The sequence below is a fragment of the Rhodnius prolixus genome, unplaced genomic scaffold (assembly GCF_049639745.1).
Source record: "Rhodnius prolixus isolate KJV_2025 unplaced genomic scaffold, Rpr scaffold_7, whole genome shotgun sequence".
Taxonomy (NCBI): Eukaryota; Metazoa; Arthropoda; class Insecta; order Hemiptera; family Reduviidae; genus Rhodnius; species Rhodnius prolixus.
Window position 1 is genome coordinate 29,106,019 of NW_027411582.1, and position 125,460 is coordinate 29,231,478.

The 125,460-nt window shown below is 32.7% G+C and overlaps 10 protein-coding genes and 1 pseudogene across 15 annotated transcripts; all 11 read right to left on the reverse strand.

The window, feature by feature from the left end:
- Positions 1 to 2,195: 2,195 nt before the first annotated feature.
- On the reverse strand, positions 2,196 to 8,331 carry LOC141446600 (procalin-like). Its single transcript, XM_074113144.1, has 8 exons — positions 8,022 to 8,331; positions 7,340 to 7,457; positions 6,549 to 6,658; positions 5,813 to 5,886; positions 4,323 to 4,433; positions 3,413 to 3,545; positions 2,639 to 2,800; positions 2,196 to 2,370 (listed from the first exon to the last, which is right to left on the reverse strand). The coding sequence occupies exons 1-8, from the start codon at positions 8,027 to 8,029 to the stop codon at positions 2,196 to 2,198; spliced, it is 891 nt and encodes a 296-aa protein (XP_073969245.1). The 5' UTR covers positions 8,030 to 8,331.
- Positions 8,332 to 10,183: 1,852 nt separating this feature from the next.
- On the reverse strand, positions 10,184 to 14,471 carry LOC141447315 (procalin-like). Its single transcript, XM_074114744.1, has 6 exons — positions 14,440 to 14,471; positions 13,735 to 13,852; positions 12,774 to 12,883; positions 12,181 to 12,254; positions 11,366 to 11,476; positions 10,184 to 10,359 (listed from the first exon to the last, which is right to left on the reverse strand). The coding sequence occupies exons 1-6, from the start codon at positions 14,445 to 14,447 to the stop codon at positions 10,217 to 10,219; spliced, it is 564 nt and encodes a 187-aa protein (XP_073970845.1). The 5' UTR covers positions 14,448 to 14,471; the 3' UTR covers positions 10,184 to 10,216.
- Positions 14,472 to 17,285: 2,814 nt separating this feature from the next.
- On the reverse strand, positions 17,286 to 24,494 carry LOC141447316 (triabin-like). 2 transcript variants are annotated; one of them, XM_074114747.1, is made up of 6 exons: positions 24,241 to 24,494; positions 22,869 to 22,989; positions 21,946 to 22,055; positions 20,245 to 20,318; positions 19,857 to 19,967; positions 17,286 to 17,443 (listed from the first exon to the last, which is right to left on the reverse strand). In XM_074114747.1, exons 1-6 carry the CDS (start codon positions 24,243 to 24,245, stop codon positions 17,307 to 17,309), a joined length of 558 nt encoding a protein of 185 aa, XP_073970848.1. In that variant the 5' UTR covers positions 24,246 to 24,494; the 3' UTR covers positions 17,286 to 17,306. The 2 variants fall into 2 exon arrangements, with proteins under 2 accessions (XP_073970848.1, XP_073970846.1); XM_074114745.1 differs by lacking the exon at positions 24,241 to 24,494 and adding an exon at positions 23,560 to 24,208.
- Positions 24,495 to 27,612: 3,118 nt separating this feature from the next.
- Positions 27,613 to 37,388, reverse strand: LOC141447317 (triabin-like). 2 transcript variants are annotated; one of them, XM_074114749.1, is made up of 6 exons: positions 37,362 to 37,388; positions 32,255 to 32,357; positions 31,321 to 31,448; positions 30,155 to 30,231; positions 28,829 to 28,930; positions 27,613 to 27,800 (listed from the first exon to the last, which is right to left on the reverse strand). In XM_074114749.1, exons 1-6 carry the CDS (start codon positions 37,367 to 37,369, stop codon positions 27,673 to 27,675), a joined length of 546 nt encoding a protein of 181 aa, XP_073970850.1. In that variant the 5' UTR covers positions 37,370 to 37,388; the 3' UTR covers positions 27,613 to 27,672. The 2 variants fall into 2 exon arrangements, with proteins under 2 accessions (XP_073970850.1, XP_073970849.1); XM_074114748.1 differs by lacking the exon at positions 37,362 to 37,388 and adding an exon at positions 33,219 to 33,336.
- A 7,680-nt stretch (positions 37,389 to 45,068) lies between these two features.
- Positions 45,069 to 50,328, reverse strand: LOC141447318 (procalin-like). The gene is made up of 6 exons (XM_074114750.1): positions 50,173 to 50,328; positions 49,213 to 49,315; positions 48,711 to 48,835; positions 47,534 to 47,610; positions 46,214 to 46,309; positions 45,069 to 45,257 (listed from the first exon to the last, which is right to left on the reverse strand). Exons 1-6 carry the CDS (start codon positions 50,178 to 50,180, stop codon positions 45,130 to 45,132), a joined length of 537 nt encoding a protein of 178 aa, XP_073970851.1. The 5' UTR covers positions 50,181 to 50,328; the 3' UTR covers positions 45,069 to 45,129.
- A 2,471-nt stretch (positions 50,329 to 52,799) lies between these two features.
- On the reverse strand, positions 52,800 to 56,374 carry LOC141447319 (triabin-like). The gene is made up of 6 exons (XM_074114751.1): positions 56,322 to 56,374; positions 55,474 to 55,573; positions 54,818 to 54,939; positions 54,610 to 54,668; positions 53,984 to 54,082; positions 52,800 to 53,022 (listed from the first exon to the last, which is right to left on the reverse strand). Exons 1-6 carry the CDS (start codon positions 56,339 to 56,341, stop codon positions 52,904 to 52,906), a joined length of 519 nt encoding a protein of 172 aa, XP_073970852.1. The 5' UTR covers positions 56,342 to 56,374; the 3' UTR covers positions 52,800 to 52,903.
- Positions 56,375 to 62,534: 6,160 nt separating this feature from the next.
- Positions 62,535 to 81,820, reverse strand: LOC141447321 (triafestin-1-like). 2 transcript variants are annotated; one of them, XM_074114754.1, is made up of 6 exons: positions 81,690 to 81,820; positions 79,707 to 79,830; positions 68,093 to 68,220; positions 66,578 to 66,657; positions 65,659 to 65,763; positions 62,535 to 62,728 (listed from the first exon to the last, which is right to left on the reverse strand). In XM_074114754.1, the coding sequence occupies exons 1-6, from the start codon at positions 81,695 to 81,697 to the stop codon at positions 62,604 to 62,606; spliced, it is 570 nt and encodes a 189-aa protein (XP_073970855.1). In that variant the 5' UTR covers positions 81,698 to 81,820; the 3' UTR covers positions 62,535 to 62,603. The 2 variants fall into 2 exon arrangements, with proteins under 2 accessions (XP_073970855.1, XP_073970853.1); XM_074114752.1 differs by lacking the exon at positions 81,690 to 81,820 and adding an exon at positions 81,062 to 81,177.
- A 674-nt stretch (positions 81,821 to 82,494) lies between these two features.
- LOC141447320 (triafestin-2-like) lies at positions 82,495 to 91,879 on the reverse strand (annotated as a pseudogene).
- Positions 91,880 to 93,636: 1,757 nt separating this feature from the next.
- On the reverse strand, positions 93,637 to 111,006 carry LOC141447324 (triafestin-1-like). The gene is made up of 6 exons (XM_074114759.1): positions 110,869 to 111,006; positions 102,569 to 102,689; positions 99,480 to 99,607; positions 97,769 to 97,842; positions 96,534 to 96,650; positions 93,637 to 95,037 (listed from the first exon to the last, which is right to left on the reverse strand). Exons 2-5 carry the CDS (start codon positions 102,656 to 102,658, stop codon positions 96,556 to 96,558), a joined length of 387 nt encoding a protein of 128 aa, XP_073970860.1. The 5' UTR covers positions 102,659 to 102,689; positions 110,869 to 111,006; the 3' UTR covers positions 93,637 to 95,037; positions 96,534 to 96,555.
- Positions 111,007 to 111,284: 278 nt separating this feature from the next.
- LOC141447323 (procalin-like) lies at positions 111,285 to 116,822 on the reverse strand. Of its 3 annotated transcripts, XM_074114756.1 has the most exons (7): positions 116,799 to 116,822; positions 116,437 to 116,495; positions 116,041 to 116,149; positions 115,477 to 115,604; positions 114,077 to 114,147; positions 112,875 to 112,973; positions 111,285 to 111,428 (listed from the first exon to the last, which is right to left on the reverse strand). In XM_074114756.1, coding segments are annotated over exons 2-7 (549 nt in total). In that variant the 5' UTR covers positions 116,439 to 116,495; positions 116,799 to 116,822; the 3' UTR covers positions 111,285 to 111,288. The 3 variants fall into 3 exon arrangements, with proteins under 3 accessions (XP_073970857.1, XP_073970856.1, XP_073970858.1); XM_074114755.1 differs by lacking the exon at positions 116,437 to 116,495 and having other exon boundaries at positions 116,799 to 116,816; XM_074114757.1 differs by lacking the exon at positions 116,799 to 116,822 and having other exon boundaries at positions 116,437 to 116,775.
- A 1,407-nt stretch (positions 116,823 to 118,229) lies between these two features.
- LOC141446565 (triafestin-2-like) lies at positions 118,230 to 124,523 on the reverse strand. The gene is made up of 6 exons (XM_074113107.1): positions 124,355 to 124,523; positions 123,269 to 123,374; positions 122,003 to 122,133; positions 120,126 to 120,226; positions 119,510 to 119,614; positions 118,230 to 118,655 (listed from the first exon to the last, which is right to left on the reverse strand). Exons 1-6 carry the CDS (start codon positions 124,360 to 124,362, stop codon positions 118,507 to 118,509), a joined length of 600 nt encoding a protein of 199 aa, XP_073969208.1. The 5' UTR covers positions 124,363 to 124,523; the 3' UTR covers positions 118,230 to 118,506.
- Positions 124,524 to 125,460: the final 937 nt, after the last annotated feature.

The following is a 125,460-nucleotide window of genomic DNA, read 5'->3' on the forward strand; positions in this document are numbered from 1 at the left end:
AGTTTTCTTGTGTACAGATCCATTAGTCGAGATGATATTGAGAGTTGAAATTTATTTGGGTCATGGTTTTGCTACGAAACGGGGCTCTTATATCTCGCACAGTAAACAACAGATTATTCGTATGAAATTTTGTGCTTTTACACACTCTGTTTTACTGAGTAGTATGCTATAATTTTCTTCAGTACAGATTTATTAGTCGAGAAGATATTGAGAGTTGAAATTTTTTTGTGTCATGGTTTTGCTGCGAAACGGGGCCCTTATATCTCCCACAGAAAATAACCGATTATTCGTGATATTTTGTGCTCTAATACACTATATTTTACTGAGTAGTATGCTGTAGTTTTCTTGAGCACAGATCCATTATTCGAGAAGATATTGAGAGTTGTAATTTTTTTGGGTCATGGTTTTGTTGTCAAATGGGACCTTATAACTCCCACAGTAAACAACAGATTATTCGTATGAAATTTTGTGCTCTTACACACTCTGTTTTACTGTGTAGTATGCTATAGTTTTCTTGTGTACAGATCCATTAGTCGAGATGATATTGAGAGTTGAAATTTTTTTGGGTCATGGTTTTGATACGAAACGGGGCTCTTATATCTCCCACAGTAAACAACAGATTATTCGTATGAAATTTTTTGCTTTTACACACTTTGTTTTACTGAGTAGTATGCTATAGTTTTCTTCAGTACAGATTTATTAGTCGAGAAGATATTGAGAGTTGAAATTTTTTTGTGTCATGGTTTTGCTACGAAACGGGGCCCTTATATCTCCCACAGAAAATAACAGATTATTCGTGATATTTTGTGCTCTAATACACTTTATTTTACTGAGTAGTATGCTGTAGTTTTCTTGAGTACAGATCCATTACTTGAGAAGATATTGAGAGTTGAAATTTTTTTGGTTCATGGTTTTGCTGTCAAATGGGGACCTCATAATTCCCACAGTAAACAACAGATTATTCCTATGAAATTTTGTTCTTTTACACAATCTGTTTTACTGAGTAGTATGCTATAGTTTTCTTCAGTACAGATTTATTAGTCGAGAAGATATTGAGAGTTGAAATTTTTTTGGATCATGGTTTTGCTACGAAACGGGGCCTTTATATCTCCCACAGAAAATAACAGATTATTCGTGATATTTTGTGCTCTAATACACTATATTTTACTGAGTAGTATGCTGTAGTTTTCTTGAGTACAGATCCATTTCATGAGAAGATATTGAGAGTTGAAATTTTTTTGGGTCATAGTTATGCTGTCAAATGGGGCCCTCATAACGGATTTCACCCATCACGGGTTTTTCAGAAAAGCTGGCATTTAGTAGAAATTTAATCCCCTCAAAGTCCAGCACATTGATGGGAATCTATTACTTAATCAAGAAAGCATAATTAAAATGCGTTGGTTAAATTGTTAGATTTTGATCAGTTTTTAGACTTTCTTGCTACTTATTGAAAACTGCCTTCATTCTAGGCTCCATCAACAGATCCTCTTGCCGCCATTATCTCCCGATCACTTTTTAACGAGAAGTCCCTTTGATTACAAACTTCAAAGTTTAATGATTCAACCAATTTGAATCGCTGAAAATTGATTCACTATTGAAAGTTTTTGTTCTCGATAGTAAAAATTTAATAATATTTTACATAGTGCTGTTAAATATTTTTTGGAATTAATTTGAATAATGTAAATAATGTTTATTTGCAATTTCCAAATTGGATTGTATGTTTGAGTTCCAGTAATGTTAAAAATGTTTGCATATGTCAAATTTTGGTAGCCAACCCACGTTTAAATATTCTATAAAAAACATTATCCTCTAATATACGAATAGTACTATTTACACTATATATTATTTAAATATTTGTTACTCTTCCTCACGTGTTTACATTTGAAAACAAATAAAAGAAAATTTGTAACCGAAAGCACATAAATTAACAGTCATATTATTATTTATAAAAATTATAAATAATCAGAGATTTGCATGTGCACCTGTATTCATAATATTCAAATCTTTTATGTAAATAATTTACTAAGTTTTAATTGTGACAAAAAGGCTCTTTATCTTTCGTCTCCTTCTCAATTACTTTGTAATCAACCAATCTATTTTAAATTTTTCATTAAGTAGTTGTACTTAATCTCGAATTTTGTACATCAATAACACATGTAACTCAGTTTTAAGAATTGGCCTCCTCAATTAGGCTATCATTCATGTCTATCTGATACGAATACTCTCCAACTGCATACCGCCAATAGGAACCTGGCGATGACATCTAGCCATTGCAGCTTGTGTCTACCCAATTCATGTAGCAGCGCTGCTGCCACTACATTTGATACCTCTCCATACTCCATCCGTGCCACCTGCACAGTCCATCGTAACCTTCCCAATTTAATATAATTATTAAATAAATATCCTTAAATTCTTGGAATAGCACTTAAGTTGTTCATCGTCTCCATTCCTCTGTAAAAATTATTGGAGCACAAATATCGAAGTATCTTATTTATAAAAAATTTTATGATTTTTTGTTTGTCCTTGACATCGCCCAAGTTTCGGAGCTTTAGGTTGTTGACTTAAATGAATTAAGGTTCTGTAGAGCCTTCAGTTACTGCCAGGAATATAAGACAAGTCCCGAGAAGCATTTGTTGACCGAAATGTTTGTCGCTGGATTTCAGCACCACTGAAGTAGACTAGTTCATCCTCATTTTCGAATTTGTGGTTGCTCATTGATACTTCGTCGTTTGCTGGTTGGACCTGTCCTGAATCCAGTTCTTTTGGAGGATCCTCCATAGTTAATAATTCTCCTCCACAGCTGAAAATGATCCCAATAATGTCAACAAGCCTGCCTATGACAGAAGCTGGGCTGATCGTATATGGTTCTGCTATTCTCTACGCCTAGTCTTTTACTACTTTCCCAGCGCCAAATTGAATATGAGGCAGTCTCCAGCATAACTTTGCCTTAATCCCTTAATTATTAATGATTCCTTGAATAGGACCATATTGAAGGTAGAAGACTGGAGAAGTATTTTTATATTTGGCCGGGCATGCTTCAGAGGCATAATTTTTAAGATCGTAAAAAGTACGTAAGAGTGTATTTTTTTACTCCATATTCCATTAGTTTATCAGGAAAGAATGCTAAACTGACAGTGCAACGAGTCTTATCACTCTAAAGACCAAATACCCAAAAAATTCACCTTCTTAAAGAATTTCTTTATGAAGCTAAAACACCATCGAAATCATCGAGGATCATGGAAATTGTCCCGATTTATGACAAAAGAATCAAAGTGGAACATTTTGAAAGATTCTGTAAACCTGGGATTTTATACCCTAATTGGAAATTTCAGTAAGGAACATTTCTTCAGTCATATGTTTTATAATGCAGCTTTATTCAAACTACCATATCTTAATTATGCATATATTTTACAACTTAATAAGATCAAAATTAATGCATGGAAATTTATGAAAGCTGCTTAATTTTTCCCCTAGTTTCTGTAATGATTGTTTTGCTGCTTCAGGGGGGTCACCGGTTTGGGTTCTGCTTAATACAAAAACATTATCTGAAATGAAAGATGAATAATTAGTTGAAGAAATAATTGATTTGAACACTCACTGCTGCTCTCGAGTTGTTGACTGATAGCAACAATTTAACATAAATCTCAAAATGCCCAAAACGAATTTTCTCCAAAAAAATATTTTATATAATCACAAAGTTTATAGGAAATGAAGGAAGCTTTTTTGAAAAAATCTCAGGAAAGTGGAAAAGCCATTCGATAATGTGGTTACATTTGGTGGTACTTTTGTAATTTCCTACGAACTCCAAATTTTTACATTTTTACAGAGAGTCATTCAATAAAGTAAATTGCACTTTAGAGGGAAGAATGCCCCTTTTTGAACAAATCTCAAAAAAAAAAAAAAGTGAAAAATCCATAGAATAAAGTAGAGTTAGGTTTTCTGCTAAGCTCTAACTTAGACACAAATTTTAAGCACTCCACAATTTTTAGTTTTTAGGCAGTTTGGTTTTCAACGCATTCGGTTTATTTTTAAAACAATATTTCGGACTCAAGGGACCTCAAAATGGTCATTTCTGGTAAAAATTCAAAATCAAAAATTTTGAAGTGACCACAATACCTTTCTTACTTTACAATAACATTCTTTCAGTTGCTACGAATCTTAAAAATAGTATTACTGGAACTTCGTTACCTTATCTTGGGAACAATGTATTTATTAACAAGAAGTATAAGTATATTCGTATATATGTTTAAGTATAAGTATATATAAGTATAAGTATATATGCAACATGTCGCTTGAATGATAATCATTAGAAATTTCATTACCTTCGTGTTTAGCAGACTTCTTACAAACATAAACCGTAGCATAGTTGGTATAATCTGTACCAATAACTGACATAGTTGCTTCATAATTAGTATATGCTGTTGGAGTTCCCTCTGAAATTAAAAATGTACTGAGTGTGCATAATATTGCTATATTTACTAAAAATATATTTCATGTCAAAAACTTTCCTTTTAATTAACACTTATGTAGAAATAAATATTATTCAGTTTGTTTTAAGGCTTATAAAAATAATAAAATTCAATGACATTGTTTGATACTCTGTTGTACATAAGACTACTTACACGAAGTCCCATACGTAAGATTCGTTGTTTGAATTGAAAAACCCTTCTAGGCTCCTTAAAAATCAGATAAGTATTATGGAATTTAATTTAAGAAATGGGGACAGGTGTTAATGTAGTGGTCACGAACGTGGATTTGTAAGTGGGAAATTCCCAATTCAAATCCCGTGTGAAGCTATTTTTTTTTTTTTGTTAGTAACAAATAATTTTAGTAAAGTATGTGCTTCTGTCTCAGTCTTCGACACCTAATCGGTAGTGAGACGCTTTGCCGTAACTGAAAAAATAGGCGATAAAATCTTACTTTACTGTATTATAAAATCACCACTCTTTGCTTTTTCATAATAGAACTAAAATTAATTTTTTTTTTTAATTTACTGTCAAAATTAGTTAATTTTTTATTGAAGGTTAGTCTTAAATAGATCACAATAATTTTATTAAGATTTGAATTTAGACTCTGGGACGTAGAAGTTATTGGCTATTTTTCAGGTGGAGCCTAACGTCCAACTGCCAGTTAGTTACAAAAAAAAAAAGTATTTCAAAAAGGCGTTACACTAGATCGAACTGCGGTGCTCCAACCAAACCAAGTGTTTTAACCACTATACCAAGACCTGCCGGGATGTAGGTTGAAAAGTATTAAAAGTAAAGTTAGTGTAGTCAGTGATCTTTTATAGTCGAAAAGTCAATTCAGTCACTTTTAGATGAAGTTACGAAAGAAGCAAATAGTCGTAAAAGTAAAAGTAATCGAGAAATTTCCTCTATGTCCACATATACATGTGATCTTAGAGCGTGTCAATGAAGAATTTTTTTGGCCTTCATCACTGAGATTTAGTTAGCTCTGAATGCTCCTAACTTAGGATGATAGTACGTTGAACTCAAAAGCGAGATATCAGAATTGAAATAAATTTAATTAATAATCGATTTTCTCTAAATCTTTGTGGTATTTTGAAAAGGGATGTCAGAATATAATTTTATAATTATTATATTTCAGGTTTTATATTTTAAAATTAGTGGTTCATGAAGGCGTTTAAAAAAAAAGAAGTAGTTTCATTGTTTTTATACCAAATAAGATCTTCCACTTCAAATTGTTAGATATGGAGGTCTTGGAGCTTGAAGCCGATCAAATAAAGGTTCTTCAAACATTTATCTAAACCAATGATCCACAAATGATTGAACCACTGAGTATATCAACTTACTATTTCCCTTGCAAACGTATTCGGTGCGTCTAGTGCCCTTTATTTTGGTACCCTCACAAGTGACATTTACACCACTGTAAAAAAATAATAATAACTAAATGATTAAAGTGTAACTAATTTAAATATAAAATATTATACATCTTACTAACTACGAATCAATGCACTAATTTCTTTCATAATCCTTGATTCTCACATTGCACAGAACTTATGATTAACAAACTTAAAAACTTAATTTTATTGTCCTAATTGTCCTAATTAAAGCATCTTGCTCGAGTCCAGCAGCGAACTAAAAATTCCCCAGGTTTCAAATTCTTATCTGAATAACCAAATCTGATTTAACTAGCTTTTAACAATCGAATTACTTTTAAAAAATGTTTAAAAACAATTTTAAAAACAAAATTTGAAACGAGGTAAGTCTTATTAGGTAATCCAGTGTCTGTTAGTTCAGGTGGGAGTTACACCGTTTACTTTTCAGTTTCTGTAACACATTTGCGATGCTGTTTTATTTTTTTGTTTTCAATAGATGTGGAGTTATAAATCAGTTAACCATATCAGCAATGGTTGTACCACATTGTATAGACAGAGCTGTGTTTACATTACTTTTGTTTCAGCAGTTTGGATAATAAAACATTAATTTGGACAATACAGACAATATTGTTTTTGCAGGGAATATTACTTCTATAGCAGATGTTTCATTAAAAGACAATATCCACTTTAAATAAATTAAAATTCTTACCCCATTTCGTATTTAATTTCTAAGGGTTTCATTGTCATATCAAATTTCGTGCATAATACTGAGTGATTTTGGTGTTTTGCATGAGTCAGGTACCAACTGCCATTAAAAAACTGGAAAAGAAAGTATGATGAAGTGAGAAACTAGGATTGGAACATAATTTGGCATAATATATAATACAGGTGAATTTATGTAACGCTTAGTAAATTAAATCTTTACAGTCATTCTAGCTTTCTACAATCTGGACAGTCTTAGCAAGAATTATTATGTTTTAAGAAATAGCATTTCTTAAACTTTGGAGTTGAAAAAGAAACACAAATTGTTTCCGAAACTTGAGAATTACAAAAAAGGTAATCTTTTGAAATTTCACATCAGAATTGTACTCGTATGTGTTTTATGCTTCATACTCATTTCTAAAGAGTTGACTTCCAATCATAAACTGAACCAACATATCTCATTCCTTTCAACTTTTGTCACATTCCTTGCTAACAAGATCGATCAATCTTTCTTCACATTTCATCTCTAGCAGCAACCATTTTTTTTTTTTTTTAGCTTAATTTCAACTTACTTTGTCGAAGAAGTCGTTGTTACCCCTCTTTTCTGAATGTTTGATGGCTTTTACTGCAAAAAAATTCCAATATCCTATTGTGAATTCTCACATCATACGTTTACTTTTCGGATAAGCTAATTATATTTTGTAATTCTTAATGATTTTGAACGCAAATTGAGAAAACGTATTTAAGATAATTATTGAAATAAAAAGATTACTGGATCTACCTTTTAATGTAACATACTTTTTTTAGTTTAAAGTTCAGATCAGCTTCATTGTATACATCTCGACATCCCTCTGGTGTTGGAACACGTTTACAAAATGTACATCCCAGAATTCCAAAAAATGTCACTACGATTATCCTGTAAAAACATTATTTAAATGTATATATAATCAACTCGATCACCATATTCTTGCCATACTTGTAATTTGGCACGTAGATCACTCGTAAATCCTAGGTGCTTGCTGAGAACGTTTTTTCTTAATTTTAACTTCGAACTATAATTTTCTAAATGAATGAAGTATCTAATTCAAAGCTATTACCAACACCTTTTGTGTTGCAAAACCCATTTTATTAAATCAAATCATCAAAAGAGAATTAAGCTACATAATTAAATTTATGATTTTCATGTTTCCTGTAAACTTTTGGTTTGCGCTTTCATGTGGTTTTACAGAGTTGCTGTACTAAGGGTAATAAGCCTAGCTATAGGGTTCATTGAGGGTTAAAGGGCTAAGCCCTTCAAGTTTATCATTGTCATCTGAGATTTGTGCTTGTCCAATCATTCCTTAACCCTATATTACGCTAGAATTACATTGAATAATTTTGAAATAATATTGTAAATAAATGTATTTAACGATTAAAGTTCTAATTTTCTTTTAAAATAATGTGAGTGCAGAAAGAATTAACATAAAATAGTATTACTTACGTCTTCATGGTGGTTACCAAAATTCAGATTGAATAAATTTTGAAGAAGAGCAGATTTATATTATTTATACTGTAACAGTATTTGCTCTTTAAATTGGTATTCACTTTGGCATTAGCAGGTGCCCTTTTAATATGTTAATTTGAATTCTGAGTTGTTCTGAATTCAGTTATTTGAGAGCATTATGTCTGCTACAACAACAAAGAAAATACCGGCTTCCACTTTAGTATCTCTATTAGAAGTAAAATTTTCTTACCGCTTACTAGCCCTACACTAACGGTGTTTTATAAAGTAGAGAAGTGACGTTAATTTTTAAAATTTATAAAGCAGAGTTAAAATAGGTTAAAGCCCATAGTAATTATTTATTTATTGTATAAAACCATAAGTCGTTACAATGGAATTGTGTTTACAAACAATAACATCAAATAAAATTACACTTTTAACTAAAAAATATAAAGAATAACTGAAAATCTTTCTTTAAGAAATAAAATGCTTAATATAAAAAATAAAATAAAAATAAAACTTCTTAAATAATGAATACACTACTAAACAATAATAATATTTTATTATAAAGAAAATAATAATAGAAATTCTCTTAATTTTAAGGAAAAATTCTTGTATTTGTACTGCAGAAAAAGGCTTTCTTTGTTCTGATTCGTAACGACTCACTCCATGCTAAGCTGGCCATCAAAAGCTTCCCTATAAAAATATCCTCTTGCCTCTGAAAATACAGGGCAAACGGCCACCACATGATCTTACTCTATCTTACCAAGCCATCTTCCTCCTCTTTGTTGCACAGCTTACAACAAACATTTTCAACACTAATTTTAAAACTTACATTGTCTATAGTAAATTTTGAAAAATGTTTGTCGTTTAATCTCGGCTGAGCAAATAGGCGTTTATATTTTAGAGGAATATCCAACAGGAGACAAGGATATAGTAATTATTATTTACCAAATACTTAATGACAGACTTCCGCTAAGTTTGGCAGAATAAATCTTTATAAAACGATTTACTTTATTTAAATTAGTAATACTGTAGTTATCCTCGGGGTGTTCATCAAAGATCTTCCCTGACCCCAATTCTATTTATCACAGGATGCTGAAACTGCCAATGTTTAATGATATACGTGATAAGTTGCAACAATTGAAGTTACAGGTGCTGAAGTGGTGTGTGGTTTGATAACAGACCCAGTGGAATACAGAGCAGTCATCAAGTACCTTTACTGGCAAAGCCGCACAACAATGGAGACGTTCGATGAGATGTAAGACGTTTATGGTGATGATTTCCCATCATATGTTGTGGTTCAACAATTCAAATATGGTCGGACGCCGGTACGAACAACTCCTATTTTTGGCTTACAGTATTTTGGGACCAGCACGAAGTAGCATTGATGGATTTCCTGGCAAAGGGTGATTCCCCCATGATCACTGGTGCATACTATGCTTCACTGCTGCGAAAATTACGAAAGAGATGTGGCATGCTTACCAAAGGTGTCCGAATTCACAACTCACATGTTGCCCAAATAGAAGCATGATGCTCCAGTGGCTTTGAAATTCTAACGCATCTCTCTTATTTCAATCGACCTCGCATCATCGGACCACCTCTTTTCAACAAATGAAGTTATTTTGGGAGGGCCAACATTTTCCTGATGAATGAGACTCTGATTTCACAATGTGGTTTTTGGAGCTACATGTCGATTTCTTCAAGCGAGGTGATTGCAGTTCCTTAAAGAGATGTAAGAAGTGTAGTATGCCCCGAGGTAGCTCCTATGCAGCCAAGTTTCATTACACTTGGACCACAGGAAGTAGGTCTAGCGAAATCTAGAATGAACGCCCCTCGTGTTTTTATATTTGGCCTGACATGCTTTAGAGGCATAATTTTTAAGATCATAAAAGAGAGAGTGTAACTTTTTTACCCAGCATTCAGTTGCTTTATCAGGGTGGCACACAGAACTGACAGCAGCATCGATTCTTACCCTTTGTAGGAAGAGAATGGTCCAGAACATCTTTAAATACCACTAGCGTTCAAAGACTTGGTCGTGATGTAATATCAAGAGAACTTAAGGATCAAAGTGGAACATTCTAAAAGATTCTGTAGACCTGGGTTCTTATTTTTGAATGGAGAATTTCAGTAGGGAAGTTTTATAAATGTTTCACTCCAGATAGATTTTCATATGCAGCTTTATTCAAAATACACTATACCTTAAGATTAATAACTTGAACTTGAATACATGGAACTAGGACAAATTTTCCGAAATCTTCACCTAGTTTCTGTAACGATTTTTTTGCTGCTTCAGGGGTTACACCGCCAGGGGTTCTGCTTAATACATAAAAATTATCTGAAATGAAAGATGAATGATTAATTGAAGAAATAATTGATTTGTACACTCACTTGACTTTACAACTGCTCTCCAAAAAATTATTTAATATAATTACAAAGTTTATTGGAAATGAAGGAAGTTTTTTCGAATAAATCTCAGGAAAGTGGAGAAACCATTCGATTATGTGGTTACATTTGGTTATACTTTTGTAATTTCCTACTAAAAGTTCAATTTTAACAACCATTAACCTCCCTCCCCTTTATAACACACAAAGTCATGCAATAAATACCCACCCCCTTTCCTAACAGCTCCTGTAACTGAATGCGCTCACAATTCTTTTTAAAATAAAAGCTGTAGACCTAAATTATTCTAATGCAGAATAAAAGTGCAGAAAAAAATAATTGTTGAAGCTATATTTAAGAAAATCACAAAAAGTGAACAATCTACTGAGTTAAAAGAAATCTATTTCCGGTAATGGAATCTTCATCGAATTTTAGCATTATGTACTTTTGACCCTCCTTATAATAACTTTTCATTGTAATCTCAAGATCCGTAAAAGGAAAGCCTACACATCCATCTTTCCCAGATATGTCCTCATTCCAATTTTCCTGAGATATTTAGAGAAAATCTCAAAAAAATAAATGGAAATTCCATCGAATAAAACAAAATTTAGGTAAGCTTCAACTTAAATACAAGTTTCAGCATTCTACAATTTTTAGTATTTAGGCAGTTTGGTTTTCAACACACTCGATTATTTTAAAAACTATATTTCGGACTCAAGGGACCTCTAAATCGATATTTCTCGAAAACTTGAAATCAAAAATTTGACATGACCTCAATACTTTTCTTATTTTACAGTACCATTCCTTTCGTGGCTCATGAAATTAGTATTTACTTAAACTTCATTATCTTATCTTTGAGAACTATTTATTTATTAACAATGAATTATTAATTTAATAGGATTCGCAGGGAAAATTCGTTTCCAATATGTCGCTTGAATGATAATCATTAGAAATTTTATTACCTTCGTGATTTGCAGTCTTCATACACGTATAAACCGTAGCATAGTCCTTGTAATCTGAATCAACAACTGACACAATTGATTCGTAACCAGGATATTGTGTTGAACTTTCCCCTGAAATTATAAACGTACTGAGTATAATAAATTCATATATTTAGCAAAAATATATTTCATGTAAACAACTTTGCATATATTATCACAAACGTGAAAATAAATATTACACAGTTCGTCTTTCAAGATTAAAAAAAAAGAAAAAAAAAAGTAATAATAAAAATCAATGACATTGTTTGATACTCTGTTGTACATGAGGCTACTTACACGAAGTATGATAAGTACGATTCATTGTTTGAATTAAAAAGCCTTTCTAGGCTCCTTATCAATCAGATAAGTACGAGTATTATGGAATTTAATTTAACAAATAGGGTCGGATGTTGGGGCAGTGGTCACGTGGATTTAAAAAGTGGAAGATCCCCAGTTCAAATCCCACGGGTAACCACTTTTTTGTTAAAAAAAAAAAATAAAAAGGAGCTACACTGGAAATCGAACTAGGGATCTCCGATCAATCCATGTTTTATAACCTGCCGGGATGTTGGTTTAAAAGAATCATTATAATGTATAGGTTTAAATTATTGGTTCATTATGGCAAGATTATATATATATATGTATATAATCATAGATCCTCTATCGTTCATTTCAAAATATTAGATATGGAGGCTTTGGAGCTGAGCTGCCCCTCTTGAAGCCGATCAAATAAAGGTTTTTCAAAAATTCATCTGAACCAAATATAAGATGATTGACCTCTGAGTAAATCAACTTACCACTTATCTTGCACTTGTAATCAGTGTGTCTCGCGCCTTGTTCTACTTTACCCTCACAAGTGACTTTTAGAGTGCTATAAAACATTGTAATAATAATAACTAAATAATTAAAAAAGTAACTAATTTAAATAGAAAATATTATACATCATGCAAACAACGAATTAATTAGTAATTTCTTTCGAAATCCTTGATTCTCTCATTGTATAGAAATTATGTTAGCTAACTTAAAAACTTAATTTTAGTATTATTATTTAATTAATTTTACAAAAATGTTTAAATAAAAATAAAGTTTTCCAATAAGAAAAGCTTCACTAATCCAGTGTTTGTTAGTTTGGGAGGGAGTTACATCGCTTTCTTTTAATTTCTGTAACACCTTATTTTTTGTTTTTTTTAATAAATTTGGATTTTGTAATCAATTATCCATATCAGCAATGGTTGTACCACATTGTACAGACAGAGCTGTGTTTACATTTCTTTTGTTTCAACAGTTTGGATAATCAAACATTAATTTGGGCAATTTAGACAATATTGTTTCTATAGCAGATGATTCATTAAAATACAATGTTCACTTCATAATGAATTAAAATACTTACTCCTGATCGAATTTAATTTGTAAGGGTTTCGATGTCATATCAAATTTCGTACAGAGCGTTGTGTGATTTCGATATTTAGCATAAGTCACGTACCAACTTCCTTTATAAAACTGGAAAAATAAAGTATCATGATGTAAGAAAGTAGGATTGGAACATAATTTTGCTTAGGACTAAACACAGTTTGCACTTAGTTGATATTCTATCAATGAGATTTTCTGCACATTAACTGCAGTGCAGTGTAACTACATCAGTTCTAATAAAATTAAAATATTATCAACTTTCATGATTTTCAAAAATACATATACACAGACATAATGGCTGATTTAGAAGAAACTTAAGCCAATAAAGAAGAAAAAAAACTGTAGTAATAAATCAGTAATAGGGTGAATATAGGTAGCGTTTGGTAAATTAAATATTGACAACCGTTCTATCTTACTACAATCTAGATAGTGATAGTAAGAATTATTATAAATTAAGAATTTGCATTTCTTAAACTTTGTAGTTGAAAAAGAAACATAAAATATTGTGTCAGAACATTGAAAATTATAAAAATAAAAAGGTAATCTTGTGAGATCAGTATTTTTTGTATGCAGTATACTCATTTTTAAAGAGTTGACTTCAGATCATAAACTGAACCAACATATCTCAACTCTAGTAACATTACCTACTTCCTAACAAGATCGATTTATCTTTCTTCGCAAACTATCTCTAGCAGCAACCGTTTCCTTTAAATTTCAACTTAATTTGTCGAAGAAGTCGTTCTGATAGCTCTTTTCTGAATGTTTAATGGCTTTTACCATAAAAAAAATCAAACATCCTATTGTGAATTTTCGCATCATTTAGGTTTACTTTTTGGATAACCAATTGAGTTTTAATTATTTTGTACGTAAATTGAGAAAACGTCAGTAAAACAGTCATGGAGATCAACAGATTATTGTATTTAATGATTAATGCAACATACTTGATCAAGTTTAAAGTCCGAAGCAGCTTGATCGTATACATCTCGACATCCCTGTGGTCCAGTAGGAACATGACAAAATATACATCCCAGAATTCCAAAAAATGTCAATAAGATTATCCTGTAACAATATTATTTAAATATTTATAAATAATCAACTCGTTCACCGCGAAATCTTCTAGCCTTAAGATCGACAAACTTGAAATTTGCCACGTAGATCCCTCGTAAAACCTAGGTGCACGCTGAGCTAATAAATAATTTTTAAATTAATTAATGTTGCTAATTTTAACTTCGAGATATATATTTTCCAAAAGAAATACCCTATTCAAAGCTATTTCCTACGCCTTTTTTCACAAAATCCATTTTATTAAATCATTAAAAGAGAATTAAGCAAATTCAATTTACGATTTTCTTGTATCCTGCAAACATTTGGTTTGCGCACTTATGAGGTTTTATAGATTATGTTGCTATACTAAGGGTAACTAGCCTAGATATAGGGTTCATTATGGGTTAAAGGGCTAAGCCCTTCTAATTTATCGTTGTCATCAGTGATTTGTGCTTGTCCAATCATTATTTAACCCTATATTATCTAGAATTACATTGAATAATTTTGAAATAATATTGTAAATAAATGTATTTAACGGTTAAAGTTCTAATTTTCATTTAAAATAATGAAGGTGCATAAAAAAATTATCAAAAATTACTTACGTCTTCATGGTGGTTACCAAAATGCAGATTGAATAAATTTGGCGGCAGAACAGATTTATATTTATACTGTAACAATATTTGCTCTTTAAATTTGTATTCACTGTGACCTCAGCAGGTTTATTGTTAATATTTAAATTTCAATTCTGCATAGGAAAATTTATTTAGAGCAATATGTCTGTTACAATATAAAAGAAAATACCGGCTTTATTTTCGACTGATTGATTCTCGGATATTTTAATATCTTTAAGCACTATAACAAGATCATTTAATTGTTTTTTAAATATTTATATAAAGAAATCATTATTATTAATTTTTTAGTTTTTAGTTAAAATTGTTCACTCATTTTGTTTTTGTCCTACTCAGCATCCAGAAAGATTCTTCTTCAATATTTACTTAGAAGAAACTGAATGGAATTAAGTATATATGTATATTTTTGTTCGTGCTATACTGTCTATAAAAGGGATTTTATGACTGTTGATTTAAATAAATAATTAAACGCATTTAATTGGATGAAATCCTAAATTTATCAACAGGATCGTGTTCTTCTAGGCACTAAAAGAAGTAATTTTTCGATACTCAGAACTTTGGAGGCCTTCCGTTCAAAACTAATTAATCTGAATCGATTACTCGCTTTACATTTAATTATAAAATAAAAAAGGCATACAGGAAAGCCCAATTTTTTAGATACTCCGGAATTAGACATTGATCACGGTTTTTGTAAATAGAACATTTTTTATTTGTATATTTTTTAGATGGCTGCCATATAATAAACTCATATAATTTTCATAAGACAAAGTTGTTAAGGGCTTGTTTATATGTTATTTTTTATTTATTTAGAAATTAAGACAATTTATATTGTATCGGTTTCAGATTTAAATACAGATGCATTCATGGCTACAAAACGTTGGCTTATTTAAAAATGATCTAAGTCTGATTTTATAGAATCTAACTGTGAAGGTTATTTGCGTTGTAGAAAAAATGAAAAGTTGAATTTAAAGAAAAGGGATTCTATCCCAGCAAGGATTTTCTAAGAAAGCTGGCATTGAGTGGAAATTTAATCCCCTCAAAGCACCGCTCTTTGATGGTACCTGAGAATCTATTGCTTAATCGACAACGTATCGTTAAAAACCATTGTTCACAATAAAATTGATAGATTTTGATGAATTTTTAGAATTTATTGCTATTTATTTAAAACTGCCTTCCTTGGTTAATAATTCTTCTCAACAGCTGAAAATGATCCCAGTAATGTCAGTATGCTTGCCTAAAAGAGAAGCTGGGCTGATTTATTGAATATGGTTCCACTATTTTCCAGCGCCAAATTGAATATTAGGGCAGACTCCAGCATAACCTTGCGTTACTCTCTTAATTATTAATGAATCCTTGAATAGAACCCTATTAAGGAGAAAAAGACAATTTTCCGAGTGAAGTAGAAGAAGAAGGAAGTGATGATAGCAGAGCTACCCTCTGTACTAGCCTCCCTGATCTGAAACCGGCGAAGACTTGCAGGGCAATTATATTCGAAACATACTACGGTAAATCAAATATAAACGGTAATTTTGCTATTCTTCTTAGAGTGCAGGTCCTACCTAGATAATGTTGTGTGGAGTAAATGTTTGGTTTATGAAGAGTGGGGGAACCGATTTGGTTAGCGTTCAAGGTCGCCATTGCCGTCAGTACAGCCATAACCGAGCAAGAGGTCCCTTTGTCTGTTGCGCAGCGGATTATCATAAAGTATTTAATTAATGATGGCGTTAAACCGTCGGAAATTTTAACTCGTTTGCGGGCACAGTTTGGAGACAGTACGCTGTCTCAGAATCGTGTGTTTGCGTGGGCGAGAGAATTTAAGGGCGGACGAGAACGGGTTGAAAACGAAAGTTATGATCGACGCCCAAGGACAAGCCTTACAGATGACAGGATTCGTGCCGTTCGAGAGCTTATTGAACGTGATCGCCGGTTAGCCGTGGAAGAAATTTCATCAGAAGTGCGTATCAGCTATTTCAATCCATAATCACTGATCAACTCGGTTTCAGAAAAATTAGTGCTCGATGGGTTCCGAGGTTGTTGACTGAAAACCAAAAACAGGTCAGGTCGCCCACGCAAACACACGATTCTGAGACATTCTGACACTGTACTGTTCCCAAACCGTGCCAATAATCAGAAGCTACTTAAGAATTCACCCCTCAAGCTAATAGGTTTCCTTACCAGGACATTGTCGACTGAGGGCACATGAAGCAACGAGGGCTGGAATGCTATGGAACCTTCAAATTTTGTGTATAGATGGAGAAGACTCCATTGCATAGCCTACCAGACTAAGGAGGTGCTGGAAAGGATATGTCCGCCCTAGAACTACCTCATATTCTAGGGTTTCTTAGATATCTTGGACTAGGAGTGTGATAGGGTTTCACCTAGAACCAGTAAGAGGAGCACAATAATCTAGAACAGAGGTAGTCAACTTTTTCATACCTTCCACCCACTTTTGTATCTCTATTAGATGTAAAATTTTCTTACCGCCCATTGGTTCCACAGTGTACGGTTTTTTATAAAGAGAGAAATAACTTTATAAAATTTATAAAGCAGAGTTAAGGTAGGTTAAAGCATATGGTAATTATTATTTACCAAATACTTTTTGTCAGACTTTCGCTAAGTTTGGCAGCATAAATCTTCATAAAACGATTTACTTTATTTAATTTAGTAATACTATAGTTATCCTCGGAGTGTTCATTAGAGATATTCCCTGACCCACTTCTATTTATCACAGGTCGCTGAAACTGCCCATGTGTAATGAATGATATGTCATGTTTCATTCCAGATAGATTTTAATATACAGTTTTATTCAAAATACACCATATCTTAATATATATATATTTTTAAACCTTAATAACTTGAAGTTGAATACATGGAACTTTGACAAATTTTTCGAATTTTTCCCCTAGTTTCTTCAACGAATTTTTTGCTGCTTTAGGGGTTTTACCGTCTTGGGTTCTACTTAATACAAAAACATTATCTGAAATGAAAGATGAATAATTAGATGAAGAAATAATTGATTTGAACACTCACTTGACTTAACTATTGCTCTCGAGTTGTTGACTGATAGCGACATTTTAAAATAAATCTCAACATGCTCAAATTTTATTATTATAAATTATTTTATATAATTACAAAGTTTAAAGAAAATGAAGGAAGCTCCTTCGAAAAAATCTCAGGAAAATGGAAAAGTCAATACAAAATTTGGTTACACTTGGTGGTACTTTAGTAATTTCCTAGGAAAACTCCAAATTTTAACAATCATTAACCTCCCTCCCATTTTTAACACACCAAGTCATTTTTTAAAGTAAATTGCACTTTAGAGGGAAGAATACTCACCCCTTTTCTAACAGCTCATTCATTTTTTTTCATCTTTCAATTTTTAAAATAAAACCTGTAGACCTAAAATATTCTAATGAAGAATAAAAGTGCCACAAAAAAAGTAATCGTTAAAGACACATATGAGAAAACCTCAAAAAAAAAAAATGAATAACCCATTGAATAAAGAGGAATCTCTTTCCTGGACTTCATAATTATATTTAGGGCACAAAACTGTTCATTATACTCACAAGATCCGTTAAAGGAAAGCTTCCGCATCATCCCACTTTCCCAAATATGCCCTCAATTCAATTTCCCAGAGATATTTTGCGAATAACTCGAAAAAAGTGAAAAATCTATTGTATACAGTGGCGATAGGTAAGCTTTAACTTTTTTTTTTTTTTTAATTTATTTATTTTCACAACTGCAGAATAATTCTGCATCCAGTGAAGCTGATACAACATGATAACGGAATAGATACATGAATACATGAGGGTAGAATTCACCCATTGGTGAAACTCCCAAAGAGGTACAGTTCACTACTGTACATTGGCTCTTACTTCATTTAGAAGATCGCGTGGCCACCTGCGCTTCAACCGCCTGGGAGGATTTCCTGGTAGAGTGGTAAGTTGAGCTACTAGAGGATTGGGATGTGAGGTGATTGATGTGTGGAATTTAAAGTAACGGGATCTTACAGCTTCTGAAACATAAGGAACAAGGAAATCTCGGGGCAAGGTATGATTGGAAACAAAGTAAGGAGCATTAGCGATTCGACGGAGAGTTTTTGACTGGAAGGATTGGATTCTGTAGATATTGGAAGCTTTGGCTGAGCCCCAAAGTTCCATTCCGTAAGTCCAGGCAGGTTTCAGTATCATAGTGTAGATAAGTCGTTTATTCTGTAGAGAGAGTTTAGATCGCTTGTCGAGAAGTCTAGAGAGGTTTGTATCGTCTGTTCAGTTCTTTCCGTTTGAGTCTAGTATGTGGATTCCAGGTTAGGCGTTTGTCCATGAAGAGTCCTAGGTACTTAACTCAATCTGTTGTGGGAAGAGGAGTGAGGTTTAGGTAAACGGGTGGAAGGATAGTTCGCCTTAGGGAGAATGTAATGTAATTACATTTATTTTCATTAATTTTAATTCTCCATTTCTTTAGCCAAGGCTCAAGAGATTCTATATGAGGAGAGAGGATGGCCGTATCATCGGCATAAGTAAAAAGGAAGGTACGAGGATTGGTAGGAATATCAGCAGTGTATATGGTGTAGAGTACAGGCCCAAGGACACTTCCCTGGGGAACACCTGCTCGAACTGGGTAACAAGGAGAGTAGGAATTTCCACAGACGACACTAAATAAGCGTCCAGTAAGGTAAGATTGAAGGATGAGAAAATATATAGTTGGTAGGATGCTCTTGAGTTTGGCAAGCAATCTCCCGTGCCAGACGCGATCGAAAGCTTGAGCAACGTCGAGAAAAACTCCCGGACAATACTGTCCATTTTCAAGAGAGGTTGAGATTACATCCACAACACGATGACATTGCTGGACTGTAGAGTGATGAGCGCGGAAACCAAATTGATGGGACGGAAGTATTTCCTGTGATTCTAGGAGAGGATAAATTCGTTTTAGGAACAGTTTCTCAAGGAGTTTTCCTAAGATTGGAAGAAGGCTTATAGGACGAAACGCTGTTTACTGGCTTTTTAGGTTTAGGAATCATTATTATTTTGGAGAATTTCCATTGAATCGGGAAAAATGTGGCTGCTTTAACTTAAATACAAAGTTTAAGCTTTCTGCAGTTTTTAGTTTTTAGGCAGTTTGGTTTTCAACACACTCGGTCATTTTAAAACAATATTTCCAATTCAAAGGACCTTAGAATGGTTATTTCTTTTGAAAATTCAAAATCAAAAATTTGAATTTACCAAAATACTTTTCTTACTTTACAATAACATTCCTTTAGTGGCTACGAATCATAAAATAGAGTATTTACTTCTTTATCCTATCTTTGAGAGTTATTAGTTTAATAGGATGTATAAGAAAATTCGTTTTCAACATGTCGCTTAAATAATAATCAAAAGAAATGACAATACCTTCGTGACCACCAGTCTTCTTACATGTATAAACTGTAGCAAAGCCGGTATAATCTGTACGAATAACTGACACAATTGATTCGTAATCAGGATAATCAGTTTTTTCTCCCCCTGAAATTATAAATGTACTGAGTGTGCATAATATATTGCTATATTTACTAAAAATATATTTCATGTTAAAAACATGCCGGGAAGTGGGTGAAAGTATTAGGTAGGGGTTTCATTGTTTTTATAATAAACTAAGTCTTAGATCCTCTATCGTTCATTTCAAAATGTTAGATATAGAGGCTTCGGAGCTGGACAGCCCCTCTTGAAGCGATCAAATAAAGGTTTTTCAAAAATTCATACGAATCAACAAATGAGTGAACCACTAAGTAAATCAACTTACCTACTCCCTTGCACTTGAATTCAATATGTCTTGCGTCTTTTATTTTTTTGCCTTTACAAGTGAATTTTACCATACTATAAAAAATAATAATAATAATTAAATGATTAAAAAGTAACTATTTTAAATAGAAAATATTACACATCTTACAAACAACGAATCGATTCCCTGATTTCTTTCACAATCCTTGTTTCTCATATTGCACAGAAATTATACTTAGCTAATTTAAAAACTTAATTTTTTTTTCAAACTATTATTATCTAGTGTCTAGCCCGAGTCCAGCAGCGAACTGAAAATATTCCTGGTTCTAATTTCTTATCTCAATTTCCCAACTACAATAGCTTTCAAAAAACCAATTAAATATTTTTTTTAAATAAAATTTTTCTTTCCGGCTGAATTATTTTTAAAAAATGTTTAAACACAATATTATAACTAAGAAAAGTCTTATTAATGCAGTGTTTGTTGATTTGGGTGAGAGATAGATCTTTTTTTTTTTTTTATATACAGGGTGTTCAGCATAAGACTACGGTAACTTCAGGAGGCGATTCTAGGCATCATTTGCAACAAAACATTCCATATAAACTATGGCTCGATTCGGCTCCGTTTTATAGATATTTTTAATTTTATGTTTTTTCAAGGTACTACTACTTTTTAGCAAAAAGTTGCCTTGATTTCTCAAACTATTGTAGCTACAGCAATTTCAATCAGCTCATTAAAAAGAGCATTAAATTTCCTTTTAAATAAGCCAATTTATATTCCAAAATAATAACAATAAGTATTTCACTTTGTGACCCAAACTTAAGGAATAGGAAGTTCTTAATTTTTTCCAAAAACTTTGACTTCATTTTTCTCAAAAACATTTTATATGAAAAAACCGTGCACTATTCAGGAAAAACATCTACATACAATCACCTTTCGAAAGGTATACAATGCATTGGGGTAATTTTAAAAATTGATGCAGAAATCCGCGATTAATTGCAAAAAAGTAGGCCTCAAAACAGCGTCGGCATTATGAAAGTACTGGTTTTGATGTTTCTGATCAGTTATATTCTTATGGTAGGCGAATTCCTTTCATAATGCCGACGCTGTTTTGAGGCCTACTTTTTTGCAATTAATCACAGATTTCTGCATCAATTTTTAAAATTACCCCAATGCATTGTATATATTTCGAAAGGTGATCGTATGTAGATGTTTTTCCTGAATAGTGCACGGTTTTTTCATATAAAAAGTTTTTGAGAAAAATGAAGTCAAAGTTTTTGGAAAAAATTAAAAACTTGTTATTTCTTATGTTTGGGCCACAATTTGAAATACTTAATATTATTATTTTGAAATATAAATTAGCTTATTTAAAAGGAAATTTAACCTTCTTTCTAATGAGCTAATTGAAATTGCTGCAGCTATAATAGTTTAAGAAATGTAGACAACTGTTTGCTAAAAAGTAGTAGTACCTTGAAAAAACATAAAATTAAAAATATCTACAAAACGGAGCCGAATCGAGCCATAGTTTATATGGAATTTTTTGTTGCAAATGATGCCCAGAATTGCCTCCCGAAGTTACCGTAGTCTTATGCTGAACACCCTGTATATAGATTTGGAATTTCTAATCAATTATCCACTAATTTTGGCAATTCAGGCAATATTGTTTCTATAGCAGATGTTTCGTTAAAAGACTATGTTCAATTCATAATGAATTAAAATACTTACTTAGCATCGTATTTAATTTGTAAGGGATTAAATGTCATATCAAATTTCGTACAGAGCGTTGAGTGATTTCGATATTTAGCATGAGTCAGGTACCAACTTCCTGTATAAAACTGGAAAAAAAGTATCATGAAGTAAGAAACTAGGTTTAGAAGATAATTTTGCAAAGGACTATTCTCAGTTGGCACTCAGTTGATATTCTATCAATGAGATTTTCTGCGTAATAACTGTAGTGCAGTGTAACTATATCAGTCTAATAAAATTAAAATATAACCAACTTTCACTCGTCTATACTTGCAATGATTTTAAAACTGCATATTGCAGACAGACCACCCACTATTCAAAGAAAGACCAATAAATAATGGCTGATTTGCAACACTAACTTAAGCCTAGAAAGAATAAATAAAAAAAAGAAGAACTGCAATATGGGTGAAGATAGGTAGCCTCTTGGTAAATTAACTATTTACAACCATTCTGTCTTTCTACAGTCTAGATAGTTCAGTTAAGAATTATATGAATTAGCATTTCTTAAACTTTAGAGTTAAAAACATATGTGTAAGAACTTAGAGAATTTTAGAAAGAAATAGTCTTTTTATTGCGCTTATCAGTATTTGTGTTATAATTATAGTATTTTTATTTTATACTTTTATAAAGTTGTTTTCAGATCATTAACTGCAGCAATTGCTATTTCTCAACTCTGATCACACTACTTGCTAACAAGATCTTACTTCAGATTTCATCTCTAGCAGCAAACATTTCTTTTAAATTTCAAAATACTGAATTCTTTCATCTTTCGTTTACATTTCGGATAAGCTTATTATGTAATAGTTTTATAATAATTATTTTAAAAGCAAATTGAGAAAACGTTAGTAAAACAGTCATGGAGATTAACAGATTATAAGTATTTATTGTTTAATGCAACATACATCTCTTCGTTTATATTTCGGATCAGCTTGATCGTATACATCTCGACATCCCTCTGGTCCAGTACGAACATGTTTACAAAATGTACATCCCAGAATTCCAAAAAATGACACTAAGATTATCCTGTAACAATATTTAAATCTATATTTATATATAATCCAAATATCATTCACTCATTCATCATAAAACCTCCTAACCACAAGTTCGACTAAATTGACATTTGACACATAGATTCAACTCGGGTACTTCCTGAGAATGTTTTCATTTTATAAATTTTAACTTCGAACTATAATTTTCTAAATGAATGAAGTACCCTATTCAAAGCTATTACCAACACCTTTTGTTTTACAAAACCCATTTTATTAATTCAAATCATCAAAAGAGAATTAAGCAAATTCAATTTATGCTTTTCTTGTTCCCTGCAAACTTAAGGTTTTACAGAGTTGCTATACTAAGGGTAATTAGCCAAGCTATAGAGTTGATTGAGGGTTAAAGGGCTAAGCCCTTCTATTTTATCGTTGTCAACTGTGATTTGTGCTTCTCCAATCTTTCCTTTACCCTACATTATCTAGAATTTCATTACATAATTTTGAAATATTATGGTGAATAATATAATTTAATGATTAAAAAACTTCTTTTCTTTTGTTTAATAATGTGGGATCAAGCAAAATTATCAAGAATAGTATTACTTACGCCTTCATGTTTACCAAATTTCAGATTACACTAATTTTGTAGTGGAGCAGATGTATATTTATACTGTTACAATATTTGCACTGTTAATTAGTATTCACTTTGGTATTTACAGGTGCTCCCTAAGCTATACAAACTTATCAAAGCCATGCGCACCAAATCTACTGTCATCCTTCCACTTTCATTAAATAACAACCTACATAATGTTAATCAAACTCTTAATCCTAAAAATTACGCATACAGTTCTCAACACAAGGCCGACATACTATCAGATTTCTTTGAGAAAGTGCTCATTATGAATTCTGGCTTAGGTGTACCAACCTTTACCCGTAAAGTAATCTCCAGTCTCTAGCAATTATTTCACTACCAACCTAATACCAGATGAATGTATCTTACCAACTCCAAAAGAATTACGAAAAGAAATATGAAGATTAAAAAAATAACAAAGCCCCCGGCATAGTCGGAATAAATTCAAAACATTTCAAAAAAGTGTCTAATCGACCTTACTAAAATAATTAATTACATAATTATGCTCGGCTACTTTCCTGATATATGGAAAACGGCAAAAATTATTGTCATTGCTAAACCTGGTAAAGACCCCTCTTTAACCAGCAGCTATCGGCCGATCTCCTTATTTCCTTGTCTTGGTAAGCTGTCTGATAAAATTATTTTAAGAAGACTTACCTCATTCACTGCTAGTAATAGTCTATTATCACACTGCCAATTTGGTTTCAGTCCAAGACACTCGACTACTGCCCAGTTAGCCAGAGTTACTTGATAGAGCACCACTTTAATCTGAACAAACATACAGGGATGGCTTTGATAAATGTACAGAAAATTCAGCGTCGCACTCGGTAGCACAGTTTCAGGTGTGAGGTTAATTAAAGCTGGTGTCCCCCAAGGCTCAGTCTTGAGGCCTACACTATTCAATATTTTTATAAATGACATTACCAAGCTGAAACTTAAATCCAGTTGCTCCCTGTTTGTTGACGATACTGCCTTCTTTATTTCTTCATTCAGAGTTGGCACAATAGACAAACATTTATCGATAGCCCTTCATATAAGTTTCAAATACTTCACAAAATGGAAAATAAGGCCAAACCATGCCAAAACCCAAGTCATATTGTTATAAAATTGTTATTATTATTTATAGCACCTGTGTGGTCCAATACTTGTCACACCTAATACGGTTAGTTACATACAAAGAGTCCAAAATAAATGCTTAAGGCTAGATAGTCATATCCCCGGCGGACACCCATTGATTATACATAAATTTAGCACTTGATGTTGCCAGCGTACAGTCTACGGAAAAATTCGTAACTTAAGTTCTCATAGTAATAAAAAATACAAGCACAAAAGGCTTTTTATTATTATTATTTTGCCTTAGTATTAAGTTTGGACAGATTAACCAATGTAAACTTTAAAGTTGTGGAGAGTATACAGTATACAGGCACTGCAGCCTGAAACCTCCTTTTGTACATCTATTTGTGTATCTATTTTAAATTGTAAATAAACTTTTTCAAATTCAAATTCAAACAGGTGCTCTATTAATATGTTAATTTGAATTCTGATTTGCATAATTCACTTATTTTAGAGCATTATGTCTGTTATAATAACAATTAAATACCACCTTCATTATCGAGTGATAGATTCAAGAATATTTAAACATCTTTAAGCTCTATAACAAGATCATTTAATTGAGTTTTAAATATTTTTCTTATAGAAATTTGTGTTATATATTTTTTTTAGGTTTTAGTAAATATTGTTATAGTTCACTCATTTTCTTTTTATCCCACTCAGCATTCAGCAATTCCTTCAATATATTATTGGGTTAGAAGAAACTGTGTAGAATTAACACACATTGTTGATCCTGTATACGGTCTGGAAAGAGATTTATATCTGTTGATCTAAATAAGAAATTAAAAACATTCAATTGAAGGAAATTCTAAATTCATTAACAGGATCGTTTCCTTTCAGGCATTATATTAAGTAATTTTTGGATACTCAGAATTTTAAAGCCCTCCTGTTCAAAAACTAATTAATTTGGATGGATTACTCACTTTACTAAGTGTAGATTTAGAATGGCATTTAGAAAAACCAACTTTGTAGATACACCGGAATTAGACATTGTTCGGGTATTCGGATTTTTCTAATAGAACATAAACTGCTAGAATCTAATGGAGAAGTTCCAAACTTCTTGTATCCTCAAGTCTCAGTGGCCTAGTGATTTCTTTTAAACAAGTGACAGTGAATTGTCATTCTTGTCAGAATTCCTACCTTCTTCTTCTTCTTCTTCTTCTTCAACACTTCAGAGATTAGACAACATGCCTGTTCCGTCTTCACCAATTTTTTTATTTTCATCTCCATCTTTTGAATGGTCGTCCTACACTACGTTGTTCTCTAGGCCTGTACTTACTGACTATTACTGGTACTCCTTTAGTTGGATTAAGGTGCTCTTTTTATCTCCCTCTTCCTTCCTCTATAAATTCGTTAATATTACATATATTCAATTCCTCTCGAATGTCCACATTCCGTATCCTCTCTCTTTTTGTGCAACCCTTTACTCTTCTCAAGGATCACATCTCTGCTCTTTTAGATTTATCTCTAGCTCTAGTAACCCAAGATTCGCTTCCGTAAGTAAGCAAAGGCACAGCCATAGTTTTGTAAAATTTTTAATTTAGTTTTCGGTCTCGTTTTATTTTTAAGTTTTCTGTTTATTACACCACAGATAGCCTGAAATTTATATATGTACTTTATTTTGTATATCATTATCTGGATGAAAGCTAACTTTACAACCCAAAATAATTGAAACACGGGACCTGTTCCAGTGGCTTATCATCTACTACTATTTTAGAACAAAGTGGGTCCTTTCCTTGGTCGGCTACAACCTTTGTCTTTGCAATTGATATATTTAAATTATACTGCCTGCCAAGTTGATGTAGTTTATGCACTGAGCGCTGTAAATCTCCCTCATTCTTCTGTAGTATTATTAAATCGTCAGCATAGAGAAAGATGTTTAGATTGCTCTCTTTGTTCAATTGGATACCTGCACTCACTTCTTTTCCCCATTTTTTATTGTCATAAATATTAAACAGAGTTGGCGATATACTACATCCTTGTCGCACACTATTGTTTATTGCCGCCTCTTCGATTCTTGAAGTGCCTGTGTTTATTATGATTTTTGTACGTACATATGTTAAATTGTTTTAATTAAATGGAAGGGATAATTTCTTTCTCTCATTATAGATCACAGCTTCTCTCTGTTAGAGTTGAACGCCTTATAAAAGTCTATATTGTGTTATAGGAGAAATGGAAAGTTGAATTTAAAGAAAACGAATTCTATCCTAGTGAGGATTTTCTAGGGAAACTGGCATTGAGTGGAAATTCATTCCCCTCAAAGCACCGCTCTTTCATGGTATCTGAGAATCTATTGCTTGATCAACAAAGCATCATTAAAAACCATTGTTTACAATAAAAGTGTTAGATTTTGATCAGTTTTTAGACTTGTTTGCTACTTATTGAAAACTGCCTTCATTCTAGGCTACATCAACAGATCCTCTTGCTGCCATTAACTCCTGGTCACTTTTTAACGAGAAGTTCCTTTGACTACATACTTCAAAGTTTACATATTTAACCAATTTAGATCGCTGGAAATTGATTCACTATTGCTTCCAAAGTTTCTGGTCTGATTGGTCAAAATTTAATAATATTTTATATAGTGTGGATTATATAGTTTTTTGTTTTGCCTTCTAGGCGTGCAGATTAGCCATACATAGTATTTACGTAGTTAAATATTGTTTGGAATTAATTTGAAAATGCATATAATGTCATTTTGCAATTTCCAAATTGGACTGTATGTTTGAGTTCCAAAAATATTAACAATAATTGCATATGTTAAATTTTGTTAGCAAAACCCACGTTTAAATATTCTATAAAAAACATTATCCTCAATTATACAATAGTATTATTTAGTTTATATATTTGTGGCTCTTTTCACCAGTTGTGAAAACAAAAGAAAATTTTGGATCATATATAATATAATATGTTTCAAGCAAATACTTTTTAAACATTGCTTTAATATAATATCAAGAATTATAATTATTCTTCTTCAATGCATCATGACTCTGTACATGTATCCTTCGAAGAAGTAAATGAGCTTAAACTCAATCCTAGACTTGATAGCTTGCTTTGAACTTCTTCAGGAATATCTGCATCTTTTCGCCGATTTAATATAAAATAGTCATCTGAAAACAATTACAATTGATAAACTCTGTACTGAATGTAATTATGACACAAAATTCATTTTTCTTACAGGAATAGGAGTTACGGATTAAAAACTAGATTAGGACTAGAAAATATATATATTTATTTATGTATAATTAACCATTCTTGAGAAGGTTAACTATTTCCCTGAAGTATGTACAGCGCGAATACCCAATACGCATATCTTCACTAAGTGCGAATCTAATGATACTTTGTCAATAATTATCTGTTCACACCTTTACACGCTACAGGTTTTACGAAAAAATAAACGAAACATACTAAACGTTTGCAAATTTATACTTCGCAGGGAGTAAGAATAAGAGATCGCATTTTGAACTTTAACCCTACCCTTTAATTTGTCACCAGAATTTGTATAACAATTACAATTATTGGTTATTAATAATTTTAAAAAGAGGCTTCTCATTAGTGGAACTAACATCTCTTTCAAATGTATGTAACAACGTCGAGACTTCCAAAAGCATATCTTCAGAAATTTTCGAATCAATTGACAATTCATTCATCGGTTCAAACGTTTAGACACTACTTCTTTTACAATAAAGGTAACATCAGGAAGTACAAAGAAAACGCCGTTTGATCTACGCTGGCGATTAATTACGCTCATACGTTATTTTAAAACAAAATTAGGAAACATATTTTACAGTGAATAAGAAAAACATTAGCAGAAGTTTTTAAACAATACTTTTTTTTGTGCAGTTTTTGCTGATCTGCACTTAAACAACTGTTCGGTAGCGTTTGTGCACAAAAAAGGCAACTCGAAATTACTTCCATTCGTAATTTTTTATGTCTATCCTACGTTCCAAATTAAGTTTAAAAACTTTCAGGTAAATGTGTATAAATGACCTAACTTTCGTTGTTTGAAGTAGATGTATTTAGGCGAATCATACTTTATCATGCTCACCACTTCTTTGTACACTTTCACCCATGGAATTTGTATAATGTTGAGAATACATTAAATAGTACAATTTACGATGTAAAATTTCAATATTACCTGCACTGCGCGTTGTAGGCTTGGTGCATTTATAAAGTACTGCAGCATTGTTATCTGCACTAACTACTCGTACTGTGAATTTTGCTGGGATCTTCAAAAAACCTGAAACACAGAGAAGTAAGTAAGGATTACCAAGGCTGTAATGGTGTTAAAGTAAATGATTTTCTATTTCTTTTCAGTTTGTCCATTCAGATAATTATGGCTGAGGGCACTGTTGAGAAAGATAACAGCAGTAATATTGAAAGTAATAAGTCATTTAGCAATAAGTTATTTTTTCAAAAAGGCTGAAGTTCGCCAAGAAATACAAGAAAGAATTTGTTTTAATTTATAGTTACTTTTCTATTATGAAATTTAGATGAAAAACTATATACTCTCGCAGCGGCTAGGTTTGACATGCTGGAAAAGACTATTTTTTTTAGCAGAAAGAGGGCTGCTTCCAGAATAATGACGAGGTTTTGTCGAGGAAGTATGACATTCTCAAAAACTAAAGACAACAATCTGTCTTTAACTTTTGATTCATATTCAGTCTTATTAATTGTAATAAGTTGTTGATTTAATTCTGTCTTAAAAAGATTCAATGCTTTATTTACCAATTGTTTTTTATTTGGAATTATTTTTGGTTTTTCACCTCAAAAATTAAAATAAAAGTATATTATTTTAAATTTGTATGAGCCCCCTTCTATTTCTACAAACTATAATTCTGTGTCTTATATGCTGATTGTCAAAATTATATATTTTTAAATACTCATACTTTTTTGTTTCTTTGTGCCCAGCATTCATTACCTGAAGACTCCTTTTAATGATCGTTTCCTATTTTGATGTCTAGTATGAAATGAATTGTTTTCAGCACCCAATTATAGATTCTGTTTAAGAGGAGAATTTTCGTTTCTGGTCAGGTAGGGAAGATTGTTTGGTATTTTATGATTGTTTGTCTTGTGTTATTTCTCATAATTCGATTGTCTTTTTCTAATTTTCAGCGGAAGTCTTATAATCAGCATAAAGAGTATCTACTTTCGAAAATTATTCTACCATTTGGGGTTCTTGTTTTTTATTTTTGTAGTCCTCAGAACTCATTCTGAAGGATGAAATGATATACAGAATCAAGACTATGAGACATATTTAAAGAAATTTCACCCCAGGTAATTATTAACAAAGAATGTGAATCCTTATTAAATTATATGCTAATAGGAAAGTTGGAACAAGTAAAACAAGTTGATTCTAATTTTGGTCTAAAAGAAGTTATCCAAAACAAAATTTTTCTTTGTTAATTGTACTTTAATAACTCAGTCAATGATTCCTTTTTCCTTTTTAATGTGGTTTACTTACTTGATTGTAATGTGCAATCGAAAGGATATGGATGATCTTTGTTACTTTCTTTACTCTCACAATGAACGCCATAAGATCTATAAAACAAAACACAATTTATGTCAATGTTAACACAAACTACAAAATAGAAAACATAAATATATTTATGTCCATTTATCCACGCATCACTTCTTTATAAAAGTTTAAAACAATTATTAATATTAATTAGTCATTAAATGAGAGCATTTGACCGTCTACTAGGCTCTCTAATTGCGCTGAATTGTCAAGCTCTAACAATGTTGGTTGCTATAAACACTTAGCAGTAATTCGGACCAATATATGTGAGAGAAGTGCTAATATTAAATTACGAGACTCATTTAAAAAAATTAATAAATAAACAAGCGCTGTATTTCCCCAAGTCCCACCTAATATTGACTTTGATGATTGGATCTCATGAGGCTCAAGTAGAATAAATAACTAGGACTTAATTAGTCTACTCAATCTTATAAACGAGACCATAGTTTTCACCTATCAGATTATTGGCTTTATTTTTTTATGAAGCTTCAATTCAGTTCATTATTCATGAACAAATCCTAGCTTTGTAATAGGAATTAGCCAGTGAGTCCCTAATTAATCACTATTTGAAGAGTTTTAAATCGGTGTGTTCGAAATATGCGAACGATTTCTAAAAATAAGACGGTTTTAAAGAAGAATGAAATATGCATAAGAAACATGGATAACATTTTTTATTCCATTATTTCTTTCGCCTCCACTTTTAAAAATTCATTACTGCAATTGATTAAATGGCATAACGATCAGCGGTAAGATTCTTAAATTACTGTTGGTCAAATAAAATGTATTTCGATCAAATTAGTTCGGACAGATTTTTTTATTTTAAGGTGCGTCAAAATGTGAAGTCATTGGGGCCGCCAGTTTTTTTCAGTGCACTGTTCGGTGGACCCGGGCAGTTCTCTCGTTTCAGATAATACTGTTTATCATCGGACAATGAGCTGTAAGAAGCTCATAAGAAGAAAAAATGTAAGGGTCGTAGCTGAATTTGAACTTGGCCTAGGATTCTTGAACGCTAACCACTTAGCTAAAGCATGGCCTAACATAAAATATTAGCTCCATATTAGATATTCTTTTTAAAAATTATTAAAATAAATGAAATAAAAAGTATTAGTTACCCATCTTCTTTAAGACTATATTTAATAAGTTTGGTGCCACCAGAATCTGAGCTAGTTGCAAATTGATCACAGAGAGATGCACGAGCTCCGCCTTTTGAGTGAGTCACGTACCAAGTTCCTGTGAAAAACTAAATCACACATTTGGAGTGAAAACTCAAATGACTTTTCCATATTTCCAGCTAGCCCAGAATATCAACAAAATATTTAATGCACTGTAAGACTGTAACAATATAAAGGTGGTAAATCCACCGAATTTCAATAAGAGAAAAGCCCAATGGATAACCCCTTCTGAAAATCAATTTTCATGATCAACATTTCATTTAAAACTGATGCCATTACATGTTTAGTTTAAGCGGTTTAACGAGATTAGTTAAAAGTTTCATCGCTAAGTTTTTTTATGGAGAAGACTCAAACGAAATAATATTAAGTTTGAAGACTCTTCTTCCTGTAAGTAGCGCCAGATCGTTCACATACAAAATCGTTTCAGACCATTATATTCTTTTATTAGCTGATTAATTATGTTGTACTTATTAAGTACTTACTGATAATATCTTTATGATTAAGATTTTGTAAAAACTAATTTTCTACTTTACAAAGGTCAATTTATTATTTTCAATTAATTATGCTCGGTGAAAACATATATACAAAAAAGTAGTTAGAGGGAAAAAAGATGGGTATGGGTTTGAATAAATATTTGCCTAATCATCAACAGCTTTCCTTTATATTGTGGATCAATTTCCTCTTCTGAGACAATAGAGTAGCATTTTTGCTTTAACTCCTCCTTTACATTAACGCGAACAAGATGCTAAAAATTAAGTAAAATCCTGTCTCGAATTAATAAACTATTTTTGACATAAAAACAATAAATTATATTTATCTTTAAGTTTTAATTCATATAAGCTGTATTTTACAGTAATTCTAATAATTCCTTTACCTCATCAATATTTTCTTGAGCTGTCACAGCATCACACTCACCATTGGTAATACAATGGATACTTCTAAGCGTCAAAATTCCAAATATAGTTATCAGAATTATCCTGCAATAAATATTGAGTAAGTCCCAGTTTCTTACTTGCTAAATATTTAAATGTGACTTCAAAAATTAAATTGAAGAAAAAGATGTATAATAGGACTCCGACTTGGACAACACCATGCAACCATGTCTAAATTAAAAGAAAAGCAATACAAAAGTTACCACTTAACTTATGTAATTGTCATTACAATTAAATAAAAAATATTAAAAATTAATTATGCCCTTGCATGGTTTCTTTTATGATGTTTATATGACAAATTACTTCAGGACAAAGTTTATTAATAACTTCCTGCCCTCTGTATTTTTATTTCTTTCAAAATTTCTTTACTAAAGGGGCTTACTAGGTGAATACATGCCCCAAAGAAGTTAGCAAAATAAGAAGTGTGTTAATGGTTAATCTCACCAAATACAAATCCAGCCAGCCGTTTTCTAAACACTCTATCATGTAAGATTATAATCAACCAAATTATAGCTACAGAAACATCAGTGTTTATTTTTAATTGCATGACTAAGTGTCACTTTTATTACAAACTGTTCATGAACATAATTTTCTATCTTATTATCTGTTGTTATACTTAATTTAGACTAATTTATTATAATCTCTCATCACTAATCCCGTTATAAAAGAAATATGGGTAAAAACCACACGAACAAATCAATAAATGTTTTATATTTTATTAATCTACCTTTTTAGGCCTTAATTATTGCTAAGATGAAAGTTTATTTTTTAATCATTTCAGAATAAATAACATACAAAAAGGAAAATAGAATATTTCTAACTGATAAGAACGTTGTTGAATTTTTGGGCAGAATAAAGCAATTAATCTAGAAAAATAAAAGCTTGGTAAGTAGTTTTATTACATACCTGTTCATGTTGAGATGAATTTAGTGCGTTAAATGTTAAATAAAATAACAAAGAGGAAATTTAAGTTATAACTCCCACTACTGCAAATTGATAATTGATTCTGTTTGTGGCACAATAAAAGATAATAAATGAAGGAGAAGGAGAAAAGCTAGTTTTGGAAAATTCAGACCCTAAACTATATCTTTAATAAAACATAATCAACTATATCTCGCATTCTATAGCTCAAATATTAATGAAATTCTAAACAAAAGTAGATAACTACTAGAACTATAAATAGATAAAATATGAAAATTTTACATTCAGTCAGAGAAGATATAATAGTAAGTTTAAAATAGGCAAATCCTAGAGATACTCAACTACAAGCCATTACATCTCGATTTCTATTGTTTAAATACTAATGAAATTCTACGCAATAATACATAATTTCTAGCCCTACAAACAGATAATTTTTTTTTTTTCACTTTATATATTTACAACTGCAACAATTGTTACATCAAGTAAATTTGATCTTACTGGTTCAGTTCTCTTGTAATGACATGGTTAGAGCAATCACCCACTGGTGAAACTCACAATGATTTAATCACAACAGATCTCTAGGCCACTGCCGCTTCAAACGAAGAGGAGAATTTATTTATTTATTTACAAGACGGGCAATCACCCAGTTACAAAGAAATATAATTTAAAATAACATTTAATAATAACTCAATATATAATAATTATAGATTATACATATATCATACATTTATACATATATATATCGTAGAATAGAAATAAAGATAAAATAGAAATAATATATACACATAATTTACTTAATAGATGAAAAATACTTCAAAATATGTTCTATAAAATATACTTTAAAAATAGAAACTTTACTCAATTAATAAGTCTTAATATCACAAATGACCGGTAAGTTTTCCCTAGTACCAATCACCGCAAAATCAGCTATTTAACAAATGTTTCAACTCGATCATGTTGGTGTTGAATATATCAAAATCAGCGGGTAGATGATTAACTTGATCCGCAACTCTTGGAAAATAACTGAACTTACGATAATTAGTACTATGGCACACTTTAGAAAACACTTGTTTTTGTCTAGTACCGTTTGTTGGCACGTGAAAATTTAACAATGATAAAAGTTCAGGGCAGTTTATATTATTATTTAGAATTTTGAAAATAAAATTTAAGTCTGTGGCTTGTCTACGAAACTGTAAAGTACTCAAACCAGTAAATTCCATTATGTACGGTACCTCCGTCATGGCTTTTGTCTCTCGATACCAGAGCAATCTTAGGAATTTTCTTTGAAGTGATTCAAGTTTGTTGACGTAAGTTTTCTGATAAGGAGACCATAAAGCAGAGCAGTACTCAAGAATAGGTCGTACCATTACTTTGTAAAGGATAATTATGGTTCTGACATCTTTAAAGTTTAGATTGTCGGGAAGGTGAGGAGAGAAGAGTTGTTGGACAAGAAGATTAGGATGGAGAGCTAGGAGGCTGTGAAAGTTGCGGTACCGAGACTTTATTAGGTCAGTGACAAAATATAGAATATTAAAACCAAATTTAGAAATTATTTAATTTCGAAGGCCCAAAAACTCTATTTATCACGCATTGTATAAAAAACTAAATATTCACTTAGAGCAGAACAATTATTTTTCGGATAAATTTAAAATAGATTTTATTAAAGTTATTTTCAAATTAAGAGGAGGAGTTGTTAAATCTGAATTTTAATGTTGCCAGAGATGAAACTGTACATTTGTGTTCAATGTGTAACCAGTCTGTTATTGAAGATACCTTTCATTATGTAAGTGTCTGTCCTGTACTATCTGAATTCAGAGTAAGATGGTTAGGAAAGAAAATGGTATCTGAATCAGAGCGTATTGAATATATAAATGGACGCGACTGGGATAAACTATATAATTATCACATTAGAGCATGGAAATACAGAAGTTTGATGTCAAGCAGATGGATTGCTGTCCATGCTTTGTGTAAATATGTTTTGCTGTTTATATGATTATGTATATATTAATTAAAAATAAAACACTTAATTATTATTATTATTACAAATAGATAATATTTCTACCACCACTATGCATGCTGGATCGTCTAATAGTGGCGTTCGTGACCAGGTTGACTACCACTGATAAACTGATGTTACTAAACAAAAGATTACTTTTCAGCTCGGTCCTAAAATTCAACAATAATGTTCAGCAAGAACCTTCCAACATCCAATTTATCCAATCTCTTCAGTCCATTATATACAATAAAATTTTTAGATTTTGATGAATTTATAGACTATCTTAATATTGATTAAAGATTGTTTTAATTCTGGGCCAACTGGATTCTCTATCAACAGATATTCAGATAGAGCCATTGGTCTTCTTTTAATGGAAAAACGAGGGCCTCCTTTGACTATGTACTTCAAAATCATAGATTTAACCAATTCCGAAACGATAATTCAATATTACTTCCAAAGTTTCTGGACTCAGTAAAAATTTATCATTTTTTACAATGGTGTTAAATATTATTTGGAATTAATTTGAATAATGTAAATAACGTTTATTTGCAATATCTACATCGAACTGCATATTTGCAATGATGATCCAGATGTAATAGGAATGGGAGAATGCAAATGAATAGCGAGTTCTCAGTTTCTTGTAAGAAAGTTTCGCATGTGTTTAATTTTGTTAGCAATCCCATGTTTGCACATTCATGTGAAACATTATCCTCAGTTGAACAAACAGTACTATTTACTTTATAAATATATAATATTATGTCAATATTTGTGACTCTTCACCATGTCAATATTTGTGACCTCACCAATTGGTCTTTTTATTTGAAAACAAATAAAATACAATTTTAAACCACATTTTTACCTTATATGATTTGAATAATAAATTAATATTCAAAATATAAAAAATAATCACAGATATGCATGTGCACCTGTACTCATAATATTCAAATATTATATGTAAATAATTTACTAATTTTTATTGCAACAAAAAGACTTTTTATCTTTGTCTCCTTCACAACCACTTTGTAATCAACACAATCTATTTTAAATTTTTCGTTAAATAGGTGTTCTCGAAATTTGTACATGAATAGTTGATGTATAACTCAGTTGGCCTCCTCAATTAGTCAATCATTCATGCGTATTTGATTCGAATACTATTTAATTTTGTACCTGGCAAATTTTGCAGGTTCGAGTCTAGCCATTGAAGCTCGGGACTACCCAGTTTTCTCTTTTCATTGCTACCACTATATCTGTCACCATCCTCCTTGCGGGCCACCCGCACATCGTAGCCTTCCCAATTTAATAAAATTGTTACATCTATATCCTTAAAATAGAAGTAAGGAAATATCTTATAAAAGCTGTGAGGTTTCTCAATTGCTATTGAGATCGCCCAAGTTTCGGAGCTTTAGGTTTTGGACTCTAATAAATTAAGGTTCTATGAAGCCTTCATTTTGTGTTTAATAATCATTTTTCGAATAGAACCCTTTCGTGGGGACTATTTCTCCGAGAACATTTGAAGAAGTAGGAACTAGTTTGAAACAGACGAAGTCTTCTTGCAGGGGAACCATATTCGGAACAGATTTGCAGTAACCTCTACCTTATTAAGAATTAATCCATTCAATTTACAAGTGACTTTTACCATACTATAAAAATAGTAACAACTAAATGATTAAAAAGAAACTATTTTAAATAGAAAATATTATACATCTTACAAACTGCGAATCAATGCACTAATTTCTTTCATAATCCTTGATTCTCACATTATACAGAGATTATGTTTGGCAAACTTAAAAACTTAATTTTTTTAAAAAGATTATTATTATTTAGCAGTATTCTAATGACAACATCCTTCATGTGGCCAGCAGCGAACTGAAAATATTTCTTTTTATCTAAGTAAACCAAATGTTCATGTTTCCTGTAAACTTTGGTTGGCGCTCTTATGAGGTTTTATAGATGTTGCTATACTAGCTATAGAGTTGATTGAGGGTTAAAGGGCTAAGCCCTTCTATTTTATCGTTAAGCCCTTCTAGATTTTCATTAAATAATTTTAAAATAATGTGGTGATTAATATAATTTAATGACAAAACTTCTTTTGTGGGTTCAAGCAAAATTATCTTTGAAATAGTATTACTTACGCCTTCATGTCTACCAAATTTCAGATTGAACAAATTTTGTAGTGGAGGAGATGTACATTTATACTGTTACAATATTTGCACTTTTAATTGGTATACACTTTGGCATTAACAGGTGCTCCCTAAGCTATACAAACTTATCAAAGCCATGCGCACCAAATCTACTGTCATCCTTCCACTTTCATTAAATGTTAATCAAACTCTTATTCCTAATAATTACGCATACAGTTCTTAACACAAGGCCGACACACTAGCAGATTTCTTTGAAAAAGTTCATATTATGAATTCTAGCTCAGGTGTACCTTCTTCACCCGTAAAGTAATCTCAGTCTCGAACAATTATTTCACTACCAACCTAAAACCTGATGAATGTATCTTAACAACACCAAAAGAATGAAGAAAAGAAATAAGAGGATTAAAATATAACAAAGACCCCGGCATAGACGGAATTAATACAAAAATTATGAAAAACATTTCAAGAAAGTGTCTAATCCACCTTACTAAAAAAATTAATTACGTAATTATGTTTGGCTACTTTCCTGATATATGGAAAATGGCAAAAATTATTGTCATTGCTAGAGCTGGTAGATCCCCTAAAGACCCCTCTTTATCCAGCAGCTATCGGCCGATCTCCTTATTTCCTTAGTAAGCTGACTAAGGAAATTATTTTAAGAAGACTTACCTCATTCACTGATAGTAATAGTCTATTATCATCCTGCCAATTTGGTTTCCGTCCAAGACAGTCGACTACTGCCCAGTTAGCCAGAGTTACTTGATAGAGCACCACTTTAATCTGAACAAACATACAGGGATGGCTTTGATAAATGTGGAAAAAGCCTTCAATTGTGTTTGGCACAATGGCCTTATCAATAAATTAATTAAGAATGGCTTTCCAAGATATTTAATTTACTTTGTTAAAAGCTAACAGAAAATTCAGCGTCGCACTCGGTAGCACAGTTTCAGGTGTGAGGTTAATTAGAGCTGGTGTCTTCCAAGGCTCAGTCTTGAGGCCTACACTTTTCAATATTTTTATAAATGATATAACCAAGCTGAAACTTAAATCCAGTTGCTCCCTGTGTGTTGACGATACTGCCTTCTTTATTTCTTCATTCAGAGTTGGCACAAAAGTCAAACATTTATCGATAGCCCTTGATAAAAGTTTCAAATACTTGAAACAAAATGGAAAATGGAAGTTCTCTTTAAAAAATACAAGCACAAAAGGCTTAAGCACATCTTGCTTTAATTAAATCTATATAGTAAGGTTTTTTTGCCTTAGTATTAAGTTTGGACAGATTAACCAATGTAAATATTAAAGTTGTGGAGAGTATATAGGCACTGCAGCCTGAAACCCCCTTTTGTATATTTATTTTAAATTATAAATAAACTTTTTCAAATTCAAATTCAAACAGGTGCTCTTTTCAAATGTTAATTTGAATTCAGAGTTGCATAATTCACTTATTTTAGAGCATTATGTCTGTTATAATAACAATTAAATACCACCTTCATTATCGAGTGATAGATTCAAGAATATTTAAACATCTTTAAGCACTATAACAAGATCATTTAATTGTGTTTTAAATATTTTTCTTACAGAAGTTTGCGTAATATATTTTTTTAGGTTTTAGTGAATATTGTAATAGTTCACTCATTTTCTTTTTATCCCACTCAGCATTCAGCAATTCCTTCAATATATTATTGGGTTAGAAGAAACTGTGTAGAATCAATACACATTTTTGATCCTGTGAACTGTCTGGAAAGAGATTTGTACCTGTTGATCTAGATAAGTAATTAAACGCATTCAGTTGGGGGAAATTCTAAATTTGTTAACAGGATCGTTTCCTTTCAGGCACTGTATTAAGTAATTATTGGATACTCAGAAGTTTAAAGCCCTCCTGTTCAAAAACTAATTAATTTGGATGGATTACTCCCTTTGCTAATTATAGATTTAGAATGGCCATCCAGAAAAGCCAAATTTTTTAGTTACACCGGAATTAGACATTGTTCAGGTATTCGGATTTTTCTAAAGAACAAAAACAGCTAGAGAATGGAGAAGTTCCACACTTCCTGTATCCTCAAGTCTCAGTGGCCTGGTGATTTCTTTTAAACAAGTGTCAGTGAATGACAGAAAGTTCTACCTTTTTCTTCTTCTTCTTCAACACTTCAGGGATTAGACAACATTCCTGTTCCGTCTTCACCAATTTTTTTTTTTTTCATCTCCATCTTTTGAATGGTCGTCCTACACTACTTTGTCCTCTAGGCCTGTACTTATTGACCATTACTGGTACTCTTCTAGTTGGATTAAGGTGCTCTTTCTATCTCCCTCTTCCTTCCTCTTCAAGAACAATTTTATTTCAAACACATTACCCTCGATGTACTTATGTCGAACCTTTTTCACAGTAAGTCTAATGCAAAGGGTGCAGTTGAAATTCCTATAGACTTTATAAAAAAATCGATGCCGTCCATTATACCTCCTTTACTAGAAATTTATAATTTTTCTCTAACATATTCAAAATACCCATCAATATGGAAACAATCTCTTATTCGTCCTCTCGCAAAAATTAAGCTTCCTTCCTCTCTAAATGAACTACGGCCTATATCTTTACTTCCAGCAGTTTCCAAGCCTTTGGAAAGAATTGTATCTAACCAGATGAAAGAATATTTAAAAACTAATAATTTATTAGATCCATTCCAGTCTGGCTACCAGAAAGGACATAGTACACAGAGTTTGCTATTGAAGATAACAGATGACATTCGTTTGGCTATAGATAAAAGAATGGTTACTATTCTCGTTCTTTTTGACTTTTCAAAGGCCTTTGAATCGGTCAATCATTCCTTATTGCTTCACAAATTAAAACTGTTAAATTTTTCGCATTCTGCTTTGTCGTGGTTTGTCATATCTCTGTAGCCGAAAACAGTTAGTGATTGGTGGTAATGGAGAAAGATCTTCGTGGGAGTCAGTCAATTCCGGAGTGACTCAGGGTTCTGTTTTGGGTCATCTTCTGTTCTGTTTGTATGTTAATGATCTACGGAATGTAATGAAAAATTGTAAACATGCGCTTTATGCAGATGATTTGCAAATATATTTACACTGTCTACCGTCAGAGTTAGAAGATGGAATAGAAAAAGTCAAGGCGGATGTAGAAGCTATCTATAACTGGACAAAGTGTAATTTTATTTCATTTAATATTTCTAAATCTAAAGCAATGATAATTGGCAGTAACAGATATATAAGTTCTATTAAGCTGGATATAGTACCGAAAATTATTGTAAATGATAGCATTGTAATACCTTATGTAGAGTCTGCTAGATGTTTGGGAGTGACCATTTCGAATACACTGTCCTGGAATAATCATGTCACTAATATTTCAAACAGTATTTACAAGTCACTGTACCAGCTAAGACTCCACAAAGACTTGCTACCTGTACCGCTCCGTAGACAGCTGGTCAGTACACTGATATTCCCTTATTTAGATTATTGCTGCCTAGTGTATGCTGATTTGACTGCAGAACTCAACTTGAAGTTAAAACGATCACTAAACTCATGTGTCCGTTTTATATTAAATGTGCGAAAAGACGAGCACATAACAGCACATTACCATGAGTTGGGGTGGCTTAATGTTGAGTTCCGCAGGAAATATTTTAAGGGCAATTTTCTGTACCAGTTGTTTAGGACGCAGACTCCACGATATCTGTTTGACATGTTTACAGCTAAGGGTGTACTGGACTTACGGACTACAAGGACTGTCCACTCCAGACTGTACATACCAACTTACAGGACTGCTACCAATCAGAATTCTTTTTTCGTCACTTCCTGTAGACCTTACGAACAGGAAAACAATTTTTAATTTTAGATTTTTATTTTATGACTATTTATTTCAGGAATTTAGGAGGATATAGTTTATTTTATTTATTTTGTTGTTTTCTAGTTGTGAAAGTATTTATTGTAAATAATTTTTTGTGAACAGCTGTTTGGATTTGATTTTATATTTTATTATTTTAACCGAGAGTTTTTTTGTGTTTATTATGTAAATTTTATTTATTTTTGTTGCTCTTAAGGGACATGAGTCCCAGGGCATAATAAATGTATTGTAACGAAGTTGACCTGGGCAGAAAAGAAAGGCCTAGATTGTTCTAGGTGTTGAGCGACCAAAGTCAGTAACAGGCCGCCACTGCATAAACAAAAGGGCGGTATCTACCTGTGGCAGAGAAGAAAGGCCTAGATTGTTCTAGGGGTTGAGCGACCAAAGTCGGTAACAAAAGGTCGGACTCTACCTGAAGGGTCTAGATTGTTCTAGGAGTTTAGTGACCGTAGCCTGTAACGGTCCACCGCTGTGTAAAAGCCAGCTAAGAGAAAGGCCTCAGTTGGGTTGGTGGCATATGTGTTTTCCCAGCCAGTGATTGACAGGTGGGAGTGAGACAGACGGAGTTGGAGAGAGACAGTGTGTTGGAGGAGGGCGGCCACAGCTGAGGTGGTGGCAGTATGTGTTTTCCAGCCAATGAGCGGCAGGTGGGAGCAAGACAGGCAGAGTTGGAGTGTGACAGTAGGATGGAGGAGGGCGGCCCCAGTTGGGGTGGTGGCAGTATGTGTTTTCCTTAGCCAATGAGCGGCCGGTGGGCGTAAGACAAACGGAGTGGGGCAGTCGCAGTTAAAGGGAGGCAGACACAGCTGGAGAAGTCAGTTTTTAGACAGAGTTCTTAGTCAAGTTTTGAGGAAGTTTTTAGTCAAGTTTTTGAGTGAGTTTTGAGTTAGTCTTGGAAAGTTAGTTTGGAGAGAGTCAGTGTTGCGGAGTGCTTCAAAGTTAGCCAGTTAGGCGGTTAGGCAATTTGTGAGTAGAGCTTTGTTTGTGTAGCAGAGACTAGTGCAATTCGGTGCAGTGCGGACCAGTGGTCAGTCGTGGAACAGTTTTGTGGCGTTACGTAGTGAGTAAGTAACAGTAAACTGTTGTAAATGGTAGCTGTAATGAATAGCGTTAGTTGTTAGTAAATGTTAATGTGAGTAATGTTAATGTGTTAATAAATCAGGTCATTACTTACAAATTTAGCGAGTTTTATTATTTAATCAAACCCACAAATTTAAATTAACTAGTGGCAGGTATTAGTTATAGTTGTGAAGTTTTTAATAAAAGGACAAAAACTTTACAGTATCTTTCTTTCTTTCCTCTATAAATTCGTTAATATTATATATATTCAACTCCTCTCGAATGTCCACATTCCGTATCCTCTCTCACTTTTTGTGCAACCCTTAACTCTTCTCAGGAATCACATCTCTGCTCTTTGTAGATTAGTTTTATCTCTGGCTCTAGTAACCCAAGATTCGCTTCTGGAAGTAAGCAGAGGCACAGCCATAGTTTTGTAAAATTTTAATTTTGTTTCCGGCATCGTTTTATTTTTAAGTTAATCTGTTTATTACACCACAGATAGCCTGAAATTTATTTACTTTATTTTGTATATCATTACCTGGATGAAAGCTAAGCTCACAGCCCAAATAATTGAAATACGAGACCTGTTCCAGTGGCTTATTATCTATTACTATTTTAGAACAAAGTGGGTGCTTTCCATGGTGGGCCATAACCTTTGTCTTAGCAACTGATATATTTAAATTATATTCTCGGCCAAGTTGATGTAGTTTATACACTGAGCGCTGTAAATCTTCCTCATTCTTCTGTAATATTATTACATCGTCCATTATTAAACGTCTTACACTGTAAACGTCTTGCACTCTTTCTGTTCAATTGGATACCTGAACTCACTTCTTTTTCCATTTTTTTATCAGGTCATCTACATAAATATTAAACGGCGATATACGTACTACATCCTTGTCGCACACCTTTGTATATTGTCATCTCATCGGTTCTTGAAGTGCCTGTGTTTATTATGATTTTTGTACCTTCGTACATATGTTTAATTGTTTTTATTAAATGGAAGGAACAATTTCTTTCTCTGATTATAGATCACAGCTTCTCTCTGTCAGAGTGGAACGCCTTATAAAAGTATGTATTGTAACGAAGTTGACCTGGGCGGAGAAGAAAGGCCTAGATTGTTCTAGAGGTTGAACGACCAAAGTCAGTAACAGGCCGCCACTGCATAAACAAAAGGGGCGGTATCTACTTGTGGCAAAGAAGAAAGGCCTAGTTTGTTCTAGGGGTTAAGCGACCAAAGTCGGTAACAGGCCACCACTGTGTAGACAAAAGGGCCGGTCTATACATGAACTAGAAAGGAAAGGGGCTAGATTGTTCAAGGAGTTAGTGACCTGTGTAAAAGCCAGCTAAGAGAAAGGCCTCAGTTGGGGTGGTGGCATATGTGTTTCCCAGCCTGTGATTGACAGGTGAGAGGGAGACAGACGGAGTTGGAGAGAGACGGAGAATGGGAGGAGGCGGCTCACAGCTGAGGTGGTGGCAGTATGTTTTCTCCAGCCAATGAACATCAGGAGGGCGTGGAAACTTATGCTCAGAGAGTTGGAGGAGGGCAGTTCCAGTTGGAGGGAGGCACGCAGTTAAAAGGAGGCCGACACAGCTGGAGAAGTCAGTGTTAATCGAGTTTCAAGCAAGTTTTAAGGAGTTATTAGAGTTTATAGTTATTAGTCAAGTTTATGAGTTAGTCTTGGAGAGTCAGTGTTGCGGAGTGCTTCGGTGGTAGCTAGTTGGGCAATTAGTCAGTTGATGAGTAGAGCTGTGTTAGTGCAGCTGAGACTAGTGCAATTCGGTGCAGTGCGGACCAGTGGTCAGTCGGGGAACAGTTTTGTGGCGTTACGAAGTGAGTAAGTAACAGTAAACTGTTGTGACTGTTGTAAATGGTGACTGTAATGAATAGCGTTAGTTGCTTGTAAATGTTAATGTGAGTAATGTTAACGTGTTAATAAATCAGGTTATTACTTACAACTTTAGCGAGTTTTATTATTTAATCAAACCCACATATTTAATAACTAGTGGCAGGCACTAGTTGTGTAAGTAAAGTTTTTTTTTTTGGGAAAAAACTTTACAGTATTGTGTTGTAGGAGAAATGAAAAGTTGAATTTAAAGAAAACGAATTCTATCCCTGCAAGGATTTTCTAGGAAAACTGGCATTGAGTGGAAATTTAATCCCCTCAAAGCACCGCTCTTTGATGGTATCTGAGAATCTATTGCCTAATCAACAAAGCATCGTTTAAAAATCATTGTTTACAATAAAATTGTAGATTTTGATCAGTTTTTAGACTTTCTTGCTACTTATTGAAAACTGTCTTTATTCTAGGCTCCATCAACAGATCCTCTTGCAGCCATTAACTCCCGTTCATTTTTTAACGAGAAGTCCCTTTGACTACATATTTTCAATGTTTAAAGATTTAACCAATTTAACCAATGCTGGTAATTGATTCAATATTGCTTCCAAAGTTTCTGGTCTTTTTGGTAAAAGAATTAACAATATTTTACATAGTGCTGTTAAGTACTGTTTGAAATTAATTTGAATAATGCAAATAATGTCAATTTGCAATTTCCAAATTGGATTGTATGTTTGTGTTCCAGAAATGTTAAAAAATTATTCATGTGTTAATTTTTTTTAGCCAACCCACGTTTGAATGTTGAATAAAAAAGTTATCCTCAAATATATGAAAAGTACTATTTACTTATTTAATATATTTGTGACTCTTCCTCACCTGTTGATCTTTACATTGGAAAACAAATAAAGAAAATTTTTGATCATATATGCAAAACATAAGAATGTTTCACGCAAATACTTTTTAAAGCTTTATTTAATAGGATATCAAGAATTATAATAATACTTCTTCAATCACATCATGTCTTTGAACATTCACTCTTCGATGAAGTAAATGAGCCTGAGTCCAATCCTAGACTTGATAGCTTGCTTTTTACATCTTCAGGAATATCAGTATCTTTTTGTCGATTTAATACAAAATAGTCATCTGAAAACAATTACAATTAATAAATCTGTACTGAATATAGACAGATATTAATTTATGACCCAAAATTCATTTTTCATATAGGAATGAAAATAAGTTATCTTTGTTGTAAATCCTCAATTATTGAGTTACGGATTCAATACTAGAAAATATATAATACGTATTTATGTGTAATTAGTCATTCTAGAGAAGGAATTAGTCATTCTAGGAGGTTAATTATTTCCCTGTAGTATGTAGAGCGTCGAATACCCAAAACGCAGATTATCTCTAGAGTGCGAATCAAATAATACTTGGTCCATAATTATCTGTTTAAGCCTTTACACGCTACAGGGTTCACGAAATTACTAATAATTTTAAAATGAGGCTACTCTTTAGAGGAGCTAACAACTCTTCCAAATGTATGTAACAACGTCGAGACCTCTAAAAGCATATGTTCAGTAATTTTCGAATCAACTGACAATTTATTCATTGGTTCAAACGTTTAGACGCTACTTCTTTTACAATAAAGTTAAAAACAGGAAGTACAAAGAATACGCCGTTTGATCTGCGTTGGCGATTAATTACGCTCATACGTTATTTTAAAACAAAATTTGGAAACATATTTTACAGTGAATAAGAAAAACATTAGCAGAAGTTTTTCAATAGTAAACTTTTTTGTGAAGTTTTTGCTGATCTGCACTTATACAACTGTTCGGTAGCGTTTATGCAACAAAAGGCCACTCGAAATTACCCCCATTCATAATTTTTTATGTCTATCCTACGTTTCAAATTAAGTTTAAGAACTTTCAGGTAAATGTGTATAAATGTCCTAACTTTTGTTTTTTGAAGTAGATGTATTTAGGCGAATCATACTTTATCAGACTCATCACCACTTCTTTGTATACTTTCACCCATGGAATTTGTATAATGTTGAGAATACATTAAATAGTACAATTTGCGATGTAAAATTTCAATATTACCTGTACTGAATGTTGCAGACTTAGTGCATTTATAAAGTACTGCAGCATTGTTATCTGCACTAGCTACTGTGAATTTTGCTGGGATGTTCCTTTGATCTGAAACACACAGAAGTAAGTAAGGTTTACCAAGGCTGTAATGATGTTAAAGTAAATGACTTTTTATTTCATTTCAGTTTGTCCATTCAGATAATTATGGCTGAGGGCACTGTTGAGAAAGATAACAGCAGTAATGTTGAAAATCATAAGTCATTTAGCAATAAGTTTTTTTCCAAAAAAAAGGCTGAAGTTCGCCAAGAAATACAAGAAAGAATTTGTTTTAATTTATAGTTACTTTTCTATTATGAAATTTAGATGAAAAACTATATACTCTTGCAGCGGCTAGATTTGACATGCTGGAAAAGACTATATTTTTTAGCAGAATGAGGGCTGCTTTCAGAACAATGACGAGGTTTTGTCGAGGAAGTATGACATTCTCAAAAACTAAATACAACAATCTGTGTCTAACTTTTGATTCATATTCAGTCTTATTAATTGTAATAAGTTGTTGATTTAATTCTGCCTTACAGAGATTCAATGTTTTATTCATCAATTGTTTTTTATTTGGAATTATTTTTGGCTTTTCACCTCAAAAATAAAAATAAAAGTATATTATTTTAAATTTATATGAGCCCCCCTTCTATTTCTACAAGCTATAATCTGCTGTCTTATCTGCTGATTGTCAAAATTATATATTTTTATATAGTCACACTTTTTTCTTTCTTTGTACCCAGCATTACCTGAAAACTCCTTTTAAGGATCGTTCCCTATTTTGATGTCTAGTATGAAGAGAATTGTTTATAGCACCCAATTATAGATTCTGTTTAAGAGGAGAATTTTCGTTTCTGGTCTGGTAGGGAAGATTGTTTGGTATTTTATGATTGTTTGTCTTGTGCTATTTCTCATAATTCGATTGTCTTTTTCTAATTTTCAGCGGAAGTCTTATAATCAGCATTAGTGTATTTACTTTCGAAAATTATTCTACCATTTGGGGTTCATGTTTTTTATTTTTTTAGTCCTCAGAACTCATTCTGAAGGATGAAATGATAATACAGAAGCAAGACTATGAAACATATTTAAAGAAATTTCACCCCTGGTAATTATTAACAAAGAATGTAAATCCGTATTAAATTGTATGCTAATAGGAAAGTTGGAACAAGTAAAACAAGTTAATTCTAATTTTGGTCTAAAAGAAGTTATCCAAAACAAAATTTGTCTTTGTTAATTGTACTTTAATAACTCAGTCAATGATTCCTTTTTTTTTTTTTAATGTGGTTTACTTACTTGATTTTATTTCACAATCATAAGGATATGGATTATCTTTGTTACTTGGTTTACCCTCACAATGAATGCCATAAGATCTATAAAAACAGAATTTATGTCAATGTTAACACAAACTACAAAATAGAAAACATAAATATATTTATTTATATTATAAATAATAGTCGTTACCATTTATTCACGCGTCACTTCTTTATAAAAGTTTAAAACCATTATTTACTGATTACTGATTAATATTAATCAGTCATTTCATGATAGCATTTGACCGTCTAATTGCGCTTAATTGTCAAGCTCTAACAATGTTGGTTGCTATAAACACTTGGCAGTAATTCGGACCAATATATGTGAGAGATGTGCTAATAGTAAATTATGAAAGACTCTTTTAAAAAAATAAATAAATAAACAAGCACTGTATTTCCCCAAGTCCCACCGAATATTGACTTTGATGATTGGATCTCATGAGACTCAAGTAGAATAAATAACTATTACTTAATTAGTCTACTCAATCTTATAAACGAGACCACAGATTTCACCTATCAGATTATTGGCTTTATTTTTTTATGAATCTTCAATTCAATTCATTACTCATGAACAATTCCTTGCTTTGTAATAGGAAGTATCCAGTGAGTCCCTAATAGTCAATTAATCACTATTTGAAGAATGTTCGAAATTCGCGAACGATTTCTGAAAATAAGACGGTTTTAAAGAACAATAAAATATGCATAAGAGACATGGATAAAATTTTGTATTCCACCATTTCTTTCGCCTCCACTTTTAAAAATTCATTACTGCAACTGATTAAATGGCGATCAGCGGTAAGATTCTTAAATTACTGTTGGCCAAATAAAATGTATTTCGATCAAATTAGTTCGACAGATTTTTTTATTTTAAGGTGCGTCAAATTGTGAAGTCATTGGGGCCCCCAGTTTTTTCCAGTGCACTGCTCGGTGGACCCGAGCAGTTCTCTCGTTTCAGTTAATACGGTTTATCATCGGACAATGAGCTGCAAGAAGCTCATAAGAAGAAAAAATGTAAGGGTCGTAGCTGAATTTGAACTTGGCCTAGGATTCTTGTACGCTAACCACTTAGCTAAAGCATGGCCTAACATAAAATATTAGCTCCATGTTAGATATTCTTTTTTAAAATTATTAAAATAAATGAAATAAAAAGTATTACTTACCCATCTTCTTTAAGACTATATTTAATATGTTTGGTGTCACCTTGTAAGCCAGTTTCAAATTGGTCACAGAGAGATGCAGGACCTCCGACTTTCGAGTGAGTCACGTACCAAGTTCCTGTGAAAAACTAAATAAAACATCTGGGATGAAAACTTAAACGACTTTTCCATATTTCCAGCTAACCCAGAATATCAGCAACACATTTAATGACTGTAAGACTAACAAATATAAAGTTGGTAAATGTATATAGGTTTGAATAAATATTTGACTAATCATCAACAGCATTCTTTTGTATTGTGGATCAATTTCCTCTTCTGAGACAATGGAGTAGTACATTTTTGCTTTAACTTCTCCTTTACATTGACGAATAAAATGGGAAAAAATTAAATAAATCCTGTCTCGAATTATTTAACTATTTTTGACTTGAAAACAATAAATTACATTTATCTTTATGTTTTAATTCATATAAGCTGTATTTTACACTAACTCTAATGATTTCTTTACCTGGTCAACATTTTCTTGAGCTGTCACAGTATCACACTCACCATCGGTAATACAATGGATACTTCTAAGCGTCAAAATTCCAAATATAGTTATCAGAATTATCCTGAAATAAATATTGAGTAAGTACCAGTTTCTTACTTGCTAAATAATATATTTAAATGTGACTTCAAAATTAAATTGAAGAAAAAGCTCTGACTTAGACAACAACCATGTCTAAATTAAAAGAAAAGCAATACAAAAGTTACCACTTTACTTATGCAATTGTCATTACAATTAAATAAAAAATATTAAAATTAATTATGCCCTTGCATGATTTCTTTTATGATGTTATTATGGCAAATTACTTCAGGACAAGGTTTATTTTTAACTTCCTGCTCTCTGTATTTTTATTTCTTTCAAAATTTCTTTACTAAAGGGGCTTACTAGATGAATACATGCCCCAAAGAAGTTAGCTAAGTAAGAACTGTGATAATGGTTAATCTCACCAAATACAAATCCAGCCAGCCGTTTTCTAAACACTCTTATCATGTAAGATTATAATCAACCAAATTATAGCTACAGAAACATCAGTGTTTATTTTTAATTGCGTGACTATTTAATCAAAAAATTTATCACTTCTATTGCAAAATGTTCATGAACATATTTTCTATCTTATTATCCGTTGTTATACTTAATTTAGACTAATTTATTATAATCTCTCATCACTAATCCCGTTATAAAAGAAATTTGGGTAAAAACCACACGAACAAATCAATAAATGTTTTATATTTTATTAATCTACCTTTTTAGGCTTTAATTATTACTAAGATGAAAGTTTATTTTTTAATCATTTCAGAATGAATAACATACAAAAAGGAAAATAGAATATTTCTAACTGTCAAGAACGTTGTTGAATTTTTGTATAGAATAAAGCAATTAATCTAGAAAAATAAAAGCTTAGTAAGGAGTTTTATTACATACCTGTTCATGTTGAGATGAATTTAGTGCGTTAAATGTTAAATAAAATAACAAAGAGGAAATTTAAGTTATAACTCCCACTACTGCAAATTGATAATTGATTCTGTTTGTGACACAATAAAAGAAAACAAATACAGGAGAAGGAGAAAAGCTAGTTTTGGAAAATTCAGACCCTAAACTATATCTTTAATAAAACATATAATCAACTATATCTCGCATTCTATAGCTCAAATATTAATGAAATTCTAAACAAAAGTAGATAACTACTAGAACTATAAATAGATAAAATATGAAAATTTTACATTCAGTCAGAGAAGATATAATAGTAAGTTTAAAATAGGCAAAACCTAGAGATCCTCCAACTATAAACCATTATATATCGATTTCTATTATTTAAATATCAATGAAATTCTACGCAGCAATACATACTAGCCCTACAAACAAATAATATTTCTACCGCCACTATGAATGTTGGATCGTCTAATAGTGGCGTTCATGACCAGGTTGACTACCACTGATAAACTGATGTTACTAAACAAAAGATTACTTTTCTGCTCGGTCCTAAAATTCAACAATAATGTTCAGCAAGAACCTTCCAACATCCAATTTATCTAATCTCTTCAGTCCATTATATATAATAAAATATTTAGATTTTGATGAATTTATAGACTTTCTTAATATTGATTAAAAATTGTTTTAATTCTGGGCCAACTAGGTTCTGTACCAACAGATATTCAGTTAGAGCCATTGGTCTTGTTTTAATGGAAAAACGAGGGCCTCCTTTGACTATGTACTTCAAAATCATAGATTTAACCAATTCCGAAACGATGATTCAATATTATTTCCAAAGTTTCTGGATTCAGTAAACATTTAACATTTTATACTATGATGTTAAATATTATTTGGAATAATTTTGAATAATGTAAATAATATTTGTTATTTACATTGAACTGCATGTTTGCTAGGATGATCCAGATGTAATAGTTAAGAGAGAATGCAAATGAATAGCGAGTTCTCAGTTTCTTGAAAAAAAGTTTGCACATGTTTAATTTTGTTAGCAATCCCATGTTTGTACATTCATGTGAAACATTATCCTCAGTTGAACAAACAGTACTATTTACTTTATTATATTATGTCAATATTTGTGTCTCTTTCTCACCATTTGGTATTTATATTTGAAAATAAATAACCACATTTTTACCTTTGGACAACACACAATCATAAATTAGCATTCAAATTATAAAAATATAAATAATCACATATTTGTATGTGCACCTGTACTAATAATATTCAAATATTATATGTAAATAATTTACTAATTTTTATTGCAACAAAGACTCTTTATCTTTCGTCTCCTTCAAAATCACTTTGTAATCAACACAACCTATTTTAAATTTTTCTTTAAATAGTTGTTCTTAATCTCGAAATTTGTACATCAATAGTAGATGTATAACACAGTTTTAAGTATTGGCCTCCTCAATTAGTCTATCATTCATGTGTATTTGATTCGAATACTATCTAATTTCGTACCTGGCAAATTTTGCAGGTTCGAGTCTAGCCATTGAAGCTCGGGACTACCCAGTTTTCTCTTTTCATTGCTACCACTATATCTGTCACCATCCTCCTTGCATGCCACCCACTCGGAACATCGTAGCCTTCCCAATTTAATAAAATTATTACATCTATATTCTTAAAATAGAAGTAACGAAATATCTCATAAAAGCTGTGAGGTTTCTCAATTGCTATTGAGATCGCCCAAGTTTCGGAGCTTTAGGTTATAGACTCCAATAAATTAAGGTTCTATGAAGCCTTCATTTTGTGTTTAATAATCATTTTTCGAATAGAACCCTTTCGTGGGGACTATTTCTCCGAGAACATTTGAAGAAGTAGGAACTAGTTTGAAACAGACGAAGTCTTCTTGCAGGGCAACCATATTTGGAATAGATTTGCAGTAACTTCTGTCTTATTAAGAATTAATCCCTTGAGTTGATAGGTTTCTTTTCGAAGACATTGTCGACTGAGGGCACTTCAAGCAGCGGGAGCTGGAAAGCGATAGATCCTGGAAATTTTGTGTAGAAATGGCGAAAACTATTACATCCTCCACCAAACTAAATAGGTGCTGGAGAGCGATATGTTCTCCGTAGATCCTTCTCAGCTTCTAGGATTTCTTAGAAAATTTGAACTAGAAGGGGTGTTGTAGGGTTTTGCGTTGCACCAATGAGAGTGGCACAATAGATCTAGAAGGTCGCCATGTAATATTATATCCCGATAAAGAAGAAGGCATGAGAAGGAACGCTGAATTAAAGTGATGATGTCTTTTCAAGCATCATAACGTGCTTCAAAAATCTATAATTTAAAAAAAAAAGTAAATAAACCAAAGATGCTTAACTTAGAAAACAGTTCTTTGAAGAATTCTTTGTAGAACTAATCACATTCGCATTTTAGCTTTTAGTTGTTTTATTTTTATGGCCTAAACAATTTTCTTCTGCTCTGATAATAAAGGAGCTTGCCTAAAGCCAAAACTCCCTCTTTTACTTCATTTTTATTCTAAGAGATTTGATTTGTTTTTTTTAGGAAAATTCGGTCTTTAAAGCCCAATAAGAATTTCTGAAATAAAGGGAATGTAAATGTTTAATGCTGTTTAAACGGTTTTATTTAATATACATAGTTTGAATAGTAAGTATATAGATTTCACTATAGGCTTATAATTTTAATTTTTGGTATCTTAAGATCCTCAACACACATCCTTCTTGTCAATAAAATCTTTTGATTCCATTTTTAGCTCTTTTAGCTTGTTTTCAACTGCAGCAGGAACAGCAGCATCTTTATCTTTATTTAATATTAAGTAATCATCTGAAAACAGATATAATTAACAAACAGAATACTGATACAGGTACAATGAACACAGATAAAATGATATTAAGTTGTGCACAAGAAATAAGTGTTCCATTTAGAAATTATATATATATACTAGTAGATTAGAAATAATATATATAATATATAGGAAAAAGTTCTAAACCGCGATGAGATCCTAAAATGACAATTCTACGTAAAATTGCCAAAGAATTACATTTTATTGACGGAAATTGGTCAAGATACGTTGTATCAAAACAGGTAACAACAGTAATAAGCAAACACACAAAAGACAATTTTTGCTCTTGTTTTGCAGTTTTTTGTCGAAACCCATTTGATTCCATTTGATCTGCATTGTTGTGATATATATTTTTTTTTTTTTTTTTTTTTTTTGCGCATCAACAGCTGAGGTTATTAGCGCCCAGAGCTTTTTCCAGTGCACTGCCGGCCTCCGGACAGTGTTCTCTCGTTACAGACAACACTGTCCATCACCGGACAGTGAGCTGTAAGAAGCTCCTAGGAAGAGAAAATCTAAGGGTCAGCTGCTGGATTCGAACCCGAGACCTCCGTGTGGGAGTCCAGTATGCTAACCTGTTGTGATATATTATATTTTTAAACAAAGATGTCACTTTTTTCTTTCTTTTTTTTTAATGAATATTTGGAATTGCATCTTATTTAGAAAATGTGGAAATGTCAAAGTGCTATTCAACATTTTGCCTACTGACAGTTTTAGCAAAAGTTATCTCGAAGTTATAAAAGAGAGAAATTTTTTATGTGTATCGAGCGGTGCATATTACTCCTGGTTAAGAACTCAAGCAAAGGTAAGGCTGTGTAATGAAATCACTTTCGTTAACACAACTGTTGGCCGAGCAATTCTAAGTATATGTAGATGAAGTTAATGTACGTTTATATGTAGAAGTATATTTACAATTTACACCACAATGGAAAATTTCTTTACTACCTTTAGGAAAAGATGCAGGCTTGGTACATATATAAACTAATGCGTAGTTGCTATTATCTGTACTAACAACTCTGAAAAGTCCTGTAATTTTATTGTTATCTGAAACACAGAGAAGTAAGTATTACCAAATCTGTAATGTTATTAAAGTAAATTCTATTTCATTTCAGTTTGTACATTCAGTTAATTTTGTCGGAGGACTCTGTTGGGAGAGAGAACCGCGATAAATTGAGATTCGCCATCTAGAAAATTTTTCCCCTAAGAAAAACAAAAAATAACTCATTAACTTATAATTACTTTTCATGGTAATGCGTTAATCGGGAAATTCAGGAAGTATTATTATTTATTATTTTTCTTATTATTTTAAATAAAGAATATAAGTACGTAAAAATAATATGTTGATATTAATATAATAATTGTTAATATGATAATACATGAACATGAAAATGGAACCAGTAACGCAAAATACGTCGGACATTAAAATAAAATAAGCGATCTAGATATGAAACAAAAATGACTACTTATTAACACTAAGTTTGATTTAAAAGTAGTTATCCGAAATAAAGATTTTCTTTGTACATTATTAGCATGCTCACTCACTCAAAGATAGTTCCTCTTTTCTTACTTACCTTTTTTTACTTCACAATCACTTTCCTTGCTTCCTGTACATTTGATCTCCAAAGTACCACTATGAAAACAGAATTTATGTTAATTTTTACCCAAACTATAAACTATAAGATATTTTTCTAGCGCATTAAATCAATGTAAAATATTAGCTCCTTGTTTAAATTAATTCTTTTCTATCACTAAATAAGTAAAATCAAAAACAGTAGTTACACTTCTTCATCATCCAATTTAATAATTTTTTTGCCATCTTGTGAGCTAGTTTCTAATTTTCCGCAAATAGGGAACATTGCTCCGATTTTTGAGTGAGTCACCTGCCAATTTCCTTTGAAAAACTAAAAATCAAAATAAAATATCAGGTGAGAAACTCTCAAAATTTCTCTAATTCAAATTTTCATTATTCTAAGCAACAATATTCAGCAGTTTTCCAGAAATATTGTTAGACTAGGGTGCCCTGTCGATAGGAGAAGATGAAGGAGACAGTTCTTTAGGTGGCGTTACGAATCAAATAATTGATTCAGGAGAATTATAAATATAAATAGATAAAATAAGATAGAGGTAAATATGGAGCTAAATAATCTATAGAGACAGAATAGTTATGGTGAATAAATAAATAAATTATATAGTACATAGATTCAAACATTAGATTTTGTTAATTGCATTTTTTACAATAGCGATAAGGTAGCTATAAGAAGTCTCATTTTTATTCAAACTATTTTAGCTGTTATTCCGCATATAAATTCTGTAAAAATCTTGTCTCGAATTAGATATATTAACGTATTTTCTACCAGTCAATAATAAACTAGATTCGTCTTTATGTTTTAATTTATAAAAGCTGTATTTTACACGAAATGTAACGATTTCCTTACCTCTCCATCGTTTCCTGCAGCTTCCACACTCTCACAATCACACTGCATGCACTGAATACGTCTAATCATTAAAATTCCAAATATAGTTATCAGAATGATCCTGCAATAAATATTGAGTAAGTCTCAGGTTCAAAGTCTAGTTTCTTATTTGCTAAATATTTGAATTATTTTACCCTCTAAATCTCTAGGATATTGGTACAATTCAATTTCAATATAATATTGACAGGGAATCTTCTCCAATCCTGAGTATGTTGTGGACGTGGATTATTATTATCCTTGTTGTTATTAACGCAATAAATGAGTTGATTGTAAGTAAATAAACGATTTAAAAGACAGGTTTTCTTACAGGTTTAGAATGTGCGTTAGAAGATATCTAGATTTTAATTAGTTTGATTATAAAAGCTGCTCGATAAAACAAACTTTAAAAAAAAAAAATTGTGTTCTCCCTAAATTCAGTAAAAAGTTGTTTGAGGATTTGTACTTTAAGTCTTGGAATAGAAACCCTTTTACAACTTTAATGGACTATAAGTTCTTCTTAGGAAGTTATGAAGACGCAAAAGTACAAAGTAAAATACTTATAAATCTAGAGGCACCATAAAAAAAATAATTGAAAGAAAAATTGAACAAAACATTAATAACAAATAAATATATTTTATATTTAAATAATCAACTTTTTTAGTGCTTATTGAATACTAAGATGACATTCCTTTTCAATAATTTCAGGATAAATTATATTTAAAATTGAAATAGAATATTTCCCATTGTTAAGAATATTGTTAAATTTTTATAATGAATAAAACAATTAAAATAGAACAAATGAATGCATAGTATTTGGCTTCATTACTTACGTCTTCATGTTGAGGTTCATTTTTTTAAGCTGAATTTAATTGTAGAGGGACTATTTATGTTATTTCTCCCACTTTTTCAAATATCTTAATTGATTCTATTATTGAGAGAAGTGTTTACATTTAGCTATTTTCGCTGTCTGTTTGATTTTTTTTTTAATGGTTAAAAGTACTTTTTAAAAACAAATTTTGAACGGTTTAAATCTGTTTTTTCCAGTTTAGTGTTTTTAGTTCCTAAACAAACATTTATTCGAATTTTTGCTGATTGTTGCTAATGATTAATTAAGTTTGGATCGGCGAGGTTGATTTTGTAATTGCGCTTTGTTTCACATAACTGTCTCAAACTAAAGAGGCTTGAAGGGGGGAGAAGATATTTCTCACTTGCTTCAATGAGAGTGAAAAACTGAGTAAACAACAACTTGCTATTGTTTCATAAATTAATAAAAATGTATTAAGTATTGAAACATCTTATCTAATGAGTTATAGTGAATCAGATGGCCCAGCATTCACCTCCTTAAATAAAACATGCGCTTCTGGAAGGGCTATTATTAAAAGATCATCAGCAAGAGATTCTTCACCTAAAATGATTAAAACATTTTCAACTGATAACTTTAATTCTGAAAACTAAGCAACCAAAATATGGATGCTTCAATTCAAAAACTTGCCGCATCAGTCAATTGACTTCACTCATCCCAATAAATTCGAAATCCCTGCCACTCATGAACAAGAGGATGAGATGGAAATAATCCAAAACAATCAGCCAACTAATGCAAAACTCCTCCTATTTACGTTACTAAGATACAACGGCTTTGCCTAACCATTACCTAGGTCATAGGCAGTAAACAATTTCTCTACAAATCTAGGTAAAAAGATAAGGCTTCACTAATGAAATCGCCAGATGACTACAGAAAAAAATTAAAATTTTTGAAGGAAAAGAAGTGTGTTTTCCGCACATACCAACTAAAATAGGATAAACCATTTAGAGTTGTGATTAGAAGTCTACACAACACTACTCCTATATCCACCACTATAGAAGAACTAGAGGAATTTGGCTTTAAAGTAAGAAATATTATAAACGTTCTCCATACAACCTCTAAGCAACCCCTACCACTCCTACATTGCTCAGTGTAAGAGGTGCCAAGACTACGGTCACACCAGAACATACTGCAACCACCCCACAAGATTGTAAAGTGTGGAGGTCTGCATTCCATAGAGGAGTGAAAAAGTCAAGAGAATCGCCTCCCACATGCGTGCACTGTCTTGAGGAGCACTCGGCCAACTATAAAGACTGCCGAACTTACATAGAACTACTGCGATTAAGGGATGGAAACAACAGTACTGATCCACGCCCTCAATCATCATCCTTTCAAGACAAAAAGTAAAGTTAAGAAATACCTATTTTTTCTGGTGGCTTTACGTCCAATTTCCAAATTAGGTGTCGTGGACGGAGGCGACTAGCAAACATACTTTACTATAAAGTTCTCATATTAAACATTAAATAAAATCTAAAGCCTAGACCGGGAATCCAACCCACTAACCAACAATACATTTTAGCTTCGCGGGTCTAGTCTCTAACCGCTCGGCTACCGTGGCGCCTCCTTTCAAGGCAACAGGTCACCATACCGCACGAGGCTTGCTTCATTGAGCTACGCACGCGCCACTGCGCCTTCTCAACCTATTATTCCCCAACCTTCACCTTCTTTCCACCTCTATCATCTTCGGACATCACATCCTTACTCACCTGCTTCCTAAAAGATAGCGAAGAACTCGCCTTCACGCAGTTCTCTTCAAATTCTCCCATGATATTGCCTGGGCTACCACTACGACGAACTCCCATTATTGTTGCACGACAGATAAATTAGCATTGCCTAAATTTACCTTTACGTTTACCTTTATCAAGCGCTCAATCAGCGCTTGAACCACAAATATTCCAATCAGGTGATCTATAATTCTTTGTAAACAAGTAAAATATCGCTCTCTTTTCTCATACAGTTAAACTCTATCGCTACTATTCTTCTAATTACTCTCATCTCCGTCAACTTGACTTGTTAATAATACCTTCATCTCATTCACAATCTATCGCCTGCATATTTCTCATTCCTCACTGCGTGTATTTGTCTCGGAGGATTTTTACCTGGTCAACTGCTCCACTCTTGCACTCATCTTTTACACTTATATTTACTAGATGCAAGTTTATGCAGTTGTAAATTTTTCAATAAAAAAATATTCTATTTTCGACACAGTAATAGAATATGTAAAAAATGGAAAGAGAAATGCTGGATCTGAAGAAAACAGGTATGTTTAACAAGAGATTGCACAATTAAAGAACTTAATGGAATTGAAGTGATTTAATGTTACAGAAAATCATGGAAATTCAGCCATAACCAAAATTTTGTTAAGACGGACACAAGGCAGTTTGTTATTATGTGCAAATTTCAACAATTCAACAATGGAGCTTAATGATCTGAGTTGAAAATAATACATTGATTAATGTTCGACAATTCTAAGACATTTCAGATAAAAAAAATCTACTGTGCAAAATGCATTATTAACATTATCAATGCTCCTTAGTAACTTTTGCTTCTTTGTTTAATGTTCATCTTCTAGGATACTTTGAGATTTTTAGAGGTGTGCACAGGTTGCTGTACACTTAAAACTTCTCTTTGATTTTTTTTCTTTTCTTGTACTTCTCATTTATAAGAGATTATCAAGTTCATTGTTCTTAAGCTAGTGAAATGAAGGTTATGAAGTTTTCTTATTTTAAAGTCAATTGACGCACCTATTTTTGACTGAATACATTTAAAAGTACCAGAGTTTTTAAATGGTTTATGTTTTATCTCACAAAACATTTACAATATTGGTTTATTCGCCGTTTTAGGTTCTTCAAACTCTTTCTCTGATTCATCATCCAAAGAAAGAAGTTGGGTGTTTGATGTGGGTATTCCATTAGAGATAGATTTAGGATTAATTATTTCGTTTTTTATTAAGATCGTTTTTAATGAGCGAGAAACAATTAATGCTTGGTGATATCGTCTAAGTATTTATTTTTAATATTTCAATGCCCAGAGGAATTTTTTTTCTAAATTATAGGGCAATATCATCCTGTTTGGCCCAAATATGAAGCCCCCTCAATGGGAGTCCATGGAAAACTAGCTGATTGACAGCTGACGGTGCGACAGTAATAATCCTCACTAGAGGGGCTATTATAGCAAAAACTCTCTCCACAAGCATCGTAGACTTACTAAGAGAACGAGCTCTAATCAAGCCCGAAGTTGGCCGCACAATAACTTCTTAGACAAAATCTTGAGAATCTTGAAATTAGAATAAATACTATCTATCACAGATAAAAAAGAAAGAGAAAACAAAAGAAAAATTGCCCAGAAACTAACATTGGAAATAACAAATTTATGTACAGAATTGACGAGGTAATGAATAGAGAAATACAAACTGAAAATACGGCCACATTTACCATCTACAACAAAATCTTTTAATTGTGGAAGGTTCGGTACTTCCATAAGTGCATGGCGACTGAGGCGGTGGCAAATCCGTAAATGAAGAGAAGTGGTCCCGCCAAAAATTTGTGTTAAATTCTTTCGAAGAGAGTCTACATTTAGGTGTTGATCTGTGAACACGTATAAAAGTGACTCTGTATAAATCGCTCTGTATAAATCGAGTTTTTACTACAGTTATTGACAGAATTCAGTCGTAAATTTTTGCATATAAGTGAAATAGTAGTTTGATGTTTGAACTGCGTTGTCATTTCGAATTTTTATCGGACAGTTAATTAGTATTCAAGTAAAATATAATTAAAATTGTGTTACACTTGACAAAAACCATTTATTTGTGAGTTCAAAGCTCAACTTATTGTTGCAATGAGTGGTGCTGTGCGTATGTAGGTGTGCTCTGGTGGGGAATCATCTCAAGGTCACTGCAGGTGGTTTTTATCATCATTACCTAACTGTCAGCCAGTAGAGTCTAGTTGTAAATCTGTTATCAGCGTTCAGGTAATTAAGTTGTGATACTTCACTTTAAGTCTATACATATATTGTGCCAATTGACTGCCATTAATAATTGATAATGAACAAAGAACTGAAGGAATTCTTATTGCAATTTAAAAATGAAATATTTAAAGAAATGGAATCGCAAAGAAATGTAACCGTATCAGAGATTAAAGAAACATTAACTTCCGTTAATGAACAATTACAAAAAATGAATTTTCAGTTAAATAGATTAGATAGGGAGGTCAGGTAAAGAAATTTAATTATTTTTGGAGTAAATAATGAATTTAGAGGTTATTGGGACCAAGAGGAATTTATATGTCAATTTTTAAATGAAAAGTTGGATTTAAATTTGGGTGTGATGGATTTTGATTTTATAGAAAGAATCGGAAAATATCAGGAAAATAAAGCACGGCCCATCTTAATTGGACTTAGCCAATTTCGGACGAAGTTGGTCATACTTAAAAATAGTCCAAAATTGAAAGGCACAAATTTGTCAATATCCGAAGATTTTCCAAAAAAGGTTGTAGAGATCCGCAAGGCGCTACGTCCCAAATTACTGGAGGCTCGACAATCGGGAAAATACGCTGTAATCAAGTACAAGATAGGTTGATTATAAAAGATATTCTGATGCCTGATTCTTCGAAAAAACGATTTTTATCAATTTCCCCACCAGAGACTAATAAGAAAAGCGCACATATTGGAGGAATAGACCGTACTACTAGTATATCTAGAATAGTAAATCGGATGAGGAAAAAGCGCAAGTAAGACAGAAACTGGATAAATTTAGACGAAAGTTAAATATTCAAGATAAGGATGAAGGGGGAGATTCCTATGGAACGGAAGGACCAATGAAGAACCAATGTTAAAAATAACTAGCAACCACGGCATTTACACATTTTGATATACAACACTCATGAATCAAGAGGAATTTGGAATTTTCTGTAATGACTTTCGCACGATTTTGGGTTCTGGAAAGAAAAGACTCAGAATTTGGAAGAGCATTAGGAGGGTGCGTGTTTGGTATAAACAGAATTATGTATTTGAAAGCAGTAGATTTCTGTAAGAATTTATTAAGTGTTAAATTAAGTACGAGAGAAACTGCCTAGGTCTACCCAATTTATCTTAATTGTAATTCTTGAGAAATAGATTTTACAGAGATGTATGAGTTTATTTATGTAAATTATAATAAGAAAAGTATATTAACCGGCGACCTTAATGGTAGAATTAGTGCCCTTTAAACTCTATCGACCTAATTCTGGGCCTTCCTGACCACAAACTGCCAAAAATTCTAGCCTTCATGTAACTCAAAATGTGGGTTTTTGTTTCTGTTTATGTATGTTATTTTTAATTTGAAATAGTACGATTCCTCTGACGGTCTTTGACCCTGTAGCCAGTCTTTATAGTTTATCTTTCTTTGTAAAAAGTTGTAGTTTCTGTTTGTACATATATAAAATAAAGACAATAATAATAATAATTCATTCGAAGACAAAGGAAGAACAGAAAATTAAATCGTTTGAACAATCGGCTAACCACTAGGAAAGGGCAGTTGTTGGAAAGTAAATTTTGTGTAAGATTTCCTGTATGCATAATAGGCACACTACGTAAACATTCAATGCTAAAAGCTGAGCTTCAAAGAGGTCCATGGTGAAGGTAGGAGAAATCCCAGCATCCAAATATGCCCCACGACTTAGTTGTGAATCCCTGGGCATTTCTCTAGCTCAAAGAAAGTACAGTGGAGATAACAATCGTACAACCGAATCAAATTTCACAGAACAAAAGCGATCACAATTATTTCTACGACAAATTACAAAAGAGCCCACTGATTTAGTTTGCCGATGAATTAAGCTAATATATGATCATTGTAATTACATTTTTCCCTGAGTACGAACTGAACGTTCAAAGAACATACTAAAATAGATTACAGCTGAGAGAGACTTTTCAACATTAGAGTTTTGAAATGCGTAGAAATGCAGGTGTAAGTATTAAATGGTGTGATTGGGTGTTTGTGCTGTTTATGCACCAATTACTTCATTAAAATAATTAGACTCCGAATATAATACAGCAAACTTAAAGTATCCTAGAAATCAATTCAAACCTGAGGTATGCAGCTTAGCCAGGCCAAAAAAAAGTTTGGTTTACTATGCAGTAGAAGAAGTATTCAAGGGTTACCAAAAGACTGAAGACAAATAGTTACAAGTAAGCAGAATCATGAATGTTTCGCATCAGAACATCAATTTATTTAAAATATTGTCTTCTACATTTTCACATATTAGGTGGTTAGTTACTATGTACAAGAATAACTTGTCCTGGTAAGGAGATTTTCAAAATTCACATTTTGTGCTGATATTGCATTTTTTACATCCTGAGAAACTGCTCCTCCCGCATCTCGATTTAATACCAGAAAAGTATCTGAAAAAAAGCAGGGATGTTTGAGCTACAAAAATAGATTTTCATTAAAATATTAGGAGTTTCATTATTTAGTTTGCATATAAATTGTTTCTTACAAGTATTAGTGAACTCATTTTTGAGCATTAAAAAAAAACCTGTACTTAAATATCACTCTGGGTTGGTGTTTCAATCGCCAGAATTTGGAATTTTATAGATTTTTTAATTGCTCAGTTAATTATGAAATTTGTCATAATATCTTTTTTCGCAGCATTCGTCTTTAAAGGACAAACCCTTGGATGTGCATTTTGTATTATTTAGAAAGGGGAAGAATGATTGTTGCCGATTTTAGTCATAATTTTTTCATTTGTTTTAATTCCAAGCTTTTGATATCTTCAGTCAGTTTGGTCTGCAGGGTTTTAAAACATATTGCGGAGGTGTTAACCACTAATTTTAAGTAAAAGAAATTACAAATGTTAATCAGTATTAGATAAATAACTGAGGTACACTATTTTTTTAATCACCAAATTCAAAGATGACCTAGCCCCTAGGTCGAAAGCTTGGCATTAATACAAACAACAAATTATGACTGAATTAAAATTATTGACTGAAAACATTATTGGCCTTATTCTTTCTTTTCCTTGGATTAATGAATCAGCCTCGAAAAAAATAATCAAACCAGTAACTCTACAATTATTTAGCAAGGTATTTATAGAAAAAGGGTAATATGTGGAACTACTTATTGGCATAAATTGAATAATTTGTATAACCATCATTTAGCTGAATCCTAATATATATTTTTATTAAGGGAATACTAAACGTAATTATATAGTACTTGTTGTCTAAATAAGTGAATTGATCTGTATTCTATGATCTTGCATATTTATTACAACAGTAAACCATAACAATGATTCATTTTTAGGAAATAAATACTTTTCAAGTGCAGTAGCGAATAAGAAAATATTTTTTAACTCGACTGGTAGCAGAGGTTGTTTCACTATGCCAATATGTTTTTGTGTTTTTCTATAAGATGTGTGGATTGTTTATTTTTATTTACCAATTAAAAGGGTTGTTCTATCTATCCACATAAAGAGTAAGAGATCAATGTAAAAGAAGGGATTGAGTACAAATATTAGGGTTTACGATTACATTAACGATTGGTGCCCATCTGAAAGATAAAGACTAAATTTGTACTTAACTGTAGGTGGCACAATAAAATAGTATGATGGAATTTAGAAAGTAAAGTATAGCCAGCTTTAAGACATAGCTTAAAGGGACCGGAGCTGGAGTGTGTGGGGCTAAACCTAAGATACTCATTGAGAGTACTCTTGGGAGATCTGCCACCTTCTTTCAGGCCGAGGTCTTAGCCATTAAAACTTGAGGAAAATCTGCGATTGAATCTTAGAAATAGGGAGATTTGCATTTCTTCGGACAGTCAAGCGGCACTGAAGGCCCTCTCTTTCTTCAGAACTACCTCTTCCCTGATTTGGGAATGTAAAAAAGGCCATGTGGGGATTAAGGGGAATGAAATAGCTGATCAGTTGGCCAGGAATGGAGCTAGTTCTCCTTTCTTTGGCCCGGAACCAGTCCTGGGAATCACTAGGGGTGCGTGCTGCTCTCAGAGATTGGATCTGGAGAGAACATGAAAAGTAGTGGATGATGCTTCCTGGGGTCAAAGCATTGTAAGAGTGTTATGCCCTTGTTGTGCAAACAAAGAACCAAAGTGACTCTGGGCTTGGGCAGAAATCAGATTACTCTGGTTGCAGGCCTATTCACCAGAGCATGGTAGGTTCAGAAAGCACCTGCACAAGATAGGGCTTATCAGCTCAGAACCGTTGTGCAGATTGTGCCAGGAAGAGGAAGAAACGGCCTCTCACCTATTATTCGATTGCGTTGCAATCGATTACGATATCTTTGGTACCTTGAGACCGAAGGAGATTATAGCGCAGAAGGAACTGGTAGGGAAAGCCCTCAACCTTCTTAGAAGGGGAGGTTTCATCTACTAAACTTAAGGGGAAGGCACAATAAGCCTCTGGTGGCTGCGGTGCCGTGGGGCATGGGTCCCGTCCCGCCGTTCAAAATCTAAAATCTAAGACATAGCTTGTGGTGTTTGTTTCTCTTCCATCATATTTGTAAAATTTCTGTATGGATTTCGATACGCTAAATTCTTGCATCTCCAAGAACATGAGCTTTAGTAACTTTTTGCTAAGGGAGCGATTTTAAATGAGCTTTTAATTGGTAATGTTCTAGTCATTGTGCATTCTTTGTTTAAAAGAATAAATTGGTAGTGTGATGTGATAACAGAAGAAAAAAATATAATTTTTAATTATAAAAATTATAACTAGTGGTGCCAGTCAGACGCTAGTACTTAGGTCAAGTGCCGCGGTCAGTGCACGGGCAAAAGGGACCGCCCGCCAAAGACACACCGCTTTCAAAAGGGTCATTATACGGTCAGTATACAGTGACTACCTGGCTACAGCCCTTTGACAACATCCAACACCTTTCACCGGCCTATTCAAGACTAGGGTCAACACACGGCAAGAGATGTTTGAGTGTGACCCGTAATTACAAGACTTGTCAATGTGTGGTGAGGGCTATATATGGTCTCTCTACAGGAAGTGGGGCATTCAGTCGATGATTATTCTTCAGATTTTTACCACCGTAACCTCAAGATTCTACCAGCGAGTTACACCGCGAGCGCGTCCCTATCTAAGTGTTTAAACATATATCTATTCAACGTCGTTATAGTTGTGCATTCTAGTTACAATTTAAATCATTCTAAATTATTGTTAAAATATATATATTTATTTTCCGAATATCAACTCTTTATCTATCTATCAAATCTCTAACTAATTCCCGCATCATAAACCTCCTCTTCAAGTCATCTGAACCCATTACAGTAGTGAAGTGCAATTTATATCATAACTTAAAGAATACAATAAAATTATTATCACCTATATATTGGGTCCCAACCTGGAGACATCTATAAAGTAAAGCAGAATTTCCATCTGTTTCAAGTATTGTCTTTTGTACTTCGTATTTTAATACAGTTTGTTCATCTGAAATAAAAAACTATTGATTATTTTTGTAAATGTACTCGGATTGTTTTTTAAATACTGCCAGAAATTAGAGTCAACTTCTTTTTTTAATAAAAAGATATAGTTTTCAGAACCAATTTTTTTTTTAAACCAAGGGCTATAAGTCCTACTTCGTTTAAAAATTTATGGTTCAACTATTACCTTATACGTATAACAATCAATATGCATACAAGCAAGGTAAGTCTGTGGAGACAGCACTGCATAATCTCTTTTTATTTATTTAAGGTGCGTAAACATCTGACGTCATTGGAGCCTGGAGCTCCAATGTCACTGCCACCCTTCGAAAACAGTGTTCTCTCGTTCACAGACAACAATAGCGAAGCTCTATGAAATGAAAATCTATGAAGCCAGCAGCTAGATTCGAACCCAGAATATATGCGTTGGAATCCTGTATATGCTAACCACTGAGCAAATCCCTTCCCTACTGCGTAATCTTGTTGCAGAATAAAACCAGTATATAGTGTGAGAACAGAGAACCCGGTTGGAATGTTAAATGAGTATTTGTTAGAGTTATGAGAGAAATTATTGAGTCAGACATGAAAGAAAAGTTTATAAATCATTCACTGTTGGTGGGTATTTCCTTTTTTGAATACTGGAAATGCTACTCAAGTCTGAGGACCTGACGATCAGAAAATCTAGAAAGGGGCAGCCAGGAAACTTCGGAACAAATTACATATTTGCATTACGCTCTTAGTGCCTAACAAAACGAAAAGCCTTGTTATTGTTATTTTTATTCTATAAAAAACCATTAAGGACGTACTGGTTTTTTACTTACCTTCTTTTACTTCGCAATCAAAGATATATGGAGCTTGGCTATTTTCATTTTTTTGAGTGCAGGAGACTTTACGCTCTTTACTATAAAAACAAAGAATTTAAGTGCAGTTAGCACAAACCAAATTTTATATAATGTTTATAAATGTCAGAACAAGGATAAATATTCACAGCCCTTATCTGTAATTAAATTGAAGCCTGCGTTATGAAGTTTTAATCTCTTATCATAACATTATTGTCTACTTGGAAACACGTATTGCGCATGATGCACTTGTCGTTACTGAGAACTTATCTGTAATCCGCTTGGAGCTAACCAAAGTGAAGTTTTAACCCTTTATTGAACCTATCGATTTCATTTTAAATGAGACGAAACAATCAATATAATAGTCACAATCCGTTAACGAAAAATATGAGAGGACAAATCATCTCTCAGCTTATAATCTTCTAACCAAACAGAGAAGGAGTTCCGATTTTTCTTTTTTACCCATCACTGAGATAACTCTTATTAATCACATTTAACACAACCAACGTTAACAAATAAAATCCACTCTAAACTAGACTTGCTTATTCGGTCAAGCAGCACAAATAGTGCTAAATTTATCACCTCTTCGAGGGTGTAGAAGTTTTTTTAAATAAATGATAATTGTGTTTGGAGCAAGCCTTCTTGGGTGAGCATAGAGGAAGACATTCATCTAGTGTCAGATCACAATGGGTTGTCTGTATTTAGAGGATGGACAAGGAAGTCAATCTAGCCTCCCCGAAAAAAAATAGCGAAGAAATCATCCCTAAAAATCCCACCGTTTTACAATATGTAAGAAGAATATTATAAAAGAGAGACAGTGAAGAAGTAAGAACATTAAACTAAAAGAAATTAGGCTATTGGTGCATGGTAATAGAATCGAAAACTTCTCGCGGAATGAATTTCAGGTAGTAAGAAAGCAAGGGATTGGCCTTACTCTTGTCAACGAAAGGTTCCTTCTTATTCGAAGAAAGCATTGTATACTAAACATTTAAGTAGAGGTAGTCAGGAATTTAAAATTTGGTCTTCTTTTTTATGAGCTAGTTTCCAAGGAATGCATCTATTTATTTATTTTAATTAAGCTGTACAACATTTTTTATATAAAAAGCATTAAAATCAAAAGTCATCGGCTCTCGAAGCTTTTTTTAGTGTACTACCGGCCTTCGGACAGTGTTTTCTTTTCAAATACAGTAGAAATTGTAGTTATTACTAGAAGCAATTGTTGCCAGTAGTAGTATATTACCAAATTTTATTAACAATCTCAGTTTTATCTTCGTAACGCTTATTTACCAAAGAAAGAGGGATCGGAATAATGTTATTCTTTTCTTTCTTCATTTGTCTGAAGAAAATACATACTTATGGCAAGGAGACAAGCTCGAGCAGAAATTAATCGCTTCTCGGCATTTTGTCTTAGATTAAAGTGTAGATAATGTTATTGTTCCTTATAATTTTCGGATTAAATATATAAATCACTCATGTTAAACGAACAGAAATAGTTACCCATATCTGTTATATCCATATTGAACTACTGATTTGCCACCTGAATTTACTGAAGTTGTATATTTGCGACACAGAGTTGACTCAGTTCCATCCTTAGCATGAGTCACAAACCAATCTCCACTGAAAAACTAATATATTTGAAAATTAGTACCGTCAAATTAGAAAACGCTTAGTGAATTGAATTCCTATTTTCAGGAGGGTTTGAACTTATATCGAACTTTAAAACTGAAATTTGGCTGGGATGCATTGATTCAGGAAAAAAAAAATGCATTGATACGCTAACAGTTGGCATTCATGTATAATTACGGCATGTTTTAGAATCTAATCTGTGAATAAAGAAGAATATCAATATTCATAATGTAGATTATCGAGAAGTGACAGCAGCCGATAATTAGAAAGATGACCTTATGTACAAAATAGGAAAGTCCGCTTCTAATATTTAATATTATAGAATAATATTAAAAACTAGAACCGAAAACAAACTCAAAAACATAAAAATAAAAAATATTAAGAAAACAAGTTATAACGTAAATGGTATTGTCGGGTCAAATTTGACACAAAACCTAAAATTTTTATTTACTTTCACTGCTCAAGAACAACTGATTTGTCTGGTCGATTGTTGGTGAGGATGTAAGAAGAGAATTCAGAGAAGGGTAGATGTTTATAATCTATTCCAACAAAATTTGACTCGACGATGCCAGTTGAGGGATAAAATACTTATAATTGGGTTTATCAATTAAGAGGATTAAATAGTTAAAACCGATTATTATGACTCTGGACGGAACAGGATCCTTCTCTATTATTACAACACGGAGGAAAATTGATTAATAAAAACAGGGATTTTTTGCCCCCAGTGGGACATTAACAGGATCATCCTATGACCGATTTATATTAAATTAAAACAATATTTACATTAAAAATCACTTACAGAGGTACCTTACGTTAGTTAAAGTACTTCGACAGAATAAAAATGGTAAGGCAGCTGAGCGTTCGACCTTCTAAAGAAATTATAATTTATTATTTTTTTTAACTGCTTATGAATGGAACACTGATCAACGTTGTTCATTGTGTTCATAGTGAGGTCTATTATCTAACACGTACTTTCATCAAATACCAATTATATTGTAATTTTCGTAAAAAAATATCCAAGAAGTTATCCAAGTTATTCAAGAATTGAAGAAACAATAAATCTGAACAACATAATGCAAGTTAGTAATATTTTTTAATCCGTGATAATGTAATTAATATATTAATTTAATTTAAAGAGTTACTTCTCGCCAGACTACTTGACAAACGTTCGAAACTTAACAAAATTCATTACAAAAGACACTTATATCTACTTTTACTGCGACCTATTTGGTCATACGGCATCGAAGTATGGGGATCGACTAAGTGTTCCAACTCACTACGCCTCCAGGCATTACAGTCCAAAAAAACTTCGAAAACTTCTTAACTCTCCGTTCTATGTATCTAACCTCACTATCCTCAAAATCCCTTTCATTACAGATCTTGCTAACACTCGTTTTCTCAAATTTCATTCCTCTACAGCAGCTCATCCTAACCCTCTCATAGAACACCTATCTTCTTTCGCAATACCAGGTAATCCTTCAAGGAGATTGAAGAGAAGATGGCCCTCGTGATCTACTCTTATCGTGAGAGCAAAGCACGTTACTGGAGTGACACCGCTGGGTGCCTTCTCCACTCGTGATTTTCACGTATTTTTTCTATCAGGTACCACATTTGCTTGTTGTAGTTGACCCTGAGCGTTTGAAGCGTGAGGTTGTGTAGAAACTGCTCTGTTGAAATTCGTTTATTTCAGCGGTAATAGCGATTGAATTTAATAGAATTTTGGCACAGTGATAGTGTGAAATACTGTGGTGTAAATTGTGTATAAATCTATTTTTGAAACATTTGATAAAAGTGAGAAAATAGTGAATTCTTATTGAAAATTTAATAATAAATTTGTGAATTCAGCGAGTGGTGGGGGAAGAGCTTTGAGGAGAACAATACCGGCTGCTCTATACACGCACGCGTATGTACTTTATTGTTATTGTTATTGTAAATAGTAACTGAGACTAGACTAAAGGTTCGTTTTAATTATTTGTTATATGTCTGTTGAGAATACATTCATTGAAGATTCTAGTACAAATAAGAGACGGAGAAGTTTTACGTCACCGGAACAAAGAGAATTTAAAAAATCTATTCTAACGATAATGTCTGTGGAAGATAAGACTTTTAATGAGGAAAGATTATTAATTAAAATTAGTCGTTTGTTTGAGGAGAAATTTAAAGATCTTCCAAAAAAAGAGGATTTTGATAGATTGAAAGGTGAAATTGCTGTAGTTTTAAATGAAAATGAAAATTTGAAATGTAGAATTGCGAATTTAGAGAAACAAAATGAGATTCTGTGTAAGAACGTGGAAAATTTAATGAGGAAAAGTAAAAATAAAAATTTAGTTTTTAAAGGGTTGCCTGCAAGTGATGGAAATGATGTGGAAGGTAAGATAAGAGAACTATGTATTACGACTTTTGGAATTCAAGAACCAAAAATGGGTAGAATTTATGATTTAGGCAAAAATATTTTTGTGGTTGAATTTATGCAGATTAATGATGTTTATACAATTCTCCATAATGCCAAAAAATTGAAAAATACTGGAATTTGGGTATCACGTGATTTGACATATGAACAACGGGTAACTAGAAATAAGTTGTTGGATTTAAGAAGAAGAATCAAGATAAAAAATAAGGAGGAAAGAGTGTTTGTGGGAAATGGATTTATAATATTTCGTGATAAGAAATTTTTCTGGGACCAACAAAAAGGGTTTGTTACTGAAAACGCTACTGACATTCAACTTATTAATGAATATTTAATGGAAAATAAGGATGATAAAATAATGGAGGTTGATTCAAAAAACTCCCAGAGGAAAAAGTAAACGATAAACGTGTAAATAGGGGTTCTATTACTATTTTAGCGTTCAATATATCGGGATTAAAAAATAAATTATATGATGTTTTGTTCTTTAAATTTATAAAAAATTATGATATTTTTCTGTTAGTAGAAACATTTGTAGAAGAAAAGGATTATACTTTATTTGAAAATTATTTTATAGATTATGATTTAAGGTGGATACCAGCTGTAAGAATAAGTAAGTTCGGCAGGGCTAAGGGGGGTTATTTATTGGGTGTAAGAAAATGTAGTTATATAACCAGGATGTTTAAATTTGTCAGACTTAATGATCGTTATTTAATACAATGTCAAACAGGCAAAGACGAGTTCTATATTATGCCAATGTATATAAATGTAAATACTTGGGTCAATGATTTTAAAGAGGCAAATGTAATTCTAAATAGTCATCAAAATAAAAGATTTATACTTATGGGAGATATGAATGTCAGAATTGGGAGTTGTCAGCTGCTGCCGGAAGAATTGTTAAATAGCCATGCTAATGTAGTTGCTGTAAGAATGTCTAAAGATAATAAACTTAATAATAGAGGAGAAGAGTTTTTGAATTTGTGTGATGACAAAGGGTTGGTTATTTTAAATGGCAGGACAGTAGGTGACAAACTAGGTGAATTTACATATATTGGCGCTCAGGGTTGTTCAGTAAATGACATCTGTTGTGTATCTTCGGAACTAATGGATTATGTATGTAGGTTTGACGTACTTGGTCAGAATTTCTCGGATCATATGCCTGTTTGTTTATCTTTGGGTCTGTCTTGTATTACAAATGAAGATGAAATAGTACCATTATTACCTAAAATTAGGTGGACTAAAAATGATGATGCATTATTCAAAATTAAGTTGGAGGAACTTACAAGTAAAAGTTTTGAACAGTTTGATAAGCTAAAAAGTGCACAGGGAAAGATAAATTTTTTAACCAATTTAATTAAGGAATGTGCATGGTTGGGTAAGAACAAGTGCAATGTAAAGTATGAAAAGGAAAGTGCTTGGTTTGACAGAGAATGCAAGGTATATAGAGAAAAATCTTTTGCGCTTTTGAATTTATTTAAAAAGAACAATTTAATGTGGATTAAACAATTATATTTGGAAACAAATGCTAGATATAAACAGATTTGTAAAGAGAAGAAAGCTGGTTATTATTTATCTGTTGAGAATAAGTTTGAACAAGTTAAAGATGCTAGGGATTTTTGGAGAATTGCTAATACTTTTAGGACTAAATATAGAATCTGTAGTGGGACGATAACTAGCAGAGAATGGATGGATCATTTTGATCAGCTTTTGAATAAAGAAGTAAAAGCGTTGCCCTTCTTGTACGCTCCGCCACTGACAAGTGTGGAAAGTCTGGACTCTCCTTTTAGTTTTGAAGAATTGGAGGCTGTATTGGTTAAAGCGAAGACAGGCAAAGCTTCAGGATTTGATAGAATACCTACAGAATTTTTTAAAAATAGTCCAAAAAATTATTTGGAAATATTATTAAATGTATGTAACTATATACTTAATACCGCAGAGCTGCCTAATAGTTTTGGGAATGCAATTATTTTTCCATTATTTAAAAAGGGTGATTGTAATGATGTTGCTAATTACAGGGGTATAAGTTTTATGGACTCAGTTTCTAAGTTGTTTGTAGGATTATTGCAAAACAGGTTACAAGCTTGGGCGGAAGAGAATAAAATTGTAAACGAATGTCAGGCGGGCTTTAGGAGGGGGTATGCAACGGTGGATAATTTATTTACTTTTCTAAATATAATTAAGTTAAAAACAGCCCCCAAAAGGGGTAAACTTTTTACTTTGTTCGTCGACTTTAAGTCGGCCTTTGATTCCCCTGACCGTAGTGCACTTTTCTATAAGCTCTATTCCATGGGTATATCATCTAAATTTATAAAAATCTTAGAGAGTTTATACAAAGATACGTCATCTGCAGTTTGGACCAGAGACGGGCTGACGAACATGTTTGTTTCTAAAGTAGGTCTCAGGCAAGGATGTATATTATCACCGAATTTATTTACATACTTCATTAATGATCTTCCGGAGTTCCTCGAAGGCGGTGTTAACATTGGAAATAGAAAAGTAAATTGTTTGATGTTTGCAGATGACATTGTCTTGATGGCAACTGAACCTCATGGATTACAAAGATTGATAAAAAGATTAAGTGAATATTGCTTATTATGGAATTTGGAGATCAATTTAAGTAAAACTAAAGTAATGGTATTTCGCAAAGGAGGAAGACTTTCTAGGAAAGAAAAATGGACGTACCAAGGCAGAGACATTGAAATCGTCAACTACTATAAGTACCTTGGAGTTGGTCTCACCCCACAATTATCCTTGAAGAAACACTTCAAAGATAGATTGACCATAGCAAAATTTGGGATGCATTCCACATGGCGCACTTTTATTGGTAATAAGAATATTAATTTAGCAGCAAAGTATAAAGTTTTTGAGGCTGTAAGCAGATCAATTATTAGTTATGGAGCCCAGGTTTGGGGATTTGATAACATAAAGGAGGTGGAGGATGTACAAAAATTTTTTATTAAGAAGTTGTTTGCTCTCCCAAAGAATACGCCTGATTATGTATTATACATAGAGACTAAAAGAGACCCTTTATATTTGTATACATTGAAACTGCACTTGCACTATTTGAATAAAGTATTTCATATGCCTGAACACCGTTTACCATTAATTGTTGCCGAACAAATAATTAAAGAAAATATTTTCTGGTATCCGAAACTTGTAGAATTAAGTAGTAAACAAGGACTAATTAATATAAATTGGTTAAAAGAAACCGATATAAAATGTGAATTAAAAAAAGTTATCAATTATTTTAAGTTAGAATTTAGTAATGAATTGTTTAATAGAGTGGAGAAGTCCAATTTTCATTTAGTGTATAAAGAGGTGAATTTGAATCTAGATAAGAATGCGTATATTACATTGAATAGTAAGAATATAAATATGATGAGTACCATTATAAAGGCAAGATCGGAAATGTTAAATCTGAACTATGCAGTAAACAGAAGTGAAGATCGATGGCTTTGTTCTTTATGTAACCTCAGACAAATAGAAAATACCTATCATTTTGTTGGTGTTTGTCCCGTGCTAAATGAATTTAGATACAGGTGTTTCAAAAGGAAAAGTTTAAATTATCAAGAATTTATTTTGTATTTAAACGGAAAAAATTGGCAGGCGTTGTATAAATTTATAATTATCGCGGGTGGCTACAGACGGTTTATGATAGGAGAATTCAATTATTAGTTAAGGAATTTTATACGCAAAAGTAATCTAATTAAAAGTAATGTCAGTATAATTTTGTATGTTTAATAGTTCTATTTTTTCTACAAAAACAAAAAATAATAAAATAATTAAGTTCTATATTTTGTAAGTATTTATATGTTGTATTAATTATTCAGGTTTTGTAATGGTTTACTTCTGATTTGAAATTTAATTTTATACCTTATAAAAGTTTGTAATTTATGTTGTATTTGTTTTAATCAAGGTCAACACCTCTGATGGTCTATTGACCAAGAGTACCGCTTTAATTTACGTTAATTCAATTATGTAATATGGAATTGTATATTTTTAATAAAGCTTATTATTATTATTATTATTATTATTTGCTTGTTGCAACAACCGTTGCAGTTGTAAATTCCAACAAAAGATTTAAAAAAAAAGAAGAAGAGTTATTATAATGATTAAATCTTTAATTCCCTTCGACATTATACCCACATATTTTATTATGAATAAATCTTCTCTTTGTTGTTGTTAATGATTTTGTTAAGTATTGTTTAATTTGGGGCATTTTAGTTTAATCAATCTTAAGGAAACTATGCTGAGATTATCTTCTTCGAAATTATTTACTGCTAAGTAATAAGCTGTGGTGGAGCTGTGGTGGAGTAAACATCTCAGTGTAGTATATGTTTAAAATAATTAAAAAAGTGTGGTTATTGTCGGTTTTTTCAAATAAAATTAAGTGCGCTTTCAGTGCTAAATTTTAAGTTTAAATTGGCGAAGTCTGAAAAAAAAAACTATCTAATAATTACTGAGAAATTTAAGAAAGAAATTATTCAATTTTAATAAAATTAACGCAGCGATCAGCGGGATTATAGGCGTGGCAAGAGTGGGGTTTAAGGTACAATACTTCACCTACCTACCTCTTCTGAGTATCAAGGTCAGTCCATCAGAATACTATCGTTTATTTACGTTAGAAACATTAGTGTAGGTCAAACTACATTTAACTGTAACATTTATTCTGATTGAGAACGAATATTATACTCGTACTATGGATGAATCAAGATTAGTGCGATTATTAACAGAATTTAAAGATGAAATTAAGAAAGAATTAGAAGTTAAGGTAGATCAAATTAAAGATAAATTAGAAGAAAATTGGAATAAAACTATTGAAAAAATTGAAACATGTGAAAGGAAAAATGCATTTTTGGAGAGGGAAATTAGGAGGAATAATTTAGTAGTGCATGGTCTTGAGGAAATAAAGAATGATACTTACTTCGAGTTAGAAAAACAGATTTTGAACTTAGTGAAAGAGGAAGTTAAGGTGGACATAAAGGAAGAGGAAATAGATTTTGTAAGGAGAATAGGAAAAAGAGCTGAGGGCAAAATAAGGCCGATTTTATTCGCTCTAACCACATATAGAAAAAAGGTAATGATTTTAAAAAATAAAAACAAGTTGAAAGATAAAGACCTTTATATTTCAGAAGATTATCCTAAAGAGATTATTGAAAAGAGAAAGGAGTTAAAAGAGCAGATGCTGGAGGAAAGGAAGAAGGGAAAATTTGCTATTATTGTATATGATAAACTAATAGTAAGAGAGTATAGCGGAAAGAAAAAAAGACGAGCTTCAAGTGGTACACCTCAAAAAGAGAGGGGAGGAAAACAGAGTGCAGAAAAAATTAAAGTAAAGAGAGTGAAAGACAAGGAGGCTAGAGGTTCAAAGGATTTAGGATTTTTCTTCAGAGATCGTACGAATTCGGAAAGCAGTTCAAGTTCTGTGTACTCCACTAAAAACACTAAAAATACGAAAACAGAAACTAAATAGGAAATAGAAGGAATTAGGCTCCCACGGCTTCTCGACATTGGCAATATCGGACATGAATCGAACGAAACTTTATTAACAACCTCCCAGAAAGGCTGGTCACCGAGGGAGAGTCAGACCATATCCTCCCAAAAATATAAGTACAAATCATATGCTAAATCATCTATTAATATTGGTACATTTAATGTTAGGACTTTGCTTGCAGAGGATCGTTTAGTTGAGCTTGAGCATGCATTATTGAAAACAGATCTAGACATTCTTGGTATATCAGAAATAAGAAGAGATAAAGAAAACATTATTATTAGGAAAAGTGGATACATTTTTTATCATTATGGCACTAAGAAGGGCAGAAATGGAGTTGGCTTCCTAATTAAGGCAAATTTAAAGAAAAATATTAAATATTTTAAACCAATCTCGGATAGAATTGCAGTTTTGGGAATGAGTCTAGGCAGCAGGAAATTAGTAAACATAATCCAGGTTTACGCACCAACATCCACTGCACAGGAAGATGAAATAGAACTTTTTTACAACCAGTTAGATGAAACTATTAGGAATATTAAAAAGAAATCACAAAGTAGATTATTAGTAATAGGAGACTTTAATAGCCAAATAGGTATGGGTAAGAAAGAGGAAAATCAGGTAGCGGGGATTTATGGTCTAGGTAGACGAAATAAGAGAGGCTGGAAATTGTTACGTTTCTGTCAGCAACACCAGTTGAGAATAGTCAACACTTTTTTTAAGAAAAGGAGAGGAAGAAGATGGACGTGGCAGTCGCCAGACGGCCAATATAAGAACGAAATCGACTTTATCCTCACAAACAGTAAAGCTATAGTGCAAAATTATAAGGTTTTGACTAATTTTGAGTTCTACTCGGACCATAGGCCAGTTGTCTGCAACATAGAATTAGATAAAATTATACCAGTACCTATTAAACATACTCTACAAATTCAAAAAAATTTTGAAGAAGTTAACTTTAATATAAATTTAGCAAACTGTTTCGATCTGAAAGATTTTATTGCGGATGTGGATGTACAAACATTATATGATGATATAGAAAATGGAATCAAATTAACAATTAATAATCAACCGGAAACCAAGAAGGTGAAGATTTCAAAGCTCTCCGATAAAACAAAGGAATTAATTAGAAGAAGACAACAAATGAGAAACAAAAAGAATAAAAATAAAAAAGAGAAAATTGAGACTAATCAACTTTGTAAATTAACAAGAATTCATATAAGACAGGATATTCAGAAGTGGAATAATGATATGGTACAGAGGATTTTAGAAAGCAACAATTCAATCAAAAAAGTTAATAAGCTCCTTTATACAGATAAAAAATGGGTAACTGGTTTAAAAAATAAAAACGATAATACATTACAAGACAGAATTGATATAATAAATGAAGCTACTTCTTTCTTTAGGGAAGTATATTCTGAAAAAGAACCTAATGCAACGTCGGAAAATCGGTCATTCCTTGATGAGGATGAAATGGTGGTGGAGAAATTTTTGGAAGAAGAAATTCGGTTTTGTATCCGGAAGCTGAAGAAAGATAAGACCCCAGGAGAAGATAGTATAACTAATGAAGTAATTCAGTTAAGTGCACCGATCCTTCTTAAACCTCTGACACTATTATTTAATAGAATATTGGAAACGGAAATGATGCCAAAACAATGGGACAAATCTAACATTATACTGATTGCAAAGAAGGGAAATACGCAAGATTTAAATAATTTCAGACCAATAAGTTTGCTTTCAAATTTTTATAAATTATTTATGATGGCTTTGAAAAACAGGTTAATAGTGTTATTAAATGAGAACCAATCGATAGAGCAAGCTGGTTTTCGTAGCGGGTTCTCCACTATAGATCATTTGCAAGCAATAAACCAGATACTGGAAAAAGCGAGAGAATATAGAATTACAATATATATGGCATTAATTGATTTTCAAAAAGCCTTTGATAGTGTACGTCACAGCTATATATATGAAGCTCTCTATAAACAAGGGGTGCATTGTAAATATATAAGAATCCTAAGATATGTATATTCTCATGCGAAGATTCAAGTAAGAATGGATAGAACTGGATCAGAATTTGAAATGGGAAGAGGAGTAAGGCAAGGGGATCCCTTATCTCCCAATATTTTTAATGCAGTACTGGAGCAAGTATTTAGAGAGCTAAATTGGGAAAATTTAGGTATAAAAATCAATGGCAGAAAACTGAATAATCTACGGTTTGCAGACGATGTAGTTCTGTTTGCTGCTTCTGCCGAGGAATTGTCAAATATGATCGAGGACCTCCTTCAGCAGGCGTCAAAAGCAGGTTTAGGTATAAACGTCCAAAAGACTAAGCTACTGACAAACGGACCAGAATCAGCCATAACAATAAATGGAGAAGAAGTCAAGTGGGTGTCCGAAAGTATATACTTAGGACAAACAATTTCATTCCAAAATAGAACCACGCAGGAGGTGAATAGGAGAATCTCCATCAGTTGGAGAAAATTCTGGTCACTCAAGCACGTCTTTAAAGCCCCATTAACCATGGAAATAAAAAAGCAAGTGTTCAACAGTTGCATAACTCCCTGCCTTCTATATGGTGCTCAGACTTGGTCTTTGACGAGAAAAAATGAACAACGTCTACGTTGTACACAACGTGCGATGGAGAGGAGCATCCTAGGTGTAAAAAAGAAGGATAGAGTCCGAGCAACGGTAATTAGAAAGAAGACTTGTCTCACAGATGTGGTAATGACAGCTAAAAAAATGAAATGGAAGTGGGCTGGTCATCTGTGTAGATTTGAAGATGAAAGGTGGACACGAACTTGCTTGGAATGGTGCCCTTTCGACAGGAAAAGAAGAAGAGGAAGACAATTTCTGAGGTGGCGCGATGAGCTGAAAGGAGTAGCGGGCATGGACTTTAGTAGAAAAGCAAAGTCTAGAGAGGAGTAGGCAACTATGGGAGAGGCCTTTGCCCAGAAATGGGCCTAATTCCAAATAAAGTTTTAACTTATGTTTATTACAATTATATTATTATTTCAATTATATTATTATTATAATTATTTTATTATTATTTGTGGATTAGTTCTTTTGTATATCAATTTAATTAAGTGTAAACTTTCATTTCTTTTTAGTTATTAATTTTTCTACACATTTAAATAGAAATTTTTCTATTTTTTAAATGAAATTTTTATGTAATTGGTTTCATTTATTATTTTGGAATTAATAAAGGCTATTTTTATTTATTTATTTATTTATTTAATAATGTTAGTTACTTCAAATCTAAAAAAGTAGTGTTTTTTTACTTTCTACTAAATTTATTAAGCACTTCATGTTAGTAAGTATTGATTTGTCAATCAAATTCCTGTACGTCCACTAATATTCTGCCATCTAGTAAATGAAAAAGATTACACTTTTAATAATGTTTCTGGTACCGAGCAATAGGGAATCTCCGAATAGCTAGTTGTGAGTTATCACCTCAACTTTGTTCAAATTGTAGAACTTAAAATTTAAAGAAATTAACCAAATTTTTAGATTTTATAATCGCTTAACTCATTAATGTTAATATTTGTGAAGACTTTTTTAAAAAAATATTATTATTTTTGATAGAATTGCGGAGGTACCTGTTCCTTATTAAAGCCTGACTTTTCTGTTACGCTTTGACATTGAGCAAGGAAATTAGGTCTCTGAGGTGGTTGCTGAGCAATCGTACTCATCACCAGTCCCAAAAATATCACTGCTACAAGTCTGTAAAAATAATGTAATATAAATGAAAGCCCAAAGGTTCTCTCAGACCATCTTTCAGTTTGGTCTGTTTCTAAAACCCAATCCATGTCATTAAATAACGATCAATTGAAACATTTTGATAATAAATGAAGTGATGCTACATACTATTAGGGCTTTATAAACTTCTTTAATTAGGTACTACATCTATTTATTATATTTTATCATTATTCCAGTAGTTTTTCAAGTGCATTATTTTCTCAGAGAAAAAATGGATGGCCATACTTCTGAATAAGGGGCGAAGTGGATCGCCTGCTCTTGGTGCCCCCCTGCGTAATCTAATCGGTCAACTGTGAATACCAACCTGAATTGGTCAGGCTATCAGACCGTCTCAGGAAGTAGGAGTTTAACCGCCTACAAAATTTTGAAGGTGCTCAGGGCAAGTGTAGAGACCTAAAGGAGGCAATCCCTCCATTAAGGGACTGTGTGACAATCCCCCACACCACCGAAGTCAAACAGATTACAATAAACAGAAAAAGGAAAACCAGAGTCTTATCTGTAGCAGCGACTTGGCGAGGGAATGGAACGATAAATTATGGACGTGAGGAATCACTTAGAACGTGAGGAGTATAGCGGATAAGGAGGTGATGACCTCTACACGGCAAGGTGTAATAAGTAAGTACTTCTAAATAAATTAGTTCATAATATTTAGAAAGAAATCAAGCGACCATGTAGGTATTTTGCAGATCAGCGTTTCTGTTCCTCTGCGCCCATTGACATGGGTCGCAATGGAAATGTAGCCTTCCAGGTGGGACGAATAGGACTCCAGATTTGACTCAAAGAAACATTTTTGGAAAGACTATTAAATATAAAAAATGGCCCTATTAGAGAAAAACGTTTCAGCTGTAAACCCTCATAAAATCGATTTTTCGAAAAACGATCCAAACAAAAGTGGTAAGCCTTTCGTGAAGATTAAAACGTTCAAGAGTTCAGTTCGATTCGTAAATAAAAAAGTCGCGAAAAATAAGTCATTCGACTTTTGTTAATTTCGGAATTTTAGCAACTTATTTAATGCTCGAATAATATTAGAGAAGTATCTCGACCACAACATTCCACTAAAAAAAAAATGCTAGAATATATTTATGAAAATGACAATCAGCCCAAACATCATCAATATGATATTTGGAATAAATCAGTTCATAGATACCCAAAAAATGCCAATGATAACTGATTTAATAAAATCTTTGCTACTCACTTCTCCATGGTAAAATGCCGAATTTACTGTTAATTCACTCGTTAGGACCGGTATAATTTATACTTGTTACTCCCACTACTCTCTAAAATTTTTGGGTGTGCCAATCTGCCAATCTTGATGCAACCACCATCATGAATGATGGTTTCCACTTTGTAATGATTTTTTACGTTTAGATATCCTAGATACCCTATATCTTTTTTGCATGAAACCAATAATATTTTTTTTGTATGTATTACACGAAAAATCGTTGAGAATACTGAGATTCATGACTCGGTTCAGATGGTAATCTGGACATTAGGTAGGGACAATAATAACAATAAGACACTTTATTGAAATTAATTGACAAACTATAGAATGGAAAAAAAACCAAAGCGGATACGGCTTCGTAATACGTCAGCCGGAAGTTAGGTGCTTTTTTTTATAATTAAGTAAAAACAAACAAAAAGTGACTCAATAGAAATGAGAATAGCACAAAACCAAAATCACCATTAATAAGGAAAAAGAACACTATAATTTTATAAAAACAATAAAGAAAAGTTGCCTCCATAAAGTACTAATAAACATTCATAGAAAAAGTCAAGAGAAAATTAATAATAAAGCCTCAAAAACAAAAATGAAATTAATTTACATCATCATAATTTGATAATTAAATTCTTGAATTGCGCGGAATAAAACGGCGGTGGCCACGCGATCATCTCAACACATAACGCAGACCTCCTAGGATGGTTGCTGTGAAAGCTTGTTAACGTGGCGATCTAACAGCTTCCATCACTGGATGGTCGTCGTTCACTCCACTCACGCCTCTTTCGCGCAAATGCATGTGCGCATGTATGTATATAATATATATGCGTGCATGTGCATTTGCGCCATCCTTATCTCCCATCTCTTTTGCTTATTGTAATTAATTACAGTCGCAAAATAAATAATATATGAATTAATTGGTATCTATACAACCAGGCAGAGCAAGCATTTAGACAGAAGAAGAGTTTAAAAGCTCTCTTAAATTAGGCAAAGCTAAAGAACGAACACCGAGGTGTCGCACTCTAAATTCTGCCAAGATAGGACAGATGGCCAAAAAATAAACTATGTCCTCTCTGGCCTTTAATTGCATAGTGAGCACAATTCTACCTCCCTGTTAACCCAAGGGGTACGATTCAAAAGAGCAGTTCGCATCTCATCTTAAACAGCCAACGTAATTCTTTTAAATTTAATGCTGTAGACTGAGTTGAAAAAAAAAATAGACAAGCATTAACAGCTCTCTGTAAAAAAGAGATATATTTGAATCTTTAGCGCTTGTAACACACACCTCCCGATTAACTATCTTTATTTTATCTGACGGAATGGCAAACTGATTCTTCCACAATGTCACATTATTATAGGAGAAACTGAAATTAAGACTATTTAATACGTAAATAACAAATCAACACCAGTTTCAAGATACAGCATGAAGTTTGGAGTAATTGAAGGCAGCGAATATAATTTCTTAGTAAAAAACACGCAATAATTTCTCTAATACCTCATACTGCTCAAACCCCCAAACCTGAGCAGCGTAACAAGCGATAGATCTGAAGACAGTATTAAAAAGTTGGAACTTATGGGACAAGGGAACCATACTCTGAGCAAAAGGACTGACCAGACTGTATTAAGGGCCATTTTAGCCATACAGACTCTCTCCTTAATGTGCGTTTGGAAGGAAAGGCGAGATGTCAAAGTAACCCCCTAAGTAATTATAAGAATTAACAAGATCTATCGGCATATCCTCAAATCTCCAACTTTCCCAGGACGAAAGCCTACATCCTCTTCTAAAAACAACAATCTTAGATTTCGAATTTTACAGAATTTAATTAAGATGTTCTTTGTTAGTTTAATTTAGAAGAAGAAGAATCTATTTTGGAGAAGGAGCTTTAGAAGTGATCTTGACTTTAGATTAAGACTCGCTGAACTTCATAAAGTAATTCTCTAAAACAATATTGACTATGTATTTCCAAACATAGATTTAATAAATACATTTTAACAATAGTAATTACAAATTCCTTAGACGAGAATGCATTTTGTATTTATTTTTTTGGTCCCTGAACACTTGTGAAAATATAGGAAAATTAATTTATTCACAATATTCAAATTTTCTGAAAATTGAAACAATTGTAATATCTGTATCTACGTAATAATCTGATTTTTATTTACTTTAATTGTGCAAAATGCTATCTACATTGCAAAAATAACCATATTTTTTAATGCAATCAAGGATACGTTTTTATTTCACATCACAAATATTGAAAGATATTTACTGCGAAATAAAATCTGCTTAACAAAAATTTACAGTTTAAAAAGTTAAGTATAAGGGCAGGGCCGGATTTTCCTATAGGCTAACTAGGCTTCAGCCTAGGGGCTCAAGATCAAGAGAAAAAGGAAGAACAGAAATAAAAACGTTTCAACAATCGCCTTACCACAAGGGAAGGGCAGTTGTTGGAAAGTAAATTTTGTGTAAGATAAGAAATCTCCTGTATGCATAAGAGGCACACTACGTTAACAATTCTGCTAAAAGCTGAGCTTCAAAGAGGTCCATGCTGAAGGTAGGAGAAATCTCAGCATCCAAATATGCCCCATGACTTAGTTCAATCCCTGGGCGCTTCTCTAGCTAAAAAAAAGAAGTACAAGCGTACTACCGAATCAAATTTCACAAGATAAAAGCGATCACAATTATTTTTACCACAAATTATAAAAGAGCCCACCGATTTAGTTTGCCGACAAATTAAGCTAATATATAATCATTGTAATAACATTTTTCGCTGATTACGAACTGAACGTCCAAAGCACATACTAAACATAGATTACAGCTGTGAGAGACTTTTCAACATTAGAGTTTTGAAATGAGTGTTTTCATCCCCTGATCTGAGTTAGAAGTAGTAATGTAGGTGCACGTAAGTATTAAGTGGTGTGATTGGGTGTGTGTGCTATTTATGCACTTATTACTTCATTAAAATAATTAGACTTCGATTATAATCGTGCAAACTTAAAGTATCCTAGAAATCAATTCAAACCTGTGGTATGCAGCCTAGCCAGGCCAAAAAAAAGTTTTGCTTACTATGCAATAGAAGAAGTATTCAAGGGTTACCAAAAGATGAAGACTAATAGTTACAAGTAAGTAGAATCTGAATGTTTCACACCAGAACGTCAAAGTGTTGATTTATTTAAAAGATTGTCTTTTACATTTTCACATTTCAGGTAGTTAGTTACGGTATACAAGTATTCAAGGGTTACCAAAAGATGAAGACTAATAGTTACAAGTAAGTAGAATCTGAATGTTTCACACCAGAACGTCAAAGTGTTGATTTATTTAAAAGATTGTCTTTTACATTTTCACATTTCAGGTAGTTAGTTACGGTATACAAGTATTCAAGGGTTACCAAAAGATGAAGACTAATAGTTACAAGTAAGTAGAATCTGAATGTTTCACACCAGAACGTCAAAGTGTTGATTTATTTAAAAGATTGTCTTTTACATTTTCACATTTCAGGTAGTTAGTTACGGTATACAAGTATAACTTGTCCTGGAAACGAATTTATTTAAATCCAAATTATGTTTTGATAATGCATTTTTTACATCCTGAGAAACTGCTCCTTCCGCATCTCGATTTAATACCAGATAAGTATCTGAAAAAAAGCAGGGATGTTTGAGCTACAAAAATAGATTTTCATTAAAATATTAGGAGTTTAATAATTTAGTTAGAATATAAATTGTTTCTTACAAGTATTAGTGAACTAATTTTTGAGCATTAAAAAACTGTACTTAATAATTAAATAATATTGGTAAATAAATAATTGATGTAAATTATTTTTTTAATCATTGAATTCAAAGATGACCTAGTCCCTAGGTCGAAAGCTTGGCATATACAAGGGTAATATGTGGAACTACTTATTGGCATAAATTAAATAATTGGTGTAACCATCATTTAGCTGAATCCTAATATATATGTTTATTACGGGAATATTACACCTAATTATATAGTACTTGTTGTCTAAATAAGTGAATTGATCTGTATTCTATGATCTTGCATATTTATTACAACAGTAAATCATAATAATGATTGATTTTTAGGAAATAAATACTTTTCAAGTGCAGTAGCGAATAAGAAAATATTTTTTAATTCGTGGCAACTGGTAGCTGATGTTATTTCACTATGCCAACATGATTTTGTGTTTTTCTATAAGATGTGTATTGTTTATTTTTATTTACCAATTAAAAGGGTTGTTTTATCTATCCAGGTTAAGAGATCAATGTAAAAGTAGGGATTGAGGACAAATATTAGGGTTTACGATTACATTAACGATTGGTGTTCATCTGAAAGATAAAGACTAAATTTGTACTTAACTACACAATAAAATAGTATAATTGAATTTATATTTAAGTAAAGTATAGCCAGCTTTAAGATATAGCTTAAAGGGACCGGAGCAGGAGTGTGTGGGGCTAAACCTAAGATACTCATTGAGAGTACTCTTGGGAGATCTGCCACCGTCTTTAAGGCCGAGGTTTTTACCATTAAAACTTGTGCTGGGAAAAATCTGCGATTGAATCTTAGAAGTAGGGAGATTTGCATTTTTTCGGACGGTCAGGCTGCACTGAAGGCCCTTTCTTCCTTCAGAACTACCTCTTCCCTGGTCTGGGAATGTAATAAAGGCCCTAGATCAACTGGCTCGGCACAATAAAGTTCGACTGGAATGGGTGCCGGGCCATGTGGGGATTGAGTGGAATGAAATAGCTGATCTGTTGGCCAGGAATGGAGCTAGTACTCCTTTCTTTGGCCCGGAACCAGTCCTGGGAATCACTAGGGGTGCGTGCGGCTCTCAGAGATTGGATCTGGAGAAAACATGAAAAGAACTTGGTGATGCTTCCTGGGGACAAACACAGAAATATAATTATGCCATTGTTGTGCAAACAAAAAACCAAAGTGACTCTGGGCTTACTCTGATAGATTATCGATATATAGAATCAGATTACTTTGATTACAGGCCTATTCTCGCGGGGCACGGCAGGTTCAGAAAGCACCTGCACAAGATGGGGGGGCTTATCAGCTCGGAACCGATCCGCTGATTGTGCCAGGAAGAGGAAGAAACGCAATCTCACCTGTTATTCGATCGAGAGACTGCGCTACGATGTCTTTGGTACCTTGAGACCAAAGGAGATTATAGTGTAGAAGGAACTGGTAGGGGAAGCCCTCAACCTTCTTAGAAAGGGAGGTTTCATCTACTAGTCTTAAAGGAAGGCACAATAAGCCTCTGGTGGCTGCGGTGCCGTGGGGTATGAGTCTCGTCTCGCCTTTAAGTCTAAAATCTAAGACATACCTTGCGATGGTTGTTTCTCTTCCATCATATCTGTAAAATTTCTGTATGGATTTCGATACGCTAAATTCTTGCACGTCCAAGAACATGAGCTTTAGTAACTTTTTGCTTAGGGAGCGATTTTAAATGAGCTTTTAATTTGTAATGTTCTAGTCATTGTGCATTCTTTGTTTAAAAGACCAAATTGGTAGGGAAATGCAATTTATATCATAACTTAAAGAATACAATAAAATTATTATCACTTATATATTTGTCCCCTTCCGGTGCGGCCATCTTGAGACATCTATAAAGTAAAGCAGATTTTCCATCTGTTTCAAGTATTGTCTTTTGTACTTCGTATACCTGTACTATTGCACAGCGATCTCCTGAAATAAAAAACTATTGCTTATCTTTGTAAATGTACTCGGATTGTATTCTAAATACAGCCAGAAATTAGAGTCAACTTCTTTTTTTAATAAAAAGATATAGTTTTCAGAACGATTTTTTTTCTTTTTTTTAACCAAGGGCTATAAGTCCTACTTCGTTTAAAAATTTATGGTTTAACCATTACATTATATAATAATCAATACGCATACAGGCAAGGTAAGTCCATGGAGACAGCACTGCATAATCTCTTTTTATTTATTTAAGGTGCGTAAACATCTGACGTCATTGGAGCTCCAATGACACTGCCACCCTTCGAAAACAGTGTTCCCTCGTTCACAGACAACAATAGCGAAGCTCTAGGAAGTGAAAATCTATGGGGCCAGCAGCTAGATTCGAACCCAGAATATTTGCAATGGAATCCTGTATATGCTAACCACTAAGCGAATCCCTTCCCTTCTGCGTAATCTTGTTGCGGAATAAAACCAGTAGATGGTATGACAACAGAGAACCCGGTTGGAAAACTAAATGGGTATTTGTTAGAGTTATGAGAGAGAAATATCCAGTCAGGCTTGAAAGAAAAGAGTACAAATCATTCACTGATGATGAGTAATTCCTTTTTGAATACTGGAATTGCTACTCAAATCTGAGGTCCTTACGATCACAAAATCTAGAAAGGGACAGCCAGGAAGCTTCTGAACAAGGATCTGCATTACGCTCTTATAGAGCCGAACAAAACGAAAAGCCTTGCTATTGTTACTTTTATTCTAGAAATACCATTAGGGACGTACTGGTTGTCTACTTACCTTGTGTTACAACGCAATAAAAGATATGTGGAGCTTGGCTATTTGCATTCTTTTCCATGCAGAAGTATTGGTGCCTATAAAAACAAAGAATTTAAGTGCAGTTAGCACAAATCAAATTTTATATAATGTTTGTAAATATCAGAACAAGAATAAATATTCACAGCCCTTATCTGTAATTCAATTGAAGCCTGCGTTATGAAGTTTTATTCTCTTATCATAACATTATTGTCAACCAGAAAACACGTATTGCGCATGATGCATTTATCGTTACTGAAAACTTAACTGACTGTGTAATCCGCTTGGAGCTAACCAAAGTGAAGTTTAACCCTTCATTGAACCTATCGATTTCATTTAAATGAGACGAGAGAATCAGTATAATAGTCAATATTATACTAAACAATCCTTTAACGAAAAATATGAGGGGACAAATCATCTCTCCGCTTATAATCAAAGTGATCTTCTAACCAAACAGAGAAGGAGTTTCAATTTTTCTTTTTTACCCATCACTGAGATAATTCTTATAAATCAAATTTAACGCCAACCAACGTTAACAAATAAAATCTCCAATAAACCTCTTCGAGGGTGTAAATTTTTTTTAAATAAATGTTTTAAATGAATGATAATTATATTTGGTGCTAGCCTTCTTGGGTGAGCATAGAGGACGACATTCATCTAGTGTCAGATCACAATGGGATTTCTGTTTTTAGAGGATGGAATAGACAGTCAACCGAGCCTCCTCGAAAAAAAATATCGAAGAAATCAACCCTAAAAATCCCACCGTTTTACAATGTATAAGAAGAATATTATAAAAGAAAGACAGTGAAGAAGTAAGAACATTAAACTAAAAGAAATTAGGTCGTTGGTACAAATTAATAGAATCGAAAACTTCTGCATGAATTTCAGGTAGTAAGAAGGCAAGGGATTGGCCATCTCTTGTCAACGAGAGGTTCCTTCTTATTCGAAGGAACGAAGTTCTTTTGAGCTAGTTTCCAAGGAATGCATTTATTATTTTTGGATTAAGCTGTACAACATTTTTTATTTACGACATTCGTAGAAAGCATTAACATCAAAAGTCATCAGCTCTCGAAGCTTTTTTTATTGTACAACCGGCCTTCGGACAGTGTTTTCTTTTTAAATACAGTAGAAATTGTAGTTATTACTATTGTAGAAGCAATTGTTGCCAGTAGAAATATATTACCAAATTTTATTAACAGTCGCAGTTTTATCTTCATAACGCATTTTTACCAAAGCAAGAGGGATTGGAATAATGGTATTCTTTTCTTTATTTGTCTAAAGAAAATACATCTTATGACAAGGAGACAACCTCGAGCAGAAATTAATCGCTTCTCAGCATTTTGGCTAAGATTAAAGTGTAGAATAATGGTATTGTTCCTCATAATTTTTGGATTAAAAATATAAATCACTCATGTTAAACGAACTGAAATAATTACTTATTTCCCCTAGTTCCATATTGAACTATTAATTTGTCATCTGAATTTTCGGAAATTGAATATTTGCGACACAGAGTTGACACAGTTCCATCATTAGCATGAGTCACAAACCAATCTCCTCTGAAAAACTATTAAATTTAAAAATTAGTAGCGTCAAATTAGAAAATACTTAGTGAATTGAATTTCTATTTGCAAGAGGGTTCGAACTTATATCGAACTTTAAAGCTGAAGTTTTTTAAGTTTGGCTAACAGTTGGCATTCATGTATAATTACAGCTTGTTTTAGGATCTAATCTGTGAATAAAGAAGAGTATCGGTGTTCATAATGTAGATTATTGACAGTGACAGCAGCTGATTATTAGAAAGATGACCTTATGTACAAAATAAGAGAGTCCGCTTCTAACGCTCTCTATCGAAAGCAATCCTGGTTTTCCCCTTTTTTTCGTACTTCCAGCTTCTCAAATAACTTTCCCTACGTGACCAAAATTTTGTTATTGTGTGAAAACAGATTCCCCATTTATTTGAAGAAGTTGTTATTGATATACTGTAACGTATCTTCTAATATAAAATACTTATAATTGGGTTTATCAATTAAGGGAATTAATAGTTAAAACTGATAATTAATGACTCTGGACGGAACCGGATCCTTCTCTATTATTACAACACGGAGGAAATTGATTAATAAAAACAGGGTTTTTTTTTTTTTACCAGTGAGACATTAACAGGATCATCCTGTGACCGATTTATATTAAATTAAACAATATATTAAAAGTCACGTTCAGCGGTACCTTACGTTAGTTAAGTACTTCGACAGAATAATAGTGGTAAGCCAGCTGAGAGTTTTGCCTTCTAAAGAAATTAGAATTTATTTTTTGAAAAACTGCTTACGAATAGAACACTGATCAACGTTGTTCATTGTGTTCATAGTGAGGTCTATTATCTTACACGCATTTTCATCAAATACCAATTATATTGTATTTTTTGTAAAAAATATCCAACAACTTAACCGCCTGGAATTAAAGCAACATTAAATACGAGCAATATAATTAGTAATATTTGTTAATACAAGTAATTTGTATTGATTTACAATACAAATTAGTAATATTTGTTAACCCATGATAATGTAATTAAAATATTAATTTAATTTAAAGAGTAATTATCATTTTTAAATCTTTAACTCCTTTCGACATTATACCCACATACTTTATTAAGAAAAAATCTTCTCTTTGTTGTTGTTAATGATTTTGTTAAATATTGTTGAATTTGGGGAATTTTAGTTTAATCAATCTTAAGGAAACTATGCTGAGATTATCTTCTTCAAAATTATTTACAGCTAAGTATGTTAATAATGTTAGTTACTTCAAATCTAAAAAAGTGAAGTGTTTTTTTTACTTTCTACTCAATTTATTAAGCACTTCATGTTACTAAGTATTGATTTGTCAATAAAATTCCTGTACGTCCACTGATATTCTACCATGTAGTAAATGGAAAAGATTACGCTTTTAATGTTTTCTCCAAAAATGCTAATTGTGAGTTATCACCTCAACTTTGTTTAAATTGTTGTACTTAAAAGCTTAAAATTTAAAGAAATTAACCAAATTTTTAGATTTAATAATAGCCAAACTCATTAATATTTGTGAACACCTTTTTTTAAAAAATATTATTATTATTATTGATAGATTAGTGGAGGTACCTGTTGCCTATTAAAGCCTGACTTTTCTTGCACGCTTTTACATTGATCAAGGTAAGAAGATATCTGAAGTGGTCCCTGAGCAACCAGTCCCAAAAATATCACTACTCCAAATCTGTAAAAATAATGTAATATAAATGAAAGCATTAAGGTTCTCTCAGACCATCTTTCAGTTTGGTCCTTTTCTAAGACCCAATCCATGACATTAAATAACGATCAATTGAAACATTTTGATAAGAAATGAAATGATGCTACTTACTATAGAGGTTTTATAAACTTCTTTAATTACTACAACTATTTATCACATTTTATCATTATTCCAGTAGTTTTTCAAGCGCATTATTTTCTCGTAGAAAAAATGGAAATAGTGGCCATACTTCTGAACAAGGGGTGAAGTGGATCGCCTGCTCTTGGTGCCCCCGGCGTAATCTAATTCGTCAACAGTGAATACTAACCTGAATGGGTCAGGCCATCAGACCGTCTCAGGAAGTAGGAGTTTAACTGCCTACAAAATTTTGAATGTGCTCAGGGCAAGTGTAGAGACCCTCCATTACACTAACGGTGGATTAATCTCTCCACAGTTCTTGAGGAGTATAGCGGATAAGGAGGTGAAGACCTCTACACCGCAAGGTGTACTAAGTAAGTACTTCTAAATAAATTAGTTCATAATATTTAGAAGAAAATCAAGAGGGCATATAGGTATTTTGCAGATCAGTGTTTGTGTTCCAATGAGAATGTAGCCTTCCAGGCAGGGCCATGCGCTGGGTGGGGCGAATATGGAGCCAGAATTGACTCAAAGAAACAGTTTTTAGAAAGATTATTAAATACAAAAAGTGGCCCTATTAGAGAAAAACGTTTCAGCTGTAAACCCTCATAAAATCAATTTTTCGAAAAACGATCCAAACAAAAGTGGTAAGCCTTTCTTTCTTGAGTCGCCAGTGAAGATTAAAACGTTCAAGAGTTCAGTTAGATTCGTAAATAAGACGCGAAAAATAAAATCTTTATTACTTACTTCTCCATGGTAAAATGCCGAATTTACTGTTAATTCACTCGTTAGGACCAGTATAACTTATACTTGTCACTCCCACTACTCTCTAAAATTTCTGTGTGCGCCAATCTGCCAATCTTGATGCAACTACAATCATGAATGATGGTTTCCACTTTGTAATGATTTTTTACGTTTAGATATCTCTGATACCCTATATCTTTTTTGCATGAAACCAATAATATTTTTTTATGAAGGTATAACATGAAAAATCGCTAAATACTGAGATTCATGACTCGGTTCAGATGGTAATCTGGACATTAGGTAGGGACAATAATAACAATAAGAAGACACTTTATTGAAATTAATTGACAAACTATAGAATGGAAAACAGAACAAAAGCGAATCCGGTTTGGTAATCCGTCAGCCGGAAGTTAGGTGCTTTTTTTATAATTAAGTAAAACTAAACAAAAAGTGACACAATAGAAATGAGTATAGCACAAAACAAAACTCATCATTAATAAGGAAAAATGAACACAATAATTTTATAAATACAATAAAGGAAAATTGCCTCCATAGAGTACTAATAAACATTCATAGAAAAAGTAAAGAGAAAATCAAAAATAAAGCCACAAAAACAGAAATAAAATTAATGTACATCTTCATAATCTGATAATTAAATTCTTCAACTGCGCAAACTAAATCGGCGATGGCCACGCGATCATTTCAACATATATCGCCGACCTCCTAGGAAGCTTGCCAATCTGGCGAACTAACGACCATCACTGGTTGGTCGTCGTTCACTCCACTCACGCCCTTGGCGCACATGCATGTGCGCATATATGTACATATGTAATATATATACGTGCATGTGCATTTGCGCTATCCTTATCTCCCATCTCTTTTGCTTATTGTACTGGATACAGTTGCAAAATAAATAAACAAATTAGAATAAAAAAAATTCTTGAATTAATTGGTATCTGTACAACCAGGCAGAGCGAGCATAATTAATAAGATTGAGGCAGTTAGTAGAGTTTAAAAGGTTTCTTAAATTAGGCAAAGTTAGAGAACGAACACCGAGGTGTCGCGCTCTAAATTCTGCCAAGATAGGACAGATAGCCAAAAAATGGACAATGCCCTCTCTGCCCTTTAAATTGCATAGTGAGCACAACTCTACCTCCCTGTCAACCCAATTGATGAGTAGTTTGCATCTCATCTTAAACAGCCAAAGTAATTCTTTTAAATTTAATGCTGTAGACTGAGATGAAAAAGAAAATAGACAAGCATTAACATTAAGCTCTCTATAAAAAAGATATCTATTTGAATCTATTGGCGCTAGTAACACACACTTCCCGATGAACTATCTTTATTTTATCTGGCAGAATAGCAAACTGATTCTTCCACAATGCCACATTATTATAGGAGAAACTGAAATTAAGACTATTCTAGACGTAAATAACAAATCAGTTATATACCAGTTTCAAGGTATAGCATGAAGTATGGAGCAATTGAAGGCGGGGAATATAATTTCTTAATTAAACCACGGAATAATTTCTCCAATACCTCATACTGCTCAAACCCCCAAACCTGGACTGCCTAACAAGCGATAGATTTGAAGACAGTATTAAAAAGTTGGAACTTATGGGAAAAGGGAATCATACTCTGAGTAACAAGAACTGTATTAAGGGCCGTTTTAGCCATACAGACTCCCTCCTTAATATTCGTTTGGAAGGAAAGGCGAGATGTCAAAGTAACCCCCAAATATTTATAAGAATTAACAAGATCTATCGGCATATCCTCAAATCTTTCCCAGGAAGAAAGCCTACCTCCTCTTCTAAAAACAACAATCTTAGATTTCGAATTTTTCAGAATTTAATTTAGATGTTCTTTGTTAGTTTAGTTAAGAAGAAGAAGAATCTATTTTGGAGAAGGAGCTTTAGAAGTGACCTGAACTTTAGATTAAGAGTTGCTGAACTTCATAAAATAATTCTCAAAAACAATATTGACTATGTATTTCCAAACATAGATTTAATAAATACATTTTAACAATAGTAATTACCAATTCCTTAGACGAGAATGCATTTTTTATTTATTTTTCTTGGTCCCTGAACACTTGTGAAAATATAGGAAAATTAATTTATTCACAATATTCAAATTTTCTGAAAATTGAAACAATTGCAATATCTGTATCTACGTAATAATCTGATCTTTATTTACTTTAATTATGCAAAATGCTATCTACAGTGCAAAAATAACCATATTTTTTAATGCAATCAAGGATACGTTTTTTTTCACATCACAAATATTGAAAGATATTTACTGCGAAATAAAATCTCCTTAACAAAAATTTACACGTTAAAAAGTTAAGTATAAGGGCAGGGCCGGATTTTCCTATAGGCTAACTAGGCTTCAGCCTAGAGCCTCAAGTTCAAGAGAAAAAGGAAGAACAGAAATAAAAACGTTCCACCAATCGCCTTACCTCAAGGAAAGGGCAGTTGTTGGAAAGTAAATTTTGTGTAAGATAAGAAATTTCCTGTATGAATAATAGGCACACTACGTTAACAATCTCTGCTGAGCTTCAAAGAGGTCTATGGTGAAGGTAAGAGAAATCTCAGCATCCAAATGTACCCCATAACTTAGTTGAATCCCTGGGCGCTTCTCTATCTAAAAAAAGAAGTACAAGCGTACCACCGAATCAAATTTCACAGAACAAAAGCGATCACAATTATTGCTACCACAAATGATAAAAGAGCCCACCGATTTAGTGTGCCGATGAATTAAGCTAATATCTGATCATTGTAATTACATTTTTCCCTGAGTACGAACTGAACGTTCAAAGAACCTACTCAACATAGATTACAGCTGAGAGAGACTTTTCAACATCGGAGTTTTGAAATGAGTGTTTTCATCCCTTGAACTGAGTTAGAAGTAGTAATGTAGGTGTAAGTATTAAGTGGTGAGATTGGGTGTGTGTGCTATTTATGCACTTATTACTTCATTAAAATAATTATGAATATAATCGTGCAATCTTAAAGTATCCTATAAATCAATTCAAACCTGAGGTATGCAGCCTAACCTGGCCAAAATAATTTTGGCTTGCTATGCAATAGAAGAAGTATTCAAGGGTTACCAAAAGACTGAAGACAAATAGTTACAAGTAAGCAGAATCATGAATGTTTCGCATCAGATCGTCAAAATGATGATTTATTTAAAAGATTGTCTTTTATATTTTCGGTAGTTAGTTACTCTTCACAACTAAAACTTGTCCTGGAAAGGAGATTTTCAAATTCCAAACTTTGAGAAATTTCGCCATTCTCTTCTCGATTTAATACCAGAAAAGTATCTGAAAAAAAGCAAGGATGTTTGAGCTACAAAAATAGATTTTCATTAAAATATTAGGAGTTTAATTATTTAGTTAGCACATAAATTGTTTCTTACAAATATTAGTGAACTCATTTTTGAGCATTAAAAATAAACCTGTTCTTAAATCTCTCTCTGGGTAGGTGTTTCAATTGCCGGAATTTGGAATTTTATAGATTTTTTTAATTGCTCAGTTATTGATGAAATTTGTAATATTTTTTTTCGCAGCATTCGTCTTTAAAGAACAAACCATTAGAGGACAAACCCTTAGAGGACAACTGAATGTGCATTTTGTTTTCTTTAGAAAGGGGAAGAAGGATTGTTGCCAATTTTAATCATAATTTTTTCATTTGTTTTAATTCCAAGCTTTCGACATCTTCAGTCAGTTTGGTCTTCTGCAGGGCTTTAAATCATATTGCGGAGGTGTTAACCACAAATTTTAAGTAAAAGAAATTACAAATGGTTATCAGTATGAGACAAATAATAGATGTAAACTATTTTTTTAATCACTAAAGATGACCTAGTCCCTAGGTCGAAAGCTTGGCATTAATACAAATAACAAATTATGACAATTAAAATTATTGGCTGAAAAAATGTTTGGCCTTAATCTTTCTTTCCCTTGGACTAATGAATCAGCCTAAAAAAATAAGTAAAACAATTATTTAGCAAGGTATTTATAGAAAAAGGGTAATATGTGGAACTCTCTATTAGCATAAATTGAATAATTTGTACAACCATCATTTAGATGTATCCTAATATATGTATATTTTTCTTACGGGAATACTACAACTAATTATATAGTACTTGTTGTTTAAATAAGTGAATTGATCTGTATTCTATGATCTTGCATATTTATTACAACAGTATATCATAAAAATGATTGATTTTTAGAAAATAAATACTTTTCAAGTGCAGTAGCGAATTAGAAAATATTTTTTAACTCGAATGGTAGCAGAGGTTGTTTCACTATGCCCAATATGTTTTTGTGTTTTTTTTTACGATGTGTATTGTTTATTTTTATTTACCAATTAAAAAGGTTGTTTTATCTATCCACATTAAGAGTAAGAGATCAATGTAAAAGAAGGGATTGAGTACAAATATTAGGGTTTGCGATTAACTTACATTAGCGATTGGTGCCATCTGAAAGATAAAGACTAAATTTGTACTTAACTACACAATAAAATAGTATGATGGAATTTAGAATGTTAAGTAGAGCTAGCTATAAGACATAGCTTAAGATGGTTGTTTCTCTTCCATCATATATGTAAAATTTCTATATGAATTTCGATACGCTAAATTCTTGTACCTTTTTCATATTAAAAACATAATCTTTAGTATCTTTTTGCTTAGAGAGCGATTTTAAATGAGCTTTTAATCTGTAATGTTCTAGTCATTGTGCATTCTTTGTTTAAAAGAACAAATTGGTAGTGAAATGCAATTTATATCATAACTTAAAGAATACAATAAAAATATTGTTACCTATATATTTTTCCCCTTCCCTTTAGACAACCTTGAGACATCTATAAAGTAAAGCAGAATTTCCATCTGTTTCAATTATTGTCTTTTGGTCTTCGTATTCTAATACAGTTTTTTCGTCTGAAATTAAAAACTATTGATTATCTTTGTAAAGGTCCACAAGGTCGTTGTGACTCCGGGTAACATTATGTGATTTCGGAGGCTAGGCGGCAAGTCAACCCTTACTTCCTAGTAGTGTGGACTGGTAACGCGGCACTTTCATTTTTGAATCATTGGAGTGTCTCATGAGAACTCATTTTCTCCATTCGAAGGTAATTGAGTCAGGACAGCTTGGTGAGGATGCCCTGGGACCCGATAGGTGTCGGGGGACCAGGGAGAACTGGGCCGTGGCAAAAGACTGCATTACCTTCAATAAGGTGGTCTGGGCTGTAAACTATTTACACACAATAAGTCTTGTGGATGCGGTGCCGTGGGGCGTAGGTTCCGTCCCATCTATTATCTTATCTTATCTTTGTAAATGTACTCGAATTTTTTTTCGTAAATACTGCAAGAAATTAGTTGCAAGATATAGTTTTCAGAACGATTTTTTTTTTTTTTTAACCAAGGGCTATAAGTCCTACTTCGTTTAAAAATTTGTGGTTCAACTATTACCTTATATAATAATCAATATGCATACAAGCAAGGTAAGTCTGTGGAGACAGCACTGCATAATCTCTTTTTATTTATTTAAGGTGCGTAAACATCTGACGTCAGCTTTATCAGTACACTGCCACCCTTCGAAAACAGTGTTCTCTCGTTCACAGACAACAATAGCGAAGCTATAGGAAGTGAAAATCTATGGGGCCAGTAGCTAGATTCGAACCCAGAATATATGCATTGGAATCCTGTATATGCTAACCTCTAAGCGAATCCCTTCCCTACTGCGTAATCTTGTTGCAGTATAAAACCAGTATATAGTATGACAACAGAGAACCCGGTTGGAATATTAAATGGGTATTTGTTAGAGTTATGAGAGAGAAATTATCCAGTCAGGCTTGAAAGAAAAGAGTACAAATCATTCACTGATGATGAGTAATTCCTTTTTGAATACTGGAATTGCTACTCAAATCTGAGGTCCTTACGATCAGAAAATTCTGATTCTTCTGCATTACGCTCTTAGTGCCGAACAAAACGAAAAGCCTTGTTATTGTTATTTTATTCTAGAAATACCATTAGGGACGTACTGGTTGTTTACTTACCTTTTTTTACATCGCAATTAAAGATATGTGGAGCTTGGCTATTTCCATTCTTTTCAGTGCAGAAGACTTGAAGCCTATAAAAACAAAGAATTTAAGTGCAGTTAGCACTAACCAAATTTTATTTGTGTTTGTAAATATCAGAACAGGAATAAATATTCACAGCCCTTATCTGTAATTCAATTGAAGCCTGCGTTATGAAGTTTTAATCTCTTATCATAACAATATTGTCTACTAGGAAACACTATTGCACATAATGCACTTATCGTTACTGAGAACTTAACTGACCATGTAATCCGCTTGTAGCTAACCTAAGTGAAGTTTAACCCTTCATTGAACCTATCGATTTCAAATGAGACGAGAGAATCAGTATAATAGTCAATATTATACTATACAATCCGTTAACGAAAAATATGAGAGGACAAATCATTTCTCAGCTTATAATCAAAGTGATCTTCAAACCAAAGAGAGAAGGAGTTTCAATTTTTCTTTTTTACCCATCACTGAGATAATTCTTATTAATCAAATTTAATACATCCAACGTTAACGAATAAAATCTATAATAAACTTGACTTGCTTATTCGGTCAAGCAGCACAAATAGTGCTAAATTTATCACCTCTTCGAGGGTGTAGAATTTTTTTAAATAAATTTAAATAAATGTTTTAAATGAATGATAATTATATTTGGAGACCCTTAGATTTTCTCTTCCTAGGAGCTTCTTACAGCTCACTGTCCGGTGATGGACAGTGTTGTCTATAACGAGAGAACACTATCCGGAGGCCGGCAGTGCAGTGAAAAAAGCTCGGGGCACCAATAACCTTAGATGTTGAGGCGCCTTAAATAAAATAAAAATATAAATTAAAAAAATTATATTTGAAGCAAGCTTTCTTGTATGAGCGTAGAGGACGATAATCATCTGGTGCCAGATCATAATGGGATGTCTTTTTTTAAAGAATGGACAAGACAGTCAATCGAGCCTCACCGAAAAAAAAAAATAGCGAAGAAATCATCCATAAAAATCCCACCGTTTTACAATGTATTAGAAGAATATTATAAAAGGAAGACAGTGAAGAAGAACATTACACTGAAAGAAATTAGGTCGTTGGTGCAAAGTAATAGAACCAGAAGGCAATGGATTGGCCATACTCTTGTCAACGAGAGGTTCCTTCTTATTCGAAGAAAGCATTGTATACTAAGCATTTAAGCAGAGGTAGTCAGGTATTTAAAATTTGGGTGAAGGAACGAAGTTCTTTTGAGCTAGTTTCCAAGGAATGCATTTATTATTTTTGGATTAAGCTGTACAACATTTTTTATTTAAAAAGAATTAACATCAAAAGTCATCGCTCTCGAAGCTTTTTTCAGTGGAATTCCGGCCTTCGGACAGTGTTTTCTTTTTAAATACAGTAGAAATTGTAGTTATTACTAGAAGTAATTGTTGCCAGTAGAAGTACGAGTATATTACCAAATTTTATTAAAGTGCATTTATTTTTCATAACGCATTTTTACGAATAAAAGAGGGCTCGGAATAATGGTATTCTTTTCTTTCTTTATTTGTCTAAAGAGAATACATACTTACGGCAAGGAGGCAAGCTCGAGCAGAAACTAATCGCTAAGATTTTGGCTAAGATTAAAGTGTAGAATAATGGTATTGCTCCTTATAATTTTCGGATTAAAAATATAAATCACTCATGTTAGACTAACTGAAATAGTTACCCTTCTCTGATAGATCCATATTGAAATTCTATTTTGCCACCTGAATTTACTGAAGTTGTAAATTTTCGACACAGAATTGCCTCAGTTTCATCCTTAGCATGAGTCACAAACCAATCTCCACTGAAAAACTATTAAATTTAAAAATTAGTACCGTCAAATTAGAAAATGCTTAGTGAATTGAATTTCTATTTGTAAGAGGGTTCGAACTTATATCGAACTTTAAAACTGAAGTTTTTTAAGTTTGGCTGGGATACATGTCAGAAAAAAAAAATGCATTGATACAGTTGGCATTCATGTATAATTATAATAATGTAGGATCTAATCTGTGAATAAAAAAGAATATCAGTGTTCATAATGCACATTATTAGACAGTGACAGACAGCAGCTGATTAGAAGAAAGATGACCTTATGTACAAAATGAGAGAGTCAGCTTCTTCGCTCTCTATCGAACGCAATCGCGGTTTTCCCCTTTTTTCGTTTTTCCAGCTTCCCAAATAACTTTCCCTACGTGACCAAAATTTGTTTAATGTATGAAAACAGATTCCCCATTTATTTTAAGAAGTTGTTAGGGATATACTGTAACGTATCTTCTAATAAAAAATACTTATAAATTAAATGGGTTTATCAATAGAGGGTATTAATATCTGGACGGAACAGGATCCTTCTCTATTATTACAACACGGAGGAAAATTGATTAATAAAAACAGGGATTTTTTTTTTGCCCCCAGTGGGACATTAACAGGATCATCCTTTGACCGATTTATATTAAATTAAAACAATCTTTATATTACAAAATCAAGTTCAGCGGTACCTTACGTTAGTTAAGTCCTTCGACAGAATAAAAATGGTAAGCCTGCTGAGAGTTTTGCCTTCTAAAGAAATAAGAATTTTTTTTAAAAAAAAAACTGCTTCTGAATGGAACACTGATCAACGATGTTCATAGTGAGGTTTAATACATATGGTGAGTCTGCTATGAGTAAAACAAGGATTTACGAGTGGTATAAGCGTTTCCAAGATGGCCGTGAAAACGTTGAAGATGACGAACGACCTGGACGTCCAAGCACATCAACAACTGATGAAAACGTGAAAAAAGTGAAAGAAATGGTTATGAACGATCGCCGAATCACAATCAGAGAAGTCGCTGATGATGTTGCCATATCAATTGGCTCATGCCATGAAATTTTTTCGGATGTTTTGGGTATGAAACGTGTGGCAGCAAAATTTGTTCCAAAATTGTTGAATTTCGAACAAAAACAGCGGAGAATGGAAGTTGCTCAAGAGTCACTCAATGAAGTCGACAACGATGCGGATCTACTGAAACGTGTTATAACAGGTGACGAAACATGGGTTTACGGATATGATGTCGAAACTAAGGCTCAATCGTCCCAGTGGAGGCATTCTGGATCGCCAAGACCGAAAAAGGCTCGACAAGTGCGGTCGAATGTGAAGGTTATGCTCACTGTGTTCTTCGATTTTAATGGCATAGTGCATCATGAATTCTTGCCACAAGGTCAAACAATCAATAAGGAGTACTACCTACAAGTTCAACGCCGTTTGCGTGAAGCAATCCGAAAAAAACGCCCGGATTTGTGGCAAAACAATTCATGGATTTCGCACCACGATAATGCACCTGCTCACACTTCATTGCTTGTTCGTGAATTTTTGGCCAAAAACAAAACTTTAACGATGCCCCAGCCTCCATATTCGCCAGACATGGCTCCATGTGACTTTTTTCTATTTCCAAACATAAAGAGAACATTAAAAGGCCGTCGTTTTACAAGCATAGATGACATTAAAAGCGAATCGCTGAAAGAGCTGAAAGCTATCACAAAGATCGAGTTTCAGAAGTGTTTCGAGGATTGGAAAAAGCGCTGGCACAAGTGTATTGTATGCGAAGGGGACTACTTTGAAGGCGACAATATTAATGTAGATGAATAAATAAATATTTTTTTCAAAAAACGAAAATTCCCGTTACTTTTTGAACACACCTCGTATAATGCAAGATAGTAATATTTTTTAATCCTTGATAATGTAATTAATATACTAATTTAATTTAAAGAGTTAAATAGTTACATCAATTCTAAAAAAAGTAAAGTGTTTTTTTACTTTCTACTAAATTTATTGAGCACTCCATGTTACTAAGTATTGATTTGTCAACAAAATTCCTGTACGTCCACTAATATTCCGCCATGTAGTAAATAAAAAAGATTACACTTTTAATGTTTCTGGTACCGAGCTATAGGCAATCTCCGAATATGCTACTTGTGAGTTATCACCTCAACTTTGTTTAAATTGTAGCACATAAAGGCTTAAAATTTAAAGATAGCCAAATTTTTAGATTTAATAATCGCTTACCAGTAGTCACGTAGTCCGCTACCTTGAGCATTACCTTGACAGAAGACATACATGGAACCAACCCTCAAACTCGACTTAAGAGAAAAGAACTCAACTGACGCTTCCGACAACTGAAAAGACTACTCGACAACAGATCAAAACTCAATCTGGACAAAAAAAGACATATATGTAAGTATATTAAAGCCAGTCTGGGTTTATGGCATCAAACTGTAGAGGTTCAACCAAACGCTCAAATCTGCAAAGGATCTAGTCCTTGCAATCTAAAATTTTCGCTCTATAGTTTGACGCTTCCTTTCTACGTCACCAATCAAACCATTCACACTTGACTTGAACCATTTCCTTTCGTGCAACACAAGTTGCTGAAAACACGATACAGAAAATTCCATCTTAACATACAAACACATCACAACCCCACTGGTATAACATCTGTCTTCAAGAACATTTCCAGACAACACTTCCTAGATGTCTTAAAAGACAGTGTGGCCTCACGATCTCCTCTCTGATGAAGAGAGTCAGTAGAATGTAGAATGTTATTGGAGTGTTACCGCTGGGTAACTTCTCCACTCTGATATATGCGATATCTTGCTTATTGTTACCCTTGTTGCTTATAACGCAAAATGCGTTGATTGTAACTAAATAAATTATTTTTAAAAAAAACATCGCTAAACTCATTAATTGGTGAAGACCTTTTTTTTAAAAAAATATTATTATTTTTGAAAGATTTATGGAGGTACCTGTTGCCTATTAAAGTCTTTTTTTTCTGGTACGCTTTGACATTTATCAAGGTAATTAGGTCCCTGACGTCGCTGAGCAATCGTACTCATCACCAGTCCCAAAAATATCACTGCTCCAAATCTGAAAAAATAATGTATAAATGAAAGCAGAAAAGGTTCTCTCAGACCATCTTTCAGTTTGGTCTGTTTCTAAGTCCCAATCCATGTCATTAAATAACGATCAATGGAAACATTTTGATAAGAAATAAAAGGATGCTACTTACTATAGAGGCTTTACAAACTTCCTTAATTACTACAACTATTTATTACATTTTGTCATTATTCTAATAGTTTTTCAAGTGCATTATTTTCTCGGAGAAAAAATGGATGGCCATACTTCTGAATAAGGGGTGAAGTGGATCGCCCGCTCTTGGTGACCCCCTGCATAATCTAATCGGTCAACAGTGAATACCAACCTGAACGGGTCAGGCAATCAGACCGTCTCAGGAAGTAGGAGTTTAACAAAATTTTGAAGGTGCTCAGGGCAAGTGTAGAGACCTAAAGGAGGCAATACCTCCGTGACACTAGGGGACTATGAGACAATCCCCCACACCTCTGAAACCAATCAGATTACAAGAAACAGAAAAAGAAAAACCGGAGTCTCTTTTGTAGCAGCCACTTGGCGAGGGAATAGAACGATAAAATATGGAACTTAGAACGTGAGGGGTATATCGGATAAGGAGGTGAAGACCTCTACACCGCAAGGTGTACTAAGTAAGTACTTCTGAATGAATTAGTTCATAATATTCAGAAGAAAATCAAGCGTGCATATAGGTATTTTGCAGATGAGCGTTTCTGTTATTCTGCACCCATTGAAATGGGTGGAAATGGAAATGTACCCTTCCAGATGGGACGAATAGGACGCCAGAATAGATTCAAAGAAACATTTTTTAGTAGAAAGATTATTAAATATAAAACATAGCCCTTTAGAGAAAAACTTTTCAGCTGTTAGAAGAGTTAAGTTCGATTCGTAAATAAGAAAAACGCGAAAAATAAGAAACGAAATAAGAAAATTCACAATTACAGTCATTCCATTTTTGTTAAATTCGGAATTTTAGCAACATATTTAATGCTCGAATTATATTAGGTACGTTTCTCGACCATAAATTCCACTAAAAAAATGCTAGAATATGTTTTTGAAAATGACAATTAGCCCAAACATCATCAATATGATATTTGGAATAAATCAGTTCATAGATAACCCAAAAATGCCAATGATAACTGATTTAATAAAATCTTTGCTACTCACTTCTCCATGGCAAAATGCCAGATTTACTGATAATTCACTCGTTAGGACCAGGTAATTTATACTAGTCACTCCCACAACGCTCTAAAATTGTTCGGTGTGCACATCTGCCAATCTTGATGCAACCACCATCATGAATGATGGTTTCCACTTTATAAAGATTTTTTACGGTTAGATATCCCAGATACTTTTATGCATGGTAACAATAATTTTTTTTTTTGTATTACATGAAAAATCGCTGAGAATACTGAGATTCATGACTCGGTTCAGAGGTAATCTGGACATTAGGTAGTAATAATAATAATAATAAACTTTATTGAAATTAATTGACAAACTTTAGAATGAAAAAAAAAAGCGGATACGGCTTGGCAATCCGTCAGCCGGAAGTTAGGTGCTTTTTTTTATAATTAAGTAAAAATAAAACAAAAAGAGACTCAATAGAAATGAGAATAGCACAAAACCAAAATCATCATTAATAAGGAAAAAGAACACTATAATTTTGGAAATACAATAAAGGAAAATTGCCTCCATAGAGTACTAATAAACATTCATTGGAAAAGTAAAGAGAAAATTAAAAATAAAGCCACAAAAACAGAAATGAAATTAATTTACATCTAGATCTTCATAATCTGATAATTAAATTCTTGAATTGCGCGGACTAAATCGGCGCTAGCCACGCGATCATGTCAACACATAACGCTAATCTCCAAGGATGGTTGCTGTGTAAGCATGCCAATCTGGCGAACTAACTGCTCCCATCACTAGATGGTTGTCGTTCACTCCAATCACGCCTCTTGGCGCACATGCATGTGCGCAAGATGTGTATATATATATATACGTGCATGTGCATTTGCGCCATCCCTTATCTCCCATCACTTTTGCTTATTGTACTGGTCCAGTACTACTGGATACAGTTGCAAAATAAATATAATTAAAAAAAAAAAATTCTCGAATTAATTGGTATCTATACAACCAGGCAGAGAGAGCATGATTAATAAGATTTAGACAGTTAGTAGAGTTTAGAAGCTCTCTTAAATTAGGCAAACTTAATGAACGAACACTGAGGAGTCGCGCTCTACAATTCTGCCAAGATAGGACAGATAGCAACAAAATGAACAATGTCCTCTCTGGCCTTTAAATTGCATAGTGAGCACAACTCTCCCTACCTGTCAACCCAAGGGGTACGATTCTAATAGAGCAGTTCGCATCTCATCTTAAACAGCCAACGTAATTCTTTTAAATTTAATGCTGTACACTGAATTGAGAAAGAAAATAGACAAGCATTAACATTAAGCCCTCTATAAAAGAGGTGTCTATTAGAATCTTTGGCGCTTGTAACACACACTTCCCGATGAACTATCTTTATTTTATCCGACAGAATAGCAAACTGATTCTCCCATAATGTCAGATTATTATAGGAGAAACTGAAATTAAGACTATTTAAGACGTAAAAAACAAATCAGCACCATTTTCAAGATACAGCATGAAGTTTGGAGTAATTGAAGGCAGGGAATATAATTTCTTAATAAAAAAAACGCAGTAATTTCTCCAATAACTCTTACTGCTCAAACTCCCAAACCTAAGCAGCATAACAAGCGATAGATCTGAAGACAGTATTAAAAATTTGGAACTTATGGGTCAAGAGAATCATACTCTGTGCAACAAGGACTGACCAGACTGTATTAAGAGCCATTTCAGCCATACAGACTCTCTCCTTAATACGCGTTTCAAAGGAAAGGCGAGGTGTCAAAGTGACTCCCAAGTATTTATAAGAATTAACAAGATCTATCGGCATATCCTCAAATCTCCAACTTCCCTGGAAGAAAGCCTTCCTCATCTTCTGGAAAAAAACATCTTAGATTTCGAATTTTTCAGAATTTAATTTAGATGTTCTTTGTTAGTTTAGTTTAGAAGAAGAAGAATCTATTTTGGAGAAGGAGCTTTAGAAGTGGTCTGAACTTTAGATTAAGACTTGCTGAACTTCATAAAATAATCCTCAAAAACAATATTGACTATGTATTTCCAAACATAGATTTAATAAATACATTTTAACAATAGTAATTACAAATTCCTTAGACGAGAATGCATTTTTTATTTATTTTCTTGGCCCCCGAACACTTGTGAAAATATAGGAAAATTAATTTATTCACAATATTAAAATTCTCTGAAAATTGAAACAATTGCAATATCTGTATCTACGTAATAATCTGATTTTTATTTACTTTAATTATGCAAAATGCGATCTACAGTGTAAAAATAACCATATTTTTCAATACAATCAAGGATGCTTTTTTATTTCACATCACAAATATTGAAAGATATTTACTGTGAAATAAAATCTCCTTAACAAAAATTTACATTCTAAAAAGTTAAGTATAAGGGTTGATTAAACGCCAAAAGGTACACAAATCAGCAAATACCCAACATTTCATTAATACTTCTAGTATCATAATTTTTAGAATGTATTAGTTGTCACAGACCCTTTTATCACCCATAAATATTTTTCCGTTAGAATAATAAGAGATGTATCTCATCATCATAGTTAGTATTAAAAAGGCACATCATTTTAACTCTATTCCAAATTATTCTTGCGATTGATCTTTATTCTGAATAATTATCACATTCACTCGCGTATTAAAAAGAAAAAAATGGAAAGTTGTAGTTGGTCTATTTCTGCCTTGCTTTGAATAACATTTTTAACAAAATTTCAGTCTTGAATTCGTCTTACGTGAGCACAGATTACGTAGTTAATAACAAATAAATAATACTTGTAATTATAATTCATTCATTTTCAAACTTTAATTTAATGTAGCCCTTTAATTGAGTACTTTTTGTAAAGAAGTTTTATAACCAACTAAAAATATGCATACCTATTTTATATTACATATATTTAACATTGCGGGGAGAGCACCTAGATTAACAATGTAATTGAAGAAAACTACATTAACATTTAAAATTAACAAACTAGATTAATTATTAATTACATATTATTATTAATGCTCTACTACTGCATAAAGTAAATTACCAATCAGTTTAATTGAACAATGAACTTAAACCGACGATTTTTACTTTCTTCTGCTGCGCAAAACTTCCACTTAATTCAGATGTCACAAACAAAAACAAAATAAAATCGGTATGTACTTTGATATATGCATTTTTGTTTAAACCTGTGCATGAATTGTTTAATACCTCCTGTTATAATCTAAATTAAATGGGTGCTACTCATTACTGAACAAATATTGTCTGCATGAAAATGGCCTGCATAAGGACCTATGACATCTAATAAATTCTAGAAAATAAGATACTAGAAGTATGAATGAAATGTTGGGTACTTGCTGATTTGTGTACCTTTTGGCGTTTAATCAATCCTTATACTTAACATTTTAAACTGTAAGTTTTTGTTAAGGAGATTTTGGTACCTTTTGGGTAGATTTTTCTTATTGTTCGTTGGTTGGAACCAATTTATACATTTAATGATTTTTTTAAATATATGGGTATCGGGAATAATTATTTGGAAGATTTAGGAAGAAAAAAAAAAAAACTGACCCAAGTTATGGGGGATTGGTAACAAGTTGGTGGGAAGAAGATGGAGAGTGGAGAAAAGATGTGGAATAAGTGATGAATAATTACAACCCATTAAGAGGGATAATGGAAAGAAAATAGCAATTACCACTACCTTCCAATAAAAGAAAAAATATAAATTTTGATAACAAGACTTCCTCTTAAAGGATGTAAGAGAAAACAAGCTGTGATCACAATAACTTCTACAGAGAGGAAAGAAAAATGATTTGCTGTTACAGTTCTTCTCCTTAAACGGGCAAAGAGAATTTAAACTGCAAATACGGCATAGTTGCAAAGACTTCCCCTTAGTAGGTGTAAGAGCAGGATGACACATAAATGTCCCTCATTCTAAATTCTTCTTCTTGCCTAATTTGATCAAAGACTGGCGAAGATTTACAGAGTTATTATTAATAATAATTATTATTATTAAATAAAGGAGCTTTATTTACGAGGGGCAAACTCCACTCTTAAGTATATACCTTCGAGACCCCAAAAAGCCGTTTCAAATCAAATTCATTCATTAAAATCAGTCTGTAGGTCGATAATTTGAACGATTGAAGTACTTCCTCTTAGTAAGTGTAAGAGCGTGATGGCACTTTAGAGTCACGTAGGGAAGCTTTAACCGCTAAATTTTAGTAAAATCTGACTAAGCGTTGCAGAAAGATTAGTTTTAGAGAAAGCCAGACCTGCGTGGGGCAAACTCCTCTACTAAAGGTACGTTGAAAGATGCGTTGAGACCTTTAAAAACGCAAAACTACATCACTTTTTGAACCGAATAACATTTCATTGAAGAAAATAGGTTCACGAAACGATAATTTAATATGATTGCAAAACATCCCCTAAGTATTTACTGCGAAATTGAATACAGTTAAGCATAATTCTCCTTAGCTACGTCGAAAATGACTAAGTAGCCATTATGATTATTTAGGTATTATAAGTGCCACGAAATTTCTACTCAAACTATGTACAATAGTTAAACACTATTTAAAATTAAAATGCGTTCTAACGTTTAACTCATGACTCAAAAAGGTATAAATACTTTTTTTGGCAACTCAATAGTAATGAAAATGTGTATTAAATGTAAAAAATATTTTTATAAAATGAAGCCTGTAACGATAAAATACTGTTTGTAAGCCCGCAAGGCACTGAAAAACCTCAGAAATTAAGCTTAATTATACACGATTATATGTACCTACACCTATATAATTTTTTTTTTTTTTTTTATCTATTTGTAATTTACAATCTGTATACATTGTATACAATCAGTAAATGAGAAGAGTATGATGAACTGGTGCGGGAGGAGAGCAAGAGAAGAGAAGCTACCCAGCGGTAGCGCTCTCTTTAGTAGAGAGGAGAATGTGAGGAGGAGAATACGAGGTGGAGAGAGGAGAGATAAGAGAATATTGATTTAGGACCTCAGCCTATAAGGAAGTCGCGGGGTCACTGGCGATTCAGTCGGCGAGGAGTGTTAGGGATATCAGAGGAGGCGAGAGACAGTACAAGAGGATTAGAGCTAGTCGAAAGAGTAGTATGGAATTTTTGGTATTTAGTCTTGGCGAGTTGGTCTATGAAGGGAAGGTTGAGGTCGTTGTGAAGAGTGAGGTTAGTCACGTAGAAAGGAGCGTCAGCCATCTGTCGGAGGAGTTTTGACTGAAATGTTTGTACTGTCCGAATGTTTGTAGGTTTTGCTGAACCCCACAGCTTTAGTCCGTAAGTTCACATAGGTTTGAGAATTGTGTTGTATATTAAGCGTTTGAGTTCAATGGGTAATTCGGGAGCGTCGTCCAATTAGTCTGTAGAGCAGTTTCGCACGTTTTGTCATTGCTTTTTTCTTTTAATTCTAGTGTGTGGGTTCCACGTGAGTCGTTTGTCTATGTAGAGCCCAAGGTAGCGCACCAGATTTGTACAAGGAAGAGGATTGCTGTTGAAGAGGATTGCAGGTGGACAGGAGCCCCGCCGGAGGGTAAACGTGGCATGCTGACATTTCTGTGGGTTCATTTTAATACACCTACATACGAGGGTCGTTTGAAAAGTCCGTGCAAAAATAAAAACTACTTAATTTTTTGGGGTAAACCTTTTTTATTTTTCAACATAGTCTCCTTTTAGGCTTATACACTTCGTCCAACGCTGCTCTAGTTTGTTGATCCCTTCCGAATAATAGGATTTGTCCAAGTCTGAAAAATAGCCAATCGTTTCTGCAATCACCTCCTCGTTTGAATAAAATCTTTTTCCCGCCAGCCATTTCTTCATATTGGGGAACAAATAGTAGTCCGAGGGAGCCAAGTCTGGAGAATAGGGGGGATGTGAAACGAGTTGGAACCCTATTTCCATTAATTTTGCGACCACAACTGCTGAGGTGTGAGCTGGTGCGTTGTCGTGATGGAAAAAGACTTTTTTGTGGGCCACTCGAGGGCGTTTTTCTTGCAGCTCGGTTTTCAAACGGTCCAATAACGATGAATAATATGCACCTGTAATAGTTTTACTCTTTTCCAGATAGTCGATGAGGATTATTCCTTGCGAATCCCAAAAGACAGTCGCCATAATCTTTCCGGCCGAAGGAACGGTCTTCGCCTTTTTTGGCGCAGATTCCCCCTTGGTAACCCATTGTTTAGATTGTTCTTTGGTCTCAGGAGTGTAGTGATGTATCCATGTTTCATCCACAGTGACGAAACGACGCTTAAAGTCCTGCGGATTCTTCTGGAACAGCTGCAAACCGTCCTTGCTACACTTCACACGATTTCGTTTTTGGTCAAGCGTGAGCAATCGCGGCACCCATCTTGCGGATAGCTTAGTCATGTCCAAATGTTGATGCAAAATATTATGTACCCGTTCATTCGAGATGCCCACAGCACTAGCAATCTCACGCACCTTCACTCTTCTGTCATCCATCACCATATCATGGATTTTATCAATGATTTCTGGAGTAGTAACCTCAACAGGGCGCCCAGAACGTTCAGCGTCACTTGTGCCCATATGGCCACTCCGAAAATTTTGAAACCACTTATAAACTGTTCTAATCGAAGGTGCAGAGTCACCATAATGTTTATCAAGCTTCTCTTTAGTCTCCTGAGGCGTTTTGCCTTTCATAAAGTAGTGTTTAATCAACACACGAAATTCTTTTTCGTCCATTTTTTGAAAATCACTCGACTTCCTCGATTCAAACGAATGCCAAACACAAAGAAATAGACCGATCTGGCTGAAACTTGGTGTGTGTTCTTCCAAGAGATGCTACTAACTAAACATAACCTCGATACGCGCAAGTGGTGCTATCTCTCTGACTTTGCACGGACTTTTCAAACGACCCTCGTATATAATTCAAAGATTTTATCACTAGTTGAATTGATCTTAATAGAAATAAACCATCAATTGGAAAAACAGAGCTCAGATTTCTGCATTTCAGTGAAGGCTGCAAATCTGAACTTGGCCAGTATTTGCATAAAATTTAATTACTCACCGAGCGACCGCCTCTTCTAATCTCCTCGCCGCCACTAAACTCGTCAGAGAGGCGTGTTGTCTCAGCCTTCAATTTCCCAACAACAAATATCATTACTGCATCAATATTAACAACAGCAGCAATAACTGTCAAAAAACGTACACCTCTAATCTTAGTCACAACAGGGTATGGAGATGCCTAGCCTCTTCTTTCTGGTGATTTACTCGCTTCCATGGTATATTTACTGAAAAATTGGAACTGCCACACGCAAAAATCCAATAAGAATAAACAAAAATATATAAAACTGTTGAACAAATGAAGCATTTTAATAGTTGAACATAAAATAAAAGTAATAAAAATATAATTTATTATAATTATTATTAAAGTAAGACTCAGTTGTAATTAGAAGTCTTTTATTTGAGATTCAATAGTCGCTCATTATTATTTAGTAGTTATTGTACAATCTGTACTTTTCCTAGCAGTTAAAATGTTTGTATTCGTTCCTAGGGCACTAATTGCCGGTTTTGCGGCTTCAGGAATATCAGCCTTCTCGTTATGGCGGTTAAAAATTAAAACGTCATCTGAAACAAATTTTAAAAGAAAACTTGCCATTAGTGTACAGCAATTTGAATCTAACAAAATATTAGGTGCTAAGTAATAAGTTGTCTTGTAAATTAGGATGGGCCAGTTACTTGATATTTCGATAAAATATCTTTTTTAGTGCAGTAGTAGATACTCGTATTATCTGTTGTTACACGCATTTATTGCTACGAAGCATATTAGCGTGATCTGCAGAGATAAACAAATTTTCAATTCTGTCTAATATTAGATTTTCTTTCAGAGAAAATGTTTATTTTCTTCGAAGGTGTACTTAAGAAAAATTAACTAATTGGGATTTCATTTCACTAGCGATTCTTAATTCGCTCAAGAATTGAATCCTAACTTTTGACTTGTAGCGAAATTAACTCATAAAATACAAATAACTATTAAGAAGGTATAACTTTCAACTCGTGATCTCATCTACCTCCCCAAGCAATCTTTTCTTCTTATTTGAACACTCTTTTGGAGCAATTGGGGAGGGAATTTTGTGAATGGCAATCTCTTAGGTAGAAGGTAATCTCCCTTACTAATAGGTAATAAGGCAATATTGCTGAGTACTGATAAAGAAGTTTGTAAGATTGTCAGTCAGGTATGAAAATTCCTCTAATATACACATTATTATAGAGGCACTGCATTAAATTACTTTTATAGAAAAACAAAGTTAAAAAAAAGAAGAAAAATAGCTAAATAATAAATGGTAAGGGAGAAGTTCAAAATGGGAAAGAGAATACCGCCCATTGAGGATGACTCAATGAAAAAGCACACTCAAATAATGAAGTTTTCCTTCAAAAACATCAAGTGTACTTGACAGGTTTCAATCCTTGCTTGATTAACGTTTCTTAATTAATCCTGATCAAAAGGAAGAAGAAAAATTTAGTTGTACCGTCTTTCTAAAATTTTTATAGCTAACATTCACAGTCAATTTTATTTCTACCTATTTTTGCGATGATTTTATCACTTAATAATTTTAGTTTAGCCAAGTCATTATAATTATATTATTTATAATTAAAAATAAGCGCCAATGTAACCAAGCGGTTAGAGGCGAGACCTGTAAAGCTAATATGTATTGTGGTACTGGGTTCGAATTCCTTTGGTCTAGGCCTTGGATTTTATTTAATGGTTAATAAAAGAAATTTATAGTAAAATATGTTTGCTAGTCGCCTCCGTCCATGACACCTAATTGATAGCGGGACGTAAAGCCTCGCCTGAAAAAATAGACAATTACTTTACTTTCTTTTTACTTTTTTTAATTAGAAATTGTTAATTTTTTGATCAACCATTGTCACCACTGATTCCAGTGTCTTGTAGTGTCTCTGTCTATAAATAAAATTTCTTTATTAGAGGAAGGCAGAAATTCATTCATTCATTTAAAATCATTGAAAAAGAAATTCATTTAAAAACATGGCAAACAGTTGAAATGACATTACCTATAGGTGTTGGTTGAAGGTTGGAACATTTATAAATAACAGCATAGTTACTATAGTCTGTATCAACAACTTTTATTAGTGCTTTGAATGTCTTCTCAGCTGAAACAGAAGTTAGAATTGTTAGGAATGTCACATTTTAAGGACCTATTTAGTTCACTTCTGTTTAATAAAGATTAAAATAAAGGAGAAATAAAATTCAAAATGGAAAGTAAAAATGGAGTTTAGGTAGAAGAGGAATTCATGATTTATAAGTCGGGTGCAATTTCTTATATTTTTCCTCTTCAACTACTTTAGTACATACGTAGAACTAATGAAAACTCGGTGTCATCAATTTGAAAGAAATACTTACCTTACAAAAAGCAAGCGAAAGTAAAAATTAAATGCTCCTCAAAAATAATCCACGTGGAGGCCAAACACTAATTATCACTGGATCCAGGTGTCCCAATGAGTTTAATTTCAGCAAGTTACGGGATCTACTAACTAGACTAGGTTCTTAGTAGTCACGTTACTTTGGTGCAATTGAGTCCTTAACCAGTCAATAAATTGTGCTGTGGTGAGTTGAATCAAACTACGCGCCATTTTGTAAAGGAATGCGTTGTTTACTCTATCCGAGATCATCGCGTCTGTAAAGTAAGCGAATTCATTTGGTTTTCACAGAATAGTAGGAAACCTATCATTAGTATTTGGTAACTATCAAGCATCTTTTGGCGGGGAGGTTACTATCTGATGCAGTAGTATCTACCCTTTTTGGCGGTGAGGGTTGGAAGATGAAAAATGGACCATGTTTGCATGCGCTCCTTCCCAGCGAGAGCCGTTATTTGTGCAATCCATAATCATTCTCTCTCTTTCTCTTAGGTTAATAGCATGTAATGAGTTCTGGACTCATTGACCTTTGTACCCTCTTTATACTCTAGTCAAAACATTCTGGTCATCATGATTCTACGCGGGGCAACTAGAACAATTCGTTTCTAGCTAGAAAGTTCGTTGTGGCTCCTTATCAGACAATTCGAAAACTTGATGTTCCTCTTTTCTCATTAGATGGCGTCTCGTCAACATCGTTGCAGTAAATTAACATTTCTCTTCCGACAACGATAGATACCTAGTTAGTTGGACGTAAAGCTCGCCCAAAAAAGTAAGCATTACTTCCTTTTACTCTCTGTGAAGGGCTTTATTAGTTTACTATAACATTAGTATTTACTTACATTGGCAGTCATACGGAAAAGGTTGAGATGCAGAATCCTTTTTTCTTTGGCATTTAATTTTATAAGTTGAACTACAAAACAAAGCAATAATCTGCTATTAAATGCACACAATAATTAACAATCATAAATCAACTTAAATTCTAGATTACTCCTCCCTAGGATCCCCTCAAATATTTATTTTTAGGTGTCATTTTGGGAATATCTGATAATAATTTCATGATTATTATCAAATAAAATCTCGTATTTTTTTATATTTAAATACTTAAAAATTTCAATCCCCTTTATTGCTTTATCTTTTTTTTTTTTTTTTTTTTTATTTGAGAGGGAGCAGCTAGACAAGAAAAATAATATCAGAAATAGCAAACTACACTATCTCATTGCCCTAATCTTTTCTTACAGTCTCTCGCCTCTCCTTATATTCCTGACGATGTCCAATGCCGACTGAAGCGCCAGTGACCGTGGCATCTCCTCCGGGAAAGATCACAAGGCATCACGACGAGAACACTGGATTATCCGCTCCTACAGGTAGTTTTTCTTCTCCCGCAATTCACTTTTAACAGATTCCTCTGAACATTTATTGTGTTCATTATTACAAAGATTGTAAATTTCTCAAAAAAAAAATAAAAAATAATTGAAAGAGAATGTTCCGTTTTACTTCGGCTTTAGAATTCTTATTTTAACTTCTGACAATTCGATTTACTAATCTGTACTACCCTTAGAAACTTTGATACCATAAGATTTATGAAGAGTGTGGCTATTTCTACTGTAATGGAATGAAATATTATTGTTATATAACCAAATGCATTGCGGCCTAAAAAATTTGTTGATGCCCCCTAAACTGTCAAAATTTGTGCACAAAATAAGAGGGTATTGTACAATGTGTATGTATGAGAAGTGGAAGAGAAGACGAGCTAAATTCTGCGTTTGTTTCGATAAATTCAAAATCATTGACTCGTCAGCTACCTCTTCAGAGCCTATGGGGATTGTGTAAGCGTATGTTGTCTGTGTTGTTGGTTTGGTATAGCGGCATGCTTGCTAAGATCCCCCTTTCGTAGGAGCTGATAATCCAGTACTCGCAGATACTCTCAGGAACTTAATTTATTAGTCATCAAACGGTTTCTTGATGCACTAATTTTGAAAATGGTGTATAATATTTTCAGATTCATTCTGCTTTTCGCCGAACGCTAATCAGCATGTTGAAAATTAAACAAGGAAATTATAATTTTCAATTCCTCTGTCACTTTTCCGCTGAGTTCATTTAAAAATACTTCCTTTGACTGTTAAAGCCTAAAAATTGCAATAAGTTCCTTAAAAAGCTATTAACTATTTTATTTGTAAACACATAGTAATCAAAATCTTCACGCAAAAAAAAAATTAAATATCAAAATTATTGTAATTACCCCTTATTTTGATATCCAAAATCAATGTCTATAGTGCCATCTGATTTTGAAGTCATTTTGTATTGATCACATACACTTGCAATAAATCCTTTTCTTGAATGAGTCACATACCAAAGTCCAGTGAAAAACTAAAAAGAAAAAATTCTTTAATAAGAGTATATAATGCCTACAAAAAGCTTGCGTTTTTATAATACAATGCTGTCAGCAGGAAGGGTATAAAGTAATCGAAGGTTCAAAGTTACCACAAGTAATAAAACCAAACCTTTCCCTGTTTCTGTTGTATTCAAGTGCGTTTTGGTGAAAGTCTTTCGCTCTTATTTGTTATGTGTTACTAAGCTAGAACTTAAAGTGTGAATTAATTAGAATCCTCTTTTCTAAATGTTTTCTGGTTCTGAACAAGAGAGGAATCTCTAAATATATTAGCTATGAATTCATCAACTGTTAGTTCACCATAAAAATGATATCCACTTTAGTAAGACTGATTCTCCATAATCATTGCTAAATCAGTGATTAGAATAAAAGTTATTATTTGATTTCGTTGACTACATTTAATATTATGTTTACCTTATCTTTAACAAGACCGGTCTTTTCAGTCACCTCCTGGCAACCTTTTGGAGCAGTGCCCTGCACACGTAAAACGGTCAGAATGCCAACAAATGTTACTGCAATTATCCTGCAACAAAGGTACATATTTATGGTAACATTTGTAATTGTTGCATCACTACACCACCATCACCTTGCGTGATGCGGTTGCCTCTATAGCCCACGATATTTGGCCCATTTAATTATTTTCCTTCTACTGTATAGATTACATGGTATGTTATGAGATGTTATAAACAAAATTATTAATATGGAGTGGGAGAAAATATTACACCAATTTAGTGCGCTAATGATCACAGATTTTGACGTAACTCAAGATAAAGAAACAAATAACATAAGGTGAAAAGAAAATTTACTTACATCCACCCAATAACATACAATAATTCCAAAGAAAAGTTAAGCCACTAAGATGTCTAATTCTGAAATCAAAATATATTTGCAATGTAAATAAAAAAAAACTTGAAGCATGAAGACCAAGATCAGCATTACATCGACCAAATATCCGAGAACTTGGATGTTCCATCGCCAACAACTCTACCACTTCGACATTTTATTGGTTGCATGGCGAAATGAAATTGGCTATTAATAAGCTTCATCTCCTAAAAATCTCCAGATATCCACATCATTTCCAAAGTATCACGAGAAGAGATAGGTGGTTAGAATGTTTTAGAGAATAATGAATATTACGAGTAATAAACTCAAATAAAAACTTCATTACTCACATATTCATGGAGGTGAGGTGGAATTTGCTTATACTAAATTTTATGTAGAACCAAGGCAATTTATACTACATCTCCCACTATTCCAATATTCCATATTAGTGTTTGTATTGCCATCGCTTCGAGTTCAATAAAAATAAATAAATAAATAAGTGATTTAAAAGTTTAATGAATGAATGATAAAAGTTTAATTTTAATTCGAGACTGCACTGAATTCATCAAAATCCATGAATGGTTTTTGTGAAAACGTTAATCAAAACTTGAACTGTTTTAAAGGGGGTTTTAGTTCATGGAAAAACTTGGACATCTCACATATGAGTTCCTTTCTACTTAGTTACTTGTATTATCATTAGATTAGTATTTTAAATAAAACCAATATAAAAGGCGGCCATCACCTGGGTTTTGGGATCTTTTTGATCTATTCTATGTAAAGCCCATCTTTTGATCCCGTTGTTAGTTAAAGGTAGTCTAATGTAGTTGAAGTAGTTGTTTGTAGCGCCGTAAAATTTTAGGATCATATGCCAGACTGCTAGTAAAACTCCAAAGCTCTTAGCGTTAACGATCGGCAAGTTGATGGGTACTCATTGATTATCAAATGTCCGTGTGGACGGTCTTGAAGTCTAATTCGGCGGAAACACAATATCATAAAGCGAAGTAGTCTGCTTGAAGGAATCTCCCGATTTTGAATATCTCAAAATAGCTTTCCTAGCTGAGATGTCAGCTTCCTCATAGCTGGCAATGCTGTAGCTTTGATCAAAATATTAATCTATTAAAAAGTTATTGGTAAAAATACTGTCCAAACTTTAAAGAACAGATAGTAAGCCATTACTAACAACTCTAAGGGTACTTATTACAAATTATTATTTCTGTAAGTTTCAATGACAATTTTGTTATTTCTCTCGTAATATTTTAACTGTACTTAATATTAAGTAAAACTAATTACTAGTAACAAAAAGTTGGGTTAAATATCGACAGGTTAGCTCAATTTCTTTTCACTACATGTTGACTGAAACGCCTGAGATTCTGCTAAGAAATATTTTACATTATGATATACAATTAGAAGGAGTTAATGAAGAGAATTCCGATTCATTTTCTTGATGAAGGAGATGGAAGGCCTGTTGAAGAATGCACTTGTTTTGCTTGACATTTGAGAAGACACCTATCAAAATAATTAAATAAATATTTTCATTAAAACAAGAAAATATTTGTATTAAGTCGGAAATTGATTCCTTAAAAAAAAAAAAAATGCGTATTAAAGCTGGAGTTTCTTTAATACGCTCGTAGGAATAATACTTTTTATATTAAAACGTTTTAATTATTACTATTTCGGTGACAATGTAACGTTGAGCATTTTGCTATGATCTTTTAGTTTTAGAGGAATAATTTTAATATTTCATATTAAACTGTTTCTTCTGAACGATCTTTATTTAATAATAATAATAATAATATTTCATATTTTTGTTCATTTTTTAATATTTTGTGTACATTTCTTTTTTATTATATGTAGGTATGTATGTATTATTTTTTCTGTATATCTACATATTTATAACATTAAAGCAACTCCCTACAATAAACCAACAGCTTAAATGTAGTAAATAAATATGATAATATATTTTGGTAACGAATAATGTACACAATTATGAACATTATTATTGGACATGGCAAATGCTTTTGCCAGAAATAATCTTAATTCATTTCTCTCATTGATTACTTATTCTTCTGGATGTGTTTTACAATCGAAATCATCTCGGGAAATGAAATCATTTATAGATAATCCAAAATTCTCTAAAGCTTCTTCAAGTTTAGGCTCTACATCTGCAGGGTAAGCTGATTTTTCCCTGCTTAATATCACAACGTTGTCTGAAAAAAATAATATATATATTAAGTGTGAAATGGACGTCCTTTATTTAAATTTAAATGGAAATCATTTGATTGCAAAACATTTGATTTATTTATTATTTCTTTCAGTATTTTTGCATCTTAATAATCGATGAATTAATTCACCGATAGTTTGCTAGAGAATTGGGTAATGTGGTAAAGATGTGTTTAATTCGTTGAGCAATACTGTGCAGTTTAATTGAATCTTCTGTCAGACCAACTTGAATGTTTGGTATAAATAAGGCATGAATATCATTACTGGGAATTTTAAGAAGTAGTGGTTACATTTAGGTTTCCAAAAATATTATGCCTAGATAAAACTTAATTTAAAATCATGCTCATCAATCTCAATTTAAGAATATCTTAATAATTCTGCACAATTACTTCAAGGCACCTTAATTTTTTTTTTTTTTTTTTTTTTTTTTTTTTTTTTTTTTTTTTTTTTTTGGCGCATCAACAGCTGAGGTCATTAGCGCCCGGAGCTTTTTCCAGTGCACTGCCGGCCTCCGGACAGTGTTCTCTCGTTACAGACAACACTGTCCATCACCGGACAGTGAGCTGTAAGAAGCTCCTAGGAAGAGAAAATCTAAGGGTCAGCTGCTGGATTCGAACCCGGGACCTCCGCGTGGGAGTCCAGTATGCTAACCTCATAGCTAATCCCTTCCCTAAAAGGCACCTTAATATTTGCATAACTACTCTGCACGAGTGAAATTAGTTTCTTTATCTAGAATTCAGCAAGTTTTTTTTGGATCTCATATGGTATTATTTCGAAAAACCTTTCAACTTATTCTAAAATATTCATGTTTAATTTTAGATCGAGAAAATAAAATCAGTACCTCCAATATTTTCAGCATCCCATGCGCAACGATAAAATATTGAAAAATGATCATAATCTGTCTCGATAACAACTCCTTTAATATGAAACATTTTCTCTGCATTGACTGTAATATTAAACTGTTGGTTATAATTTGCATATTAATTATATAAAATGATATCTAGTGTTCATAAGATAGCTTAGGATAGCAAGAAATTATGTGTTAGAAAAAAAAAAAAAAACAATTGGCGAGTAATTGGCGCAAAACATTTGCTTTGAAGAACCATTTCAGAGAACCGTTTGCCCACAATTTATTAAATTCTAATAAGCACTAATTATTAACCGAAGTTGTAAATTTGAAGAAAATTGGTTGAACCAAAGTGGCATTTCTCTGGAAAGATTGTTAGTTTTAAGCGATTCTTTTTCTTTAAATTTTCTTTACAGTGAACATGTATAATATTAAAGTTTATAATTTTTATAGTACAACAAACCAATTTTAAGCAAAAATTATTGAGTAAACTGCAGCTAGAGAAAGTAAACTAAGTGTGCATATTAAATTTTTAATCTAAAAGGCGTACTTTTTATACATATTATTGAACATCATCAACATGAATGTACTTCTCCAGTAATGTACTTACTTGTGTCAAGCATGATTAAGCAAACTAAAGAAACATTCCCTTTTTGCAAGAAACTTGACTCCTTATCGTTGCACTCGATTTTATAGAATCTTTTCAATGTTCTGCCAAAAAAAAATAAAGAATTTATCTAATATTTATTATCAACTAAACCTACTATTCAAATAATTAATATCTTTTTTCAGCTACAATAAAAATAATCACGATTAATTCGATACAAATTAAATGGTACACTTTTATGTATTTTAATGGGTTACAAAATAATGGAAATATTTCTAGGAATGAACTAGTTACATAATCTATCCAGGAGCAAAGTGAAAAGATCTTGGTCGTGCGATGAAATGGCTTGGATGCCAAACAAATTTTGTGTTTGTTACCTATCATAATAATCATAATAATTTCGTTGAAATGGATAAACTGGAAAATAGTATCCAAAGTTTTGTGAAAGCTTTTAAGGAGACTTTTCATTAATTTTCAACTTTAAGAAAAGGTAGTTGATTTAAATATGGTATTTCCAAACTTCCTTCCTTTAAACATGAATCATGTTAAGGACAGGGTTTGTAACCAAGATGAAAAGGTTGGGAAGTTGCCTACAAGGGGTTTAAAAGTATTGGAATTAACAAGACAGTTGATCGTATACCTGGAGAAAAAGCATGCATGTTTTCAGAAGAGGAGAGATTATTTTATACCAAGAAAGCCTTGTACCCAAAACAAAGACAAACACTAATTTCTCAGCGAAGTAAGGACAGTTTTAAGACGAATGCAAAATTTGGAAGCCGATGTGAGCTAAAGATGCACGCACTCAGTGCTTTGAGAAGAATGCCTTAACTCAAAAATGGTTAATTAGATATTATTTTCAGTGTTTGTCAGTGTGGAATAGAAGTTTTTAAATAGATTAAATTGCAAACGGTAAAAAAAAATGACAGGAGGAAAACTGACAAGGTTACTGGAACCTACAGGATCAATAAATTTGTGAGGAGAGGACTGGATTACAAAAAGGAAAAAAAAAACGTGATTTCTTATCAGGGATACTGCTTTCAAATTCAATTGAACATTGAGGGTTTGAAGTAAGAAATTTTAGAATATCTAACCTACCGCCTATCCAAACTTTAAAGAACCTTTCGAGAATCAGATATGTAAGTAAACTACTCATTGGGGAAAGTGCATTAAACCAAAAGAGGTTCTCCAAAAACAATTGTTTTAAACTAAAAATCACGGTCTTTTTTACCTTGTCCTCGCATATCGCACTTTTTTTTTTAAAGCGTTTGAAAGAGAATAACAGCCTGCATGAACCCAATGCAGGAGCTATTGCTTCTATCCACTCAGAATGGATAGGTCCTTTACTTCTAAAGAGGATGTTACGAAAAGTCATCAAAATTGCTCTTAACATGTTGAATATTCATAAATTATTTCCTCTAAATGATAGAACGGCCATTATTTTGCCTAAAATAGAAACCCAGGCCAAGTAATCGAAGTAGAGACAATTTTAGTTTTAAATTGAGCAAATTGATGCATTAATGCCTGAAATGAGAAGATAGCTGATATGCAGAATCCCTGAAACTGAATAAGTAAATGAATTTTGACATTGCGAACTGTAAAGAATCATAATTAATGTAAACTTAAAGTCACTAAATCTCAGGAGATTTCTCTGTTTAACCTAATAATTTCGGAGACACCTATAACCTTCTGCTTTAAAGCTTATTATTAAAACCTAGAAAACCCCAAGACCATTGTTTTTAATGCTAAACAAATTGTGCGCTTTTTTGCCTAGAAACTTTTTTTAAGTCAATTTAAATCATTTCAAAGAGCCAACAATTACAGATCCAGTTTTTAAATTTTAATTTTTTTAAAATCTAATTTATGAGAACTGAAAACGTTACCCGTACAAACTGTATCCGTATGTAATCTGTTCTAAAGAGCCATCTGGTTTTAGTGAAGATTTGATTGTTCGGCAAACACTTGAAGGAATTCCATGCTGAACATGAGTGATATACCATGTTCCTTGGAAGTACTATATTAACAAAAAAATAAAGATTTAAAATAAAATAAAATGCTCGCTTATGATATTATCTGTATAACTCCATTATTACAGACTGTTTGTCTAACAGAGTTTGCAATTTATTAGATCATGAAATGAACGTCAATCAGTCAGAGCAAGATCAATAATAGAAACGACATGATAACTTTTTATGGTCTAGAAAACTTAAGCTTTATCTTGAATTAAGAAACCTTTATTACATGGATGTATTTAATCCTAAAAAGTATTATTTACTAATGTCAGTATTATTGAAGATATTTGAAATTTCAATCATTTTAAATTGAATTATACTTCTTTGTAAGGCTCCAGGATAGTGGAGAAGATAGAGATGAGGCTCGCAAAACTCAAAGGGTAGTGGGTTCGATTCCCGGTCTAGACTTTCGATTGTATTTAATGAATAATTTGTGAAATTTATAGTAAAGTAAGTTTACTAGTCGTTGCCTTCTTCATGATACTTAATTTGGTAGTGGAAGAAAGGTGGCCTATAAAAATAGGCATTACTTTTACTCTACTTCTTTGAAATAATGACTCTCGTGTTTAATCAAGTCAGCATCAAGTAGTTCTGCCCCTGAAGAATGAAATACAGTCCTATTATTATAATTTAGTGGTTTTTAAACTCTCTGCATCGTCGCCATGCTTCTTACTCATAATTCTTATTCATAGACAATTGCCAACTAATAAAGTTGAAATCAATAGAAGTAATAAAAACAAAAGACAATAATAGTGGTGACAATCAATGCAAATTAAACACAAAAGAATCATAAAAAGTAATAATAATTAAGAAAATTATCAAACTATTTTTAGAAGGCGTGAAAGTTAAACGAAATAATATTATTTGACAATTTCTTGCAAATTATCGATCCGTCATTTTTTTTTGTAATTAATTACAGCCCTTCTGTATGACCCTATTTCTTTAGGGAACCCAAATATTTTCTTTTCTTTTCCCTTTTACCTTCCTTTCAATAAGAAAATACTTTTTTGCAAGTGATGAAGTAAAATCCAAAATTCACAAGCTTTGAGTACTCTTAAAATTGTTGTCCTAATTCCATTTGTTAAAGTTATTATCTTTTAAACTTAATTAATAGTTAAGATTAAAATTTTTACATACCTTTTTTGAATCAAAGTTTGGCATACCTGGTACTTCTAGACAGCTGTTTAGTATTTGTTGAAAATAAGCTTGTGTAAGAATTACACAAAATATCACTGTTATGATACTGTAAATAAAAACTAACTTCAGTGCATTATATTGAAAGTAGTTCAATTATTTCATATATATCTTGAGAATAAAGTATTGATCGAATGTGTCGCCTTTTGAACATTAAAATTGTGATAACCGATTTTTTCAATGACATGTTTTCATAGTTTTTAATTCTTTAGGTGTAGAGTATCTTATTTATCATAAGATAAATCCCAGGTCATTAGGTTGGGGTAAAAAAATACAATGATGGAATAATTTCGAATTCGGTTGCTTACAAATGCTACTTTGGAATTAATGAAATATTAAAAAGCAGCCTTCTGCTAGAAAACCAAATATCAAACCATTTATTCTGACCAGTTCTGATGTATGATTGGCACACAGGCTATCTTCAAAACAGGAAGAAATTCCTAGATTAAAAAAGGAGAATACCCTGATGATTTGGTGCCCTAATACACTTGTTAGGAAAAAGGGAAAAACCCAAGAGTTGTATGAATTATATTAGAGGACATCATGCTGAGCTGCGATGGATATGAGGTGAGAACTTGAGAAAGTGCCTTGGAATATCCTGGACGGAGGAATTGGTACTTCACAGAAAGTGGGATGATCCATAATCAGATGGATTGATGGTGGGATGCGGCATTTTAAAGAATATTCTTCGTAGCGTGATTGGAGAGCAGCCTATCTGGATTTACCTTATTGAGAAGGCCACGGCTCGCCAAGGGTTTTGAAGCCAACAGGAGGTAGATTGAGCCTTTTAGGAAAAAAATAAACAATAATAATGATGATAGTTACAATAATAAATCGAAAAATCTTTGATTAGGTTTCTTTGGATAGATGTATAGCAACAAAAAAAAAAAATATATATTTGGAAGAAAACTAAAACCTTCAGCAGATAATATATTTACCTAATGGGTCATCTTCTCGTTCAAAACATTACACAACTAAAATAAAATATTTTACATGAAGAATTTAGAATAAAGAATTTTTTTTACTTACATCTTCATGTTGGTGTGTCTAAACTACTGATCCAGTCAAATGAGAACAGTTTAATTTATACTAACCTTATTAATGGTCTTACATTTATTAGTTATAATGTAAGCGGTCTTACTATTAATAGTATTAATGAAATTTGGGGCCACTAGATTGGACACTTGGCTTGAAAGTGTGAGACTAAGAAACCAAAACAGTATTGCAGAAATTTATACACTGGCTTTCCTTTAACCTACAAATTCTCCAAGTGTTTGTTACCTCATAGTTTTTATTTATTTATTTATTTTTAACTTTTATCGAGTAATTTGGATATTAAGAGCTTCTCTATTTATAATTTACCTTAATTTGATATTTTATTTTCAACTTAGAGGCACCACTTAGAGGCGAGCCAGAGGAGGCATCTTTGAAGACAGTACATGCTGCACAAGCTGCGTAAAGTGCATTATTTGATAAATTAAGGAATAAGTTTGATCCTTTACATGAAAGATGTTGATCACTTAAATATGTGGCAGGAGGTTTCCAATTTCTTTTTGGTAATTAAACGCAAATGTCCCAAAATTACCAAAAAAATTATTAAACCTTCTTGTTTGTAACAGATGTAAAATTAATTTTTAGCCATTTTGTCTATGTATGTGAATATCTAAAGCTCTTAACATTTGATTTTTCTTAGAAAAACCTCTCGGAAAACGACTTATTTCCCGATATTAAGAAAAATACTAGCTTTACTGCCTTGGCAATATTTTCAGTAGAAAGGGGATGAAAAAATACATAAAAATGACCTATCGCGTGCTCTTCTTTCTCTTTGATAACAAGTTAAAAAATTAAAATATGATTAATAAATACCAGATTTTGAAATGGCCTAGCACCTATAATTTTCAAGATATCGTACTGTGGTTTCTAGTTTCTTTCTTACTTTTTATACTCTTTAAAGCTATTATATGAAAATGGGGGTCATCTACGAACCCTCACATTTGGTCGCGCGTCTGCGGGCAGGAATCTAAAATCAAGTCACATATTCTGAAACTAGATTAAAGGGCAACAAATTCTTCCTCTACCATTTTTTGCTCAGATCAACCGTTTAAGCATGAAATGCATTTGAGCCGTCTTAAAAT

Coding starts and splice junctions, on each gene's coding strand:
- LOC141447315 (XM_074114744.1), bottom strand. Junction 12,884..13,734: donor CGGACTTTAAACTTGATCAA/GTATGTTGCATT, acceptor TTATTTTTCCAG/TTTTATAAAGGAAGTTGGTA. Junction 12,255..12,773: donor CAAATTAAATTCGATCAGGA/GTAAGTATTTTA, acceptor AATGTTTTATAG/CACTCTAAAAGTCACTTGTG.
- LOC141447324 (XM_074114759.1), bottom strand. CDS start 102,658: ATGAGTACGATTGCTCAGCGACGTCAGGGACCTAATTACCTTGATAAA. Junction 97,843..99,479: donor TATGGATCTATCAGAGAAGG/GTAACTATTTCA, acceptor TTGTTTTTATAG/GCTTCAAGTCTTCTGCACTG. Junction 96,651..97,768: donor TAATTGCGATGTAAAAAAAG/GTAAGTAAACAA, acceptor TTTTAATTTCAG/ACGAAAAAACTGTATTAGAA.
- LOC141447316 (XM_074114745.1), bottom strand. Junction 22,056..22,868: donor CGAAATATAAACGAAGAGAT/GTATGTTGCATT, acceptor CTTTTTTTCCAG/TTTTATACAGGAAGTTGGTA. Junction 20,319..21,945: donor CAAATTAAATACGATGCTAA/GTAAGTATTTTA, acceptor TATTTTTTATAG/TATGGTAAAATTCACTTGTA.
- LOC141447318 (XM_074114750.1), bottom strand. Junction 46,310..47,533: donor TGATTGTGAAATAAAATCAA/GTAAGTAAACCA, acceptor TGTGTGTTTCAG/ATCAAAGGAACATCCCAGCA. Junction 45,258..46,213: donor GTCTGCAACATTCAGTACAG/GTAATATTGAAA, acceptor AATTGTTTTCAG/ATGACTATTTTGTATTAAAT.
- LOC141447319 (XM_074114751.1), bottom strand. CDS start 56,341: ATGAACCTCAACATGAAGAC. Junction 54,940..55,473: donor CTGCAGGAAACGATGGAGAG/GTAAGGAAATCG, acceptor TTTGATTTTTAG/TTTTTCAAAGGAAATTGGCA. Junction 54,669..54,817: donor AAATTGGATGATGAAGAAGT/GTAACTACTGTT, acceptor CTGTTTTCATAG/TGGTACTTTGGAGATCAAAT.
- LOC141447317 (XM_074114749.1), bottom strand. Junction 31,449..32,254: donor CTCAAGAAAATATTGATGAG/GTAAAGGAATTA, acceptor TGTGTGATTTAG/TTTTTCACAGGAACTTGGTA. Junction 30,232..31,320: donor TATAGTCTTAAAGAAGATGG/GTAACTAATACT, acceptor TTTGTTTTATAG/ATCTTATGGCGTTCATTGTG.
- LOC141446565 (XM_074113107.1), bottom strand. Junction 120,227..122,002: donor TACGGATACAGTTTGTACGG/GTAACGTTTTCA, acceptor TTTTTTTGGCAG/AACATTGAAAAGATTCTATA. Junction 119,615..120,125: donor CTTAATCATGCTTGACACAA/GTAAGTACATTA, acceptor TTAATATTACAG/TCAATGCAGAGAAAATGTTT.
- LOC141446600 (XM_074113144.1), bottom strand. Junction 6,659..7,339: donor TGAACTTTAAACTAAAAAAA/GTATGTTACATT, acceptor TTTCTTTTCCAG/TTTTTTAATGGCAGTTGGTA. Junction 3,546..4,322: donor GAAGTCTGCTAAACACGAAG/GTAATGAAATTT, acceptor CTTTCATTTCAG/ATAATGTTTTTGTATTAAGC.
- LOC141447323 (XM_074114755.1), bottom strand. Junction 115,605..116,040: donor CCGGTCTTGTTAAAGATAAG/GTAAACATAATA, acceptor TTTTCTTTTTAG/TTTTTCACTGGACTTTGGTA. Junction 111,429..112,874: donor CCTTCAACCAACACCTATAG/GTAATGTCATTT, acceptor AATTTGTTTCAG/ATGACGTTTTAATTTTTAAC.
- LOC141447321 (XM_074114754.1), bottom strand. Junction 68,221..79,706: donor CAGGCTTTAATAAGGAACAG/GTACCTCCGCAA, acceptor CAAATATATTAG/TTTTTCAGTGGAGATTGGTT. Junction 62,729..65,658: donor GGTTGGGACCCAATATATAG/GTGATAATAATT, acceptor GCTTTTTTTCAG/ATACTTTTCTGGTATTAAAT.